Below are 141,111 nucleotides of genomic sequence, written 5' to 3' on the forward strand. Positions count from 1 at the left end.
GTGACCTATCCTGGGGAAGGGGCAAGAAATCATGTCCAAGTGTAACAAGATGCAGAGCAGGCCTTGTCAACCACCTTCCTTTCCCCTTCCTCTTGCCCTTCCCCTTCTTTCCCTTTCACTTTCCTTTTCTTTCTTCTTCCCTTTCCCTTTGCCTAGCACTGCAGCAAATGATTGTCCTGAGGATGTGAGTGCCATGATGGGGCCAGGAGCTCTGAAAATTAAATGGACCTAGTAGCCAAAGACTGGCTAAGCAGATGGTGAAGGGGAAAGCCTCCTTAGCATAGCAGCAGCTGGAGCACTGGGCATGAAGCGGCTGCTTCACAGACTGGTTTGCATGGTTGGTTTCCTTGACATTAGCTTCTAAGCCTTTTGCCTTATTTGCTGACCCACATATGGGTCTTTATAAATAAATGCATAACAACATTCAATAATGGCTCTATGACTGACACACGGCTGCCCTGTATGTAACTTGGTAGCTGTCCCTGTGGTTACATAGATGTGTCTGATTATAGATCAGCCTTTCAAAAGTAATAAAAGGAAGTGGCATTTTACGTAACTCAATGGGTTACAGTAGGAAGCTGTTAAGAGTAGAGGATTAAAATAAAATTGTTCTTGATATTTAAAAAGTGATGAAACAAGGAGAAAAATAAATCCACCCCCAAATGCTGCAAATCACTCCTTACAAGTTTGGAATCTGCCAAGATCGTACTTGGAAAAAAAACCCTTGTGCTCAGAGGGACCCTCAGAGGGTCCTCCCACACTGTTCAAGGCATAAAGCTCAAGAGTAACATTCACTGGCCACAGAGAGATACGGACAGACTGTCCACAGGCACACCCAGCATCCCCATTAATAAATGCCACAGGATTTGTTTTGATTGCTTTCTAAAAATATTACCACTGAATCTTCATATTCTGTGCATATCAAGTACAGGGGAACAGATCTAACACATTTCAGCCAACTTCTGTGTTCTGTAAAGGTAAAGGTTTAAAGGTAGGCTGTTAATGTGCTACAGTTAATGTTTGTATATTAGTGTGTATTAATCAATCAGCCTGGTTGACTAAAATATTTCAAAAGTGATCAAAGGAAGATTACAAGTTAAATCGAGTTATTGATAATGAGGGATTACATTCAACTGCAAAGAAAGATATTAATATAAATAACTCCTGAGTTTTAGATTGTTCATTTTTATTACTTCTAAAAGAGATTGTTTGATTTTTATTACTTCCAAAAGATCATCCCAGCATATTGTTTATTGCCTTGATTTTCCTTTTATTTCTCTGACATGACTGCCACCATAAATAAATGAACCTGCGTAAGTATCAGATCGTTTACTAGATATGACATTGAGTAAATCACAAGAGGAAAAAATACTTTGCAAAATGTACTCCCCTGATGAGATGGATTTAGTCTTGCACATTTATTTGCAACATTTTGGCTAAGCATGTACCTGTCTCACATAAACACAAGATTATTTTCCAGAATTCCACTGAGTAATTTCTGACATTAAACACTAAAAAATAAAAATAATAAAATCAACCATTTACTATTAAAAGACTTTAATTATTTGGAACACTAACATCAAGAATGTTTACTTGAAAATGTTTCTTTCCACTTTGGTTCATTTTCAAATGTGTTACAGTATATTCCACTGACTAGTAATACAAATTACACTGACATGTTTCCTCATACTTGTAAAAGAACTACAGTAAATTGTTTCACAAGGAGTCAAGAAAGAAACATATATAAGAAATTATTGTTTCCCTCTTCGTCTATGATGAAGCAGAGTTTAAGCTTAAAGTAACAAGAACAGTCATTATAGGGGTAAATATATTTGACATATTTAACCTCACAAATAAATAAATATATACAAGGGAGGTCACAGCATGTCAACTACAAAGTAGAAGCTTTACATTGTAGAATTGAGAGCATTCAAGAGCACCTAACTGACACAGACAGTTTAAGATTACTACATGGTAGTAAAAAAAAAAAAAAAAAAAAGAAAACAATCTTAAATCAGCAAAAATATAGGTAGCTGTACATTAAACTGATAGTTAGGTTACAGCTCAGCTCCAGTCAAGATACTGTGGTTGCCTTATATTTACATTTTACTACTCTATTATGTCTTATCGATTCCTCATTTTTTCAGGAATGTTTGGCTTTCCTTCTTTTCACTTCCAAACAGCTCAATCAGATAGAAATCTCACAGTAAGCTGCTATGTGAACACTATTATCTACAGTAGTTAAGCAAGTGCGATGATAAAGTGTAAGTTCAGTAAATGCTTGTTCACAATCTCTCCCTACGTTATTTCCCTTATTACAGATATCTGCCAGCACTCATCCCTGTGGATTATTACTTTTAAGTGTATGGGGTTGACTTCCCTTCACACCCCCCACGCAAGCAGTTGCAGGGAGGAGACTGAGGTTTCGTTCCGGTCCTTGTAGCGACAGCAGTGTTTCTGGACAGAATACTGCCCGGAGATCCTCCTCCTGCCAGGTGTCTGCAGCCAGGGAAAACATGCCATTTGTGCATCACAGCATTAAATGATCTCTGCACACAAAAGCATGTGCAAAGAGCAGAGAAAGGCACAAATCCACATCCCTAATTACTGAACATCCACCTGCTCGGCAACAGAAAAATCTCACCTCACAACTTTCTGGTCACCTTCTGAATACAATTAACTAACATTTGGCTAAAAAATATTTTGCTTAAAAAAAAAGTCTTTTTAAAAATGAAAATTTCCATTTGGAGGCATTCTCCTCTGAAAACATTAATTGAAAATACCTTTCATGTTTTGGCTCATGCTTCAGTGACACTTGCAGTTACAAGTTTTACAAAACCTGTCACAGGGAAAGACGTGCATGGTGAGGAGAGATGCACTGTCAGCAGTCATGGCCACATGCTAAGGCATCACATACTTACAGAAATGAAAACAAATTTTACGCTCTTTTTTCTTCTCTGCACACACACACAACTCAGTGTCCTTATGCAGACACAAAAGCGATGTGAAATTCCCTAATGTTGCCTAAACACTATTTAAACTCTGTGCTTCCAACAACTTCAATCAAGTCAACCAAACAGGGGGCAGGAGGGGGATACTGATAATGTTATTTGGCTGCAAAGATGTTATTTATTTATTACTGGTAAATGCATTCCAGGTTATTCTAATGTTGCAATGCCACCTGATGGAGGTGTCTATACATACGGCGTATCTGAAGTACAGAGACTGACAATGAATCCATGGGCTTACAAAGTATTCCTCTTGTATTTAAATACTTAAATTTTAGCACCTGTCATTGTTCTTAAATGGTCTGTGACACGCATTTTGGTTTCCTCTGGCATATTTACTCTGTGCATTACTATAAAAATATATATATAGAGAGATCTAGATATATATCTATGTATCTATATATAATTGAATGTCTTCTATTTTGTTCAGTTAAAAAGAACATTCAACATAGAACTGCGATGGGAGATGCCGCATTTCATACATACCAATCAATGAATGTTGAAACATGACTTTGTGCAAAGTCTGAATTTACCTACTTGTTCTGCACAGATGCAAATGATACATACAACTGACCGTCTCCATACGTATCAATGGGCTTAAAATTTGCAAGTTACTAGCAACCTGCACACCCTTCTCAGCCAGCACGTCCATGTTATAAGTGTGTTTCTATGTACATGGATATAAAACAGCATATACTGGTTTGGTAAGCGAGATTTGCATAATTTGGTCTATTTAGGAAAAAATTGTTTAAAATAACCCTTTAACAGTGGTGTTAGGGTTTTATTCACTTATGAATAAAGAACAGCATTAGATAGTCAAGAAGCAAGAATCTAACAAGTGTCGTAGGGCAAATCCATATTCTTCAAAAGAAAATGACCACCAGTGAACTGTTTGATAAGAGCTTGCCTGTACTGACATGTCTGCTATTTTCTCCAGGAGTCACAACTTGCTTCTGTTCGGAGTGGCTCCTCAGTTTAAAAAAATATTTACACAGGATTACAATGAGCTGTCCAGGCATCATGTTGGCTGGCATACATTTAAAAATAGCACAATACCATGGTGGAAAATTGTCTTTTTCCACAACAGTAAAAGGGTAGAGAAATTAGTCCTCAAGTGGAAGCTGTTAACAGGAGAACATTATAGACTGGGAAAACAATAACTAAACAGGTCACATGCTCAGACATCCAGTATTCTCAATTCCAGGGAGACTTTTGTCTTCCTTTGGTTCAGAAAATTCAGAAGCCCACTTAGAACTTTGTGCTGTGACTAAATGTGTCGGACATGATGATATTTTTATAGAAGTTGTCGGAGTGAGGATTGCAGTATCCCTTGACCTTGTCAATGACCTGGTGGACAGGGATGATCGATGTCAGTTCTCCATCCTCTTGGGCAAATTTTGAAGATGGCTTGTCAAGAAAAACATTCTCTAGGAAGAGGAAAAAAAACCAAAAAGAAGTTAGGGCTTCTTAGCAAGCTCATAGTTTAAGAGGTGTGTCACTCCCACATAGATATGCCTTCAACTGCCACTACTGCTGAATGAAATTACTGCCCTAAAAACCAGAAGACACCTTTTTGGCTTGGTATTGCTTCTTTTAAATTATTTTCAGATGCCTGTTTTTTTGGGTAGACCTCTCAGGTTCCTCTTGAGATTATCCCCGTAATTTTACTGTTCACTATTTAAAGTGTAACTGACTCTTATGACCCTTTACTATATTAATTTACTGCTGATGATTTGAATCTTACAAACAACAAACATTTTGATGGCACTGGAAAAGGAGTGACCTCCAGACAGCTGGTAAGTAATACCTTCACATAATAAAGTAGAGGAAAATGACAGTAAATAGATTTGATTATTTCAATAGTGGAAGTTCTAGGCTATGTACTAAAAGGATGTATTCTGTGCAGAACATAGCAGCAAATGGCTTGTATCTTAAATCAGATAACCAGAACCAAAACTGGCATAAACTTTGTGCTTGCTTAGCATCACTTTCTCTTTTCCATAACGTGGAGGGTATAGCCCGAACAACTGTGGGGACGAGAAGATGCAGAAAACTGGCAACCCTTCAGAGTTCATGTGTTGTAAGCCAAGGGTGGAGCTGAAGAGAAAAAAACAAGGAATGCCTAGCAGGGCTGGGAAAGCCAGCTTCAGCAGCTAACAGCGTTGCTGTTCAAAGAACGGTCAGTAGGTAGAGCTCGTGTAGTGAGCAATGAGGAGGAGACAGCCTGTATCTCATTTTCTCAAATGCACTGTCCTAATGAGCTTCTTTATCTCTTCCGCTGTAGTGAGAAAAGCTGGAATTGTCTTAAGCCAGGCAAGGTTTAGACCATCGCAAGCTGACAATAAGATGGAGTATCCCGTGATCAATGTTTTCTACAAGTGACATTTTTGATGGCTGTTTACAAGATCTTGGTGAAATCATCTTTAGAAGTTCCTGGGTAAAGCATCACTTCAGAATTTTTCTTATTATTTAAACTATTGTTTCATACAAAACTCATCTCCTATAGAAATAAAACATTAATAAAAATAAACAGAAAAGTACCCTGCACCTGCAGAGTCACAATATCAAGCCATAAAAAAGCATAAAGTGTTGCATGAAGGAGAAATGGATTGCAGAGCGAGAAATAAAAACAGCTGCACTCGTGAAAAAAATAAACAGGCATGATTTTTTCAAAGCAAGCAAGAATGTCCATGAATTGCAGCAAATAACTCCATGTCCAACAGGAAACTTCTGGGTACTCTGTGCTTTTCAAAGGTACACATTTATTAGCAAATGGTACTACATTTTGAAGTTTTTCTACATACCAAGTATCTTATTACAAAGATGAAAAGTTAATTCTTAGTCTTTAGGGGAGGATTTTGAAATTCCTTGCAAATAGGTACATTTTTTAAATTTTTTTTCCCCGAGGCATCATGACATTGCCAAATGCCAGCATTTCCTCATGAAATTTGCATGCACAGGAATGATGTAAATCCTTTGAAGCCAGCAGGGCTCTCTTTTTTTTTCAGGTCAGTGGGCTTCTCACCCAAGTACAAGGTTAACACCCTGTATCACTGAAGTAAGTGGAAGTGGTACCACAAATTTCACTGCAGAAATTATTTTGACTTCTTAGTCATAGAAGTGTTACATAAGGTATTAAAATACTATCTATCTATAAGTTTGTATCAGACTCATAGACAGCAGGGCCACAAGATGCCAAAGTGACTTCTTTCATCCACCCAGTAGGGTCCACCCAATATTCTTGTCCCAATCAATGCACTCTGCATTCAACTAGCACAGCTTTCAGGCATATATCGTCATTCAGACTTATTTTGGCTGTGAATGAAAAAAAAAAAGAAAAAGACTAGAAGACTAATTCCATCATGGCCATAGACCAAATAAAAATGCTGTATCTTGAAATTCCCATAATAACCTTTAAAAATAGAAAAAAAAATTAGGGCTCAAATAGATTGTGTTTGCTTTTTAATCTATGTTTTGTATACAGATGTTCCAACTTAATCTCCTTTCTCCAGACTACTGTACAGAGGCATTAATGTCAGGACATGGTCTGTCTTCTAAGACAGTGACTTCCAAATGCTTCATGCCCCATGCAGAGTGCAGACACCCAGAATTGGAAGCACACTTTATCCTGTGATTCAGCATCAATAGCGCAAGATGTAATAGTGAGGAACAAGCAGCGTTTCTGATTAGCAAAGTCCTTTGTGTCAATGAGGACATGCAAGTGGCACCCCTCCACCCTGTTCAAACCATGCATTCAACAAAAGCAGTTCCCACTTTACCTGTAATGCTTCACCACTGACGAGGAAAGGGTCTTAGAAGACATTATCTATACCACAAACACATGAATGCTTGTGTCAATTCCAGGGAGCACATTATAACCGTATTAACAAGAGTTGCCAAGACATGTAGCTCTCACATTATTTGCCTGCAATTTAGCTAAGACATCAAACTGAGAAATTCAGCTGTATTAAAGAATCTTAATGTTATTTTTTATTATTTTAACACATGAGAAGATATGTAGCATTTACAAACCTAATGTTAGCAATAATTCCTTTGGAGCATCACCACAAAATGTCTATTTTGAGAGATCAAAGCATGTATTCAATGCATTAAAATGTATTTAAAATAGATAAAACTCTGGTATTCCCTTAATAATCACATTACAATGATTATCACTGCAATTTCTTTTGGGAAATAATTTAGGCATGGGATTAAGCTCACCGCTTTTGAAGGAAGTAAATAAGCATGTTTCTAACTGCAAGTTTATTTTAACTTACTTCTTATCTGGAACTGTTTTATTGTTTTGCTTCAAGAATGCATTGCAAGAACTTCAGCACAAAGTCTCTTTCATTGTCACATAGATAAAAAGCCCCGAGTTCAACAAAACATTTAAGCATATTTTTATCACGAATCCCAATACCAAGGGTCTAAAGGTTGATCTGCCAGGAGTACAAATGGGAATTCTCTGTCTGCAGAATGGAGAATGCTCTGCAGTGGGAAGGGCAAGATGCTCTCCTCCTCTGCTATTAAAGTAACAGCAGCACTGTGATCAGGAGGTATTCTAGATAGATAATATAGATTCTATAGATATTATATATTCCTGGAAGGCTGCTGACAGAAGAGACAGAGCTGCAGACAGCTTTCTCCGGGCATCTGGGTGCATGGCACACCAAACCTGTGATGGCAGCAGGGACAGGCACCCTGGTGAGGCAGGTGCCAGAGCTGTGCATTCCCAGGGTGGCTGGGAATGGAAGTCCTGTCAGCAAGCTCAGGTACATGGGGGAATATCTAAGATACCACTCATTTTTACTGTAATCGAAGTTTATGTACTTCATGTACATTCTTGATAACCAAAAAAAGATTTACACTCCTAAAATACCTGATGCACAACCCCTCAAGCTAATAGATGCACTAAATATTGGTTAGTGAGAAAGTAACAATGCAATTCTTCAAACAAAAAAAAGGGATTTCTAGACAAAAATTGTGTGCCTAACTGAAAAAGATAATGATCAATTAAAAAAAAAAAAAAAAGTATTTTCTGAAAACTATGCCACATATCAAGGATACGGTTCCATCATGAATGAGACATTAGGGACTTCTGAAAACACTATATACTTAAGAAACAATGTAACTTTCCTTCCAGTAAATGCATTTATTTTGTATCTAAACATTACTTCTAACAAATATTTTAAAGCAAGTAAACACATCTTTGGGTTAAACAGGTATGCAGATTTTATTTCCACTATGTTTTAGAAGATTCAGTGATAATGTTGTGTGACTTAATACTGGGCAAAAACATAAGTTCACAAAAACCCAGTAGCAAAAAAAATCTGAACTATTTAAGTGATTTTCTGAAATACTATCTCAGACATAAGCAAACAGACTTGGAAATCATTCCAGCTCCTCTCTTTTTTTCCTCCTTTAAAATGGCCTTAAAATGAGCACATTTTTATGGCATGAGTGGAATATAGATGATGCCTTTTATTACATAAACCATTGATATCTAAATAAATAAGCAGTAGATATTGCATGCTATTTGTAGAAGGGAAAGGCAATGGGGACACAGTATCCATTTCAAAGTGGCCTCTATTTGCCTCTTTACCCACAAATGTGTTACAGTTAAATGGAAGCAGTTTGACCAAGTGAGCAACTGTGCACTTGGGTTCAGAAGATTTGATTCCTATTCTCAGCTGTGCTGCCAGCTTTCATGTTACCTTCAATAATGAACATCATCTCACTCTGCTTTGGTTACTCTGTGTTTACAACAGGATAACACTTACCCGCTTTTAGCCAAAGAGGTGAAAATGCTATAAAAAAGTCAGGTTTGCTTTTGTTACTCCTACTTTGTTTATTATGGGAACATAACCAGAGCAGAATTATATATTGGATGTATTGTTTATTATCTTGAGATTCTTACTAAACAGTAACATATATTTAAAAAATATGGAAACTATATAAATTGGTGAATTTTTTTTACATTAACCTTTGGGTAGAAATCTCTACTGTACTTTTAACATGAAACTACCTATATACAGATGCCCTGTGTTACAGTACAAGAACTCACCTGTATGGCTGTTCCGTTTGCAATATGTATTTGTTGTAGATTTTGATTTGGATGTTAAGTAGGTGGAATTGGAGCCGATGGAACTAGAGGATAAGGACTTCCCAAGATTATCAGAACTCTTCTTTATAATATTGGTTGCTGTTTTGCTCCAATCTAAAATGATTTAAAAGTTTTATATAAATAATGACCATAGGTACGAATTGCCTAATTTAGTCAATTATGAACATTTTAAGAGTCAGATGCATTTCCTAATGTTGTTCAGAACAAACAGCCTATCCTTTTCCTGTCAGGTAGCCTCTTTGGTTCTTAAGACATACAAGTATTATTCCAACTTGGTTAACTTTGCTATGTACCACAGTAATTAAAACTGGTGGCTCTAACACTATAACGGTCATTTGTCTGGATGGCAGAATTGTAAGATCTGGCTTTCTAGGATGCTGAAGTTTCATCACCCACACAGAGAAATCCAAATTGATACATAGGAAAAGGATGGGTAGGAGCATTTACCTTATCATTTGAGGGCTTGATCTGCTGAGGGATCCACTACATAGTAGCGGATTTGTACTCTTTGTTATAGGGTTTAGCACATTGATGCACTATTAATAACAATGAATAATAACGCTTATTCAATAGTTCACATATGAAGAGGTTTTTTCAAACCATTAACACAATAGGCTCTTATACTGGAAAAACTTAAAAAATTAAATTGAATAATTAATACCAATAAACTTATTGAGGAAAACTGACAGTGAAAAACTCATCACAAGTGTCCCAATACGAGTAAGTGTATCTAACTGCTCTTGTATCGTATACTTGCAGGTAAGTACAGAGAAATATTTTATCATAAATCATTGCTATAGGGTATAGGTTATTGTTTCTCTCATCTAACTACAGCAGCATTGTAAGGTTTTGGTTTGTTTGTTTCTTTGCTTTATCATAGCATGCCCCAAAGTACATTTCAATTGGATGGGTATGCAAGTTCACATTTACTTTGTATTTAACTGTTCTGCCTGCAAACTGTGTCAGGCTCATGGGGAATAAAACCAGCCAGTGGTGATGGACTGGTTTATGCTAGGCTTAATGACAGTACATTAACTATACCACTGAAGTACTAAAATCCTTCAGGCTTTTAATTCTATCATTGCCACAAGCTGCCCAACAGCAGCATCAAAATCTGGAAATAATTTGATCCATCTGTGTTTTCCAGTTCAGGAGTTACAGCATGAACCACATGGAAATTGAATATATGAAACAATATGGATGCCTGATCTGAATGACTATGCTTTTGTATTAATTATTTCAAGGCATAAATCAGGTTTTCTTACTGCAAAGTGAAAGCATTGAATGCCAAGAGAGAAAGGACATGAGGGAATTTGGAGCACTCTCAGTATGTGGGATAGACTGTTTTACCTTACTAGGCAATGAGTTTACGCCACCTCACATCAACTGTAGATTTCAGCTCTGGTCATTGAGCAAGAATTATGTGGACTAAATTCATTGCATTAGACAGCAAAGCAAGACCTAGTTGCCTAAACATAGGAGTCTAATGTCATCCAAGATGGCCAAAGTGCAGACCACAAACACAGTGCCTCAGGTGCTGCATTTCGAATCGTCCAGACCAACTGCTCTCCTTTCTCTCTGAGAGTCACAAAGATCAGTTTCAGTTCTGGAACCTAATCAGGCTTCTGCTAAAGGAATTTTCTATGGTTTTGAGTCTCTTGATGATCTAGCTGAATTATATGATGAAGGACAGAACAGTTTGAAAAGGCAAAGACAAAAGCAATAGACATCAGAGTATTTCTATCTGCCTTTTAAGAACTGCTTCTACATCAATATAATAGTCCACACAATTCAGTCAGTTAAGTGTAGGATAAAAGGGATAAGATTGACTTTTGAATGACAAGAGTTTGAATCTCTGGATCTTTACTTATTATATTTTTTAGTTTTGCAAGCTCCAAAAGGCCTTCCAAAACCATGCTTATAGCAAAACAAAATTTACCAGCTGCCTTCACTGGAAAACTGAAAGAGAAAACTTGAGAATTTTTATTAAGTGATATCTGAAAAGTCCCTTGGCAATTGTTAGAAGTGAAATGACAGCCAATGATTAGTCTATTTTTCCACATCTTTGGCTTACATTGTAGTATATTGAAAATAACATAGCAAGCTGTTCACCTGGACTTTTAGGGACTACTGCAGCATATAAGGAGGGGAGCTGTGAATGGCTCTTACCGGAATTGTCTGCCAGTCGGAATCTGCCACAACAGAGATGTCTCCTCCATTGTTTCTGAACATTTTCTTTCATAGCACAATGGAATATAAATATAAATAAACCTGCAAAAAGAGCAAATAAACAGAAAATGAAGCATGTATTTATAAACAGACAAATAGATAAACTAAAATCTGCTAACAAAAGATTGTAAGTACAAGCAAAGGAAAACAATCTTTAAAGTTTTCTTATTTTCACCTATGCCTCATTTAAGAGATATAAAATTTAATTAAGTGTTCCCATCCTCTAGCTGCTGTGTAAGTGCTTGGAATATCAGAAGAGAGAGAACAGAACCCCTTTTGTTGACACTGATGATTTAAATCCCACTCAGTGTGGATCTTTTCATTATTTTTTTTGGAGGAAATGTAGTTTGGAAATACTTTTTTTTTTTGAGGAAAATATCTAAAAGGTTTTCTCTTTGAGCCAAATACATATTTTGCATCAGCAAGAGACAGACATAAAGTATTTACTTGCTAATATAATGGTGTTTATCTCCTCCAGTTCCGTATCTACAGAACTGTGGGCCATACTCTTAAAACCAGAAGTCTTGCAATTGGCACTGAAGAGTGACCCGAAAAATCACACTTGGAGATACGTGCATCACGTGCATGTACTTGAAATTATTGTAAAAATGGCAAGAATATGTTTACAAGTACTAATTAGGTGCTCAGCTGCTTACTTTTGAAGAAAATTACCTGGTTTGTGGATACAATCGTAATAAATGTGTTTAAGAAGGTTTTTGTGGAGTTCATATTTCTCATACAATTGTATAATCTTTATTTTCAGGACAGAAGATAAGCATGTACCATGTGATAAAGAAGGTCTTGACTGGGTACATGATATGATTTCATCATTCTACAGAGATACTTTGCATTGAGCTAAATTTAGAAATTGGAAATCTCATATGCTCCTGGTGCTTCCTAGGCAGGCACTGGCTGTGGAATCTTCCATCATTTTCTGGCTTGGCTCGTTCTTGTTTTACTCTTATTCACTGGGAGAGAGCCAACCATGGGCTGAACACCTGATGGCAAAATGTTACTGCCAAATCCCTCATGATTGTAGCTTAAGCATGAATAAATGTTACATAATGTGAGCAAACAGGGTTAAGTGCCATCCGCTAAGACTGTTCCTTTATGATTATCATTAATAGCTCCATTTACTTATGCCTACTATTTTTCAGCTGGTAGAACACAATGGCAGAGCATAGTTTGGAAAAAAACTTGATCTGGAACATAAAATTAACCTCTTTCCTCCAAAGTGCTGAAGTCTAAATTTTGCTTCTCATAGTTATCAGGCTGGGCTGTGACAAGTTAACTTTAGGTAAAGGCTGTGTCATAGAACACATTTTTTCAATTTTTTCAAGAGCTGATGGAGAAAAGAAAGGAGAAGCACAATTTTAATAAAGTAATCATACCTTAATATATCCAATATGCAAGCTGTGTGGAATTATAGTTACTATGTTTGCATTTAGCAAAATATTTGTGTGTGATATATTTTAAGCAAAAAGTAATTCTGATGCAGTCACTAGCAGCTTAGAGTTATGCAGTTGTTTGTGGCCCAAAGTACCTCTCAAGATTACTGTACAGCTACAAACTTAGTAAATTGATGCTTAATTAAATTGTGGCAAATGTTTGGACTGTTCTGAATGGTTAAAAAAGAAGATGTGTGTGTGCATGGTAATACAAAACAAATGTACTGCATTAAGTACTTTGCCTTTGCCCTGTCTGGGCTTGGTCTCTGAATTTTTTTTTCTCTGTTTTTCATTATTCATTAAGTTTACAATGTGCTTTAGTAATAAAGCTTTGGTTTTGTTTCCCACAGCCAAATCAAACCCTAGCATTGGCTCTAGCTGGGCTCTGACTTGAAAACATTTGGCTTGCCCAGGCATATATATATGTAAAATGAGCTGCCAAAAAAAGAGATGTTCCCAGATTTTTTACTCCAGGCATCAAAGAGAGAAAAATCATTTCATACGTAGATAAAATAGCTAAGTACAGTAATACCAGTAGTTGCTGCAATTTACTTTTCCACTGACATTGTACAGAACACTAGGTTGATGGAGGTTGTTGGTATAGCTTGAAATACTAGTGCTGTTTGCAAAAACTTGTGAGAAAGAATAAACATCTTTCCTGAGGGCTCAATAATTAAGCTCATACTAATACTGATGAAAGACTTGCCATACTGAACTGCTTTTTGCTGCTAGAAAATGCTTCCTGATACAAATCCTAAATTGTTCTTTGTTCCATTCCATCCCCTTACTGTGACATGTGCACTACACCAGTTGTACGTGATTTTAAACACATTAAACTTATTTCTTTAGCTGTGCCTAGCTCTCTCTGACACAGCAATGAGCATTTTCAGACACAGAACTGTCATCTTCCTGTGCTTGATGGGACAGGCCTGAACATACTGTGCTATCTTTGCTCCCACAATCCACGAAAAGCTCAGCACTCTTCTTTTTGCATTTACTCATCAGGTTTTTCAGTTTCCTCTTCTACTTAACTGCCTTCCAAATATGCATTTTCCATTGAACGGAGCTATTACCCCACAGAGACTTAAGCAGTGATGGTCAGCCTTGTGTGCACTCTGCACATACAAGCTTAATTGATTGCACTGGAAATTCTGGATACAGAGAACTTGTTGAATATGATCCTTGGCACGCTTTTCAAAGTTTTAATTTTTTCATGTTCTTCCCATACTTTTAATTCCTCTAGGCCCTTTTGAATTTCTAACATGGGCACATTGCAGCAAATACTTTATTATGCTGCTAGGGGAGTATCAGAATCTGTCCTTTAGAAAAAAAGTCTTTATTAAGAACACCACGTCCAAACAATTCTTTGCCATTTTGCCGAGCATTTTAGGTTGAAACTGTACCAAACCAAACCCCACAACGTTATTCTCTTTCCACGAAAGCTCAATAAATCTTCTAGGGCAGTAAATATGTCCCAACTGTAACAAGATAAAATCCATGCAGTGTAACATTAAGTACTTTTTATGCAAAGGGAAGGTATTTTGCTGACCCTGGACAAATTTGTATTTTATCTCAACATTTGTACTGCATAACACATGCACTTCAAATTACATTCTTGGGTTTGTTTTTTTATTGTGGCTTTTTTCAGTCAAATTTATGTTTTATCTCAATATGTGTGTGGCATAACACATGCCTCTACTATGACCTTCATAGGTTTTTCTATTTGTTATGCTTTTAGTTGTTTTTCATTAGTGGGTAAGGCAAGCAGAGGTGGTGATTGTTATGTCGTTTGGTACATACGCAAATTTCAGGCCTGAGCTGAAATACCTTTAAATGTCATCTGTATACTTCTGTAATTTATAACTGTATGACTACAATATATAGCATTTTTCAGAAGGATGAACTATGCTGAAAAAGTAAATATTCACAACTTCAGTAAATGAAAGAAAAAAAAAGCCAACGACCACAGTCAGTGGGTTTTCATAAAAGAACAAAAGTATATTCCGTATCTCTGTGCTATCTCTTCACACTGAAACAGGACTGAATTTTGTTTTATGACCTTCTCATGCCTTAATAACATAGTTCTGAGCTTTACACATTCCCTACAGGAATAAATTATGGAAATAAGCTTCCTATACCTCTTATAATCAGTGAAAGGAAATTTTGAAGGTAACACAGCATCTCTCTCAACAAAGATTGCTGCAGACTATTAGTTAGGAAGAGCACTATTTATAATAAAGTGCATTTTATTTAAAAGACCTTGAAACTAATCAATTTAACTAAAAGGGGAAATGAATGATGTGGTACCAAGGAAAGATTCAGAGAGCTTGGATCTGAGTTACCTAGTCAAATCAGTGGACACAGTATGTCCCAGAACATCACTACTTCAAATACTATTTGTTCAAGGAACAAAATTCAGCTTACCTTGCAATGAATTGAAAATGGAGAAAAGGTACAGGAAAGGAAGAGTTAAAGGACCCCAGGCAAAAAAGGCAAAGCCCCACGTCATGCCTAGGAGGAAGGTCAGGCTGACCACACTGCGGAGGTTCCTCAGGATCTCTTCCTTCAGGCTCCGATTAGTTCTTTTCCCATTCCTCCCACAGATCTGCACCATCACCACAATAAACATGGCAACGTTCATCAGAAACATGATTCCAAAGTAGCCGGCACAAGTCACATAAAAGACAACTTCATTCTTGATCCAGCAGCTGCAAAAAATCCCACAAAAATATAACAATTCTTAGATAAAGCCAACTATCCTTCAATTATTTATGACTACAAGGAAAGTTAGTTTATGTCTGATTCCACTGATGCAGAGCTACACTTTCATATGAAAATTTTTCCATTTTCTGCTTGTAAATAGGATGCAGGCCTGTGGCATCTTAACTGTGATTATGGTGCACATCACGTCAGAACTCTGAGGGTTGTACCATATTTCAGTTAAAAATATTTATAAAGTAAATTTGACCTCAGATAAAAGCTGTAGGAACTGTCATGTCATGATGGAAAGTTTAGACTTATTATGAATAGCTTCACCACATTCATCTGTGTGATGCACAGGACCCTTTAGTAACGGAATGAGCAAACTTGAATCCTTGGTACCAGTATCTCAACTTTCTGCCACTTGAGCTAAAGGAGAACTCATATAGCTCTGGAGAAGAAGCAGAACAGGTAGTCCTTTTGAGGTAGCCATTTGATGACCACCCATGTGAGAGATCTAGCTTATTCATCTAGCAGCAAATGGCTGGAATGTTTAACATGATACTTTAGTAAAAATACAGAATATTTTTCTTTATAATGATGAAGCTTTGCCAGGCAAGCAAAAGAAAATGAAGTAACAAACAGTTACATAAATATTTTGGCATTTAGAGGTTATTATCTAGACATCAAGAGAAGAACATAGAAAGCTAAAGAACTACATTGACAAAAGGCTGGTTTATTTAAAAAGGAGGGTTTTTTTTATATTACTTCTTTCCTTGCTCTTACCTAGAAGATATAGATTTCATTTATGATGATGCAAAACAGCTATTTTTATTTTATTTTTATGGCAAAACTTATAAATTATTGTTTTACAAGAAGAGTGTTTGTATGTAGCATTGGGTAATGCAGATTTTCCCCCAATTTTTCTTATTGCCTTCTTCACACTTAAGATTCAAATACTTTAGAAAATAATTTTGCCCACTTTGCTTGTTTAATGCACCTTTTACTTTTCCAAAGGAATCTGACCTACGCTATTTTTTTTCAGCCTGCAAATGCTAAATTGTAAGAGATCAAATAAATACTCACAAGTCATCTCCTCCTTGACCATTAGCATCTTTGCCATATAAAGCTTTGCCATAAACTTGACTTGCATTTGCATTAGCACTTGCTAAAATAATGGCTATCACCAGAGCTGGCAAACCTGTAACACAAGAAAACTTATCGTTTGCTTTCAAATCTCCTAAGCCTTCAAAAACATCAGGAAAAGCTGAATTATTGATTTCTTCATCTCTATTGCTTAAGTACAGAGTATCCTGAATTCTATGTGAAGGAAACATTTTTTTTAAACATTAAAAATGTCCTTTATGGGCACTGATGAATAAGTCTCATAACGTTTTGTAAGGTAGAAAATGTTATTTTAGTATTTGATATGGAATTAAAGTAGAACAATCTCCTTTATGTAAAAAAACCCCAACTAAATAATGAAGTAAACTATATATTTATAAGAATAAGGTGAAGGGATTACTGTGGGGAAATAACAGATGACTACACAGAAGAGAACTGTGCAGAGAGAGACAGCTCACACAAAAGAAACATACGTTTCCTGACATGCCTTATTTACATGTTTTATCCTTGCTATGGCAAAACAGAATCAAAGGGGAAGAGGTTAATTTGCTTTTCCGACCACTCATTCCTTGTCCTCTGCTGAGGTTGCCAAAGAGGATGCTAGTTGCCAATGGAAAGACATCAATTATCAGCTGGACTGAGGTCAGTGCTCCAGCCATGAGGTTAATGGTTTTGTATTGTGTTGTATTATTTCAAACACAATATGTGCATTCAGGCAGAAGGCACAGATTCCTGATATAGAAAAAAAAAAGAAGAATAAAAGCCTTGCTGCCTGAGCCATGTAGTTATTTTTCAGTAGTACATTTTCCATTTCAGTCCTGCAGTGTGCACTGCTTAGGGCAGGCAGGAACTCTCTGTGGTTTAAAAACTGTGCTGAAACTCAGGAAATTTCAGTTGTTTCTGATTCCGCCATAGGCTTTGTGCTTGTTGGCAAGAAACTTTAAGCTGGATTGGAAGCTTTTTGAAAGTCAATGCAAAGATCCCCACAGGCTTTGCAGTTACTGCAGGAGTTTCTGAATTCATTGTGTGCCATGTTCTCCATCCCTGATAGACACTAACATTTCCCCTCTCCCATCTGGCCTCTCTGGAAAGTAAGACCAGTTTATCTGGTCTCTCTGCTCCTCCTTGGGCTGTGAGCTGCTCTGGGCAGACAGTGCCAGTGATGTTGTATTTGAACAGAATTACATGGGGGGACTCAACAGCAGAGAGGGCTGGCTGCCCACCAGCACTGCCTCAGGGCGGGGGGAAGGAAACACCATGCTGATTTTGATTCTGCTCTGCATTTGTGACAGAGAGCTTTCATACAGCATCATTTCAAAACACATGCTATGTAAATACTGCATCCAGTGAACTCACCCCAGCCAATGATGCAAAACTTCAGGATGTATCGCCGTATGTAGGTGTTGAACACTTTCACCAGAGCAATGTACATGTGAACGGCTTCTAGTCCCATCCATGTAAAGGTGGCCAGAAGAAAAAAGTGCAAAAGTGCAGCTACAGCTATGCAGAGGCCATCTATGTCAAATGATGCAATCCAACCATCAAGCAAGAAGATCAGGTTAAGAAAGAGTAGGGCTGTGCTCAAATTCATCAGGATTTTGGATGGATAATCTCTTCGTAACTTCCTAATGAGAGAAATACATGTGCATATGATTAGTTTGCTCCAATCACCTAAGTTGCTAAAAGCAGCTGGGCTTACCAGTTTACTAAGTAAATAAAAGTACAGGGATCTCCTCTTCACTATAGGGTTTAGTAGCAGTGAGGTATAGTGATGTGTGAGATCACTGAAGGATTCTGTTTTATGTGGTGGGGAAAAGCCAGCATTTGTTTGGGCTCTTAATGAGCTAATTAACTGTCACAATATTTTAGCAACTGATTATTTAAAATGTTTCAAATTAGATATAAGACAATGCAGTTTGTACTTTAAATGGACACTGAAGATAATTAAAACAAAAACTTCCAAACAGTTGGCCAGGAGCTCATTTCTGATAATTTGCTATGTCCAATGCTTGCTGTTGTTTTCTGTTGCATTTTTTTGGTGTTGGGTTTCTCTTTCTTTTTTTTGTTTTTATTTTTTTTGTGGGTTTTGTTTGTTTGTTTGTTTAATAGGATCTCAGGAATTCTGAAGATGAAATCTATTTTCTTTTCAACTGATACACATTAAAATGCATGAACCAAAGTGATACGGCAAGAACTTCTGCCATCTTGGACCAGAACATTGTACCATAGGTAATGCAATAGGAATGCAATCGTATGAGATATTTAGAACTTGAAAACCCCTTTTCTCCTGCCTGCCTCCCTACACCCTTCCTTCCCCCTTCCCACAAAATATCCTTCTTCAGCAGCTACTCAGTCCTGTCCTGTTACAGGCAGAATGGTTCCTTTGTGTCAATATGACTTCATTTTCTCCCTTCACTGTTCATAGAACTGAACCCCTTCAAAACTTCTGCATTCCCTTGACTCACTTTCACAGTTCAGTAGGACTGCTGTTGAAAGTGTTGTAACACTTCATGACTTATCTTCTTTTTATTTCTCTTTCCACTTCTTTCTGAAGGGCTCTGGAATGTAATTATTCTAGTTGGAAATTTCTCTTTTTATACCTAGGACTTCTTATGCTCACACAGGCAAGTTTGTTTTTGCAGAAAGCCTAGTTGTGGATTTTAAAATAATCCGTATCTGTTGAGAATCTAGAGGATACTGTAATCTCAAAAGAGAAAATTTTGAGACACATCAGTCTTATTGCCCAGCCTGAGCAGCATGACACATTGGAAACAGGAGGAAAGAGTCTGAACTTAGGTCCTATTGAAAAAAAAAAATCCACTTAGAACATTGTGACCATGATTTTGCAGTTTGTTTTGTTTTGTTTGGTGGTTTTTTTTGTTTGATTTGTTTGTTTGGTTTTTTTTGTTTGTTTGCTTGTTTAAATGTAGATTTCCCTTCCTGGACAAATAAAACACATCAACCATATAACTAATTTATTTTACTAATCACATACCGGTACTTCCGTTGTGATGTTTTTCATGGAACTAATACTTACTCAAATGCAATATATGTCAGAAGAGTTGCTGCTGAGAATATAGCAGATATCCCACAGCCTATGTAAGTGATAAAGGTGAGGACCTTGGTATTCTGTGGGTCTATCTGTGTAACTGTTCTTTGAAGGTCCTACATGAGAGAGGAGGAAGAGGCATCAGTTATACCAAACACCTTTTCCAGGAGAACAACACTCTTTCTTGGTAATCAGTCAAGGAAAACTCAAAAGCACTTTGGCAGTACCACTATATCCCTGACATTAGGGGTCATGTTTACTGAGTGTACTTAGTCTATAGTCGTTACACCTCTCACTTCCTTCCCATAGCTCTTGAAAACATTGTGCTTTAAGCGCTGTAACTGTTGGGATCAGTAGATAGACAGGAGCCTGATACTGTTCCTTAATAACTCAGTACCAGGAATTCAAATGTCCTTCACGGGAAAAATCTTCCCTTTTCAAACTTTTTAGGTCCATTGCTTACAGACAAGTCTCTTTAAGAACATATAAGATATTCAAAAAAGTAATTTAGAAGTAAAAGTATTAGTAGTATTCATAATGAAATGTGCACCACCCTGGGGAGCTTCTGACATCACTTCTTGTTATTAAAAGCTCACAAGAGTCAATGTAGCTAATAATTTACAGGTGAAACCAAGGACAAGATATTGCCTTTTGGTTTTATGGTCTGTTTTGACACGCAAACTACAATTATAAATAGAATTGGTCAGGAAAATAGTGACAAAGTCAACATTTAAAGAAAAAAAAAAAACAACTGGAAGTGAAGCAGGAACATGTTGAGGATTCTTTTTCCAGTTTTCTGTCCAACTGTAATTGCCACATAGTACCGTCTGAGAATAACTGCCAGCGTTACTTCCTTATTTTAAGGACAAAAAAAGAGATCTATATCACTGTAGAGTAAATGTGTACAAATACTAATATAAAATGGTGTCCATTCTACAGTCAGTGTTAACTTTTGTCCCTAGCAAAACTATCTAGCAAAAAGAAACTAACAAAAGCTACAGAACCTGTAATTCTTCATAGTAAAGGGAAGGAGCTGTATGCAGTTTTTTACACCCTGTCCCAACCTTATATGATGGTTTATATGTATACAGAGAGTGTTACTTGAAAATAATTTAATAGCTAAATGAAAGTAAGAAAAGATTATTCAAATGGAAAAGCAATTAAAGGGGTCAAAACTGTGTAAAAATCTATTGGAACACAGCCTAAATTCAAAGAACTTCTGCCCTATTTCCTACTGCCACAAAAGCATTTGGGGAAGAGAAGGGATGCATTGAACATATCCTAAAGAAAGCCCTTTTTTTCTCCCTGCGAGGACGAAAAGTGAAACAAGACCACAATTTAGCTTGCAAAAAGACAAAATTTTTTCATATCTGCATGATGTGAAGAGAGCAGCTCTGTTAAGAAGGCTTTGGAAGGCCAAAGCTGAAAAAGTCAGTGCATGCGCCTCCCTTGTGCGGTTCAGTCATTTGTGTCACTGCAACAAGTTAAATAAAAAAACAAATACTTCCACAGCATTGCTGTGATCAGGACCAAACAGCACTTCTTCGGGCATGTTTCAGAGACCAAAGCATGTCTGATGGAAATAAATGTTTCAGCCCATTACTAAGCATAAAAAATCACCACGTCGTGAAAATACAGCAGTATCCCACCTTTTTCACGTTGGGATTTTTTTTCTGTCTGCAACGCTTCACATGTGCAAATTGCTAGAGGAATCACGCAGCTGAGGCTGAAGTGCTCTATATGGTTCCCTTGTTCATCTCCCTGAAAAACTATGCTCTACTTGTCTCAGCCACCCAGATTTGGTTTAAGGCTCTGATAGAGCACGAGTTACACAGATTATATTGGTAATGGAGACGACAGGGACTCCCTGCACTTTAGGATTCATTAAGATATTTTTTTCTGTTTTGCTACTGGAAGCATTAGTACTGGGCTTTGGTTTTACAGACCATGACTTTCTTTTTCACCAAGTCATGTCCCACCTTGGAAGCTGGATGTTGTAATATGCTATTTGTATGTTGGTATTGCTCAGAAGTCTCAACCCCAGGTCTTTTGTGGCATAGTATTTTCAAAATTTAGCATACTCTTATGGGCACATTTTATTTCTTATTTTAGAATATCCAGCCACTTGTAAAGAAAATAATAATAACCATAATAACAATAACAACAACAGTAATAGTAATGATAACAACAGCAATAATATACTTTAATTACTCACTTTATTAATTATCTCAATCCCAAATCCTTATCACTAGCTATTGTTGTAATGAATAGAAAACCTTAAGACAGTAAGGGGGAAATTATGTATTATTAAAAATCATGTGGAAAAAGAATAACCCAAGTAACAAAAATGAGAGTTGTCCTGATCCAAGACAAAAACTGCACTGCAGTTCCTAAGAAAGATAACCTAGTGAGCAGTGAGTTTACCTACCATTAGGACCCCAAAGTGTGTGAGGTGGTTGCATAAACAAATTGTCCCGTTTTCATTGGACTCTGGGTCCACTTGGCAGCCTGCAGGGTTCCAGCCACCATTACCATCTGTGGAAATGAAACAGGAGAAACCATACTGTTCAATAAACTCATGCCACCTTCTAACAGATTTCTCACTTCCTCTTGAGCAAGTACAGGAGTCCTTTCTCAAATTGAATAAGTGAACATCAAAACCAGGAAAGAAGCAAGCATCAGATTTCTTAGTTTCTGCAGAGAATTGTACCAGATGAGTGTCCCAGTAATGGACTACTGAGCAGAAGCACTAGAAGGAGATCTGAAGCTTTTCGGTTAACGAGGGATAAATGAGATCTACTATGTGGATCATGTATTAAGATACACCTTATTTTTACTCAACAATAAGATGGTTTTATAACTCCCTTTTACCACACTAATGTGGTATCAGCACCTGCCTCCCTCCTACTCATATGTCTCCAGGCACATGAAAGCATTTAAGCCCAGGAATACAGGATCTTGGCCTTCCTCTATGCATTATATAATGCAGAAGGACAGAGTGGATAGTCGCAATTACCCTTTGTGGCCTTAAGAAAAAACATGAAGTAAACTATCTCCTACCTGCCCCACCTGAACAGAAAATGCTGAAAAATAAGTAGAGAGATTTTATTTTTAAAAAATAAATGTTAAAAAGCAAAATTTGTATCCCTGATTACTTCTCCATTCTTTTTTTTTCCTGCTAAATTATGAACTAATTTTGTGAAATAGTTTTATGTTCTCTGAAATTTGAAAGACATTTTTTCACAACTCCAGGCAAAATCCAGCTAATTATTGGACTGACCCTATAACATAATCTCAAGTCCATAGAATCACAGAATGGTTTGAGTTGGAAGGGACCTTAAACGTCATCTAGTTTCAACCCCCCTTCATGGGCAGGGGCACCTCCCACTAGATCAGGTTGCTCAAAGCCCCACCCAACCTGCCCTTGAACACTTCCAGGGATGAGGCACCTACAAGTTCCCCAGGCAACCTGTTCTAGTGTCTCACCACCCTCTGACTAGAGAATTTCTTTAGAATGTTCAACCTAAATCTCCTCTCTTCCAGTTTTAATTCATGACAGAATATCTGAAAAGTCAGTGAAAGTGTTCCAAAACCACTTAAAACTCTTTACACTGAGTAGTTTCTCCCTTTGTGTTTCTCCTTTAATATGCTTCTTCAGTTTAGCTTCCTAACTAGTTTTTTTTTTTTTGTTTTGTGTTGGGTTTTTTTTTGTTTGTTTGGTTGGTTTTTGTTTTTGTTTGTTGGTTTGGTTTTTGTTTGTTGTTTTTTTCTGCATTCTTTGCAGTTCTGCTGTCCAAATTTCCTGCTTTCAGATACAACTTTCTTGCAAGACTCTGTACTAAACCACTCAAATCCTGCTGCTAAGGACAGTTCTTTGCTCTCTTTATCTATCATCGTAAGGAGAAGTAACATCTCAGTAATGATCTCTAAAACAGAAGGATATAAAAAGGCATCCCAGGGAATGGCTTTGTCTGTGCAAAGGATTAAGAGTTTAAGTTTCACATCAAACATGGTTTAGGCAGCAATGAAGAATGAGCTAAAATGATCCCTTGTAAATGTATGTCTCCATATGGGAGCTCTTTGTGCAAACTGTCATCTATTCGCCAGGTGCAAGTTGAATCTCTGTCTAAATTAAGTTTGTGGAATGTAGTTCCTAACCTACCATGGAAGAAAAAGCAGCTCAAGGTTTGTAGCAGGAACAATCTCATAATTAAACATCCCATCTTTTTTTAAATGGCTAATTAAAGTATGGCTAAGAAAGGTTTATGTGTCTGATTAGAATTACTAATTTGCACACACAGACAGATCAGTGAAAAGCTGCTATCAGATACAGAAAGCTAGAGAAAATTGATTAACAAATTTAAAATGTTAACTAATTTTCCATACAAAACTTTTAGTAAGAGTATTTAACATCTGCCACTACAAGTGACCTTACTAACCAGAAATGTTACAGTCTAAAGATTTCACCTAATTCTGCAAGGACTGATTAAGAAGGAAGAAAAGCCAGGACTGTAACTGATTTTAAAACCTAGACAACTTTATTCCCCACATAAAAGAAATTACAGTATTTTTAAACTTACCATTTTTATTCATATCCCAGAAGACACAAGTAGGCTTAGGATCTTCCTAAGAACACATTAAAGTAGACCTTTTATACCTCTTCAGACATAAATCTCATCAACATATACATTTACAAAAAATATTTTATTAGATATCTTTTTACTTAATAAGCAGAAGATTAAATATTATATGGAATACTGAAACTTTGTCTAAATGTAAAATAAGTAGAAAGACGGATCTGAGCAGATTATAAAATCTAGAGCACTTCTGCACTGTTCCTTTTCCACATCCTCAGAATAATGAAGTTTTATTGTCTCACTGAAGTTATCCATGAGTATGATGCCTTTACAGAGCCTAATGTGAAGGTTGTTTTGTGTGACTTTAAAACAATTATTATAATGAAGTGTAAGGTGAAGTCAATTGAACTGTGACAATTACGAACCAGGTTCTCATTACATAAACAATATACTTCAGTATTACATTTTAGCATCTTCTTTCTTAATGTCTCTACTGCTGTTGTCTCTTTTGGAGTAGCTACTGACAACATGTCAGAGAACAGAGTCAAGCTCCTGTTTTTAAAATGAAACAGCCTAAAGGTTGTATTTGGCCCATATTTCCCTAAATTAATTGTAGTAATTTTTAATATCTTGGTTCTGTACATTCTTCTTTTGCTGGAAACCACATACCCACAAAATAATTTGGCCAACTATTACTAAAGCAAAGAATTTAAGTCATTCTAAAGTTCCAGTGTAATAAATCATGTCTCTGGTCATGAAAATGGTCATGAAGAGAGATTTTGCCTTATTATTGGCATGGATATTGCCTCTGAGTGGCAGAATCAACAGTCTTTCAGATAAATGTTAGATTGTGAATGGAGTAGAAATGTGTGAGAATGGGAAAGATTATTTGTTTTTACTTTTTGCCTACTTGCTTTTCTTCTAGAGTTTTTATTTCCATTTGAGTTTATGATCTTACTCAAAACCCATCCAAATCACTCAGGCTATACACTCAGCCTTTACTACATATAATCTGCATTCCTGTTCCTCTGAATAGTCATTCTCATCTTACCTGAATTTTGGTATGTTTAATTGTAATCTTCACATAATCCTGAAGATCCTGAATGGTTATGTTTCCAATACTGCATGCCACCACAAAACTGGTCAAATTGGCAGGACTTTCTGCATCCTTTGAAAGGTTCGTAAAAATACAATAAATGCTTACGCAGCATATAGCATAAAAGCCAGAGTACACAGTTTAATTTTTGCAGCGTGCCAGAAAAAATAAATTGTCAGCATTTCTAAAGTTTTGATCACGCAATGTAAGAACACTGTTTAAAAAATCAAATTATGGGTTTGCCTCATGTAAGTTTCCCTATTTCCCTTATGGTCATAAAAGTATATAGGCACAATTACAGAGAGAGGTTAGAAGGCATAAATTCTCCTTTTAATCATTATGTCTGATGCAAACAAAATTATAACTCAAACAATGTAGCAGATAACAACCCATGATATGATTAGCTCATTTCCCTAAACAAGAATGAACTAGCTTTCTTATCTTATTGTTGACGCTATCCTTTTTACTAGATGTAAAGTCTTTGGAAAATAACCTGTTTTCTGTTTATAGTTGCTAAATCATCCTCCATCTTACAATGAATGATTAAGAAGTAGTTAACAAATTCAAAGCCATGACACGTGCTGCAGGCTATAGTATTTTCTACAAGGTCTTATTTGATGGAAATTTAAATAGAAGATTGACTTTATCAGTGAGCAATGTCATTTCTAACCTGGAAAGAAAAACTACCAGGCTGAGAATTTTTCAAAACAGAAGTTTTCCTTGGAAACTAATGATGTATTAGAATGGAAGTGCTTTGGAAATATTTTTTTCTTTTAAGGAGCTTTCATTGAAACCTGCATGGTTACACGCCTGGTTGGCCTTCTGGGAAGCTAGGAAGCTTGATCACTGCGTGCAGCAGACCTTAGGTCAAATGAAGCCTATGGTCACTCTTTTTCCCTTGAAAAATCTGGGCTGCCAAACTGAAAGCCTCCTGCTTCATTTAGTCTAGGGTTTTGTTAGCCTGAGAAGACATCAGCTATCTGCTCAGCACTGGGCTCACGGGATCCCACTACTCATGAGAGACAGAATAATTTCAGTTACTAAGTGCTTATTATCCTGAGAAGAATATTTCATTTCTTAAGAACACATCCAAGAGTTTTCATACATAGTATTTCAGATTATATTGCAGCTTTGTGACATAATTCCCTAAAAACTTAAAAATGGCAGAGGAATGAAAATGCAGATTTCTAGACAGTTCTTAAGCATTCAATTAAGAGAAAACCTCTTGACTGCCACCTAAATTTCAACATCTGACCCAGTCTATAAAAGCCTTTGGACAGATTTCTATGGGTTTCAGTGGATTCTGTCTCTAGCAGATTAAAAAAAAAACCTAGAAGGAAATTTCAGATTGTCTCAGTAGGGAAGGCAATTTATATATATTTTTACTTCTCCTTAGCAAGGAATAGAAATAAACTCTGCATTAAAGTAAAGTACAGATAACTGCTTATTCAGCTCAACTCAGGTTTTGGCTAATAAAATATATAGAGGTATAAACTTAAGCAATGCTGAGGCTAGTGTCAATAATGGCAATCTGGTCTAGTCTAGGCAATCATTGCAATTACTTATTTATAATATTGCACATTATTTTCATGGCCTCAGAACTCAGTATGATCCTTTCAATGTAACTTTAGAGAAGCTCTGGATGCCTCTTGCCTGGAAGTGTTCAAGGCCAGGTTGGATGGGGCTTTGCGAAACCTGGTCTAGTGGGAGGTGTCCCTGCCCATGCAGGGGGGTTGGAACTAGATAATCTTTAAGACCCCTTCTGATTCAAACCATTCTGTGATTCTCTGGTATGTAAAAAGATGTCTAGAATTGAAGTACCCAGTGTACGGTTTCTTAACATAGTCAATGAAAGGAAGCTGGCACATCCAGGGCATAATCAAATTTACCTGTTCTATATATCTAGGTCAAATATGGGTTCCCTAAAAATAAATATCCATTTTAGAGGCTTTAAGATATCCTGCCCAGTCTCCAGCTTCTACTGCAGATCTTACATCTCTTACAGGTTCCTTGTCAGGTCTGCCAGCCAGTGGTACCTTTGTACCTTGGGGTGCCTCAAACTGCACTGTGATCCTATACGCTCCTTTGTTTAGAAAACTGATGCGTACGCTGCCACTAGGATGAGATGTGTCACACCTTAATGGTGTCCAGTTTTTTTCCATCAACTGGCTTTGAAGGCAACTCATGGACAACAGTTCAGGCACAGGTGTATACATTGAACACACCTGCCCTGAATAGCTTACATCATTTTTCATATAGTGTTCTAAGTAATGTAACTATCAGATTTTAATGAATGACAAGATGAAATGCACTAGCATTCTCTCAATTGCAATTAAAAAAAAACCTTCTAGTGCTGTAAAGTATGATGTTTCACTGTTATGTTGAATGATTATAAGAAATACAGCTGATAGCAGTGGCATTTTCTAAATTGCTATTGAAATAAAGGTATTTATTAAATATTTTTATACAAAGCATAAAGTTATTGAGTTTGAGATGGCATGTGGATCTATTTTTAGGCTTTATTTTTAGCTTTTATTTATTCATTTTTCAGACTTGCTTTAATTTGAGACTTTAGAAACTGTGAATTTTACACATTTTTAATTAATTGTGTTGAACATGTTACCTATTAATACTTTGAAAAAGAAGCAAAAAATGGAAGGTATTTTAGTTGCAAATTTAAATGTGAGTTTTCCTGTTTTTTTGCATTTTATTGACTTACTAAGTATCCCACAGAAGCACATTCTAGCACCATTAAAGGGCACATTCTGATTTTATATGATTTTATGCCAATATGACAAGCCTACATCTGTATTCTTCTGATTTCTTTATTAAATATATCCATCCTGTTTTTCTCAGAAGCAGACATAAAACAAATACTATTTTAAATAGTTAAAGATACTTTGGGACGTATTTCAGAAGGCAGCTGAGGGTCACGGGCATTTTCTTGCCTAGACTATCTGAAGAATCTGGATACACTGCCAATAAAAACGATAATATAGGGACAATACAATACTAAGGAGTTCTGCGGATGCTCAAGAGCCAAAGGTCACTTGAAATACTAATGGGAAAACAAACACAAATCCTCTGAGTCTCAGGCTAGAGTTCACTATGAAACAATGTTCCCTTCTTAATTACCTTTTTTTTTTTTTTTTTCAAACTAGGTATGGTTTTGGTTGCTATTTTCAAGCTGCAAACTCCTCCTAATTTATTTTTTTTTGCATCTATCATGCAGGAACTATTCATAATTACCGTGAGATGGGACCCAAAGGAGAAAAAAAATCAACCTTCTTGTGTCCCTTCAGTTTTTAGGTGCAAGTATTGTTACACTTAGTCCATTTTAAAACATGGTTGGCTTATGAGAACACACATAGGAAAAGAAGAATAGTATGTATAAAAACAAATGTTTTTTCATTCCAACTGAATGTCAGTAGTCAGCCAGATGTTAGTGCCAAACAACTCTTTAAGGAAGAGAGAAAGAAAGAGCACTTGGCAGTGTTTAGGCTAAATTCCCTTCTGAAAGAGAAGAACCTGGCTCCACTGAACATCAAGGACCTATATGAATGCATTTTAATAAAAGTTATGCCCTTTAAGAGGCCTTGCTGCTTTACTTTGAATACAGGCAACTGGGATCTGGTTTCCTACAGATTACCCTGAGAAAAAGTTTATCTCATATCTGACAGGAATTTGTAGTCAAATCACTGACTTCAGTTTCACTTGGGCACTTCAGCCATTTTGTCACTCTGAACATAACACTGTCTCTAGTTCCTACACCTGCTACCACCTTCTCATTCCTCTAACTCGTAAGATGCTGTGAAATGATTCCACTACACAAATCTTCTGGCAGCTGCCTTCGACTCACTTCACTGAAACAACTTTAAACATATTAAAGCTTACCTGAAAAAGACCGTTTTTATTGAAGAAAGTAAACTGAGCCCTGGATATAACTTCAGACTCCTCTTGACTTAAATTATTCAGTAAACTTGGTGGCAGAACAACAGAAGCGATGGCATTTGTCTGATCCTTGTCAAAATCTATCTGTTAAATAAAAAGAAGCACATGTTTAAACAAAACCCAAACCATCCACTGTCCACAACTGGGCTCACACCCTAACACAAAAATATCTAAATGTGGGACTAGAACCAATGAACGCTAATATGCCCTGTACCTATGTAAAAGCTGATGCAATAAATAAATAAAAGGCTAAGGGCATTTTCCCACCCTTCCAGCATGAGACCAGACTTGTGCTACAGGAAGGTATTAGGCAAAACAAACAATCTAACAAACACTGTTATAATGATGATTTGGAAATAAAAGATGGCAATAATGGCAGACATAATAACATTCAGTAGCCTTCAATATACTTTTCCTCATACCCAGCAATGTTGAGAACTGAAAAATATGTTCTGAATCCTTCATTCTTGATTTTTATTATTTGGTTTGATCTGCACATCTGAACTAATTATCTTATGACCTTTTCTAGTTTCTCTGTTACAGAAGGGAGATTTGAAAATAATTATTAGTGTTACCTATCTATATTTATCATGCTATGTAGCACAAAAAAGACTTTTTCTGCCATCAATATAAGCTTTATAAATACTGGCAATGTGTCAGACAGCTGAAAGGTGTCCATGGCACAGGAATGTAAGAAGTGAGCAGGAAACAAATGAGGATGCAAACTTGCATTTCATTATCTACCAGTAAACACTTCTATGACTGCATGCTCTCCCACCATGGCAGACTCAGGGTGTGCCACCCTACCTATCAAAGGAAGGGGAGCAAGCCATCCCACCGTGGCTCTGTAATAAAACTGTTCAAGAATTCTATTGTGCGTTACGGAAACTCACATTCTTGACTTCTCCAGAGGCAATTTGGTAATGTATTTATACTTCTCATTATCCACCGTATGATCCTAAAAGAACCATTAGCCTTAGGCCACTGACAGATTTGCTTAACTTCTAATTTTTCACGATTTACTGTGAATAAATGGCACCCTTGGAAATTAGTAAGAAGTGGTTTATAGGTATCTCCTGACAGGGCTAAATGCAGTTGAATAAAAGGTTTTCAAAGGATAATTCTGCCACATTAAACAGAAAGTCTGTGTGTGTGATAAAGACGTCCCATTTGGTATTGTCTGCAAATACAGTGGAGGAGGCTTCAATAAAGAAGTATGGATACATTACAGGAACAATTGAATAATATGAATCACCAAAATCTAGCTTAGTCAAAGGTTTGGCAAGAAACATAAAGACACAGTGGACTGAATTCGAATCTTTCCAAATTGCCATGGATACTTTTGCTTGATACCTACTTTAAGAAAAAAAATATGAAATAAAATCTGGAAATATTCTGACATAGAGCTTGAAGAGTTTAATGCTCCCTGATGAGCCTGGGATAGATTATCACATCATTGGTGAAAAACCCGGGCTTTCACAAGGGAATCACCATCCAGCAAGGATAGCAAATATATTTCCTGATAGGCATGGAAAATATAAACAGTGACCACACAGCTGCTGCAGATTTTCTGGTAGGAAGGATGCTAAGAATTCTCAATCAGGTGTTGGAAATGTAAATGTTTAAGAACAAATTCATATTCCAATAGGAACATTACAAATAATTTGTCAGAGTTTGGATTTTATGATTGTTTAGACAGTGCTGTAATAAATGATTCCAGCGTAAGAAAATTCCTGGATGTCCTCAAGCCACAGATGTTGATTCTTATTATGCATGTGAACATCTCAAACCTGACTTCAGAATTTTTCCTTTTCTTTTTCCATAAACACAGAATGAAATCTGGAGGAGAACCTCAAAGAATAATCAGCTATTGAGCTTCATTAATAAGAGAGCTAAACAAATGTAGATTCACAATCATAAAAAATATATAGTAAAATTGATTAAAAGAAATTTCAGCAAAACATCTATGAGCATAAATATGCGAAAACTCAATTACATTATATCAATTTGTATCTATTTAAACCAGAGTTTGAATTTTGATCCAAAATCTATATACTACTTTTTATAGCACTGTCTTCATTACTGGTTTTGATTTTTACAGTACATAGTACTTTATAAAATTATCAGATGTTTATTATGGTTGTTGTCTTCCAGTTTTCAGTGGGAACTAATTTGGTTCCATAAGATGATTATAATCTAGTTACTAGTCTTTAACTGTTTTTATAATGCCATGTTTTGCTTGGACTCTGATTTAGTTCCTCTGGCCTAAACAATAGGATCATTTGGATGTGGTGTTGGTGAATATGGTTTAGGGGAGAATTTTGTAGAGTAGGGACGATAGTTGGACTGGGTGATCCAAAGGGTCTTTTCCAACCTGAATAGTTCTATGATTCTATAAATAGTAGGCTTTTTCTTTTTCTTTTCTTTTTTAAATCTTTTATATATGTTTCTCCAAGTGACGCTCACTGTATGTGAATGGTTAGACTTTTAGGAAACTGAGATTACATTACCTCTGTCAGAGACTTCTTGCATAAAACAATACTTTGAACTACATTTTAAAAAACTTTTAGATGCATTAAGATGCAGACAGGCACATAGCATAATTCAAAAAGCCTGGGCACCTCATTGTTACTGATTTCAACAGAACCTTTGGAATACCCCAAGAAGTGCTCATGTGCATCTCAAATGCTATTTCATAGCTTTTAGATGTCTGAGCTTTTCTATTAGTGAAAAAAAAGAAGAAAAATATTTTTGAGGTGATGACAAATATCTCAACTATAGCAGCCTGTATAGATAGATACTGTAGAATTGGAGACCATTTTGCATTTTGAGTGATCTGTGTTTATTTTTCATGGATAGGCTGGTCAAACCACATGAATATCTTGAACCACCTCTGACATCCCAAATGGCACAAGCCACTTACATGTGCACATCTGGATCAGCCTTAGGTCTCTGTTAGCAGTAGGTGTTTAAACTGTACTGAAAAGTTGAAGAAATATTGTACCTGTAGAAATCTACACGAAGATACCTACATTCATGTGTCTTATTCTAAAGCTGAAATGCATCAATGGGGTTGGGTAGCTAGTGTACAATGGGTAATAAAACAGACTGTTAAATGCTATTTTCCCTTTCCATTAGTAAAACAAAACAAAACAAAAAAACAAAACATAACTAAAAAGGATAAAGTCTCCTCCGGATTTGTAAGCAAATTACTTTTCAACCTTATGGAATATGAATTTATCTGAGTTTCCTGTCACTCAAGGAAATACTACATTAATCTGTTTGGATGATTGCAGGAAAAAGGAAATAGAAAGTACGGGAGAACTGGGAGTTGTAAGTGGTTTTAAAGGAACTACAGTAAACACATTTGGAACAACATGCACATTTCACCTTTAAATACAACTGCTTGTTCCGTACCTGGAAATCAGAAGCATTGTTCTGTGGACTGACACTGAAAGAACCACCTTTGAAGGAGGTTGAGTTTACAGAAGACACTCCAAGTGCAAGGTTTCGTGTTGATATACTCATTGATGGTCCAGTGAAATGGATCTTTAAAGCCAAGGCATCAATAGTTTTTAGAGCTCTAAAAACAGAAATAATTACTCTAAAAACTGAATGGAGAAAAAAAACCCCAACAACTATGTTTTCTGTATGTTCTCTATGTTTAAGATGATCCTCATACTATTGACTATGTTTCTATCGCCCATCTTTGTATTCACAAGGAGATTGTCACACTGTAAATTTATGCATCTCTGTTGCAAACAAAAACTTTTGATTGACAGAAATTATGTGACTACATTTCACTACTCCTGAAATAATTTTCCAACAGTACTTGAGTCTACACTGTGTCATTTATCAGGAGACTTCCATCCAAATACTATATCTTTGTCATGTACATTAAATTTAGTACAAGAAGAAATATTTGTATATCTAATTTGGAAACCTGTTTTTGATGGAAATCAGAAAAGTTTTATTTTTGTGCTACAATTGTTTATCTACATATGGAAGGACGAATCATTCCAACCTTGCAGCTTGCTCTCAGAAGTTTATCTCATATGCAGAAATACTTACTCTGAAGATGATGCTGCCAATACACTGTCTGAACTGGTTAGAATATTGGAAAAAATTGTCACCACAGTAGAACCCAGGGATTCATCAATTTCTTCATCGTTCACAATTTTTTTGAGCTTCTGCACAACATCATTTACTTTGTCTGAGGTTAGCTGCTGCCCTTCACCAGTGAGATTCAGAAGGTGATTGGCTATATCTGCTGCATTTTCTGTAATTGTATACGTAAAATGAAGTAAAATATTGCACAAAAAATAATAATGATAAATTATAAAATAATGCATATCAGTCCTGCTGTACATGGCTTCTCACATGAAATGATGTTTTCATATAGCCTGACTCCAAGTACTGAATCAACTAAGGTAGGTGGCCAGGTTCCCCAAGGCCCCTCTCTCAGTGCAGAAAGACAAAGAGGCTTCTCCAAGAAATAACTTCAGAACAGGAGCTTATTGTAGGTGCTCTGAATTACTTATGAGAGTATCATTCTCTTCACTAGCTCTGACAATAAAAAAGGGGCCATCAAATTGCTGTCAATTTATGTTATTACTCCTTTAAGGCCAGAAAGACATCTAGGGGTATTTTGCAAATAAATCTGGAAACGTCTGATTATAAGCTTAGTGAAGAGAGTGGAAGTCTTTCCACTGGCACATACAGGCATCGGAAATATTTAAAAATTTGTCTGAAACTGAGTGTCAAATTGAGGCAAGCTACCACCTGTCTCTATTCTTGCTTAAATTACCTGATGAGTTTGATTTATTACATTAATTGGTATCCAGAGCATTTCATAGGTGGAAGGAATTCAAATTGGTGCACTTCCCCAGAATTAAAATATTTACTTTGCACTGATTTTTTAGAAAGACTGTAAAAAACTTAGCATAAAGTAGGAAGGTATTCCTCCTTAATGTAATCTTATAGTAAGCAGTAATGAAAGTCTATAAAACTACTCTTTTAGCCAAAGACCAAAATTAATATACCTACCTGTGCAATTTCTAAGATCAGGCTGGCCCCAGTATGATGTATAATTCTGCAATCCCAAATAGCTAAAGAGGAAAAAATACAACATTCACATGAAATACAATAGTGAAAATATGTAAATGTTTCATAATTCCTTTGTAGATGTCAGAGTGTTCCGCTTTTCTGAATTCACAATTTTCCTAGCAACATGGCCCCTAGTGAAATGAAATATGACAGTGCAAATATGTGATCAATTAAGTGACAGTGCTGAGAGAAACCCTATTTCTTTTGGACAAATTCCCAGGTGATTCCTATAGTGAGTTGATAAAATGCATCAACGGAAATTTTGGCCCTGTATTTCAGGGAAGACCCAAATGTTGATACAAACTACTATGCCCCTATTATGACCAAATCAGATGCTGTTTCTATAATTTCCCTTTGATGAGGGGCAAATAAAAAAATTACTTTTTTTACAAAATGCTTTTTTAGAAAGCCTTACTATAGCAAAATACTGTAAAATGCTACATCCAAAATTAATCACAGTTTTTCTCAGTTTTTTTTTAAAGACATTCATGTTCTAGTAGCATGACAAAGGCAGGACAGAGAATGGGAAAAAGTTATCCTTAACTCAGTACAGAATAGAATAAAATTATTCCCCAGTTGATCAGTAGAAGCACAGCAGAAGGCAACCTTCTACTATGACATGCACAGGACTAGAAAAGATCAGTAGAAGAGGTTTCTCTTCTCTCTAAACACATTCCATCTGTGCTTCATACTGGGAAAAGGTAGAAGAGGCAGAGGCAAGGAAAGCAAAACACAGTGCACAACTCAGTGGGGTTTTTTAATGAAAAGTGCTGTACACAGAGAAGCAATTGTATTATATAGAACACAAATGAACAATAAACATAACCACTACTGAGGCACCAAAGGCTAAATGCTTTAATTTTTAATGATTTTGAGGCTCTGATATAAAAACAATTTCACTTCTGCACTACTCACTGTACAACAAAAGTTGGTCTATCAGAATCCAGGAGTTCTTGTACAAGATTAAGAGGCTGAGGAAGTGACTTAGTTAAATATGATGCTGGTTTCTTTCCTGTTTGGCACAGAACCTCAAAGCTGATTCATATCCATGTTGCCATACTGTTTTCAAAAAGTAAAAGATCTGGTCTTCTCAGAAAATGTTCCAGATGCAATCTGGGCGGAGAAGACTACTATATTGCATTCAATGGTGATCATCTTAAATACCGAAGAAATAGACTAACATTGCATCATCATAGCCATGCTCAAGGCATTCAAAGGAGATCAGAGCCATGTTTTTTTGGTAATATATCAAAGGAAGTAATAATATTCCCATTATACAAATGGGAAATAAAGATACAGTGTTGAAATATTTGTAGATGTTCACAAAGAAAGTGTACATTAGGGAAAATTTATCCTAAACCTTAAACCCATAAATTCTCATCTTTAAAGCATAAGATTATTGTTGTCTTTAATTATGACTAATTACTGGCAAATTGCTTGCTTCACAGGATTTCTTTTACTTTCCCTTAATCAGATGAGAGGTTCTGGATTAAGCCAAATACAGATCTCATCTTCATAGAATTTTCTTAAGAGATTCTTACACAAGCCAGAGAGTAGTAGTGGAGTGTAGCAAATGTGAAACTTTGTTTTCAGTAACAGAAGTATCATGACTTGAAGAAAGCAGCTTAATTTTGTAAGAAGGTGCTGTTTTTATAGTCACTTTGACCATGTACTAATTTGGGCCTCAATATGCCCTACAGAAGTTGTAGATGAGCTTTCTTCTTCTTCACCAATGACATTCATCTCTTACTGCACACACACAATCTTTCACAGTACAGAAATAATCTTCCTGAAACACAGTATCAGCCAACAGCAACCACTATGGAGGATAAAGTGAAACTATCTATATAACCAGAAAATTGTCTTTAGAGCTCTCAGCTTCTCAGATATTTGAACACCTACCAGGTTCTTGATGCAGTCTGAACTGAGCTCCCATGGCATAACGTGAAGTTGGTCACAGTCGGTCTGGTATCTGGCCAAAAATAGTTTGGAGGGTTTTCTTCGGCTAAACATTTTTCTGTAAGAATAAAAATATAGCAGTGTTAATGGTAAATTTCTTCATCTAATTGTCTTCCATTTCTTGTCATCTGCAAATCAACCTGTCTATCACACCAAGCTGTCTTCAAATGAAATGCTTTGTTATCAACTGTAAAGTAGTGATAATGGAGGGATGCACAACATCTACTGCTGCTGCTTGAGGGAAAGGATTGAACTTGCATGCTGCATTCACTTGCACTCCATCAATGCCCAACTCCTCCCTCCCAAGGGAAAGGCAATCTCTGGAAAAAGTTGAATGGGAAAAGATCAGAGCTAAAAGGAGATTGATTAAAGGCTGCAGCTGGCAGGAGCAAAACCAATAGGGTTGAGGAGCAGGCATGAGGGGCTTTGGAGGTCCAAAATGTCTCATTATAGTTCTGGCTATAAATCATACTTTATCCTCAAACTGCTAGGGAATCTGTAAGGAATTGTCTCAGCCTCTTTGAATCAGCAAAATACTGACTAAAGCAATCTTGACAGCACTGTGTGTGTGTTAAAAGAAGAACCTTGAGCACAGTTTTCTGAGATTAGTAGAACAATAAGGCCTAAAGTGACAATATAAAATCTGGAACAGTCACACCATTTGAAAATGTGTGATTATTTAGCACAGAAGATGTTTATTTATGAACAAGCAAACAAAATCTGTTGTGTAACAAAGCTAAAAACTACTTACCCACTGGATTGACATTCACAGTATGAAGCTTATATCCTCCTTCCATGGTCCCATTATTATTTATGAGCTTCTGTCGGATGTCTTCCTCTTCTAAATTGATGTTGTTGGTAGAATTATAAACCAGAAGAGCCAAAACTTCAAAACTGTAAGGAAAATCATCTGAGTGTTTGAGTCAGAACAGCAGAGGCCAAATGTGTGGAAATAAAAATATCTGACACACTCTGCTTTTATGAGCAGGGAACAGTGTCACCAAGACAATGTTTCTCTTTATCTGTAATTTTTTTTTTTTAATATATAGAGCTATGATAAGAAAGCATGGTTGGGAAATTTCATCCTCTACTTACCGTTAAAAATCACCTCATCAAAAGGGCTAAGAAATGTTTTCAGAAAATTTAGATTACTTTGAAAGATATTAAATTATGAAAGCATAAAGTTGTGAGTTCTAAACAGGCCCTAATTAGATTTTAAAATCTGGTTTCTGATGGCTTAGGAACTTAAGACCTCATTCATCACACCTGACAAAACTTGTCAGGATGGGACAAGTCATCCTCCAGAGGGTCTGTCTCTCCACTGACTACAGAGAAGGACTAGAAGATTAACAAAGAACAGACGTCTAACATCTAAATGTCTTAATTTTGATGGAGTGAAAAACACCCTGACATACTTCTGGATCTTTTGGTCCTAATTAGGAAAGTCTGGTTGCTCAGATGACTAATTCAAGTTTGAGCAGTAATAGCTGTTTTGTACTGTAGCCCACTGCTACTTTCTTCAGCATAAGAAGTAGTTCAAAGTGCTCAAGTCTCTTTCCTGTGAGAGAAATAGAACAGTCCCACCCTTGTTCAAAACCATAGATTTTCTGGAAGGGAAATAATGAACAGAAAAGCAGTTCTAGCAGGACACAGGAAAGAAGCCCAGAGTAGAAAGCTCAAAAAAATTGTTCCTGGGACACAGAAGACACACGTTGGAGAAGAGAATACCCAAGAGTACCCAAGTATTGCTTGGCTCTGGCTAGTAGGAGGTGATGCTACCAAAACATGGAAAGTTGGATCTCCACGGGAGCCAAAATGTGGAAAAAAGGAAAAAGCAAGCCTGCTTCGGCTGTCTTCATCTACCCTTGCCCTTGGATGCTCAGCAGCCTGAATAAAGACAGATCTTCATGGTGTGTGAGCAGCTCCTGGCATCCTGGGAAGTGGCAGCACTGCCAGCACACATACAGTGAGCAAAGCACACACCAAACCCAGCTGCTTTCGCCAGCAGCCCCCAGTGGAAGAAAGCAGCTGGGAGCTGAAGGACCTTGTGGTCTACTTGAAAAAGAGTAGGAGGAAAAATGTACAAGGGGGCTATATGGGAAAGGGCTAGTAGGGTTTTGAGGTACCCCCTTCCTAGACAGACCAGGGCTTCATTCCCAAAATTCTTCCAGAAAGACATTCCCATGACGACAGCTCAGAGTTGCTCAGAGTTGCTCTTTCTAGAGCAGCTTACTGTACAGATGTTGCTCTTAGATAGCAGATTTAACCCTCTTTGTGTCAGACAAAATTCTGAAAACTGAGTAACTCCAGCCAAAACTTCTGAAGTACTCTCAGTGAAATGGCATTAAAAGAAGCAGCATCAGAAAACAACCTCTCAGTCAGGGAAAAACAAAATTAAAAATTAAAGCAAAGCCTAAACCTCATTGAGAAATAATGAATGTGAACTAAATATTCCACACATTTCACTGCTGCAAATGTAAAGAAATATAAAATAAACCCAGTCCCTGGATGGTAGGGTTTTTGTTGGTTTTGTTGTTGTTGAACACCAGTACATTTTTTTCTTGCCACATCTGCTGTTTTACTAGTGACCTGACTGAAGAAAAAAATGTGACTACTTGTTGGCTTGGCTTGTTTTTTCTCCAATGGATGTATTTTAGCAGAGAAATTCCAGCTATTTCTGGCCAGGTTGCTCCTGCCCTTCTCCCAGAGATACTGAGTTCCTCCTATAATTCCTTTGATCTCTGTGGAGTGTTTAACAAAAGGCAACAGCCTCAGTAGGGTGGTTTTGCATCAGCAGGCTCTTGCTGTATAGCTCAGATATATTAAGAGGCACAAGTTTATTATGGCATTTATTTTTAGCAGAAGCATGGAAATTGCCTACAGGATTGCCAAATCCTCCAGCCCTCCAGCACTTCAGCCCCAGAGTCTCCTGGCACTTAACCATCTTTCCTAAAAGCTTTTGGCTTCACTCATCTATTCCCTTTACTTCAGAAGAGGAAAACTTAATACACTGATGCCACTCCCTACCTCAGCACTTTGGCTGCAAGGCAGAAGTCATAAGTGAATGCTCACTGCTACTACTATGGTGCTTATTGCAGGACTCCCAACTAACCAAAGTTATATTTAGTATCCATAACTGTGGAGAGATAATGGCAACAAACCAGAATGAATAATGATAGATGAGGTAGAACTGGTTACAGTTATCTAAAGCAATTATAGAGAAAAGCATTGATTATGAAGAACTGATAAAAATAATCTGTTAAACCACTTTGTTATTTGTTTTCTGAGAAACTCTCAAGAGCACAAGTCCTGTATACTGTGCAATAAGAGCCTGTTCCATATTGTGATGAAACAATTTCTATAAACTTTTCAGAATGACTCATGCTAGCTTTCCTGAGTAAATAATACCTTTTAACTTGACAGCTGACGCAATATGAAGCTGAGTGCTTCCTTCCACCTTTGTCACATTCAGATCCCAGAACAAGAACAATTTAGTGCTGAAGAACAAAATAATTTTTGATTTGGGAAACACTAGGCCTACACTCCAATAAATGGCAATGCTGCCATGCTCTTCTGGTGTCACCGGATTAGCCCTGCCGAACCTTAAATCTTTTATTGTGTGCCATATAATAGCAGATAGATTCTCACAGCAGTAATCAATTGCAAATTACACATCACCTATAATAACCTGTACTGCTTATATTATCACTGTCAATATAAGAAAATGGACTGTGGTTTAGGTAAACACAACAGGGATAAGTATTTATGCCTCTCTTCTCTTTGACTGATGTGGTGACAGCCGGAGCAAGCAGGAAAGCAGGAGATGGGTGTTTATCCCACTCTGTCCTGGTCCGTGGAGCTGAGCTGACTCAGTGAGAGGAGTGTACAAAGCTGCATCCCCATCAGAGGCGCAGGAGGTGGTGGGGCTGCCTGCACTGCCCCGGCATGTACCACAAAGCCGGCTTTCTTCTCCAGCAGCGTGACTCAGAGCTATTCCAGGACAGAGTGCCTCACACGGGCTGTGGTCTCCCTGCTACGCCATGCGAGGAACCTGAAGGAAGGATTAACAAACCCTGCGAACCGTGCAGCACAGACTGTCTCATACCTGAAGATATGTGGTTGATAATTGGCAGTGAATATTTCTCCTCTTGTTTCAGCAGACTGGCTGAATTAATACTGAATTAGTGTGATTGTCAAACTGCTTAACAAATCACTATTAATTTCCTTTCATAGTTTATGTTATTTCATTTAAACTATGTAAAGAATAATTTTTAAAGCATCTAAGTTCTTAGGGAATGTAAATTTTGGGTATTTAATTCCTAACTACTCTGGCATATTTTAAAAAGTTTTAAGATGTCAGCATTACATTCTTTACCAATCTTGCTGGCAGCACAGGTAGGCCAGCAAAGTCACCTGTCAACACTACTAACTTCTTCACATTAAGTGGACAGACATAAAAAGAGGTGAATATTGCATAAGATGTAATACAAACGAGCAGCAGACAGCATGTTAGAAAACACACAGAATGACACAGAAAGAAATTTTAAGGTAGAGGGAAATTAAAAGCATTAAACAAAACCATCTGAGTTGTGGATAAACTTCTACTTGAGGCAATTTTGACTGTGATACCATTAAAACATTAAGAACAAAGAGTGAAAAAATTGGACTGGGCATAACAGACACCTCCAAAGTAATGACAAGGATGAGGAGGTCCTTTTCTCAGCAGAAGGTGACATTACAGAAAAAATATCAAATCTGAGGGCTTCAGGACATGAAAATAAAAATTGCAACTACTTTTTGGAGTGCTAAAAAAGCCAACAACAACCATCCTAAGCCTTTCTTTTTATGTAACGGCCACTGTACCAGATCCCTACTGTGGGTAGCATGGTCATGCCTCTGTGCCTGTCCTTGTGTCTCCAGACTTTGCACCTTCTTGCAGATCTGGTGTGGGAACAAAAACAACTACAGCTTTTCAACAAAAAGCATTTATAATTTATTATTTGGTATGAAGATTATTCATTATTAAAGAATGTAGTAGAAAGGCAAAACAGAAAGGGCTGGAATCCCTCACATTTCAACAGCTGATCTTTGCTGAAATGAGTTTTTGGTTACGCTTGAACTATGTTCCAAAACAACAAAGAAAACTTGCATTCCCCAATACATCACTTTCCTGCAAATGGCAACTAACAATGTCAGGCCTGCATTGAATCCAATTAAAGTCAGTGGAAAGACAAAGGAAGTCCCTGGGTGCTGGATCAAGAGCAGGCAGCTTCAGCAAGAGATTAAGAAAGGGATCATCCTTTAGTCACTGGGTAGGAATTCCCAGCTTCCTTCGTCTACAATGAAGGCTTTTTTTACAGGTCATGGACACAAGATGCCACTAGGGCACTGTGGAGAAACCTGTGGATTTCTGCTTGGCTTTTTGTTGGTCCGCTTTTCAAGCAGAAATATTGCACATAATGTACACATTGTGTGGCATTTTTAAATGTTTCTCAGCACTGGTCAAGGCTGTCCCTTACTGCCTTCCTTAACACTGAAGCGGAAGTTGGTGGGAGCAGAGGTGGGCCAGGCTCCCATGTTTTTCCTAAAAGCTCACCAGTGGAAACCAGGATTTTTTTTAGAAATAGGAATAGGCATTTGGAATGTGTTAATTTTTAACAAGAACAGCATTATTATTTCAGAAAGAATAATTTGAAGCCACCTACAAAAAATGCAAAAGCCTAATATTTTACTCAGCAAAGATACTTAGGACTATAAAAACAAAATCACGCTGCCCTGATGTTTCTAACTTCTGTCTAAAACTATTACACAATCTAATTAGTTTAAATTTTATCCAAGTGCATTAAACTTTCCATTAGGCAACACAGCATCCAAGAACACAGCATGCAGGAGCCTGAATCTGCCTCACTGACACTGGTGGCAAAACTCCCACGGACTTAAAAAAAGCAGGACTAGGCACAGGCAGCTCTGACTTCCTGCCTTCCTCTCTATTTTCATTCCTAAGAGAAGTTTAGTGGTCTATACACAGATTGCTACCACTGTGGTTTTTAATTTGGATGAGTTGTTTAGCAGTACTAACATTAATGTTGTTTCACATAATAGAAGCAATTGAATACAGGTTATAGGCCAAAATTATGACAATCAGGTAGTTCAAGATGGAGCAAGAACCATCTTATCTGTTAAGTGGAGAAAAGGTTATAAATTACGTGGGCCTGAATTCTCAAAATTGCTTGCAAAATAAAAGAAAGGAGAAGCAGGGGAGCTGAACTGCTTAATAAAGACCATTTTCCCTGCTGAGGGAGTTCTGTATTAGTCATCCAACAAGACCTAGGATCAGTAGGATCCTTCTGAGAAAAGCAGCAGTCACAGAAGTTTATTATAACACTGCAGTGCCTTAAAAAGCAAATAATAAATAAAAGAAACAAATGCATTTCTAATTCATCTACATAAAGAACACAAACAAGCTTCACTTCCAAAGGTTTATGCAAAACAACGGGAGACAAAGAAACAGTTACCTCCCTAGACCATTCTGAACTCCTGTCCACTTTACTTTGAACAGCTGCCTTCTCATTAAGAGATAGAAACAGTATGACCAGAGGAAAAAATTACACACAGACACAAAGTCAAGTATAGCTGTGATAAAATTCTGTCTGTTAAAATAGTTAATAATCTACCAAAGTATTACCTTGATATACTGCTTTCATCCAGAGACCTCACAGTATTAAAGGTGCTGATAATAATATGCACTTTTGGACTTGGCACTCCGTCTTTCATCACCATGTACATGAACGCACAATAAGCACAGTGTAATTTGGATTTCTGCAGCTCATGGAACACAGCAATGAAGGAGTAACAATCCACTTCCATATTTGTTTTGTTTTGCTCTTCTCCAAAATGCAGTACAGTTTAAAATATTTATTTAGAAAATACCTATTTTTAACATGCCCAGAAAAGCAAGCTTCCTACCTCCCACTTCCAGCTTATATTTCTTCTCTGAATCATTCTCAATCAAATGATTCTGCCTTTCACTTGCAAGAAGACTAGATGGGGACCCTGATAACAGAAGTTCCTTGATAAGATAGCAGTGTTATAAATAAGGGTTGAAGCAAAGCAAAATGCATATAAAAGGTTAGGAGATGTTGTTTTGGTTTGTTGTTTCTTCTGGATTTTTAACATTTATTTAAAATACTAATCCAAAAAATAAGGAAAAAAAATGATACTGTGAATTCATGTAAAGAGAGGAAAAACTTCTCAGAGGGTAATTCTGAAGGATTATGGTAGTGCCTTAAAAGTAAGAAGGCTATGAATTTGTGGAAAACTCAGAAAAGAGACATAAGGTTTAATGAGCTAGACTATGATTAAAATGTTCACTTCTGTAAAAGGTAAAGTTGAGGCTGTGAAAATTACAGGTTAGGTCTTAAATTTTAACTGTGGAGAGAAACCCTGTTCAGATGAACATCAAAGTAAATGGACCACAAAGCATTTAAAAACAAAGGGAAACAGTGGAATGTCTAATACTGCAAGAGATTTACTCTTGACTATCTAAAATAGGCAAATAAGAAAATCTTTCAGAAATAGTTTACAGGAATATTTAATTAATAGAAACTGTATGAAATCGCACTGTGAACAAGTTACACACAAGGACTCAGCCATAACCTCTCAGTGGATCACCTGAATAGTGATAAATTGCCATTACTTTCATCACGAATTAAAAACTTCCAGCCCATAAACTGCTAATTTTTTATACTCCAAAATGTTACTCTGGTGTCTTGTAGGATTTCCTTAAAAAAAAAAAAAGAGTTTGCTTTCTGGTTCTTCAGAAATTCAGCAGATTTCTTCCTCACAAAATCTTGAAACAGCTGTTTGAACCTCAAAGAACTGGAAACCTGATCTCTAAACCCAGTAACACTGAAGACTACTGAGAAGCTGATCCTTCTTTTGTTTCAGAAAAGAAGAAGTGTACAATAACAGACATACTCAGAAGACTTAAAGCTGGGAGAACACCAACTTTCCCCAAATGTTTGTCCTATAAAACGCAGGAAAATATATGCAAGACATGACAAATGCAAGAGAAAACAGCAAAAAATCTTGTGTTTGTATATTTTATATATATATATATATACATATATATATATAATATACATACAAATATAAATATATATGTAAACAGAATGTGTAAAAAGTGTAATTTTTCTTAGTCACATACAAAGCTCAATTAAATTTTTGGTTATGCCTGTGTCACCCCAACCGGGTTACTAGGTTAGGCAGAATCTTTTGTTGTCGTTGTTGTTTTGTTGTTTTTTAATTAAAAAAACCAACATGCACAGCATAACAATCCTGATTCCTTGGAGAACAGTAAAAATGTGTTTGACATTACTAGAATTTATACTCAATTATTTAGAGTTATGACAAAACACTATTTGGCCTTGACACAAAGTGCACTAGAGCCCATTAGTTTCTCATTAGACCAGAACTCCTGTGAAAAACTTTATGACATATTACGAACATGCAATTCTGTTGCTTCAGAAATTACACGATGTGCAAAGTAAATAGGAATGGGGTTACTTCCCCATAACAGTTTTACACTATTAGAAGTAATTTAGTGCCATCTTCTTTATATGTCAGAAAGGGAAAGGGGAATTACTAGAATAATTTCTCCCTCTTCATCTCCTTTTTATTATAGACCAGGAAGAAGAAACAACATCAAGAAGACAAGAAAGATGGAGGGAGGTGAGATGAGAAGAAATCATGTGTGTAGTCTAGGGGAGTACAGATGCTGGCAAGTTGGGCTGCTAGTCATGCACAAGATGTAGGAATAGGGATGGGGAAAGCTTTACAGCAGTCTTGGATTGTTGGTAAGACCAGAGACATGGTCTCCACTTCAAAGGTTTTGCTGGCATAACCGTATCATTTAGAAGTGTGAAAAAAATCCCGCCCACATTACTACACCCTACTGTAAATGTAGGTCAAGCAGCAAAATAGTCCATTCAGAGACTGAGCTTACACTACACCAGTTAAATGGTTTTGCCAGTAAAAGCTGTCTTTCTGCTGTGGGTGTGTGGGAAGGAGATAGTACCTTTTACAAATCTTTTCATGCCTTGGTAAACCATTTAGAAAACTGGAAGCATCAGTAATTACTTTCTGGTGGTAAATCAGGAATACCGGGCTATCTCTGAAGTAAAAAAGCCCAGCTGTTATATCATGGTAGTTCTCTGAAGTCAGCAGTTAAAGTCTTCCTACAGGACTTTTGCCTACACTGCGAACAGATCCATACCAAACCTACTTTTTGGCCTTCCTCACAAGACTAATTATGTTTTGGTTTTGTCTCCTTCATTTGGTCTTAAGATTCACTCACCTCTCACACACCTCTCAGAAATTAGCCTGTAGCTTTCAAAGAAATCCCCTGAGGCCAAATTTTTAGGGTGTGTGACCCATTTAACTTTCTGTGGCCACCTTTGAGGCTGTCCCAACTCCAGTGACTGAGCCCAGCAGAAGTCAGGAAATGAGAGTATATGGTAAATAATTTAACTCACAGTAGTTTGGCTTTCAACTTCAGCTTGATTTTTCAGTGTTTTGCATCTCGTAAGATGTCTGTTAACTCAAAAGGCTTTGGTTCAAGATAACAAATATAATGACAGTGGGTAGATACCAATGTACCAAAGCTTGTTCCTAAAGAAAGCAGGGTGCGCCATACCACGTATATATGATATGTCCATTCAGTTTTGTGACAGATGAAACCTGAGCTCTGAAAAAAATGATTTGTTAAGGTTTAAAGCTCAGTAGGTTTGAAACAAAACAAACACGATAACCAGTATTAGGTTTCTGAGCACATCCAGAGCACTTGGCTGACTCGGCAGTCATATATTTACTGACTGGCAGCATATGCCCAGTAATAGACAAAGAATCCAATAATAGACAATAAAGCCTGTTGTAAAACCACTTGTAATAGCAGGCACTGCCTCTGTCAAGAAAATGAATTTTAAAATGTTACCTTTTAAGACTTCTTTTTTCTCTTACTTTCTCTTTTGTGGGGCCAGGGTGGATGCTATAAAAGAAATAAACATTAATTAGGGTGGGCTAATTCTCAAAAGAAACACAGCATAAACATCTCCCCCCTTCATTTACCTGATATTGACCACATATACAGTGTAATTCCAGTTCTGGAAAGTACGGTTGAGCTGAAAAACAGGAAGGCATTGATCACATGAATGGTGAAATGTTAATGGGGGCTCTTTGTTGCTTGAGACAGTGTTAGAATTTTGCCCTTCTCCCCCTTGAGTAATCGGCTTTCAGTTTTTCAGTCAGGTGATTGTTATATTAGAAGTACAACTGCTAGCGAGAGACGTGGGGTTTTTTTACTGACAGAAGGAAACCTCTATAAGGTCAGGATACAGTGAACAGGTGAGTGCACAGGGTACCAACCTTTTTTACCTCCTGCTCTTCCTCATCTTAAATTCTCAGAAACTCTTTGATTAGAAAAGTTTTACTGACAAAACTCCAGGGTCAATTTTCACCTAAAATATCACAACCTTGTGATGATCTTTTTTTCAGGCCTTTGTACTATAAATTTTTTCTGAGAGGGCAATGGCTGCTCAGTTCTCCCCCTGGGAGACACTTTTTCATACTCTGCTAGGGCCAAAGTGACCCCTTTCTAGATTGTTTGGTTCAGGCACCTACATACTTTGCCTGGTTACTGCTGCTGAGAGAATAACCTTGGCAGGTGTGGATGGTTGCATTTCTGGCTTGCAGATGACTATAGGTGGTTTTCCTAGCTTTTGAAGGCTGAACCCCCCCCCGGTTTATTAAAAGAAAAATAAAGAATAATTGCCATATATTTATGACATCTTATTTTCCTGTAAACAGTTGGTATAAAGACTACTTACAGATTGTGTGAGTGCCACTATGTGAACTGCCAAAAAGGACAGAGAATATCTGTATTCAGACAGGAGGAACTTTTAGAGGCAGGAAATTCCAACCAGAGGGCCCAGAAAGGAGCTTATGTCTGCTAAAATGGACTGAAAAACCAGGGGCTACTAGAAACCCCAACAACTGACCTATGGCAGAAATCTTCTGAAGCAGGTAATATTAGGGCAAATTGGAAAAAAATATTGACTCACAAAAATGAAAACTGCCTGCTTTTAAAAATTATTTCTATCACAATATACCTTCAAAACCATATGAGGACTTGGGGAGAAGAAATTTGCTCTGTATAGTGATGTTGGAATTTAGACATCTACCTCCTTCTATGGACAGTTCTGATTGCTCCATACTTTCAAAAACCACACCTAGTATCTACATTTCTTAAGAAACTGGTTAGTACAGTGGAGTCCTTTCAAAATTTCATCCATAATGCCTAATATTCCCAGCCAGAGCTGAATTCGTTGCTGTGCAAATCAATAATAGATCTTTGGAGAACATGTTAAGAATTTACTTGTTACTGTCTTTTCTTTTCCTTCTAAGATTGGTAACATCAATGGGGCAGATTCATATATGTAATGACATAGGAAAGAAAACTTAACTTACCCATTCTGCAATCACATCATGTACTTTTGACTCTGAGTTGGAGCTGGAACTATAGACAGTTATAGATATCCTGTAGAACAGCCCACCTGTCCATTAAAAACAGCATTACAATGTTAGAAACTGAGCAAATACACCTTTTCAGTAACAAAATTTGTTTCATGATTAATACAAAGATTGGCTGAACCCCAGATACAAGGACAACTCAAGCTCTTGTTGGTTTTCTACAAGTTTGGAGTGAGAAGGCCTTGCAGGCTAGGGCCCATTCTCACTAGTTCCTTCAAATTACACAAGAATTCCCTCCCCTCCATGTTTTTTTAAATATGACATGGAAACTCAAAGCCAACATATATACAAATAGTATTTTGCATATGCCTTTAATGTGGTGTGTTAAAGCACAATCATGAAAGTGTAATAATTTAAAAAGTAATCATAATTGCTGACATCTGTAACAGATAAATTCAGCTCTCAGTCATATTGTTATAACCCAGACTTCAAGCACTGTACATTAGACTTAAAACTGTGTGAGAGCAGATAAGGCTCATCAGTTGAAAGTAACAAGATAACTGAGGACAGAATTAGGTGGGAGGAGGGAAACCCAGCACTTGTTTTCACAGCACAGCCTTTGCTCTTAGGTCTGCCGATAGCTATGTAGTAGAAGAACCCACATGAGCTTCACAAAATGGGCAGCTGAACAAACCATCTTTCAGTCACAAAATGTGTTAACACTTGGCTTGGAGCAATTTTATACTCAATAAAATTGTTTTGAAATGGCACTGGGTAAATATAAACTGTCTTTAAGGTCATGAGCTGGTAGGCAGCATTGCAAGATTTCACATCTAATAAATAAGATCAAATCGTCTTGTAGTTATACTCGATGTTAAACATCTATAGTTTTTATAAGTCATTTTTCATTAAGGTCCTAAAAATTCTGCATGGTCTGGTTGGATAAAATTTCCCAGGATGTGGGGGAGGTTTAAGAGCTTCTGGATCAATTCACTTGCATGTTGCACACATGTGGCTTTGCTTGATTCAGGGCTGTTGCCAAAAGAAGCTGCGAGTCTTGATCTGTGATCTGTATTTATATAAATCTTATGTAAATCTTACAGAGACACTAGACAGGACAGAACAGGACATGACAACAACTACAAAGAAATCCCTTTACATCTCCTGATTGTAAAGGAATTGCTCTATCTTTCTGAGTATAAATAGAATGTATTTTCTTCTAGGTGGACTAAATTTCATCATTTTACAACTTCAGAGCTTCAAAGAGCTTGAAATGAAAGTATCTGGGAAAAAAACCCTAAGTCAGTATTTTCCAATTGACTTGTACATACTGGTTACTGTCCTATTCAGGAGGTGGTTTCAGCATTGTTCTTCTTTTCATTATGGAATTGACTGTATGATCACTGACATTAGTATGAGAATTCCTCTGCAATAAGATTCTAATCAATTTCTAGCAGGAAGATGGTTTACCAGCTACCTTCTTTGGAAAGCTATGACTAATTTTTAGATACAAGTAGAATGAACTTGTTTGCTTTTTGATTTACTGTCATTTTTTCCTCCTTTAACTCAACAGACACATTAATTTGCTATGGAGTTTTATCTGAAAATGTATTTTAGCTTTATTACTGTGATAGTTTCAAATAAAAAAGCGGAAAAGGAGTCTTTGGAAATAGAAAATTGGAAAGTTGAAAATGCTTGCAAGACTTGGATCTCATTTATATGTATATATCTCTGTATATACATGTATTCAATTTTATATGTATAACGTAACTTTTATAAGTGCTATACAGATATACATACAGAAAGTGTTCATTATATATATTCTCACACATTCATATATAATAATATATATAATTGTAATATTATTTATATAATTATGTATATCAACAAAAACACCTCAATATAGGAATATGCAAAGTATTTTTCAAATCAAACATAGCAACTATGAACTAGACAACAGCTTCAAGAACTCCACCAGATGATGGCCCAGAGCATGTTCTAATGAGGTGAAAAAAGAACAAGAAAAAGAACTAATCTACATTTTTAAACACTCTCAGGAGACTGCAGGCCCTGATAGTAAAAACTAAAAATGATTTCTCAATCTCCAAATTAAACAGTGGAAATTCCACCTCAAAATGCTGGATGAAAAAAAAATATTTTCACGGGCAGAAAATTGATGAAAAGTAGCCAAAGATAATTTTAAAAAAAGAGGAAAAAAAAACCTGGAAAAACAATTCTCCTCACACCCACCAGCAACTGTAAAAATAGAATGATCAATGAAATACACGGATTGGGGTTTTTTAGTTCTGTTAGGCAAATTATCCAAAAGTTTGTTTTGGAAAATCTTTGCTTTTTGAAAGTTAAATTCTCGAAAGTGGATGAATACTGTAAGTTAAAAACATTTATACAACATCAAACATATAAAATACAACCCAATAAATCATCCTCACAGTCTCATGAAAGCTGTCTTAGAGAAGCACATAAAAATTAGAAATCACATGTTGATGACATTTACTATCACTAAGATGCTACAAATCCCGTTCTACTGTAATTAAATGACTATTCCAAAATCTTCTCATATGCTAAATGGATCTATATCTAAAGGGTAAGAGACAGCTACTTCTATGTTCAGTCTACGAACTGAGTATCTAATAGATAAGACGATTTGTTTCTTTTTTCTACATCTAACTTAACAGCTTGACATACTGTAGTTGACCTCAGGTTGACACAGGCAGCCCAGCTCAGGAAGGGAGTAACATAAACAAGATAAAAAGACTGCAGGAGAGCTAGTAAGTTGATTCAGTGGTGGGTAAGGGATGGTATTTTGGCTTGTCCCAGATGGTAAATTGGCCAGTGAATGAACATGTATTGAAACTGGTGACTGATGGTACATTACAGAAGAAACTGGTATTTGAGACTGCATGAAAGAGTGATGAATTGCTTCTGCAGGTGTCGTCAGAATGCCCTTCAAGATGGTCTCTTCGTGCTGAATAATAACTGCACTGTATGAAGATGGCAAAGGTATCCCATAATTCATTTTTGCAATTCTCGATGACTCCAAAACAGAAGAGAGATTTGCAAAATGTCCATATTCAGCATTTTCAAAATCTAAAGCACGAGTACTAACAATATGCGGAGAAGACACTCCTTTTCTGTTAACTTCCCCTTTAGAAAGCCTCAATATGTTGGTTGATGTCAGAACAGCAGAATGCCTTATGTCTTCATTATTACCAATGGTTTCCTGCTCTACTGCCCATAGAGAGTATCTCAGATTGTCCCCTTGATTTTCAACAGAGTTTTGTGCTGAAACAGTTAGATGACTTCTCAGTGTTACTGTTGTTGGCAAGCTTAACCCTGTTACATCCCACTGAGAGATCAGGCTTGGAGAAATTATATCACTCTGTGGGAGAGGAGGTGTGGAGTAGCTGTTAGGAGGTACATTGATGTTTGAGTCTGAATGAAGAAAATTCCTTAATTCCAAAGACAGTGTCATTGGAAGGAAGTCAGAACTCTTTGAACTGATGTTTTTAAAATAAACACCTGCATTTACTTGAACTTTACTTCTTGCTTTATCAGTATTATTTGCTACAGCATCATTCATTGAAAGACTTTGAGACTGCAGTGATCCATGTGTTCTTGCACTGTCTACTGAACTCTTAACTGGTGTATTGATCAAGCATGCAGCTGGGCTATCTCTTGAACATGAAGTCTGGATTCTTGAATGTGTTGGAAGGACAGAAACAAGCTGTTGCCTCTTGTTCAGGAAGGTCATGTTGGTTTGATCACTTACTATATCCATTCCAATTTGCATGTGCAAACTATCAAATATAATCCATTTTTCTATGGAGTTTTCGAGTACCTTATCAAAGGGACTTACCTGTTCCCATACAGAAGATTGACTCAAAGGTGTTTCCAAGGAAGGGGAAAGAAAATCAAAATAAAATTTACTGTTGGAAGACACGGTTAGGTTTGCAAAGGTCATTGTTGACTGCAACTGTGATATTTTCCTGACATTACTTTCTGAAATTACCTTTGAAAGACCTGGAAGAAACAAACTAAAGATTTGTGCTTCCAAAGCTGATGCATGACTAGGGAAGCTATATTCTTTAGCCTTGTGACCTAATAATTTGATGGCAGATGTTTGCTCAGAGATACTGTCAGACTTTGCAGGTGAACTAACGGATGGCAATCTCTCTGTTGGGGAAGAAAGCAGTTTATTAAATGAGAGCCACCAATTTTCTGATGGCTCCCCCGGTAACATTTGAGATGCTTCTTTTGAATGACAGGAAACAGTCCAGAAACTTGCTGTTAAAGAAGGGGAAATATCTACATATTTTGTTGGAAAATCCAAGTAACCTGAGTCCTGGGAGTTGCCAAGTCTATTAATGTAATCTGGCTCTAATATGGAAAAAGCTGACTCTTCATTTTCATTACTAACATAAAATGCATCTAAATTGTTCTCCAATTTTCCATTTCTGAGGGTCTGACCTGGCTTTTGAAAATCCACTGGATGTTTTAAATAATGAGACCTGTAATTGCTATTAGGTATAAATAAACTATCACTTTCCAAATATATGTCAGTCAGTGGTTGTTGATAAACAGGCAGGGTCATTACATCACGCTTGAATGCTGAGCTTGTCCAGCCTGTTCCTACCAGAAGTGTTGAAAATGTTAGTAATTCTCTACTGTGTCCTAGGACTGAATTTGTCAGTTGGATATCAGGAATAATTTTTGTGTATGTTTTTTTCATGTTTTGAGAAAAAGTTGTTGGATTTGCAGATGGGGTCTCCACAGAGGTTAAACTTGCAATGCCTTCTGAGTGATGTTCCTTCATGCTTGATTTTCTAAACTGCAGTTCACTGTTTGCTGCTAACATAGAAAAAGTTTTCTTATCAGCATTGCCTTCTATCATTTCCAGGTAAAAATTTTCAGGTGCAAAGTCCAGCAAATCTATCCTACTTTTCGGGAATGATGAATTCTCCTCTGTAGGTGATATAGATAAGCTAGAAAGAGAATGATGTCTGTCTTCTTGAATGTCAGAGGTGCTATGAAGTACAGTCTCACTCCACCAACTCCCAGGCTCCAAGACATTGCTTACGTGCATGAAATTGGTTGTGCTGCTGCTGGAGGATGAAATCCACACAGTTTCTTTTTTGTGTTCATAAGCAGTGCTGCTGCTGCTGCTGACGGGAGAGCGGAACACTGGCTTGGAGTCAGAATGATCCAGCCCATCTGCCAAAGTCTGTGTTAGATCTGCATTAGTACTTCTGCTTTGAAGAAGAGGAACTGCTACATTCACAGAAGGCTCTGTAACAGCATCTGCTTCATCAGAAGTGCCATGAAGTAAACTTCTAGAATAATTCAAAATATTTTCATTTGGTAACTGATTCATCACAGAATTGTCTAGGCTGATTTTTTCTGTAAAAGCAGACAAGGTGTCATTGCTGGTCTCCTCAGAAGCAGCTGATGTAGACACAGGCAGAAGAAACAAGCTGTGTATGTTTTTTCCCTCTGGGTTCTCATCTGCTGGGTTTTTATTGAAAAGGAGAGGCCTTCGTTTCACTGGCCAAATAATTGGGGTTGAGATAATTCCTATGTTTTTGATCCCTTCTATCTTAGACTCTTGTTGCCTCTGAGGTCGTGAGTGGGAGGATTCAGGTGAATTTCTCTTCATTCTGAAGACAACCGTAGCAGGAAGTCTGAATTCCTGCAGGTCTGTGTGTAGTAAGCCATATAGTTAATGGATTAAAGAAAATATATGGAACTTAGCTGTCTGTTCTTGGCTGCCCGCTCTTGGTCTAAAGATAATTTACCAAGAATGGAAAACTGCCAGTTAGCTGAGTGAAACGTTAATTTGCTTCCACTGTAAATAAATTCGGCTTATTTTTCTTAGCCTTTCTATTTTCTCTTGGAAGTTTCAAAGCCAAAGAAAGGACTTAATTGTTCAGTTTTTATTCATACTAACCTTAGTAAGGCATTCAGTTCCTTCTGTACTTACAAAAAGCAGAGTTAACTGCTCATGGGGAACGTAGTGGCTCCACAGAAAGAGAAAAGCACAATTTGGAAGAAATTTTCAGTCTTCCTTTTATTTCCACAGCTTAATAAATCCAAACAGCCTGAACTCAAATAAATCATTTTACATTGTCTACTGTACTGCTTGATTGCCAATGTACAAGAAATCTGCCAAGAGAAAAAATGCTCCAAGAATTTTAAATCCTACAGTAACAACTGATGCATTTGGAAAAAAAATAACCACTAAAATCCCCAGATTCTAATTTATTTCTGTGGAGCATACTGAAAAAATAAATCTTTACAAAAAGTATCTTTAAGCCTCAGATGAAAATTGCAGAAATGTATCTCTGTGTTGTTAATAATGTTTAACAGCTATCTTCAACAAACGAATAAATATTTTAGCAGTGCCTCACAAAATGATGCTCAGTCTTTAGGAGACAGTGGTATCATAGAACTTAAGAAAACCTTAAAAGAAATCCCTGCTTTTTTCCTGTGCTAATAATAGGCTCATTTACTACCTTATTTTTCCCCTTAATCTTTCTAAATGAAAAGTAAATGATATCTGACACTGTCAACATTTTCCCTAGTAAAGTCTGATCCAGATCTTCTTGAAGTCAGTGGAAAGATTCCTGTTGACTCAGTGGAAGTGGCTTTGCTCCACAGGAACAATTCCACTTGGCTCCTGTGCCTGACTAGTGAGGAACAGACAATCCCAGCATACTATCACCCTGGCTGCACAAGTGGGAGCTACACAATGCCTCACAACCTGCAGCCTTAAAATATTTCAATAGTGTGGTTCTTTTTGGACCCTTTTTAAAATTCCCTCATTCTTTGCATGGGTAAACATGACTGACATAAAGTGAGTCCCTTTCATACAGAGCCAGGTAAACATGATAAAAAAACCCACCAAGTTTGGTTCTGTTCTCATTTACACCATTCTTGCATGGCCCAGTGAGGTTGCTCCTGATTTATTTCAGTGTAAATGAGAGCAGAACTGAGACATGACCCTTGACATTATGATAGGATGAAAAACACACCTTAAAATACAATAAATTTGCTCTTGACACAGTACGAGGAAAAATGTAACACAGGATTTCTTACCATTGTTTGGCTTATCGTTTCTATTAGTATCGGGCATGTTAGTGGTGACAGTGGGTGGTGTAGGAGTAGTAGCATTTACAGTAGCTGGTAATAAAGATGAGAAAGAGGTGAACTTGAATGAAATATGAATGTTAATGAGGTAAGACAAAATGGGAACAATGCATGACAACGTAAAACTAAACCATCTACACACAATGCCATAAATGTTAAATAAACACATTATTTTTTCTGCAGAAAGTGACGAATGGATATGAATTGAGGTCCCAATCCTGAAATCTTCACTGACTTCAGTGGGAGTTTTGCCAGCTTAAGGGCTGCAAGATCAGTCCTGTACTGCTTCCATAAACTCAAAATTCTCTTATGAGAGCTTCAGATCCAAACAGCTGTGCAAAGACTAGAAAACTTATAAGTTCTAAGATGCATGCACTTGGAATATGAGTGGCAAAAAGAATAATTGTCCCTACTCAGGAACTGAAAATGATGCACAAATGTGAGACTAAAATGCCCATGTAAGGATCCAATTAACTCCACTGAACTCCATACAATGAAGATAACTGAAATCAGTCTTGGAATAATCGGAGGGAAATACACATTTGGAAAGCTTCATGTAGGATCTCAGCTGTACTGTTCCCACTGACACTAACAGGAGTTATCCCACACAACACTGGCAAATGTTTCCCAGGAGAATCAGCTAGAACATGCTTCAAATTCAGAGCGACAGCCAAAACTGCACATTTTCCCCAAAGCAGAGTGGGAGGGTATACATGGTACAGGAATTCAAAGATCATGCCACCAGATTTTCAAATAATTGTTTGGAAAATAATTTAGTTTTGTCTAGCGACTCCCAGGGAATGCAAATCTCCTCACTGCCAGCTTTCTTTTTTCCTGAAAACTCTTTTTAAAGAGTGAAGGTTGGTGTAGTATAATCTCAGTGTTAGAAGGCTTTTGCAGATTTTGATCAAGAACAAAACTGGAAAGATTAAGTAATTATATTTTAGTCAAGAAAATGCAGTTTTGATTTTTTGTGAGATTATTTTAGCTAACTTTTTGAGGCTGAAAGTCATAAATTCAGGTCTCAGCTTAGGGAGCAGGTTCATGTTCAGGTTTCAGTGTAACAAGAAACATAGGGAAAGAGAAGGAAGAGTTGGAGACTGCATCAAATGGGTTCTAACTGGGAAAGTGAATATATAAAGTGACACCCTCTAATAAAAACAAACAAAAAAAATCTCTTCTTCCATGTAACTTCAGGGCTATACTGTCTGTCAGATAAGTTTTATGGTTTCTTACTGATTTCATTTTTCAGCCAATGATGTTAAAGAAGGTATATTCTAATGAATGAAATGCTAAGCATAGTGGAGAAAATAACTCTTTCACCAGACTGTAGATGGAACAATCTGGCATCCATAAGCTTTGTTACTGGTACTATTGCACAACATACAATTAACAAAAAAAGAATCCAAACTGGCCTCTCAGTTTGAAATAAGTCTGCAGTGCTAACAGAAATAGACAGACTTCTTTTTTATGATTTTCATTATGACAATGATGATGATGATGAGGAACAGGGTAAATATGATCTATCCCTTCCAAACTGATGAACACAGAACACCAGTGACACTTTACCAAACATTTTTCATCAAAGGAAAGAACATTACCTCTGTGAAAGTACTCATAGTGTTTATTGAAGAAGTGATGGTCTACGAAGTTAAAAGAGGCAAATTTGAAAGGTAGCATCTTTTATTAGAGGCAATATCTTTTACTAGACAAGTTAATAAAGCTGGAAAAAAGATTAAACTTCTAGAAATACAGGCTTGCCTCACTGAAAGTGTGTCCATTTCTGCAGCATATTAGCTGACCTAATGAAAGATATTCTCTCTGCTTTCACACCATGCCATTTTTATAGAGGAAAACTCTCAGAGTTCTTCTATGAGAATACACAAAGACATTTCTGTTGTGGCTGTATTATCCTTTATGTGTATAAAAACTAATACTGAATAATTGTTGCTGTCACATTTACCTAAGGTATTTGAGTAGTAGTATTTAGATCATATTGTGCTTTGTGAGTATAACTGAAATGTACTGTTTGAAATCTGATTACGGATATAACAGGCGTTTCACTTTCTCTATGGAGAACAGTACAATATGCTCCAAGACCCCAAACCAAATTTATCTCAGGAAAAACTGGAAGAAGTACACTGAAGACTGACAAAGATCTCTTACTGACTTCCCAAGCAGAGCGCATTTTCCTTTTTATTTTTAAGCTGAACCTAATTTACTTATAAATTCCAAATTTGAAAGAATTCTGAGACTTCCTCCTCTCCTTGTATATTTTATTGTCTTCTGTCTCCACCTTCCACCATTCAGCATGAAAAGGTTTAAAGAGCTAGACAGTGCTGCAACAGAGGATGCCACCTCATTAGCAGGTCTGTGTTCATGAAGGTATTGTGGAAATGGGCTAACGTTGTTCATGTCAAGCATTTTTATAGACTCTCAGCCTCTAGGCAAAGTGGAAGGAATTAACTGTCCTCACATGTCCAGTCATTCACATGGCATGGAAATCTTTAGGGTTCACCTATTCCTTGCACTCAATTGAGCTGACCTTTCAAGACACTTTGTGATTTCTTGTGTGGGGTAATCTTTACAATATTAAACCATCACTAAGGGCTGTAACAAGTCTTCCACTCACTAGTATCTGTTGGATTTTGCAGTTTGATGCTGATTTTTTTCCTGCTAATCTCAACGTATCTAGTCTCAAAACAGCTTATTGGAAAAAATAATAATAATAGTTCCTTTATTGACATCTGCTCTTTTTTTTAAAAAAAAGATGTTTCCACTTCTTATCCTGGTTAATATTTTACTGTCAAAATGTGCAGGAGGAAAAGAGGTGGAGAAAGAAACGAAAGCAGTTGATTAATTCAGTTTTGATATAAGGGAGACTATTTGGAAAATGTATTATTAAAGGAACGATCACATTTTTCCCCCACTCTTGTACTTACAGGACAATCACACACTTGATGATACTAAGGAATTTCTTTCCTTGCTATTTTTTATTACAGTTCACCCTTTTAAAAGTAATAATAATAATAAAAAAATTAAAAATCAAGGACAATAAAGATTTAACAAGTATGAAACTGTGAAAATGACCTGGGCTTCTTACCTTGGCAAAGGCTTCCCAGGTTCGCACAACTGGTTGGTTCAATTGCAGAAGAGGGAATTAGGTATGAGCCTTTAGAAAAGAAGAAAGTAAAATAATAAGAAAAGTTAGGCTACTAGGTATAAAGAACTACCATGTCTCAAAATATATTATATCTTGCAGCGAGAGCCGTCTTTCTAATTTCTCTCAGTGTAAAACTGACACTGCTATTTGCCTGTAAGACTTACATGTTTTCCTCTTGTGTTGCAGCTGAGGGATCCATGAAAACGCCACTGACTTGCAAGCTACAGTCACTTATCATCCCTTGTTTTTCTTAATTTTTCTGCTAAACAACATCACACTAAATAAATGTAGCTTCTGTGTATTCTGTGAAACAGTTTTAAGGGGAGGGGTCAGTACGGTCATAGGATTTATGAAATCTTCATAAGTAACAACATGCACCTTGGAGAAGTGACCATGCTCCACTGCTATAGCACAGGTTACCCACCACACGCTTCTGAGTAATCTTCCTGTGACAGACACCAACGAGACAAAAGGTGATTAAACTTGTTCCTCTGCCCGGGGCGTGGGCATGATTAACATTCTGGTATGCGTGATTTATAAACAGATAATGTTATAAGTCTATCTCTCTACTGAATTATTCATAATGACATGCACACACTTTGATGATCTGGAGACAAAAACAGGGCATATAAGGCTGGCTACAGAAAAAAAACAAACTGGTGAAACTGCTTTAATTACACTTTGTATATCCCAGCGGTTCAGCTGCAGATCCAGTTGGTTTTGCACACTGTGTTGAAAATAATGGGGCTATAGAGCTGGGAGTGCTGCCCTTTTGGCTTTTGCTATACCACTTCAGAATCATATTGACTCAATGAGGTGCTCTCATGAAACATTGTATCCTTCTATAAAATTAAAGAGCCACCACCCATCAGCTGATAAAGATAAGTAGGGAACTATTTCCTGTAATGCCAGAATGGACGAAGCATGGGGCCTCAACACACAAATCATGTCACACCACAGATGTCACTGCATGAATTGCTGTCAAAAACAGGGCAGAATTTAAAACGTGATCCTCAACAAAGGGCAAAGCTCACTTTTTAAAAAAAAATACATTAAGAAATACAGGCAAATTCACTTCCTTGGTACACTTCCCATGAACTCCAGGAAGGATGTTCAAAGTGAACATACTACCTCCTGCACAAGATTTTTTTCTTTCTCCAAAATATATTTGCTAATGTTAAACAGACAAAACCTGTTCCAAGTTACCTCCTCTTAATTCTTTATCATAGAAAGACCACCTGAAAGTTAGCTTGGAAAATCTCTGGACCTTCATATTTCCTTCAGTGAGTGCATAAAAAAAAAGATTCTGTTTTATGAAACTAAAAAACTCCAATCCAACTTTACAAAACACTTAAGTCAGAAGAAGCAATATTTTCAGTTAATATATTCAATAAGCTTTTTAAAGCTTTAATTGGGTTAAATTCTGGACAGGCTAAAAGTGGAAAGTGTCCTCTAAAGAAAATATAATGATTTGGCTGCAAACAGATACTTGACATAAGCTACTTCATGAAGCCAAGTGGCATGGTCAGTCATGTGAACAGCAGATACAGACCCGTGTTACGGACACTTGGTGTGATAGATCTCACTTCAAGCGTGTAACACTCAGACGTGTATCTGCTCATCATGCTAGACCTTCTTTATAGACAGTGGAGAGGAACAGGCACTTCTGCAGCAAAAAACTTTTGACTTCACTGGGACATCTCCCATCTGAGATCCACTGGCCTTTGGAACAGCCTTTTTCCTTCCACTATACAGAAACCGCACTGAGGGCAATAAGCTCAGCCTGAAACATCATTCAGTTGCTTAAGGCAGACAGATCCCAGCCTGAGTTTAATCTGACAGTGAAATTAAGAGTTTATTTGGCCTTCAGGAATCAAGGACTCACATGAAGCGTACATAAAGCAAACGCAATTGCAGGCATGGACAGATGTGCGGCCATGTTACCATAACAGATCATATCCTGCTATAGGTGTAGCCAGTGGAGGCTCCAAAATTAGTACCAGAAGCTGATCAAATGCTCCTCAGTTTGCCTGCATTGAGCTGTGAACCGGTGCTGTTCCCCCACTATAGTTACCTAGGCTACTTGTTTTAAAATTAGTCCGGATACCCAGGCGGTGTATATACAGCTTTAAATGCAAGCAGTGCAAAGGTACAGCAATAAAAACAGAATTCCGTCAAGTCTTCCAGAAACACCCCACCATGACTGCACAGCTGTGAAAACATAAGTCTAAGGAAGAAACCAGGAGTAGGTAAAACTATGAAAAGATTATCTGGAACAATTCGCTAGTGTTTTTATGCTCTGTAAACTGACTTGTAAAAGCTTTGTCTGAAAAACCATGAAAACAACACTCCTCGAAAAATGTAAGCACTGTTCAGGCACAGATATGTTGAGGTCACTGCTAAATGCTTGGTTTCTTTGGGTTTTTTTAAGTTCCATGCTGTTTCCTGGGGAAGCACGACTGGAGCTGAGCAAAACTCTCTTTTCTGCATAAAACCTTCCATTGCTGCTTAATGAAGCCTAATCAGTTAGAGTCATCTCCCTGCTCTCAGAGATTTAGTCATGGCTGATAGCCTGACTCATCAACTTGCCTGTTAAAGGCTGGTTTTACAGTGAAGGCTTTTATTCAAGAAGATGAAGGGAAGAAAATTCTAACAATTCCATCTCTGGGATTAGTATCCATTTTTTAAATGGCACTGCACCCAGCATTTTCTTTTAGGAAACCCTCTGGTTCAGGAAAGCCTGTATCACAGGGGGTGATGTAACATCTTTGAAAGAAAAAGACTGACTAGTGAGTTAGTTTTCTTGTAGGCTTAGTTAGAGGAAATAACAATGCTTACATACAGGTAGATATATTTAATGTGGCTTGTATAGACATCTAGGCCTAACATGAATGCTAATATACCTTTTCTAAAATAATGCTCTGCTGTAGGGAAAATGCTGAACAGCAACATCCCAAGAAATAATACTGTGGAAAGAAAATAAGTGTATTGTCTATGACTACAGCTGTGATATTATATTTGTGTCACAGGACTGTACAGTCTTTAACAGAAAGGAAAACAAGATCCATACTCCAGCCACAATTAAATGAGACTGCAATATTTACAGAGGTCTTGGTAGGTTTTTTAGTAAAAGTGGTGTGGTAGTCTTCATGGTATAATGGTGTAAGATTTTCTAGGAAGCTATTTCCTGTCAGATCAGTCCATATTGATGAAGAAACAACACATTTTTTGTCTAGAAAGACTTCATCAGTAATGATCAATGTTTAGATCAGCCTTTTCTTTGTTCTGATAGAGGGGTGAAGGCACCTAGGAGCTTTTATAGAGGTATTGCATAATTTTTTTTTTAGAAGAGGCATGCTGAGAGCTGTCCCAGCAAGTCTAGCTGTGAATGAGTACCTCACGTTTTGATTTGAGTAAACTAAAGCAAGCAAAATGTGGTTTTTAGCCACCTTAATCCCTCATGAGCTATTAGATACAGAAACAAGCACGCCTCAATGACGCCAGCTTCTGTTTCAAACTAAGATTCTCAGAGTGCTGACAGATGCTCTGTCAGGAGACACTTACTATAAACTATGGAGACACTATTTAAACTATGTTTAAACTAGTAAGTAACAAGGTGTCAGAGAAGCAAGAAGGCAAAATCGGAGAGGACAACATTAGATAGGAAGAGACCCCAGAAAGAACCAGTATTTGTTTACTTCTACTTTGTTGTTTTGGATAGGAGGGTTCAACCTCTGTGGACATGGAGTTTCATACCAGTTGATTTTCACAAGCATCATATGTATGCGCATAGGCTAATGCTGGCCAGGATTCTCATTTTCCCTTACGTATTTTATAATTACCCAAATATCTTCAAAGTTGTTACTAATCAAAACATGATTTGATTTATTTTTTTTAAAAAATTCTGATCCAAGGTGAGCAAGATTTTTCAGTTCTGATTTTTTTTTTTTTTTTTCCTGGAAAAAATGAACCAGTAGAAAATAGTCAACCAGCTGTAATAACATATACATATATGAAATATACATCTTTACACTTATGAGAATCATGTGTCTGGACCATGAAACAAGAATACTTTTGACAAAGTATTGAAATTTATCTTCTGGACTAATCTACAGGAAGAAAGATCTTCAGTAATTACCAATCAAAAGAAGTACTGATAATATGTCATCAGGAAGATAAACCCCAATGATTTAGATCTAAAACTCTTCCTTCCCGTCTGTCTCCCCTAACTTAATCTTTTATCATACTTTTCTGTCTCATGCATTCTTGTTTTTGGCTCTGCACACACAGCACAAGACTAGCAAGTACTCCTGGCTAATTAAAGGGCCAAATAGCAGGTACAAAAACATCTACTTAATGGTTAGTTAACACACATTTCCTCCAGAGACCACTGTAATCTTACTTGATGCTAGCAGGTACTTGCCTGTCACCTCCTTTTCATATGAGTAGAAGGCCAATAAACAAACTGTTTAGGAAAATTTTTGATCTGCAGATCATTTCAAGCAGCAACTCAATATACTATGGGACTTCTAATTTTCCTTTAAGGATTCAACTCTATACCCTTTCAAAGTCTCTGTGTACAATAGGACTTCAGCTAAAATCTGAAAAAGGTAAGTCCTAGCAGGTTTTCTTTCACAGGATTTTTTTTTTTTTTTTTTTTTTTTTTCCTATGCTGGTATATGGTATGTTCAGTACAATGCAGAAGCATGGGGGGAAAATAAGCAAAAAAAGATTTGGCAAGGCATACTCACCACAACTCAAATTGTTTTCTGCTTTCAGTGCTGAAGTTGGAATACTCCAGAATTCATTTTCCCAGTCTACAATATTTCCTTTCACATCACAGCTGAGGTTGGCTAGTGTTTGCGCATTCATGGTGAAATTCCAGAGGCGGAAGTTGTAAATGTCTCCATTTAGAGAGCTCACTTCATTGCTGTTAGAGCCCAGCACCAGCCTCCCATTTCCAGGGATAACTTTGCCAGAGATACCTGGACACTGCACTGTATGATAGGTGCTTTTGGCATATACACCTATTTTGCCCAAGAAGCTATCCTTTACAACACAGAGCTGTTGAAAAGTTTCTGTGAAAAACTCTGCATTTCGGGGCAATGCATTCTCAAGAATACACTGTGTGCCTGAGATGGACAGAAAATGGCCTTTTGTGGTCTTCCCAAAACTGAAGAATTCTGTTGACAATGCATCAGTGTAGGAGAAAACCTTCCAGTCATCGTTGTCATCACTGCTACCCTTGGTTGCTTCAAAGCACAGAGTAAACTGGCTAAGCTCTGGCACTGAGACAGTCTCTGCCACAGACACAGCATCGATGTCGGGAACCTGGGGAATGATGACTTTCTGATTCCTCAGAGACACAGCAACTAGAAGCAAGAGCAGATAAGTAAATTAACAAAAAATCAATACATCATATAGAAATAAAGGCAGACAAGCAGCAGGGCTTAAAGTAACATTCATGAAATCAAACATTCATCAGGTGGTTTTTATCTTTGTAACATACCAAGAGCATATAAGAAGGGGAATTTGGCTTTGGAATGCATGTAGCTGAATACATGCAGAGTTCCTTTTCAATAGCATGGAGAATGCTGTTCTACACACAGTTAGCAACTGCTCAAGTTGCATTAAAAGCAATACTAGAACATAGTACCTACAAATGTCCAACTTTGCCTCAGCTCACTTTATACAAAATACTACTCATTCATCTACTAGGGATAAATTAGGCAATGGAATAAACCAGTTATTTAAAAAATACAGTATTACGTGCTTTTAAGATATTATTTTAATTACTTGTCTGCATGACTGCATTACGCCAACGAAGTTCAGGCCTTGCTCCTTCTAAATATTGCAACAGAAGAAAGCCTCTTTTACATTCCTTGGCAAACTGAAGCCTTTTGTTCCTGAATTCAGCTAATGGGTTTCTGTGAAGCACTAGGCATCTTCTCATTTTGTCCCCAGCAGCCTTCTGAGAGAATACTGCAGTCGTGTTCATGAACATTTATATCCAAGCTGTTCACTATTTGCTAATATCTGGGTGAGCAGCTTTGGATTTTTGCACAAGCATCTAGAAATTGCTAGTCTTCTTGCAAATATGGACTGCAGTAAGGCTATTTAGGCATGGGAAGAAATACTCTGTTATTAAGTATTCTTATTTGCACTGGCAAAATACCAGTCACCAAATTTGAAACCAGTATCATACAACACAAGCTTTTTCTCCATGAATACATTAATGACAATTCTGTTCATTCTACTTTAGAAAATGTTATTTTTCAAAACAAAGTGTAAATATGCTCAGTTTTATTGGCACGTTTATCGCAGCAGAATTCTTCTAGTGAATTTCTCCACAGAAAGAAGTTTCAGCTTATCAGTCATGCAAAGGCACCAAGGTCAAAAAGACCACATTGCAGCAGCCTTCAGCTTTACTTCTGGCTCCACATTTCTGTGGCAGATCACATCTCCAGCCAATGTCTGCTACCTCTTTTACACATTTTCACAGTATATGTGCTGCAAGTGAAGCTTTTTTGCTAGAATGAAAAACTGTTTTTTGAAGAATAACTGCCACAGTAGTTCACACCTAGTCTCCTCTGGGATTTCTAAGTGATGCCACAACACATACATTAATTACTACACCTGTTTCCTTCTCAGAATGAACCAAAACCCTTTCAACATGAGAGGGTGAGAGATGTGTGGGAAAAGTGACTGTCATGCAACATTCAGGAAAAGAGAGATACATGAGGTATAAGGATTCTGTGTAGTCTGTGGAACTGCAATTTCTCTTTGACAGTTGCTTGCAAAGACTCTGAGCTTAAATCTACCATATTTGGATATACACAAGGACATAATTTGACCAACATATTATTTAATAAAATAACATAAAGCATTGCACATTATCCACCAACCCAGCAATTCCAGCAACTGGAGGGAAGAGAGAAAAATACTGGTCTTTTATAGTTACTGGATTTACTTCATAGACTTTTTTTTTTTTCTTCCCTAGGGCGAAAGTATGTTGTAACTATTTTATAGATAGAAAATGTGCTCAACTCTCCATTGAAAACAGGGACATTTTTTTATGGGTTAATTATACTGTAAGCTTCCTTACGTAACATGGAAAGTGTTCCAGAAGAAGTATAAGGATTCAAGACTTGAAAAAGAAGAAAGCTCATTCGTATGAGTACTGTCTAGCCTTTGCTAGGGTGGTCTGGAGAGTTAAAGAGCACCTGGTCACATTTAAACAGTATAGAAAAGGAAATAAACAGGGAGGATGTGGCTCTGGTACTGAACAAGTCTACTCAACTTTGCTATGCTCATCTGACAGATTTAACCACTGGCACCTTCCCCATACAGTGAAAGGACAAAACCGACAAGTATTTTGTGCATGTGGAGAAAAAAGAATCCTGACATCAGCATTAAGTGGAGATAATTTTCCTCATTACTGTTGCGCAGCCAGCCATCATACTGATTGACTTCAGATGTTAGTACTGGAGAAACTGCTTATTCTCTGAGGAAGGACATATGTATATTCTTGGAATATTCATCCATGTGTTTAGACTACTTTCAGAATTATGTTATATTATTTGTTAGGAAGATAGCTGGACTAAAGTGAACAGGATTCTTTTGAACGTCTTCCTATTTACTCATGAATAATGTACAAAAGTCTTGGCAGCATGTACACAGCAGGAGCAACCAGCAACAGGCAGCTCACTGTTCTGAGACCCATATCTGTTTTACTGTAGTGTTGGAAAGACACAAAGCCTTTCTTTGCTGCTTTTTAGAGCCACTAGCTTACTTGCAGCTCACTGTCTCATGTCTCACAGACTTCTTTAGATATAAACAAGTCAGGAGTCCCTAGATTGTATTTTTACCCTTACAGGAAAAACTGCCTTCCTGCCTTTTGATAGGCTTTTTAGCATGGCTTGGTGCTTGAGTGGTGGCTTTGTGGTTCCTAGCTTCACTGCTTTCAAATTCACTTTCACTGATGCTGGAAGAAATGCATCAACTTCAATGAGTTCTGCAAGTGTCTCCGTAGCAAATACCTGTTAGAGAGGTTTTTATTACTACCGTGAGTGATTGAGCTTTTAATCTAGGCTGCTACAGTACTACTCAAACTGTGTGCTAATTTTACATTACATTGTCTCAAGCATTTCTGTACTAACAGAGGTCTGTTGGCACTCTTCTTCCTCTCCTATTGGTTACTGAGTGACTTGTACTCACCAGTAGACCTGTTACTTAGGCAGTTAACTACTCCTAGAAAATTATTTAAGTTGCCAGCTCTGCAGGTGGTGAACTGACATAATTCCCCTAAGACTAGCAAAGCTGCATTCATAGGATTCTAAGGATATGGTCCATCCATCTGCTGTTGACGTTGCTGTGAATGAGCACCTCATGTTTGGATTGAGTAAACTAAAACAAGCAAGATGGGTTTTTTAGCCACCTTAATCCCTCATGAGCTATTAGATACAGAAACAAGCACGCCTTAAAGACGCCAGCTTCTGTTTCAAACTAAGATTCTCAGAGTGCTGACAGATGCTCTTTCAGGAGACACTTATTATATTGACACTATTTAAACTATGTTTAAATTAGTAAGTAATAAGGTGTCAGAGGAGCAAGAAGGCAAAACTGGAGAGGACAATACTGGATATGAAGAGGCCCTGAGTGGTTCAGAAAGAACCAATATTTGTAACCATTTACTTTGACTTTGGGGGGTTTATTAACAAATGTGTAATTGACACAATAGGGGAGGCTCAAACTCTGCAGACACAGAATTTGATAGCCGTTCATTTTCACAAGCATCATATGTTGGTGTATGGGCTTTTCAGGTGGTGTAAATCGACATGTCTCCCAAGATTACCGAAGTTGCATCCATTTACTGTATCTGAGGTTATGGCCCATTCCTATGCTGTTGGTGTGTTGCAGGAGGTGACATCCAGGAAAGCCAACATTTATGCAGGCAGCCAACTTGTTAGAGATAACAAGATGTGCTCTGTGAAACTCAGTTTGAAACTGCTCTTACATAAAGCAGAGCAGTTTCACAACCACTATTCTATTCCTGGCTAATTCCCCCCAGCTTCACATTCTGCTTTACATTTGTCTTTATGCACATGTATTTTGTCTTGTGTATTTATTGTATATTAGGAAGTACCATTAGTGTCTTTCAAATTGTCATTTCTAGATAGCAAATTGTTGGGTGTTTTGAATGACCCTTTACTTTCCATTTCCAACATTGCATTACTTTGTGAAACTAAAAAATTGAAAAAACTGGTTAATTTTATTTTATTATGATCATTTCTGAGAAATGAAAGAAAATGCGAATTTAACACTATTGCCCTCACTTGGAAACTCCATTGGGGACATGAAGTGGGGAGGTGTGCAATCTCCACGATGGCTTTGGAAACTCTTTCCACAGACAGGAAGGTGTAGCACTGACATCTGTCCTGCAGATGTGTTGTGATTTCAGTGCGTGTGTGTGCATTGATGTCTACATGCTTTTAGAACTTGAAAGGAAAGCAGTACATTATCACCTCTTTAACAAGTCACTTTTCTGTATCCATTGCCAGGTTAAACATTGCCATTTTCTTTATCTCTAACTATCTTCTCTACACAACGTAATGGTACAACTGTGGGCAGAATGTGGTTAGAATTTGACCTAGATACGTGCAGCCAGCTCTCCTGGCATCCATGGTCAAAATCAAGGTGTCTGGTGGGTGTTACAGATTTTGAGCAATGAAACAAAATTCAGAGCCTTTGGCTAGATGCTTAAGAGCAAGCCTTAACATAGAGTTTCTGAATTAATATATATATGTGAAACTGTAAAATACAAGTCACTGGTGAAGGTCACTGATACTTTTACTCACATTGGGGAGTAGACTTCTTATTCTAAACGAAATAATATCTTCCAAGACTATTCAACTTTAGTGGTGCTATCCATGAACATAATGTATTATTCCATTTGGCATGGAGGTAATATTTTTGCTTTCAGAAGAATACATGACCTATAGGTATATACACACAAATGGTTTTCTGACTATCTGTGGACTCTTCCTCTCCTCCTCATTGAACACAACTGAGGGCAACACTGCATCTTTCAATTCTGATTGTAAATCATCTTATCCCTTACAGTCACACTTAAACATTAAAATATTAAAGAATAAATCAATAAATAATTGTGCATAATCAGATTGCATATGATTTTGATGTTCCACTTGATTTTACAACCTCTGACAATGCAGCAAGACCTGTATTTCAACTAGAGAAACCTTTCAGAAAATTTGCTTCCCCTTTCAGAAGAGAACAGATGCTCCTAGAATTCTTACTACGTTCATTTTGTCAGCATGAAAGGACCTCAGTAGAAAGAAGTATTTTTAGTTCCTCTGATATGATGTAACCTTTCTTCTTTCCAGAGCTGCACACAAATTTTGCCGGCATAATCAGGACTATTTTTGTCTTATGATTCCTGGGCATTACTATCTTAATTGTTTAAAACATATGATTTCTGTAATGAATATTAAAAACTAAAATTATGAGGAAGATGTACTTGTGACTGAAGAGGTAACTGCAAACCTCCCTACTCTGTTTTTCTACATCAGCCAGACAATCAACAGAACACAAATATGACATAGTAGAAATGCTCAATGTAATAGTAGTAGTCATCTGAAGGTTTATGACTTCAACAAAAAGAAAAGAAAGCCTACTGAGAGTGTGCAACTGTGAACTATAACCCTCAATTCGAATGAATGGTGAGTACCATACAGGGCCTATAAATGATCATCTTAATGCTCTCGCTGCCTTTCACTGTCACACAGAATCACAGAATTACTTTGGTTGGAAAAGACTTTCAAGGTTATCCAACAGTCCAACTGTTAATGTAACACTGACAAGTCCTTAACTAAACCACATCCCTAAGTACTATGTCTATACAACTCTTAAACACCCCCAGGGATGGTGACTCCACCATTGCCCCGGGAAGCCTGTTCCAATGCCTGATAACCCTTTTGGTGAAGAAATTCTTCCTAACATCCAATCTAAACCTCCTGTGGTGCAACTTGAGGCCATTATCTCTTGTCCTATCACTTGTAATATCATTGAACAGACCAATCCCCACCTCCTTACAATCTCTTTTCAGGTAGTTGCAGAGAGTGATAAGGTCTCCCCTCAGCTTCCTCTTCCCTAGGCTAAATCTTAGCTCCCTCAGCTGCTCCTGTAAGATGTGCTCCAAACCATTCATCAGCGTCGTTGTCCTTCTTTGGACACACTCTGGTAGTTCAACATCCTTTCTGTAGTGAGGGGCACAAAACTACACACAGTGCTCAAGGTGCAGTCTCAGCAGTGCTGAGTACAGAGGGAAGATCAGCTTGTTGGTCCTGCCGACCACACTACTCCTTACACAGGCCAGGATGGTGTTGGCCTTCTTGGCCACCTGGGCACACTGCTGGCTAATGTTCAGCTGGTTGTCAATCAACACCCCTAGGTCTCTCTCTGCTGGGCAGCTCTCCAGCCACTCCTCCCCCAGCCTGTAGCACTGCCAGGGATTGTTGTGACTGAATTGCAGTACCTGACATTTGGCCTTATTGAAACTCATGCCATTGGCCTCAGCCCATCGATCAAGCCTGTCCAGATCCCTCTGCAGAGCCTCCCTCCCCTCAAGCAGATCAACACTCCCACCCAACTTAGTGTCACCTGCAAACTTACTGAGGGTGCACTCTGTCCCCTCATCCAAATCATCAACAAGGATGTTGAACAGGAGCAGCCCCAGCACTGAGCCCTGGGGAGCACCACTTGTGATTGGCTGCCAACTGGATTTAACTCCATTGACCACAACTCTTTGGGCCCGGCCATCAAATCAGTTTTTAACACAGCAAAGTGTGTGCCCATCCAAGCCATAAGCAGCCAATTTCTCTAGGAGAATGCTGTGGGAAACTGTGTGAAATGCCATATTAACATCAAGATAGACAACATCCACAGCCTTTCCAATAAGCAGGTCTCACTGTCAGAAAAGGAGATCAGGTTTGTCAAACAGGACCTGCCCTTCATAAACCCATGCTGACTGGGCCTGATCACTTGGTTATCCTGCATGTGCTGTACAGTAGTACTCAGGATGATCTGCTCCATCAGCTTCCCTGACACCAAAGTCAAACTGACAGCACCTGTAATTTCCCAGATCATCCTTCCATTCCTTCTTATATATATGGGTGTCACATTGGCTAATTTCCAATCTGTTGGTACCTCCTTGGTCAGCCAGGACTGCTGATAAATGATAGAGAGTAGCTTGGTGAGCACCCCCACTAGCTCTCTCATCACCCTTGGGTGTAACCCATCCCGCTCCACAGACTTGTATATATCTATGTTGTGCAGCAGATCACTGACCAACTCCTCCTAGATTGTGGGAGCAACTGTCATGTGAGTGCAACTTCTAATTAATGCTTTAAACAATGAAACAAACAAAAATCATGTTATTTGTAACCTTATCTGCTAGAAAAAAAAGCATAAGTGTCTTTTTTTTTTTTTCCCCCCAGTTATTAGGCTTTTAAAAATCTAACCATTGCTCTGTATTAAAGAAAGGGAAAGAAAGGTCAAGGAACTGGAATGAGAGGTAGCCATTTTGCAATACCAGTTCATCCCTGAGAGTTTGTTCTAAAAGCTGGAAGAACTCCTGAGAAGTTCTGCCTTCTGCAGAAACTCCTCCCCACATCTAGGCACTCCACTGGGCCAGAGGTCTGTGCTGGTCTTGCTTTTGGCTCTATTAAGTTCCCTCTCATGCACTGCTTTAGGTTCCTATGTCCCTCTGCAGGTGTGCTGACCTGAAGGACAGGTGCCCTGCTTCCAACCCCTCCAGCATAAAAATCTGTGGGGAGAGACAATTTTAGACCTAAAAGCTTTGCATGTGAAAAATTTTTTCTAACACACTTGTCATGTCCCAGAACAAAATGATTTATTTTCATCCAAATAAAAATAAATTAATAAAAAAACCCCATAAAACAGAAATCTGTAGTTTTACCCTGCAGCCTCCCCATCCCTTCCCTTCTTGTGGAGGACCCGATTCCTTCAGGAAGTGTTGTTCTAATCCTTATAGGTTATTTCCTTTTAAAATCTAGAATAGGGATGAAAAGCCTTGGGTTTACTTACTGCGTACGTAGCTGGCATTAAAACCTTTCTTTTGGATACTGAAATCACTTTTAAAAGACACTATCATTTCATTTCCGGTAGAGTTATAGGATAATCCTTTGGCAGTGATGCCACAAAGGTTCATTGGGCTTTCTCCATTGTCTAAAGTCAGAGAATCATAAATGCAGCCTGGAGCTTCTTCAATGTCAAAGTCAATAAAAGTTAGCTGTATGATGAATCCATGAGGTGCTCGGATGATCCACTTGCATGCTTGGCTGTTGGGATAATCACTGGGGAAGCATGGAGAAGTGAAGACTCCAGAGGGTTCAGTTAGCACGATCCTACAGTCATAGCATCCATGAGCTGGCAATAAAAAAAAATAAAAATCCAAAAGGCTGGAGGTCAAGAAGAGAGATAACCTAACAGGAAAGTAATCAACACAGTAACTGAATGCATTTCTATATGGAAACACATAAACAGAGATGGGAAGAAGAAAGGCAGAAAATGGCCTGGTTTCTAGCAGGCAAAATGCCAGTGGGATAGCACAGCAAAGTATCTTATATAAGCAATCCTACACAAAAGAAATATAAATGATACCGCTAAACATTCATTTATGCATGCAAGATATATCTGCTATGTGTATTGACCTGTCAAAGGCAAAGCGAAAGCAACATTTTTTATTTCAGAAAGGCAAACAAATTCTTAAGCTGTAACTTCCATAAAGATGACTGTTGTCATTTACATTTTTTGGCTGCCAGTCTGATGCTGACTGGTAGCTATTCCAGCAGCTCTGTGCCATGCTATTGTTTCCAGTGGAATGTCCCTGGAATGCAGCAGCACAAGAGATGGGTTGAAGAGCAGCAGAAGCAGCGGCTCTGCAGAGCTCTCAAAGGTTAGTCATCAGCATTTCCGGCCAATCCTCTCCCCCATCACCCAGAAGGGTAGCAATGAGCTACCTGCTTTTGAATCAACAGCAAATTACTGCACTCTTCCCATGCTGACTCAGCTCCGTTGACATATTTGTGGCAGTCAGGCTTTAAGAAATTCTTAACCTATTCCTCATACTCCCTTGATGTGCTTATCCACAAGAATTTCAGGCCCAGTTAGTCCCCAGGGTTGTGTTTCTTGTTTGCTTTACATTTGCTCATTTATCATATATTTACTTAGTGTATTATATGATATAATTACCATGAACTGCCTGCTGCTAAAACCTGTAACAGTTCACCAAACTAGCCCTGAACAAACTATGTGGGAACTGAATATTGCCAATAGATAATCAAAGAAAGTAATGGGCACATTTATGCTGAATTACTTTGCAAACATTTCAATTAGGCCACAGTCCTGAGTCAAGTACTACAAGTATGAAAAAAATAGGACAATGTGAACATGGGTTATTAGTTGCCCAAGCTAAAAGCAACTAAAGAAGTTGTCAAGTGTAAACTACATATGGAGCAGCTATAAACTAGGAATAAAAGCAAGAAACTCTTCCAAAGAGCCCTTGATGTTTTCTTCCACTGCTTTGGTCAGTCACATTCAAATGGTGTTTGGCCTAAGCAAATGGACCCTGGCTCTGTGAAATGGCATGACAAATGAAGCAACAGTTTATATCTGTAGGGAGAATTGTCAGGTGTATTTTGTTGAGTTTTTATAATTTTTATTTGCAAATAGCAAATTCATAGAGCCCCAAAGAAGTAAAGAGACTATTAATTAATTGGGCTCTCAGAACCAGATACAGGCTGGTTGAAGTAGAAGAGATCAGTGACGTTTATTTGCTCAAATGAGAACAAAAAAGACCATCTGAAAGACCTGCAGGTAGCTTTGGGAAGAAGTAGCAAGTGCTCATGACACTGGAAAATTTTATCTGTGTAGTACAAAGAGGAGCCTGTCCACTCTTCATTTCTCTGCAAATCTTTACAGTCAGAGGACTATGCTCACCTGCCCTGAAACCCTGCTGCTCCATTTATTAACCAGAGAGGGAATATTTACTTATCAGTATGGTGGCTATAAATCCTGCAGTTGTACAAACAAACAATGGTTTTGTCCAGTGGATTTTGCACAGATAGGTATGATTTGTCAGAGAATCACCCTAGATTTGAGGAGGAGGAAGAGGAAAAGCACATTCTAAGCCACAAGCCACTGCAGTTTCCTGGTCTAGGACGAGTGCACCTCTACAGGGCAGAGCAACTAAGAAGGCTCCGGCTGGAGCTGCCTGCAGCTGGAATGCCCAGTAATTCACGCTCCTGCCAACCCCCAGGGGCTGGGGATCTGGCAGCATGCCTCTCTCCTACTCATTCCTGCCAGAGAAATAAATGACACAAAACTATCTAGGCAGTTGAGAGCTCTCCCTGTGTACCTAGATGGACCTGAAGCCAGGGACTAAGCTGTTAATTGATATAACTACATATTGGAACATGGTTGTTAATGCACACTCCTTCAGCCTTGGACCATAAAGTAACTCTTAAAGGCATTATAAAGCATTACTGAGCCAGAAAAAAATATGCCAGTTGTCAGTAAGTGTATCTCTTAAATTGGTAGACTATTACATTCAACTTGAGACTGGAAAAGTAAAATTTGTCCATCAAAAAGAACACAAACATTCTTAAGATAAGCCTGCCTTTATAAAGTCTGTTGATCACCATCACCCAAAACAGAACTCAGGTCTTCTATTTATCTCTCTTGAGATTATCACTGCTTCTAAGCTGTGTAAAAAAACCTTGTCAGTACACATAACAAAAATACTTTTATCCCTGCTGTCTGCCACTGTAAATACTAAAACATAAATGTTATTTATGTTAATGGGTTTTTTAAACAATTTAATCTTTTGACTAACATATTTTCATTTTAGTATATCCATATTGTTTTGTTGGTTTTACAGAACTAACACAAAAAAACAGTCCCTAAATTTAGGTAGGAAAATAAGTGCTCAAAAGTCTACATACACAGAAGCAACAGATTTGGTGAGGAAAATAGTTTACGTTTTTGAAGTGGGTTGGTTCCATTTTGGCATAGTAGCTATTCTGTCCATGACTGCAATTTGAAGGAGAAATATCCTGTTTTCATGCAAATGTCCACAGTAGTAAGTAAAAAGAAAAGAAAACAAACAACAAAACTATATATAAACCGAATGGTTTAGAATGGAACTTTTTGCACAGCTTCTCATGAGGCAGTTATTTTTCTATAAACACCACCTATTTTAATCATTAAAGAGAAAAATTGCTGTGGCAACCTCAGGCTGTCAGCCAAAGCTGGCAGATATTTTGCAATCTCATTGGCCCTGAGCAGTTCTGAACTGTGGATACTGAGCACTTGTTGCAATACACACCACAAACATGTCTTCAAGCAATCTGTGATATTTTACTGATTTTAATAGGAAGAAGTTTAGGTATGATATTCTTGGTCAGGAAATCCACCTGACTTGTCAAGATTTTTTTACCAACCTAGACCACACAAAATTCACTCTGTAAATACATTTCATCTAATAAAATTCTTCATCTTTTTTCCCCCTTTTTTCTTCCCCTAATGAAAATGAACATCCTCTCCATATAGTGAAATCAGGCACTTAATTTCAACATTTCCTAAACTGAAAGTTTCACTGGGCAAATAATTTGTCTCCATCATGAGAATACCCTGGAGTTTGGTTTTCATTTCATAATTACTCTTATTTTTTTTTCTGCAAGACTCATACTTCCTATTATAAAGGAATAATGAAGTATTTAGTATGACACTTCAACACTATACTAAAAAGGAAAATAAATAAATTCCTCTGGAATATGTTAGAGCTTTCACCAAAGTTATCTAAGTGATTCACAAATGTTAATTAGCTTCAGAAGGAGAACTGACTTGAGGGGAAATGGCTTTTTCCCTCATATCATGCCTATTTTATAAGGATAAACATAAGCATGGAAATAATGGGCAAAAACGGCAAAAGTTTCTGTGGATTTTGGGTTCCTAATCTAAGAAATGAAAATACTGATTTTCCTTAACTACTTAGTATTTGTACAGAGCTTCATATGTCCGGAGCACACTATCAGTGATTTTAAACTGCAGCTGTAAGAGCAGTCTGCCAATCTGGCCCACTGTAGAAAATCCAAAAAACAGTACTTAGTGGCTAATGGAAAATTTTGGTCAAAGCAATTTGCCCATCTTCAATAGGAACCTATCAGTAAAGGCAGGGATAGAATCCTGTTCTCACATGGTTGCCAATTTTCCTAACCATGAGACCATTGCCTCTCTTCTATGAGTCCTATTTCACATATATACTTTTTAATCTCTATGAAGAGGAAAGTACCCTATACTGGTCTTTCCTACACCATGCAGAATCATCTGAAGACTGTCCTGAAACTAAGGAGCTCACGGAAACAGTAGGTGACTCATGAATGATTGCATCATACAGACACGCACACAAGCAAACCTCATATCCTATGGAACAAAATCACCCAGCTTGTCCCATCTACAGATTTTGTCTCTTTAGAGCCACAGCACAGAATTCCCCCATTTGAACTCATGAAGTCACCCATAGGCAGCGAGATATGTAACTTAAAAGTGACCTTCAGAAGCCATTTGTGGGCAGCTGAAGCCATGGACAGACACAGATCTGTGATGCTGAACTGCTGCTGCCAATTTGGGAAGGAAACGTTCTGTATATAACCCTTGTTCCATATGTTCGTACTTCTCTATTTTTGATTTTTTCTTACATGACTAACACATTCCTGCACTTACCTCCAAAATCTGTGCTAACAGTCATATTTTCCTCTAGCTCTTCACACTTCTCTGTTTCTCTCCATTGTCAAATTTTTTCTCCAGATCCCTATCTTTTGCCTCTTGATACTCTGCACTTCTTTCTCAGGCATGAGTTTTGACTTCTATCTCTCCACCCACTTTCCTGTCTGCACTTACCGAACATTAGAGAAATGCTGGACAATAAATTTTGTTTGGCCAAGAAGTTTTTTAAAAGAGCAAAGCAATCCAGCTTGGCACACTATTTCAGCCCTAAAATTTAAAGTTTGTGAAGGTTAGGATCAAAAGAAAACAGGGTCCCCGGGAAAAATGTCTGCACTTTTCATTTGTGCATTATCCAGTTTGTTTTCACACTAAGTTACATGTTCTATTGGCTTTCTTTTTCCAGCTGTGGCACACAGCTGTTCTTCTGTCCAGCATTTTTCACCTGACAGAAGTGTAAATTACTACATATGTGTAGGCAGTGGCACAGGATATCAATGATAACCAGTGCAGGTTGAAGTAACATTACTGTTATTTTCTTTTTTAAATCCATTAAAAGTCTCCCTCATAAAAGTAAGATAGAATGCTGCTGGATTTCATTTTGGCATGAAAATTAACTCTACTTCTCCCTGTAGGAACACAACTTTCATGTGAAAATATCCTGAAGTAAATCTATGTAGCTCTGGGATCAAATTTTCAGAAAACAAAATAGTTTATGTTAACTCTATTCTTGTTCAAGTGAAAAATAAAATCTCCCCTGCCTGACAGAATTAGGCCAATCCTAAACCACAGAAAATCTTAGCTACAGTACCTAGTGTTTTAGACACTAAAAACCAGTACAGAATTAACTTTATTTTCATGTAAACATCTGAGAACTTTTAAGTACTTTACATATATTTGAAAAGGTAGCACTTACAAGGATGGTCATTTTGAACTAAGTAAGAGAGAAGCATGGGGAGGTGTGGGCACTTGCAAGTATGTGGCAAGGACCAAAATAGAAACGAAACCTTACAATCATTTACTGTGGCAGCATGAAAAAATACCTATTTTGATAAACATTAGGCAGGAAAATGTCTTGCAATTAATTGTTGGGTTGTTTTTTTTTTTTCTATTTCAAGGATGCCATAACAGAGATATGGCTAAACATTAGGCTAAATGTATTTATGACTCCAAATAGATGGATGAATGAGGTCAGCAATGGGTGCACCTGCAGACAAGCAAGAGGAAGGGCCAAACCACCAAGATGTGGGTGGGCTGGAATGGCTACAGAACAAACAAACCTGTGTTATTCCAGTGAGACACAAACACTAAACCCAGAACAGCTATCACATGGCAAAGGCTTCAACAGTAGCTTATCTGCACTTAAAGAAAATCATTCCACACATAAAGGGATTATGTAGATCCACAGAAATACCTGTATGCAAAATATGAATATATTAATTGCAAAGAAGTGTCACGCCATTCACTCTGTACATAAAGTAATGCTCTGCTTACTCACATTTAAGTTAGTTATAAGGTAAGATCTACACATATTTTCATGCAAAACATTCAGCATAGGACTCTTCTGCAGCCTCTGCACATCAAACCTTGTTTGTCTGCACTCTGTGAAACCCACAATTTGATCAAGTTCCGTCTCAGAAAGTGCAAATGAGAAGGTGTGGCAGGTTAATTTTTGCTTCTTTATTTACTTTCCAAAAAGAAAAAGCTGTTTGATCTCCTAAAAAGATCCTTATTTTCCTACAGTATGCTGGCCCTGATAAAAATTACTATAGAAAACACATAATTTAGTCTTAGCATGCATTGCAATCCTCAAATTAAACAGAAATATGATTGTGATTGTGTATAAATGCAGATGTTCTCTGATTTGTAATGATACTATAGAACTATTTATACTTCAGCATTTCTTCAGTGCGCACAACCCTAAATTCCCAAAATTCTTGAGCAAATCCTAAAACCTCCCAGATATGACTTGGATTTAAACATGGACTTAGAATTCAGCCACTCTTTCAAGTCCTTTCCTGCACAATGACGCCTTTGAGTCCTGTATTTGAAGCTTTACAGTCCTGTCTTCAGCCTTGCAGCCCCTCAAGGCACAGTGGGCAGGCATGACTCCCTAACTGCTGCCGTACGGAAACCACCAGGGAGGCACTGCACAGACTGAGTTGGCAGGAGGGCTGTGTCACCCTCTCTAGTTCTCATAATTTCCTTTTAAGGAAAGCCATAATAACCAGACCAACATATGCAAACACCCATTCAGGGAGGGAGATCTCCTCTCAGACACACTGGTTGCACCTGAAAAGCTGGTAAGTGTGTAATGAAATAATTACCATGAACCATTTTACACCTGCCCTAATGTCCGCACAGCAATCCATACTCTTTCTTCCTTTACCTGCTAACCCACTGGGTGTATTTTAGATTCCCAAGTCACTGACTGAGTTTGTGGGGAGCAAGAGGTTAATCTTTTATATCAAACTGTGACATAAATAGTTCCTTCGAATCTTTGAATTTCCTTCCCAAATTTCTTTCTGCCTAAAGATCAGGAAAGGCAAGGCTTAATTCTAATTCAGTCACAAACTTTCTAAAAGTGTCAGTAAGTTTCTTATTCCCTACCCTCCCCACTTTAAAATAGAAGTATTAATCTGTGGGTAGGGCTCAAACCCATCCCATCACCCTTTGTTAGTTGGATGTTGTACTAACTTCCAGCTCTGCAAAGGCATCAGTAGCAGGCTTTGACACTGGACAACTTGTGTGTGGAGAAACATACTTCAGCTCACTTTTGCAGGTTTTTAGAATTCTCTAAACACTGAACAGTTAAACTGCTGGTGACTAACATACCTGTCAGTGTAGTGCAGGTCATCAAAAAAGGGAACCCAGTACAATTAAAAAAATCTCTACAACATTCCTAAAATACTTTTTTTTTATATTAATAGGCAGAGAATATACGGAATATATAACAGGATCAACATCATCAGTTTTCATGTGAAACCATCTGCATAGATTAATCAGTAATATAACCAGCATAATCCAAAATAAGCCCCAAAACATAGAAGCTTTATACGAGTGAAACTTTACGCTACCCTTCTTAAAGCTGCAACAAATAATCAAATGCATTTTGCAGAGCAAGAGTGTAATAAAGATGTAATCAGGAAGACTCTTTTGTCTCTACATTATTCTTAGTTTGCAAATGTGACTATTCTGTTGACTTGTAAGAAAACACTATTTTAAGCACTATTAAAAACTCAGTCCAGACTCTCACTCTGCATCATTCCCAAAGTATAGTACTCCTTGTACCCAGCAAGAATTTAAAGCCTCCATATTCCTGACTGGAAATAGCACATAACCTTGGCAGAGCCTTTTATAATTCAGTGAAAGACAAGATTGTGTTCTCACAAAATAATTCAACAATTGGGTTTTGGCCACTGAAGCCAGGAGACAAAGAGAGTACTATGTCCTGGCCAGTCATATCAGCTTGCCTCGCATCTTCTTTTGCTGATGCATTATGTCCTGCAGCATACACTTTAAATGACTGAACCGGTTGGTGCACCTAAGAATAATAAAATAATTTTAAAAAAATCTCCTTGTAGGTTAATATATAGACATAAATTAAAATGGAACTGTTGTCTGTGAAGTCAGTTATTATTATTTCTGTTTTCTGTTGCTTTAAGCTTATTGCTTATCAGATTACTAACAAACTAAATTTTTCGTCACATGGAATTAGAACTGGTTATTTTCTGTTTTGTCAGACAGAAAAATGCACTTAATTAATGAAAGAATATCTGTCAAATTGAAAACTGATAAAAGACAATATTTTCTATGTTACAATGTCAACCTGTGGAGCCTGAAGAATGGTATGCCCCAAATCAGTGTAAAGTTCCAGTCCATCTGTGTCCCATGTGAAAAGGATTAAGAATCATACTGTGATTTATATATTAATTTATGAGAAAACAAATAAAATTTATTCCTGTGTGGGACCATTTTATACAGTTGTGTCACGAAGAAGTGCAGGTCAGCTTCTGCTATCTTGGTTTTAGTGAAAAGTCTGCTGCTGAGTTTAGTAGTAGCTGGTTTCTCTCTGTGTTGACAGTCAATGGTTCCTGAGTCAGTAATTTACTATTCCCACTTCTGCTTTTCTAATCTTAACCTCGTATTTAAAAATTAACCTTTCCTCTTCCTGATTTTTTGATACATTATTAGTGTTACTGACCTCACGTCTATCCTGAAAGATAATTTTGATTATCATGTTAGAAACAGGATGTACTGCCACCTGTTTCTCCTGGATTTATGTATAGTGTTTGGACCACCAAAAAGAGAGCTGCTGTCCTGGCTCCCAGGTAAGATACAGAAGATAGGGCCTCATGCTCTGCCTCACATGGCTGCTTTCCCTTTCCTACACATGCACTGGCCACCTCTATTCCAGCAGATGAGGTGTGCCCAGGGCTGTTTTCTGCCTCAGAGGCCAGCTCACACTGTGTCCCAAAGGCACAGGGTTGTAAAAACGAGGGTAGCTGTATTCAGGTTGCATGTTGGGAATGCTGGCATTCACATGCAGGCTGTTGAGACTTTGGACCAGGCATTTCAGGGAACTGATCTCTTGACTTCTCAAGACTAACCTTTAACTTCTAACCTCAGGACATCTAACCTCATAACTTCTCACATCCTAACCAGCCCTCAAACCAAGTCATCCAAGTATTGACATTATTGGCATTCATTACATAACAGATCTCCAAAACCTTTTAAGAGCTCTGGAGAGATCAGAGCTGATGCTCTTTACTTTCTGAGTGGGATGCTCGCACGATACAAAGACCATTAGAAAATCAATGTGTTTCCAGATATCACATAGTATCTCCAGGCCCCATTTTATGTTAGAATTCAGTAGGTATTTATTTCTGTTGGGTTACCATTGCCACTAAAAGCTTTACTCCTCCTCTTGATCGATCAAGCACAAAGGTCCTGCCTCCTGACAACAAATGACTTTATCACAGCAGTAAGTCCAGCAAGTTTTAATTGATCTGGGAAACTGAGGGAACCAGCTACAATAAAAGAAAATATGTTCAGAGCCAGGGTGGGGGCCCTGTGCTGCCTGTTTCCCCTTGGTTGCTTGGTTTTCTGCCAATGAAAATGAAAGTGGAAACAAACACACTGACTGGGTAAATCTGCCCTGACCCATATGAGTAGAGTTCACACTGTAGACAGAGTTATGGATTTCACCCAGAGGGAGGGGGTAATGTGAAAATCCTGTGTTACACCCATTGTAACTTAAGAATATTTTCATTGGCATTCCTGTGATAATCTTATAAAAATAACAGAATTAACTCGCTAGTTTTGGCCTGAGTTGATTTTTTTTTTCCACAAAGCAGCAGAAGGTTGGGACAGAGAGTAGTATTGATAGTTCAGTTTAGATATGCCAGTTAAAAAAGTATTAACTACTAATTATATGAGCTAGTACAATAAGCACATAAAATAACATATATGTCAGTAAAGAGTAGATTATGTTAGGAAAGGAACAGGATGGAAAAAGGCGAGTGTTTTGTGAAATCTAACATAATGGTTTCAATGGTGATCTGCTTCTCACACTCCAGCACAAGTCATGCTGAGATTTACAAGAGGAATGGTCATCAAGAACATCATATTTTTGCCCACTCTAGCAAGAAGGTCTGGCTGCTGGCCCCCAGCTGTTCAGTTGCTGCATTGTTACAAAAAGGATCAAATACTCAGCTGGAGCAAATCCATGAGCACAGTAAGCTTCAAGAAAACTATAGGCTGCAATGTTGGAATGCTTTTTCTGGCTGCCAAATTGTGGGTTTAGAAGGCTGGGGTTTTTTAGAATTTTTCAGCTATCACAGAAAATCTGCTCTTAATGGCGTGAATCTCTTGCAGGAGAGGTTGAAACTATGGTTTGCTGACGTTAAACAAATTACAGAAATAATGCACAATTACTCTAGACTGGAATTCACTATTATAAAATGATACCGAGGCATTCTAGACATACCGGGAAACAGCAACTCAAAACCAATTTCATATTGAGCCTTTGAATAATTTTTAAGGTTTTCTTACTGGTCCTTTCTACTAGTTTTCACAGTATCTATTTCAATATAATTTGGGCTACTTATATTTCAGTATTTCAGTATTTTTTGGGTCCTTCCAGTAAGCTATTAAAAACTAGATGTTGTCAGTAATATATCTGTCTCATCTGGTCTGCAAGAAGGAGCAATCTAGGTTAAAATATTTATGATTTTTTAACATCACACAAACAAAGAAGAGCTTTTCTAATACAAACAGAAATACTATTTTCTATACCGTCATAGAAAATTAGTCATACTTTCGCCTTCCCAACACTATTCAGACTTAACACTTACATGCAATCAGTTCTGCCCAGAGCAAATGGAAAAGACGTTCTCAATAATGGCAGCAGGTGTGTTCTTGGACATTATTAATGAAGGGGTTCAGAAAACTGGGAAGGGGCTAGAGCCTATTTGCTAATTGAAGCTTTCACCTCTCATGCTTCATTTAGGGACTTGCTGGAAACAGTGAAGCTACACAAGTAAAAGTGAGATCAGAAATTACTTCTCAATGATTTGCATTATTAAGAACAGAATAATGCTATGTACAATATGGCAAACTAGTATATATTGGGGGCAAGCATGTACATTTTTTACATTTACTGCTATTTTGACATCTCTAGTGCTGCAATTCCCTCTATATTCTCAAACAAGCCATTCATTGTAACTTAAATAATTTCAGTGACACAGCAACTGTTCTGCTTTCTTATCGTGGTGTTTCTATTGGATGCAAAGATGGCAGGGAATGGAAGACCTAGCTCAAAACAGTAATTCCTTTGCTGCTGTATTGCTAAGTTCCACAATGGTTTGTTGGTGTATTTCTCCTTTACCTAACAGAAGAAAAGAAAACACTATGAATGCAGACAGCAAAGCCTGGTATTAAACTGTCAAGTGTCTCCCTACTGCTTCCATTAGGCTTACAATGACTGATCTTTGTGTGACTACACCTGATTTCCCCCCCTCCCCGCCCCGAGTATGGGCTATGTGATTTATTTTTCTAACCTACATCCAATTCTCCAACAGCTCTAGCCACTGAACTCCCACTGCGATCAGTCAAGAAATCTCCCTTCACATTCTAGTGTTTTTTCCAACTCTACCAATTCCCTAGAGAAGAATATTCCATGCACGAATGGACTTCCAAGTCAGGAGTTTGATTCTATTCAGACTACATGTATTTAACTCCTTCAGGATCAACAGTGTGTGCCCCGCTTCTCTTTTTGTATCTTGCAAAGAAGACTCACTGATAGCAAGGAAACAAATTCACAAAGATCAGATCAGAAATAAGTGACTGATCTGTCTTTCTTGTCAACTATGACTGCTTAGCTTATAAAAACCAGAAAATATTATCTCTTCAGCAAGGAAACTATCATAGGTTTGACTAAGTTTGGCTTGAAAAATGTCTCTGTTAGGTTTCAAAAATCTTGTCTCTAGTTTTTTAATGAACAGGTTTTCAGATATTGATGTGATGTTTACAACACGTATGCTACAAAGCTAAACTGGTCTCTGCATTCAGAACATATATCACATAGAATTATGCAATACTGGACCGCTTCACTTCTCAGTTACCAGAAGAATTCCATTCTTCACTGAAAGAGGAATTCTGAAAATAGACTCTCAACTTCTTGTTTCCCCACACTGAAATCAGCAAGTTACTCAGCTGATTATAAGAACAAAAGTGTTTTCTTAGTCTCAACAGAATTTACTTCATGTGAAGGAGCTTTATTTTCTGCAATGGTTCTGCAGCCATCAGCATTATTTGAAATCAACATATAAACCACTTGCCACTTAATGGAAACTGCAAAGTTTTACAATTGACTTGTTCTATAATTTCTGAAACCAGACCAAGCCAATTAACCAAAGGAAACCTCTTTCAAGAATCTGTTATTTACATATAAAGCAGACAGGAAAAGGGCATTTTGTTAGCTATGGAAACACAGTTAAAGGAGGTTTTACAAGATTAGGAAGAATAATGACAGGTGCAGAGTGTTCCTTGAAATGAGACAGGAAGTGAGTATGAAACAGAACTTTATGGCATCATCCTCCTATGAAACAAAATGGACAAACTGTTCTCTCTTAATAATGACAATACACTAACATTCACAACCAAGTATCTTACCTTTACTTGACCTTTAACACATTGTACTGCTTTAATTGCCTTAAGTACTCAATTAATGACAACCAAGCCCCAGTTTTCTCCCATATTCCTTCTGTATGAGGTTATTTTTAAAAATATTTTCCTGAAATATTAAACTCTTTAGCTGTTTCATATCCAACAAAGCTTTGAAGTTCAAGCAAGACAACATGGGGCATCATCTAAAATCTTAACATCCTCATATTTTAATTTTTCAGTGAATGTTTCTAGCAAAACCAACCTCAGAGAACACCACCATCAGGAGTGCTCTCCCTTCATAATACTGTTTCCAACACTGACTTAAACAATTTGACTGTTCTGAAGGAAAGCCTATTTCAAAGCACAGTTAAAAAGATATTCTTCTTTTTTAGAGCCAGAGTCCACATCCCAATTTTCTCTGTCTTGGCACCTGAAATGCAAAGTAATATGGAAGTATTAACATCTGTTTAAGATCTGCCATCAGTATTGAATATCGAGACAGAACATCTGGATCCCTCTGAGAATCAAAGCCCAGTTTGACTGTATGTTTACTGCTGTACAAGTTTTCAAAGCCTCAAAGACTGAATTTTTCAAGATAGTAAGGCCTGGGCTTTCCAGTGATGAAGCTTCATTGATAACAAAAATAAAACAGGCTTAATAAAAAAAGTAAATACAGAAGGCGCACTAAACAAAATCTAATATCAAACACCTCATTCTTTGAAATGCCAAGAGTGCTTACAATTCCCATTGCTTTCACATTGCTTGCCTTTGATTATAGTTTTTAATTGCAATTACTCTCATTCTGTAAATCCTCAAAATGTTAAAGTTCATGACACTGTAACCTTTGAGCTAGCATTTGGACAAGCAATGGTGCAAGTCCAGAGATGCAACTATACCAGCACAGAGGGTACAGTCATACTTCTCAAAAAGAGGGAGGGGTATTTTGCCTTCTGAATGTACATGTGCTTTGCAGTAACAGCCAATAGCAAGAGTCAGAAGTAGACCATTAAAAGAGTGTATTTTCCCTGTGTCTACAGGTTTATGATTATGTAGAGTTAACTGCAAAGCTGGGAAAGAGGAGGCAAGAAAAATATCTCAGTGTCATGACATAGAATGGTTAACAGAAAACCAATTTGCCATGTGTAACAATTAATTAAAAAAACCCAACAAAATATAAAGCATATGTCAGTTGCTATTCCAAATGCCATTATATTACCAGTATGACACTTCACAATGCACTAAGTAGAAGAGAGCAAGGTATTTATGTTTACCTCATATGATAACAGAATCGAGCAGAGCTCTTGGGGTTGTCTTTTTTTTTCAACTAGCTTCTTCACATACGCTGTGTAAACTATTCAACTGCGAACTGTAAACTTGGTTCGTTAAGGAGCCCATCAAGGACTTTCATCTCAGCTCTTTTAGGACTTAATGATTATTTCCCAGCCTGAACTCCACTCACTGTTGACCACCCAGATGTTCTAGATGTTTAATCAGAAGTCCAGATAAACACAAACAGGAATTCAGGGTAATACATTTCCAGTTTTGAAGAAGAAGATATGTTTCAGCATATTAAATGTAAACCATACATAACATGTATCTAATTTCATTTATTTTTGTTTGAGATTCTATGCTTACTAGAGGCTTTTCTCCTTTCACGGTCACACAGTGGTCCTTGGCTAAACCATCTAGTTTTAGGCTTCTTCCAAAACTAATTTCTGTCAAAAAAACATTCTCACTGCTTACAGTGGGATTTGGATTATGAAGACAGGCTGAGAGAGTTGGGGCTGTTCAGCCTAGAGAAGAGAAGGCTCTGGGGAGACCTTATAGCAGACTTGAGACCAGTACTTGAAAGAAGCCTACAAGAAAGCTGGGGAGGGGCTTTTCATCAGAGAAGACAGAGATAGGACAAGGAGTAATGGTTTTAAACTTGAGAGAGGGGACATTTAGGTTAGATACTAGGAAGGAATTCTTCACTGTAAGGGTGGTGAGGAACTGGAATGGGTTGCCCAGGGAGGTTGTTGATGCCCCATCCCTGGAGGTTTTTAAGGCCAGATTGGATGAGGTTTTGTGCAACCTGATCTAGTGGTAGGGTTCCCTGCTCATGGCAGGGGGGTTGGAACTTGATGATCTCTAAGGTCCCTTCCAACCTTAATGATTCTATGGTTCTATGATCAAATCCTACAGACTCAAACATGAAAAACTGTACTTGACAATAAGGGAATCTCAGAGGGTGATCTGATTGCTGGTGATGTACAGTTTCTGAAATATAAACAAATTACCTGCATCATTATCTTCACACACAAAATTTAAAAGAAATAAAAATGTTGCTTAAGGTGAACACCTTAAGTGTGGCAATTTTTTTTTATGTGAAAAGCATACAAACTATGAATGATAATATCTGATCAGAGCAACAACAGAAAAAGTTCTTATTACTTCATATATCTATGCTGCTAGTTTTGAATAATAATTCAAAGTGACTCCTTGAGACCACACAGAACAAAGAGAAAATATGCACAAAGAAGTAAAAGTGATCTGACAAAGAATTCCAACAACATTGCCCTTGGCCCCTCTAACATCTGAATGCAGAAAGTAATAAAAGCTGTAAGTCAATGAAGCAGATCGAAAAACATTTCCAAAGCAAAAGAAAAACATAAATGCACAACCTAATCTGGGCAATATATTACTTTGATAGAGGTAGTGTCAGAAAAGTCTAGAAGTGACCTAAAAATGAAGAACTAGCTGTTTGGTGAGTCTTAGTTGTAATACATAGTCATGATAGGAAAGCAACTGAGCACTGGAACAGGCTGCCCAGAGAGGTTGTGGAGTCTCCTTTGCTGGAGACATTCAAAACCCGCCTGGACACGTTCCTGTGTGATGTGCTCTGGGTGATCCTGCTCTGGCAGGGGGGTTGGACTAGATGATCTTTCAAGGTCCCTTCCAACCCCGAAGATTCTGTGATTCCGTGAACAGACACATAAAATAAGGAAATAAGGTAAGGCACACCGTAACACCACCATTTGGCTTGCTAAACTATCACATCATTGTACTTACACACAGGGGTGGAACAGAAAAAGGCATACAGAGCATGGTGAAAAATCAGGGAGGGCTACTATTGACCGTCCTAATAGTATCTCTTTCTGAATGTGATACACTGTATCCTGAGAGCAAGAATATCCCAAAATATCCATCAGGCCACCCTACCGGTAGGAATTAGGAAGACGTGTATCAATGTTGCAATGTATAGGTTGGAACACGCTGTACGGACCTGCTAAAACACAGCTCAGGACACTTCACAAGTTGGTAAGTGTTCCTTGCCACGACACGGTGAGATTTTTTTAGTGGGCATATTACACCCATGCAAGCAAGAGGAGAATCAGTCATGAAGGATTTAATTACAGCTCTGCAGAAAATAGTTCAACATCACAGCTGAAGGAGAACTAAGCTGGACTGTCAGAGCACTGAGGAATAAAGAGAAGGAGTTCAAAACCGTCACTAAAAGACACAGAGTAAAGAGGATAGAGTCTGTGTAAAGAGGAAATAAAGGAAGTCTTGCATTTCACCCTGGCCACGGTGTGTAACTGTCATGGATAAGAAAAAAACTAAAACAATTCCTTTCATGCTACCTATGTGAAAAATCATAGAATAATATCATAGAATGGCTAGGGTTGCAAGGGACTTTAAAGATCATCTAGTTCCAACCCCCCCTGCATGGACAGGGACACCTCCCACTAGATAAGGCTGCTCAAAGCCCCATCTAACCCAGCCTTGAAACCTTCCAGGGAGGTGGCATCCCTGGGCAACCAGTTCCGGTGCAATCAGGCAATCCTTGTATTCTGCATGCTGTCATGTCAACCCAAATGCATCTTGCTACCATCCTGTGACAACATTATTTCTTCAACACAAGTCAGTGACTAAACCTAGAACTATGGTAGACTCCTGTGGCAGGAATGGCAGAATTTTTTGAACAGATTACCTTAATCTTATTTTGTTTAATGACAGGTCCATTTTGTAAGGGCTAGGTCTTCGGTCAAGGGTTCAGTCAATAAAACTTTGTGATTTATGTTTTCTTTCTTCTAGATTTTTTCTGTCAAGGACTCACAGTTAGCAGCTCAATTAAGATAAAGTCAATATAAAGAGCTCCTTAGGGAAAGTATCCCTTCTTATTCTAATTACTCAGTTGACCCTACTGCCAAGGTCTGCAAAACAGCTGCTGTCCAAGAGCTCAATAATTATTGTACCTATTTTCTTAAGAGGCTAATCCATATCTCTTTGTTCTCATGAAATTAAATCTGTTAAATCTACTTTAGTAGCTGTGTGGCTGGCACTAGCGCCAATCTTTGCAAGTTTTTCAGTGAAAGTTACTGAGCAGTTTGTGCAAACCAACAGGGAAGTCTTCAATATGATAGCTTCAGTGTGGTTTAAGCATGCACAGAGAAGTTGACAAATGTTTTAATACCTGCAGGTATTAAATCTAATATGAACCCAATACTTGGTCAGTTGATCCAGACATGTCATTTTATGTAGCAAAGAAGTAACTGGAAGATTAGAAATGTGATAACTACTTATTGGACCTCCTGAAAATGAGTAGCACAGGAATAACTAGACAAGAAAACTTATTTCCAGAAGAAGGAAAAATTAAGAAAGCTCCTTCAAAAAAGTGTTCTGAAATATAATATAAGTAATTTCTAGTGAATCAAAACATTTCATTGTTATTGCCTTTAAAACTTTCAGGAAACAATTTTTAAATATTGAAGTCAATTCAATACAATGACTCAAAACTTTACTTTGAATTTTCAAAGTATTTTTTGTTCATCATCAAAACACTTCACCTAGAATTATTACTCTGTCACTTTTCTTAAGTGTTGATATACTTTTCAGTTTCAACAAAACCAATATATTTGGAAGAAAAACCCAATAATCTGATTGAATAACAACTCCATTCCTCATCCACACAGCTTTCCAGGAATTCTGCTATTTTCTTTCCTCTTTGTAGTTTTCTTAAGTGTTATTATGCAATAAACTCTGCTGTGAGACAGTGCTGGAAATCCATCTGTAGTCTGAAAAGCCTTCAGGTATGCTAGACAGCTCTCCTGTGAGTCTCATGGCTGCAGGGGTTTCTCCATCCAGGCAGTTCCCATTCAGTCTCAAGACTACTCAGCCAGAGCAGCCAGAACACGCTCCAATAGTAGACAGTCCTAACAGCAATTACAGCATTTTATAGCATGTGATAATCGAGTAATTACAATCAGGCTGCAACAACTATAAGAAGGAAAATTCTTATAACAGCTCAGATGGCAACTGCTTGCATATTTTCTGTAGTTGGATCCGGATCAGTTATGAAATCAGCAGTGCACAGCTTGATGGTCTGCCCAGGGCACAGTCAGGAGAGAGGTCTTCCTTCCAGATGAGGAAAAGCTACAATGCTGAACAGACCCACCCAGGTACCCACTCATACCCATGTCATAGAAACAAATGCTTGATGTAATCCTGATCTAAATGGCCATGGAGCTGTGACCACATCACCCAGTATTGAATCACACGCTGCACCACATGGTAGTAATGGTGTCAGGCTAAACACATTTTTGGCTCATCTGGTAAAACCACTCCAGCCTGAACCCTAAGCTTAACTCCAATGAAGTGTTAGCAGCAACTTCAAGCAGCTTCCAGTTACAGAAATGACACAGGGTTGTTTGTAAATAATCGGGCAATTCCTACATTCATCACCAGGAATGGCTTGCAAACATTGCCAGAAGTGTCTTCTTTCATTTATGACTAGACAGACAATTGCACCTTTTCTTTTCAAACTTCCTGGCTGCTCACAAATGCCACCTGCGAAGCTGACTCTACTGACAAAACAAATGCAAAATTATAACAGAGAAAAATATTAATACGAGATCCTGAAACAACTGATCATACCAACTTTCCAAATGGGACAAATCAACAAAAATTAACATCACCATGCTTACATTCAGTAGAGGAAGAATGATCTTATTTTGTGTGTCTGTTGAAATAGGGCTGTGATGAAGCACCTCCAGCAAAGTATAACGAACAGAGTGTGTTAAGAGATACAGCTGTGAGGAACAGTTGTCACGAGAGGCCTGGAAAGTCAACCTTGCACCACCTACTGCTTTAATCAGTATGAGGTGTCACTGCTGCCGCTTGCAGGGGTGATCACATCTTCTCCAGCATGAGCCACATGTTCATGTCCCTTCCTTAATAGCAGCAAGGCCACCTTGGGCTGTACGAGGCAGGACTGCAGCTGCTCTGTGGCTTATAGCAGACTTCCACTCAAAGCAACTCCCTTCTCTGCCTGAAGCTGGTCCTCCTCCCAGGACTGTCTCCAAGACTAACCAAAGGTCCAGTTTAATTTTGAAAACCAAAGCAGGAGATGCAATGGGAATTCACGTATTTTTGGTTGCACTTCATGACTCAGAACAGATTCAATGTGAAATACATACTATTTAATGGCAAATGACAGTGGCAATAGTATAACGGTAGTTCCAGTGCAGAAATTTCTTAAACTCAAGAAGTCAATGGTAAACATTGCAGAGGGTCAAGACACTATGGAAAACAGGCATATTAGAAATGTATTGCAATAACCAGAAGTATATGGTTTTCCTTCTTTTTGGCACTTAACATGGTAAAATACAACTTTAGAATAGAAATGCTGAAAAAATATCCTAGACAAGATACTAGGCAGGTATAAAGAAACATAACTCTACCAAATTCTTGCTCATAAGACTACCCTTGTACACCAGTAACATCCTTAATTTTAAAAGAATTCTAAGATGTTCTATTTTTATGAAGTGGACTGTACAAAAAGCTATTGTTTCAGTTGTAACGCTGATAGCCCAAAAGAACTTGAAAGCCTAATGGTTTAAATACATTAAATAATTTGAGTATTTTTGTTCACAGTAATCTGCTTTAAACTAATTTTATTATTCCATGCAAATGCAAATGCAAACATTGCTATTTCATTTACAAGTTACAAGCCTTCCTGTTCTGAGAAAACAATTACTTTCCAGGAAGTAATAGTATCAGAAGTTTTTTGGCATTTGGGTTTCCTAAGAAAACAAAACTAGCACAACAGTGTTATCTTCTACTTAGATTTCTGCATAGTCTTTCAAACATAAAGGTATAAAAACCTCTAATCTCTGAACAAACTGATCTCTGAACTACCCATCAATAAGAAATAATCTATTCTATCTGAGTCAATATGCAGAGATGCAAAAGTGCTCCATCCTTTTTAGGGAGAAGTAGGACTGTTAGTCCCATGACTGCCAGACCTGCACTATGTAGAGTAACAGGTTGGTCTCTACACTTGTGAAACGGAACATACAGCACATACGGTGAATTGCAGACTATCTTGGTTCCTTCTGCATTTTAATTTATTTCTATCTCTTCTGCAATTCAGAAGAAAGCAGAAACCAATGCTTTTTTTTTTTTTTTTTTCAGTGATGGTTGTTTTCTCCCCTTCACAAAGCGTTATATGAAAAACAGACATTCAATCCCTTTCCCAAGATGGTCAAACAATGGTCTGGCTATTTGCTGCAACTGAAAAGGTTCTTCTGATAATATGCATAGCTAAGAGCCAGTACAAAATTATAATGAGGAACTACCACTCAAGCAAGCTGCTCAAACCTTTCATTACATTTTAATAAAGTACTAGAAATACCACTTAGTCCTTTCTACTGCTTGTCAACATGACCAAACACATCCTATTTTTTTCAAGCCTATTTCTGCAAGATGCAGTTTTAGTCTAGAGCAGTGGAACAGCAATGTAATTAAAGTCATACATCCTTAAGATTTGCTAATAACATGCACACGTATAAAGGTTGCCAGTAACTGGCAGTCAGGTAAAACTGGTTTACTCAGATTTATTTTTCTCACTGAGCAGAGCAGTTCCTCAGCTACCACAAGGGTTCTGTGGTATAAGAAATGCTAGTATTAGTGGACACCTGGATAAATACAATCTATTTGGGAGAGTCAACATGAATTCTGTCAAGTAACATTTTGTCTTACAAACCTCTTGCAGTTCTCGGCAGGGTTCAGATGTGCTACGTGGGTGAATGTGAGCCAGTTGACACAGTTCACTCAGATACCCAGAAAGTTTCTGGTAAAGACTTTTGCTAAAAGGCTTTAAAGGAAACTAAGCAGCCATTTCATAGTAAGGATGGGTCTGGCACAGATAAATAACTGGTTAAGAGGTAGGGCGTAGGGGCAAATGTGAAGGTAAAAAGGCAAGAAAGTCAGCAGCAGAGTTCCACGGGGGTTTTCGCTGGGATCCATATTACCTAAAATATCCAGAAAGTATCTGTAAAAGCAGTAGAAGAGTACAAAATTTGCTGATGACAGAAAGCTACTCCAGATAGCAGATACCTTGAAGGCAAACTATAAACAACTGAAAAATTAGTCTCTTATATGTCAGAGTGATGAGGCAATAACATGACAAATAAAATTCAACCTAGGGAAGTGTGAAAGTGCCTTGAGTGCACTAAAAGCCTTTAATTTGCTTTCAGTTCTTACTGGACATATGCTGTAGGTGTATCTGTCTCCGGCATTGTCTCTGACTGCTCTCAATCTGAATCCCTGGATGTACCCTGGATATGGCTCATTGCCTCACCCTGCCTGCTAACCTACCTCAGACATGGTGGGACTGTGCACAGCCAGCAAGGGCCTTGCCTGCACTGCAGTCATTCTGGCTCCCACATATTCCCCCATCATGGGCCACCCATTTCCTGCTGCTCCCAGGTAGCTGACAGCCCAGAGAACATGTAGGTGTCCCAGCCTGGGCTTAAGTGAAGCCCTTGAGCTACAGACAGAGGATGCCTAGGTGTGGGTTCTGGGTGGGGATAGTTAGGGCAAGTGAGGGAATAGTAAAATACTTGTCAAGGTAGGAAAGAGAGATGTAATGGAGATATGACAAAGGGCTACAAAAGGTCTATGGGTGACAGGGAAAAAAGAGAGCATTTGTTCACTGTCTTCTCTTGGTAGCACCTTTTATAGAAGCCAGGTTCAAAGCAAGGAGAACAAGGTGGTTCTTCATGCAGTGGGAGGGGGACACATGGCACTCCCTGCCCGAGGACAACTATGGGTGTGCAAGTTCAAAGGGAAAGTGAGCAACTAGTTGGCAGAAATCCATTGCAGACTACTAAACAGGCAAGCCACAACAGCCTCAGTGAGAATTTCATTCCCAAAATGGAAGTAGTTGAAGACTTGGAGAATTCTGAGGGGAAGCATCATACATGTAGGTCTTGTTTTAACTCCAGGAGTCCATCTATGAACACTGTGCTGCTTGGACCCCTGGATTAAACCAGTAACAAACCTACTTCTGTTCCAAGGGCAGATGGGCATCAGGACCTTGGCCATGGTTAAAGGAAAATTAAATTATTTTATGACTTGTAATCTGAAAACTGCCACAGTTATTAACATTCCTTAAGTTCTGGAAGATTAATTTGTCCTACCACTAGCTACATGTCTGGAGGTTAAGAAAAACAACCTTAGTTCTAGAGGAAATCCTTTTCCAAATCTAATGTCTTAATCCTTGTTCTTTTTGAGGATGTTGGCATCAAAGGCACTAAGGAAGCAGGGGATACTTGGCACTCCATGCCAGTTGAAGTCTTTCATCTAGCAGAAGACCTTCACATCAAAGATATCCTACTCTTGACTAAATATATTTTACTTATTTTTTGCTGAAGAAGTGGGCACCTTTCAACAAAGCTCTGGGCACTCTGCCATTACTTCAAATACACAGAAAGATTTTTTGTGTTTCAGAGCACCCCACTTCCTAGCAAAATGCTGCCTTCATTTAAACCTCAGTCCGCATGGGACCTACTCATCCAGACTCCAACACTCCTAAGTGCTCCTCCAGACACTAACACTGCAGAAGTAGAAGCTTCAACATTCCTTCTCCAGACATGTTTTTGTCTCTCTTTTGCTAAGTGAAACATTGAATCCTCTGTTCCAAATGCAAAGGGTGTTTCTTTTTCCTACAGGACAACACAAATCAATCACCAATAAACTAAGAATTATAGTGCCTTAAAAAGAAAAACCCCAAAACACCAGGTCCAAACCCAACATCCCTGTGCACAACATCGCCCTTAGATTATCGCCCACTTGAATCTTACAAGTGACAGCAGCATCTAGAAAGTATTACAATGGAATACCTCTCTATTCCTTTTTAAATTTTTCATTATAAAATACTATGTTCTTGTCTTACATGGGCTGTAAAGAACTAGGTTGCTATTGTTCTAACTGCTCGGTCATTCAAAGGCCACAGTAAATAATTAAATTAAAAGGGAAGTTCTATTCCTAAGTGAATTGCTTCACAGTGAAGTGGCTTGATTACTTCCATCATTGTCAATCTCAGCTTCCTTAAACTGTCTGCAAAATACGGTGGAGAACATCCTGATTAAGTGAGAATGAATGAATCAAGAAAAATAAGTAAATGACGATTTGTTAACAAGACTTTATGTTCAGCATATGGGTTAAATTAAAATTCTAAGTAAGCATCTCTAACAGTAATTATAACTTTATCTGCAGATACACACGCATACCAACATTATAAACCCCTCCTAGAAACATGCAGACACCATTAGGGCTGCACAATCAAGTACTGCTGAAGTTAGGAAATGCCAGAGTTAACCTTCCTTTGGCCTTTGGAGATAGATAATTGAAAAAAAAGTCCTCAATTACATAATCACACACTACCGTTTTTGCAGGACCTCATTCAGTGCACAGGAAGGACAAATCCCAGGAAACAAGCAGCTTTTAAGTATCCTGCTTTACCCTTGTTCTTCTCTGTGTGACCCTCAGCCTCACAGCAATTTCCCAGTCCTCTCCTGAGACAGAATCACTGACTTCTTCATGAGCTCTTCTGTGGTGCTCATTAATATAACATTTGAACCTTTTTTCCAATGGCTATTCATTTAAAACTTAAAACATGACTATGAGGGAAGAAGTATTCTCAAATTCATTTTATGGAAGGGTAGTTAATGAGACACATCAAAGACAGCCATGAAATTCATTTGCTCAGCCACCCTTGCAGCTAAGAGTCAGAGACATTCATTCTGAGACATTCAGAGGCATTCAGGTTTTTTAGCCCAGCCTTCAGCCACCCTAGCCATGAGATCTTCATGCAATCCAACACCTCATTTAGTGTACATATTCCACCTCTGGCCACACATTAAGTAAAGGTCTTATAAACTATGTTTGTTTTTAGCCTCATAGCATGTCTGCTCTGTGCAAAGCTGGAGGTCAATGACAAAAAGCAGGTGACTAATTCAAACCTGCATTGTCTTGGTGGAAGTGAAAATGGAAAATTCCACAGGCATTCTGAATTCTTCAATTCTGTTATTTCCAAATTACTTAATTGCCAGCTTTCCAGCCTTAGCATTTCTTTAAAATATTATCTTCCTAGAGCTTTCTTCTGTTATTTAAAATAAGTCAAACTTTAAGAATTGCTCTTATGTGACTATCAAATAAAACATATCCCCCTGGTTTATGTCTTTATTTCCACCACATAGGTCTCCAACATTTCAACCAAAGTAGCGAGTGTTGATTCTAAATTATCATTCTCTGTTTTGGTTCATAGTTGAATCCCAATGTTTTCCTTACCTTCACAAAAAACAGGAAATGTTCAGAAAGTGAAAAAATGTAAAAGTCTTACTCTTTTCAGAACTGGTAGGAATGAAGGGTTGTGTTACTTAAAAACAGTACAGACTACTAAGAGACATTTAAGAGTATTTGAAATGTCAGAAATAAGCAGTGTTATAATTTTAAAAAGATAAATTACAAGGAAATTGTAATATCCGTATGTAATTGGCAGCCTGTATATTCACTCAAACCTCTCATATTGCTGTTGATAAAAAGGTGCTCACAACAAAAACCATTAGTCATTCAAGTCTCATACATATATTTTTCCATGACCAAAGCAGCCCACGCTCAATAACATAATTTACTTAAAATGTGGACAAAAGCTCTGTGCTATTGGAATAGATCATAAATCTGTCAGCGCTCACAGTCAGTACAGGAGATCCACCTGCACAATCCAAATATACACACTAATATGTTTCTGTAGGGATAAACTGTTCCAAAAGTTTAGCTCAACATTTTTCTCTAGTGAAGTTTAAGTTGCATCATAACCATATATAAAATGTATATGCTGTAGATGTAATATATATTTTATAATATATAAACATTTTAATGTTTTATAGAATTTTTATCAGTATTTTTTATTATATACAATTTATATTAATTGTATTTTTTAAGTAGTGCCAAAGAACAAGTCAAGTAACTTTATTTGTGGTAGCACACAAGCATCAGGTAATGGCTGACCCTACACCTAGGCAATGTATCTCCAGTGAGAGATGATGATGCTAACCAGTATTAGTTTACTTATGGAAGAAAATAATAAAATACCACCAATATTAGTATTTATACTATAATTTCCAGGGGAAAACCCTCATGGAGTTGCATTATAACTTTAGAAACATAGCAGGGTGGAAAACTGCTTTATTCACTGAAAACTCCATACACCTCAACCCCAAGAAAGGTCCATACGGGAACATACTCACTAGATCAGCATTTAGACTGGGCATATTGGTCTTTGGTGGTTTTCATAAATGTTGACAAATTGGTAAGTATAGCCCAATAATGGTATCTAATGGTGCAGGTTATCTCCTTGCACTTCAGGTAACTGGTACTTGGAAGTATAGACTACCTTGGCCATACAAAGTCTACTTCCACAGCATTTGATTATCATTGTATTTGTTACTGTTGATATTTGTATAAAGTTTACACTCCAACACTGTAAGTTTTATGAGGAATTATATGAAAGGACTAATTCAGAATGCTTATGAGAACTAGTTGGACTACATGATCTCCAGAGGTCCCTTCCAACTCTGTCAATTCTGTGAACTACTGTGAGGGCCAACATAAAACACTGAACTACAAACATGAAGACAAATTATGGCAAACTATAAAGAACAAACTGCAAGTAGCACAGAAATGCTTCTTGGCAAGAAAAAATAATACGCTTCCTTTTGTTTTCACCAACTGCTATTAAGTAATAATGTTTGTGACTCACAGCATTCATGACTTGATGACCAGATTCTAGTTTAAGACCTTTTCTTGTTTTTAAAATATGCAAGATTATTTTTCACTCTGCTGTCATCGTATCATTCCTTACAATGAATTCTGCAAAGGAAAGCTCATAGAAATCTAATGTGAAATACCATGACTTGCTAAAAGACAAGACTCCATTTTTTTTTTTTTTCCCTGTAGTTTGGCTTGATTCCTGCTAATAGAAGATGTTTCTTCAGATTTTCACATATTTCAAGTGAATAAACACAGTAGCTGATTAAGATAAGAAGCATTGCAGACCTCACCCTAAAGATTAAAACTCTGGCCAGACTGAGCTGTCTTCTCACTAGGAAACACACAAGCTACAGTAAAACATGATGAAAGCTCAAAAAATCTTTCATGCCACTATAATGAAAAGCAACACATTTAAAGAGGAAAAATAAAGCTTTCCTCTGTGTGTTAGGATTAAATACCAGGCAGATTGTGGATGGATACGTAGAAACAGGAGGGGATATCTGGATTCTTATGGTATTTTAACTGGCTCTACCAGTTGCTGAATAATCCCCAACAGGATGCAGTAAACCAAGCTAATAAGAGGGTGGTATAGCAAAAAGGCTGTCTTCTCCTTGGCTCAGTTTTTGGGAGTGCTGAGAATGTTTGTTTCCCACTGAATGTCTGGGAATCTGAGGTGCTCCAGACTCCTGCAAATGGTACCCAGTCCCGCATAAAGCATGAACAGCACTGAAAGAAAAAGCCTTTCAGTATCAGTCCCAGGAGAGCGTGTGCATTTGAGTTTTTTGCTGGAGCCCAAGACAATTCTTAAGTACCAAGGCAGGATTCATATGACATGGGGATTACACAGACAAAAAGCAGAACACAAAACCCTCTTCCATTTCAAGTATTACTGGGTGAGATCACAACAATCTGCAGACAAAAGGTACAAGTTATAGCATATAATTGCTGCCAAGTATACACAGCAACTCCTCTTTCACTCTTCAAGCCTTTTTCTTTTCTGAGCACTGAACTGCAGAACCATGCAAGTTCAATTTTTAAAAAGCATGGGGAGGAACTTCAGCTTCCTCTGACATAACATTATTTGGCCGAGACACCAACTTCCCATAAATTTCTATTTGGACAATTGGGAAAGGATTTTCCAAAGTGCTCAATAGCGATGGATCTTGCCTCTTATTCAAGGGGGCAATAAAACTTGCACTGACTTTGATGGAACCAAATAAAATCAATGTTATGCAATCCAGTTAAAATGGAGAAATCACTAGACTATATATATAGCTGAACATATTCTGTCCAAATAGAAACTTCAGAGAACGTGGAAGGGTGCAATTAATTTAGAATGCAGAGAAATAATCACTTGACAAAAGAGAAATTCCCCATACGAAGAAAGAAGGAAGCCCTGGCTGGTGGTATAGTTGCTATACAATATCTTTGCCATTTCCAGGGGAAAGATTTTAGCAGAAGTATACCCAATTCAAAATAAGACCAAAATACCGGTAATCATGGAAATCATACACTGCCAAAATCTGACATTTCAAAGAAAAGAAGCCTGTATTTTAGAAACTAGTTAGATAATGACCTGTAAGCTGAGCAGCTGGTGCACACAACACATTTGATGTTACCAGGCTTACACTTGGAAGGGAGGGGGCTCACTGTTTTTATAGTTACACTTCCTTTAAATATTTTTATCAGACAAACCGTATTTAAAAAAAACGAACACATAACTTCTGACTCATTATATTAACAATGCCTTTGTTCAACACCAGCCCTTTTATTTTTGTATGCGTAGTAAAGACATGGTTTATTGATACATAACAGTTTTCTAAACCAAAGTTAAAATCCAAGACAAGTTGGGCACAATTTGGGCAATTTGTTATTCAAAGTATTGGGTAGGTGGACACCCACATGCAGCACAGAATCTCTTTGTTATTTTAGATTTCAGTACAAAAGACCCAATATTGGTATTCCTTTGCATATGTTTAATGACTCAGCAGGCAAGGCGATTTTAGCATTCCCTGTGTACTTCCAGTTTCTGCAAAGCGCAGTATATAACTAACCTACTTTGGAACTGAAAAATATTCAGACACATAATTAAAGAAAAAAATGTAAAATATTTAAAATTTAAATCCACTCAAAGTCTTCTCGGTAAATTCAGGAAAACGAGCAAGTTCTGATAAAAAGAGCAAGTTCTGATAAAAAAATGACTTCAGCTTCATAGTATGGGTTTGTCACTGCACAGTTCTTAATGAGAAAAGATGTGAGAAGCCAGAGTGTGCATCTGAACAAAACAAACTCTGTTCAAGATAGGGAGTTGCAGTTTTCTGTCTGACACCCATTAAGAAGCACATTCATGAGGGAAAAAATCTGGAATTGGAAAAACTCTGATAGCATTGTGTCCTTTCAAAAATTAGGTTAGCTGTGTGATGTTCTTTTCACAGACCTACCCTGTGTTTTGCAAGAGCTGACTCTTGCAGATACTTATCTCTGAAAAAAAACAGTAGTTTTATGATGTACTGGAAGACAGTTGGACTACTTTGGAGATATCAAGAAAAAAAAAGTGCTTTCAAGAATGGGAAATAATTTTCTGTCACTCTTTAAAAGAGGAAATATTTTCCAACGCACACCTTTTCAGTCTATAAGAACTTTTAAAAATGTATGTTCTCTGAAAATATGCCTTGCTGACATTTCTATAGAATATTAAGTATCTTACACTTCAATTGATACAGCTGTAGTTTTGGAGTACTAAACAATCTGAGTTACCACGATGGTGGCCTCTCTTGTCTAAACTGATCATTTGCTACACTGAAATTTGGACAAACCAGTAAATAATAGAAAAGATGTTCAGAAATTGGCAAAGGGAAAATTAACATCATGGGAATTGGTGAGCATGTCTGGGGGTTGAAATCCTGAGGAGCTTAGTTAGTTTCCAAGTAACAAATTTAAAACAGTCAACCTACTGTTCAAGCTGCTGTTGTCCCAGACAATAGAGCAAAAATGACAACATGGAGGATGAGAAAAAAGGAGTATGAGTTCATAGTGGTACCAAAATGGGAGTTGGGTTTAGAGTGGAAAGGGGCTTGATTCTTCAAGAGAAGGCCTATAAAATGAATTAGTATGAATGATACCTGGAAGCCAGACTACATAAGCAGAACTCTAACGATGATTTATGCACTTAATTTTCCTGTACTGCAGCAAGAGTTAGAGCTTAGTCTGTCATTTACAGGAACTGAACAGACCAGTGAGCACTGAATTTAGACAAAACAAGAGGTATTTCTGGAAGCCCTGCCTTCCCTTGATATGAGTGCCAGTATTATATTTGGGGCAAGAAAAGTAGTTTTGGTTCAATGAATCACAGTAAAGGATATATTATTACCACACAAATATATTAGTGAACTATGCAGAAAATGTTTACAGTCTGCAGCTGAAATACTTAATCTTCCTATCATGGGATAGAGATTTTTCTCTTCCATGATAAGAGGAAGATATTCGGAAACAGTACAGGTGAATTACACAAACAGAGGTATTTCTATACAGAATCTTAACAAGGAGTGTAATTTTCCGGGCGGGTCTTCTTATTTCTTAGTACCTTACGAAATTGTAGCTAAGATTCCTTTTTTCAAATTCTTGTAAAATATTTTTTTCTTCTTCATTTTAGTATTGTCCATAGACAATACACGGCATGAGTATACCTGTCTCAGACATCTCTGAGCTCTGGTTGTAATAAATACGCAATTTTTAATGTTTCAGTTATCAGGCAGTGATAACTGAGGCACTGATTTAGTGAACATTACCTGTTACACCTTATGCAAATCACTTAAGCAATCCCATAAAGTACATAAATCCAATATTCTAGCAAAACAATCATGGACATAACAATATGCATCCTAAATCTGCAAGATCAGCCTTTCTTCTTATTAATTGACAAGTGCTGACTTTACAGTGGTAATCGCTTCTAAAATGTCCGTTGGTACAAGAAATCAACCATTTTAATTACTCTGTATTAAAAGTAATACATATAAAATACATGTAACATGATTGCTAGACTTCTAGTTAAGGAACTTTTACACGTAAAACTGTTTTATCCCTAATTAAGACCTTCATTTCATGATGCAACATTTCTCACATTAGTAATCCACAAGAGAAAAAGTGATATTTGCAAAGACTTCAGTCTTTCAATGAGACAGAAACTTGTTTTGTTCTAAAATGTTCATTCACTTTATTGAGAGCAACTGACAAATACCATAAAGAATGGATTTCTTTACATAATAATCTCTGCCAGAGGCAGCCTTTTGTAAAGCCCAGTCCAGCTGGCCACAAGTCATTTTGAGGCTACTGCTGGATATACCACTGACCCAGATATTTTATTTTCCACTGTCATAGACAATATTGATAAACTGACAAATTGCCATTTGAGTATGTTTTAATTTTTAACAGTGAACAGAAAAAAGGCAAAAGTAAATTATAAATGGATACTAAAATCTACAGTTCATGAAGGTAAGACCTTCAGTGCAACATATTCTTTGTTAATGGTATATTCTTTCAAGGCCCTATAAAATGAGGTCCTAGCTTTGAATTTCTGCGATGCTTCAAGATACTCCATTTGGGTTTGGCTACAGGTGCATATCAGACGGAGGGGTTGTGGGGGGGAAATCACTGTGCTTTCAAGAGAGTATTGTTATAGTTCATGCAATGAGGTCAAAACACTTTAAAGAAAAGAATTATCAGCACCATCAAAAAATTATAGCTAAAAAAGTAAACAGGTAATGATAGGCAGCTTCCCGTGAAATTCATTCCAACAGTGACTTGCTTGTACATTAATAAACTGTCAACTAAGGAAAACACAAGAAAGTCAACTAGCAACTTCTTCTCTACAAGATGTATATGAACAGAAATTCTAAACCCATGCCTGAAGCCAGCAGAAATCTAGATATTAAACAAAACATAAAGAATTGTTTCTTATTTGTTTTGCATAAGCTACATTAAAATTAAAGAAGACTAACACAGAAAAGGAACACAGAAATACTTTAGAGCTCTTCCTTAAATATCCAGATTCCTTCTGACTAATCTCACAATTACACATCATATATGTGTATGCCTGTCTAAGAGACTGCCAGACTGAATACCTTTTTCAAAGTTTTTAGGTGTTCGGAGTTTTTCCTTTCAGAAAACTTTCAGAAATGTGAATTTCCATGCTTAAGTCAGGGACAGTGCTCTCAGTCACATTTACCCTGCTCAGCAATATGTGCACACCTGTTCACACGCTGAGAAAGCCATGGAAGAAGTTTTACAAAGCACCAGTAATAACACTATAAAACCACCCCCCGCCTCCCTGCCATACGCAAGGATGGTGCTGACAGACTGGATTAATGCTTTGGTGCTCTGGCTCCTGCTATGCACGTGGTAAAGGAGAGAAAGATACGAGAAGGTGTTGACAACCTTTTCATTATTTACTTGGCAATAAGATCTTTGGCCCTTTTCTGGGCTAGGCAGTTTCAGATCTGTGGTGAAAAAATACACCTCCTGACTTAGGCTGTTCTATATAAAACCCCGTGTGACTAACTCTTGCTGCTAGCATGGGTTTTGTTAGCCATACTTCCCACCATAGTCCCTCCCCACCTCTCATTAGGCTTCTGAAATTCTCCCAATAAACAAGGGAGGACTTGAAACCCTCTTTTATCTACACAGGCCCAATCACAATGCATGATGGACAGAGATGATCCTACATTGGAGGCTGTTATCAGGCACATGGCTGAAGGACCTCCTTTCAGTTTTATTCTTTTTTTCTCATCTCTCTTTTTCTTGGTTAATTAAAAACAGCAATAATTTCTGCTTTGAATCACCATTAAAAATAATAATAAAAAAATCAACATTTCAGGGACTGCAACAGAATTGAAACTTACTCTTTGATGAGCTTCTGGGAATTGATTAAAGTAATGGAAAATACTTCAGACACCAATGCACTTTACTGGTGGATGAACAAAGGGAAAAATGCTCACTCTGGCATTAGCTACAGTCGCAGTAATTCTGTGATAACAGCAGAATGGGGCATAATGTAGAAACAGTGTAATAAGAATTGTAGATGTAGTCATTGCTTTATTAAAATAAATATTTTTCACTTCCTAAATAAAACTAAGTATGGTTGCACTGTAGTAAAAATTAAAAATGGCTGTTGTCTCTTACATAGTTGTGTATCTATTGATGACAGAAGGTAAAACTCTTGCAAGGATGTTGAAATCTCCCCAAAATGTGCAAGTGTTCAAAACTCTGGAAGTCCAGTACTGACAAGACACTTGAGAACTAGACTGCAAAGTAATGATGCAAACTGGAATTAGCTTTTAAGGTCATCAAAAAAACTTCCAGTTTTACTACAGGGTTATCATAGAGAGCACAGTCAAAACCAAGAGACAGTAAAATACTGAAACATCAGGCATCTTACTACGAGAGCAGAAAAGCTAAAAAGCAAGGGGAGACAGAACACTTTTTGTCAGGTTACACATGCATGAAACAAACATTTTTTACTTTCCATACTAAACTGATGCTTTCTTACATCAGATAAAAATGGGGCCATTGTAAACGGGACAAACACCAACACAATTTTTTCGGCAAATCAAAACCACTACCATACTGTGAAAAGTGCCATTTCCAATGGATCTCCTTATTTCACAGGTTTTGAACCAAAATAGATTCTACAGAGTAAAGATTAAGGAAGCACTACAGAAATTAGGTAAGTCTGGAAATTATCTAATGATCTTCCTCAGCCCCAAGAAGAGAGAACTATAGATCTAAACCTTTCCTGGCAGACATTATTGTACATTCCCAAGGACTGAGATTCCCCAGTCTTCCTTGGCAGTCTATTCTACTGCTATCTCTGCCTTTCGATGAGTTGTCCTCCCCTCATTTATCTTGCTGTAATTTAAGTCCATTCTTTTTGCCCTTTCAACTGCCCAGTAAGATCAGTCTATCCCTTCCAACTGCAGTTATCTCTTTAAATATTCTCACTTTTCATGCATTCCCCCTTCTGCCTACTCTAGACCAAAAAAGCTTAGTTCCTTCTGTCTGCCCTCATTAGTTAGGTTTTCCAGAACTCTGTTCACTCTTTTTGTTCTCTTTTGGGCTCCCCCACACCAACAAAATGTACATAAAAATGAGAAGCTGGGAATGCCCGAATCCTAGATAAAAGCAGATTTAATTAATTGTTTAAAACCCACCATTCTAACATCTCAGCTTCTAGGCAGTCCCTTCGCTGGAAGGCAAGCTGTTTACAAGGAAAGCAAGACATACGCTCATGGTCATAGGCAGAGAAATTAAGGCATAGCTAAATGACTCACTCAAGGTCATCCGGGACATCCACCCCAGACAGGAACAGAAACCTGTCAAGATCCTTACTGAGCTCCTCTCTAACTTCACCCTATGTCACAACACATGATGACCTGAAGCCAGTATGCTGAAAACAGTTACAGCTGCTGACATTTTAACTAAAGTACATGTTAATTTTTTATCATTTATTTTTTATTTTAATAACCTGTCATTCTGTTTTAAGTGTCAGGGTCCATCCACTGATTCCTCTTAAGTATCTGAGCCATATTTTGGCATTACACTCCACTGCTGCACCTGCTGGTCAGTACCTGACTGTTCAATTTGGGGCTAAACTTTCTTTTCACAGACCATCTCATTCCTGGTCTGTTTTATGCTGTGTAATCCTTCTCCTAAGCTTTGTTTCTGAAAACAGGCCAAGTCCTGTAGCTTTTCACAAGTTAAACTGTAAAATTATTACTTTTGCATTTTTTCCATGTCACAGCATGACTGATATTTTTATCCTTATGAACAGCCCCTTAAATACTCCATAAAACCTGTACCAGATGATCTTAATCCCTTGCTTGTATGTAACCTCCTCTAAGCAAATCTTAATAAATCCCGATAGCTTTCTAAGCTTACAACTCACTAGTGAAGCTGGATGTATGTCAGGTTTTATGATATTTCTACTGTAATTTCACTAAAGCTTAAGCTGCCAGAGAGATTATGGAAGCCATATGAATCCACAGACAAACTGACCAATTTTAAGAACATAAACTAAAAAATGCAGGAGCAACAGTGTTTCCCACCTTGTGTGCCTTCCTCTGTTAAAAACAACAGATGAAAAGACTCAGTTTTGCAGCATAACCTGTGCTTTTACATCAACATAAAAAGAGATAGGAACCCTGAAGGTCTACAGGCAAGTACTGCCAAATGACGGGTTGCTGTGAAAATAAATGTCTCATTTTCATTTCAGTCAAGTATCAACTGCAGACTATCTATGATCTATTTCACTGTTGAACAGCAAACATTTGCCTATTGAACCTGGGTGTTTCCCCACGTACCTTATTTATCCACTCATCTTTCAGGCAGATAAGGAAATGTCTTTCCATTTATTGAAAGCTGTGAATATTTCAAATCTTTTTGAGTCAAAGCAAGCAAGAAAAAGCCCCCAGGGGCATGCACTTAAGATGTAAAATACTCAGATTTGGGTCTCTGTTCTGATTTCCATCATCAGAGACCTAGTTCTGAGTCTCCTACATGCCAAATCAATGCCTGAGAAAGGAGCACAGACAGTAATTATAATACAGAAAACTGAATTAGCTAGAACACTTCAGCTGCTTTGCCAATCAAATGGCACAGACCACTTTATTGCTGAAGCAATTAGCTAGGGGCATAGATGATTTTGTAGAAGTGTATCTTGGAGTTTGGCATAGGGCTTTTGACCCAGCTACTTGTTCAGTAACAGCAGAGGTAGCCATGGTGTGCTGCAATTAGCTGAACGCACAGATGGACTTGTAGTTGTCTTTCCCCGTCCTCAGAGCACACTGGCTAGAACCTCCTGACTCATGGGACTTTACTCTCTCTGTGTCTCCAGCACTTTCAATAACTAAATTTTTCTCAAGATTAATTAGCAAAGACTCATGGTCTTTGGGTCTTAATGTTCTAGTCACCAGGTATGAGCCCACAGATGTAAGTCAGAGCAGTTTTTGCTGATTTACTCTCTGCTGAGGATGGCAGCTGCATGGCCAAGGAACACAGGGGGCAAAAAGACCATCAGCCAGCAAAGCCATGACTGAGAGTCAGGTCTCTAGTACATTTCTGGCTACAAAATATAATGGAAATGGAAAACACCTATTAAAGTGACATGAAGCTGGAAACTACCACTGCACAGCTACTGCATTGTTTTTTCTCTAAATAAAAAGTGCATGTTGTTTTGTGGTATTTTTAAACCTGCACTTTTTATTTAGAGAAAAAACAGTATCAAAGAAGCTAGAAACTCTATATATAAACCATCCTTTTTCCAATGGCAAGTCTTTAACAGGAAAACTAGCCATTTGATATGGAATCAGCTGAACACTATAAGCTGCTCCAAAACTTTCATACGCTCCAGAATAAACTCCAGAGCTTTTTTCCAGTAAAGGAGCTGGAGTTCCTAAAATATTTTGCACTCCAGTGGTTAGAAAAGGACATTCAGCAAATTAACTCTCCCATTCATATATTTAAAGAAAACAGCCAGAATGTGTGACATTATTCTGTACTCAAGTGTCACTACAGACCAATATGATGTTAAGTTTAAACTGATTGTTCTTTACAGTGTATGATTACCTTACGTACATATAGCTTGCTGAGGAATGTTTCTATTACTTGAATAGCATTTAAAGTGTTTAAAAATAATAAGCACACTACAATTATTTTACAGCTTTGAACTAGAGTGAAAGGTTAATAAATGCATAATCTACAGGCACAAACAGTGCCATGGAGAATGGAAGAACTATGTGATCATTCACAGTACTCCAACAAGATGAAATTCAAAAGACAGGTAGGTATTAACAAGGTAAAAGCAAAGGAGGGCAAAATGAAAGACAGCAAAGAACAAAGTCAAAGAAAAAAATAACAACAATTACTAACAGCCAAAAAATCAAGAAGAAAATTCAGCAGTGGTAGAAAATATGACCCAATTTATAAAATCCCAACTAATAATTATAATGCATAATTTTAATCAAAATATTACATTGTAAATAATTCTATCATATGTAAGCACAATTCTCAGTTATCAAAACTTTGGCTCATAGGCCATTTAAGTAAGCAAGAAGATAATATGCTGACTTACCTGCTTGCTGCATGCATATCATATATGTGGTAAACAAGCACAGACAGTGCCGCAGCTTCCATTTCCAATGATAGCACCACATTTCACTTACATGAGACATCCTGTGGAAAAAAAGCAAGCAAAACATTCAGGGAGCTTTACAACAAGTCAAGAAAATGAGAAAATACTGTTGTTAGTCAAACTGGTAACTAGCAGTAAATAAAGTAGCACTTGAAAATTATGATGGCCCTCGTGTTGTTTCAACAGAGACAGAAGTCTCTACATCTGCTATAAAGGGTCAGAAATTATGCTGTCTGGTTCTCACCAGACAACAAAGCAGAAGACTGGTCAGCATTGGGCTTCTAAGGAGATACGTGTGGGTGGTATTTCAGCAGAAGAAACAAGCAGCCCATATAGTGACAGTCTGAGAGAGTTGAGGTGTAGGGTTTTTTTGGAGACTGCGAAGTTTTACTTTGTTGATTTACTTATGCACATACATTTATGCTAGTTTTATATATACATAAAATACATACATACTTATTATTCAGTATATAAAGAATGTTGGAGACAATTTGCCTCTGCCCTTAACCAGCCTTTCCATATTCTTCAGTGTTCGTATTTTGATAGCTACAATATTTTCTGCTAACAACTTTAATGGAAATCCTGAAACTTTCCTTGCCAAAATCTAGAGGCTCAGCAGTGCAGCCAGTGAAGTCAGGGACATCTTTGTTATTTAATTGTAAAAAATGTAATTATATAAAAACCTTTATCAAGTTATAGCTTGAAGTCAAACTTTCCTTTGCCTTTAAGTATACAGGACATTGAACAGCTAAACCAAAAATGTTTCCTCTGTCGTAGGCAGGAGAGAAAGCAAGAAAGACTCTAAACTTCAGTCTCTTAACCATGCATCTTAACTCTTAATGGTCAGGCTCTTAACCATGCATCCAAACTGAATGCTGCTCCATTACACGATTGTCTCATTTTGTTCAATATGTTAGCAACAAGCAAAAGCAAGCAAGAAGTAATGAAACACAATGCATTATTTTGACCAACTCCTTCCCCTCCTATTTGGCCCTGGTAACTGGCTTTTGTTCAGTGAGATTCTATCTACTTATACAGGGAGAAAATCCCCAAAATATTTCACAAGTCTATTCCCAGCAACAGTATGTGAAGAAGAACCACAAATGAATTGTCATGAAGAAACAGCAATGAACACAATGTCTGGTAGGTCAGTGCATATTAAATACAGAAAAAAGACAGGTATTTGGAGTGGCCATCAGTATGATTTATTGGGACAGAAATGTGAAAGAGGTAAGTGAAAGAAAGTACAGAGTTCATACTCAGTAGCAAGCAAAACTCATTTTCTGAAACTTGGGCAAATAGCCTTCCTTCTGCTCCACAGACATTGCTGTGAACCTGCCAGTGAAACCTGGGAGCAAATGTAAATGCTTTCCCAGTATCAGCTTCTGTTTCTTCCCAAAGTGGAGTTCTGTAATGCAGACAAGCCATAGTTAATGCAGCAAGATAAGCCACTGTAAAGGAACAACTAGTGTTTCAGTTTTAAAAGTAGTAGTTCATCAAACCACTCCTGTGGGCTAGACGCCAATGTGGCCAAGTAAATGGCACTTCAACACCCTGCTGCCATCAGTTATGTTTCCCTTCAGTGCAGTGTTATACAGCACAAGTATCTAATTACAAAAGAAGCCCAGTTCTTTATAGGTAGTTGTATCAAATTAGGAATTTGAAGCCCATTTATTTTTCTGAGATACTGTAAAGTCAAACTTAACAAGTGTTGAAGACAAGCACAGAAAACACTGGGCTCTGAAAGACAAGAATCTTTTTGATGAAGCCAGACACACAAAATAACCAGATTATCAAACAATGGAATTATTGTCCTTCAATTTAATGACCTCAAAATCCCTATTAAAATCTCAGACAACAGCATGCTGAGGTTTGGGAACAATTACTATTAGATGTATGTAATTAATAAATCTACAATATACCCTTAACATTAATTTAGAAAATGGACTGTGAACAGAAGTCCTTTTAAGATGTGAAAGTAGTTACATGCACAGGCAAACACATACAGTATGCATATATACTCAGAGTGGAGAAATGGAAATGTTGAGGATAACAGCATGACATACCAGAGACACAGAAGAATACTGCTGTTTCTACAGAAGAAAGAGTTAGCAGCTACTGATGAGATACATGCCAGCCTGCTGCATAATCTACCAATGCAAACCTGTAGAAGAAGTTGTGTTACTGATTTTTGTTAGTTTGTTTTGAGCAAGCACAGTTAAAATTATCAGACTAGGAAACAGTCACAATTATTTATTAATTCAGAAGAAACTTGTCTTGTTTTTCATTATATTTATACATTTTCTGTGTGTTACAGCTATCATCACTTTTTATGTCTCTGTGAACTCATCTGAAGTATTTGCTCATTGAGTGGTTGGAGGATTCAAGACAACTTTTGAGATACTGAAGGAAAAACAACATTACAAGTTTCTGCCATGCAGGTCTGGAGTGAATCTAACCCAGTCACATTGCCTGTAGTGCCTTTCTTAAAGAATCTGAGATCCTGCATTAGTTTGAGCGAGCTATTTAATTTGGCCAATTTCTATTTGTTAATATTTACTTGCAATGTGGTAACGCTTACAAGCCAGTACTCCACAGTGTTAGTTTACAGTCTGTTTCCTCATCCTCACTCTCGTAAAAAGTACAAGTCAAGAAAGATTTCAAGTACATGGATAATCAACAACAGAGCAGAGCAATAAATAAGTGCAGAGAGGCAGAAAGTAACTATAAAGATTTTTCCCTAGAGAAATAGCATAGATAATTATAAAATTGATACTAAAAAATATACCACTAAAATAAATAAATACATAAAAAATAGCAAACCTGTCTTCTCCACTTAAATTCTCTATTATTGATGGACAAAACAATCTTCTTTACAGCACACAATCTCAGTTCACAAGAAAGAAAGGTTTATCAAACTCAAGATGACCACAGAAGCAGCATGCTACCAAAACACTCCACTAATGCAGGCACCATGAGTCAGATCTGTTTCTTTTGGAGAGGAGTTTAAAAGATGTGTGTTACAAAGCATGATTACTAGCTAAGTGCGAAAAAAGAGTGAGGAAATCAGTTATTTACACGTTCTTCAGATCTTGCATAGACAAAAAAAGCCCGAATTCAGAAACCTGGCTGCTCACAGCCTTACACTGTGTCGTGGGTAACACCCCTCTTCACACAAGAAGTAGTCAGAGATGGAAGTCAGCTAACACATTGCCAACAAAAAGGCTTCTTCCATAAGAAAATTCATCTCTGAAATTTTTATAATGTGACATCCCAGTTGGCAGCCAATTATGAAAAGGAGCCAGAGCAACTAGTAGAAATTCCCAGGCATTAAAAAAACAAAACAAAACAACTTAGTTGCAGATATTATTCACCTATTAATAACCACTATGTTTATATTTACTTTAAAGTTAATTTTCTGGATTGTTAGTGTTAATTAACATCTAGGACTGAATCCAAACATGAATAATTCAACAGGAAAAACTGGCCAACAGCTCTGGGCTAGCTTATAGCTTATAAAGGAATGACATGGTCCCCTGCTACAACAGCGCTGACTTGATGGCCCAAGAGACTCCTTTGGCCTTGTGTTCCTATTTTAAATACTATTACAAGGACATGTTCTGTCATTTAATATTAATCAATAGCACAGAGAATGGATACCAGCACAGCAACGTACTAAAACACACAAAGAGTTTCAGTAAGCAAAGCAGTCCATAACAAGGATCTCAGAACACATACAGATTATTTCAGTCTTTAACCCTGGATACACTGAAACTGCTGAACACTGCTCATAGTGGGTTTTCTTCTTGACTTTGTTTCAAGTTAAGTCAAAAAGCCCTGTTCTGTCCCCAGCTGGTACCACACTGGCAGCTCTGAACAAATTATTGAATATTGTCAAACACAGAGCCAAAACACCATTTTACCTAATATATTAGGGGACTATTAGGACACCTACGGTAGAAGTACATCCATTACAGTTTGAGATAGTCTCACAACAGCAATCCCTCTTGCCCTTTTTATTTTTTTAAATAAAAAAGCTAGAAAAATTAGGAAGTGATCTAAGAAGTCTTATAGAAGAACTACTAATTTTTCTATGGACTTGCATAATTCCCATGTAGACCCTGTGTGACATGACCAGCTATGCACTCTTATCTACCCATTCAATACAGTCAAGTCCACAGCTACTCTCTTTTCCTATAACATAGAGAGACAATGAGCTTATTCACAATTCATTCCAGAGGAGCAAAATAGACGCGTAATTTATCTAAACCATAAATGGATGGTAACTTGACATAGTTCAAGATGAAATTAGTGGAAGTCTTGCTACATCTAATTAGTAAACCTTTTTGCTCTGCATGCCAGCAGCCAACTAACACAACATTATCACCTTTCAGGGAGCATACAGCTTTGCAAGAAAATAAGAATAATACTGGAGCATTTAATTTGTATACTCTTTAGTTTCAAAACAAGCAATACATATTTGAGTAGAGCATCTTCCATGTTCAAAGCTTCTGCAAAGTTCCCTGGAGTAGGACATGAATTCTGCCTCAGGCAGACTGACATGATTTTCTTTGGTCTTTGACATGTCTAAAGCTATTACGGAAAAATGTTGCTGACACTTTAAAATTACAGGAAAGATAACATCAATTTCACAATTTTTTTCTCATACAGGTTGTAAACAAAAGGATTTTAAGCTTAATCATTCTTAAGTGGAACTACAAGAAGTGAAAGGTGATTATGACTCACATTTTAGTTCCTGCAGAGGGGTCGATTTTAACTCTGAAACCCTTGCTTAAAACTGTAGTACACAAATGTCTTGAAAGATTAATTACACAATGGCACTTCAAACTTTCATTTTATTAACCATTACTTGTTCCTAATTATTCTTATAGTCAACCTTGAAAACATCCTCACTTCACAATCATCGAAAGAGATGAAATAAGACACTGACTTTTAATTTAAACAGTGCCAGCTACATCGGATATATCTCAGTCCCTTGGATTTCCTTTCCAAAGGATTTTCCCAGTTGCAGGCAACTAATCTGCTAGCCGTTTGCAACTTAGCAGCGCTGCAACATTAGGTCTTCTGGAACTCCTCATTTCTGCCTTAACCTCACCGTGCTCTGTCAGAAAACCCTTCCTTTTCCCTTTGTACTGATTCCCTCAGGTCCAGCCACAACTCCCCTGTCCCACCCGGCTGTGAATGCACCGGCGAAAAGTTTAATCCCAAACCTCAGCACCTTGCCTTACCTTCGATGAGTACTGTTAGTAAAGGCAAAACATACCGGAGAAGACGCTCAGAGACCACGGTAGTGGCCAGCCCGGGACCGGCGGCGTACGGACGGACGGACGGGAGGGAGAGAAGGAGGTAGAGCCCCCGACCCGCCCGCGGCGCCCCTGACCGCCCTCGCCCCCGACAGCGGCGGAGCCCGCGCTGCCTCCCCTCCGCCGTGCGCTGCAGGGAGGAGCAGTGGGGCTGGGAAGGTTTTATGGAGTCCTCCCGGGGGCACCGGCGTTCACAGCGGGCAGCAAGCGGAGTCGAGGGTTTCGCCACTTGCTTCCAAGCACGGGGAAACTCACCAGAGCAGTCTTAAGGACGGGATTACAGTGCTCTCAGAAAGGCAGCGGCCGCCCGGGACCCTGCAGCAGGGCAGCCACCGGCGGACCCAGAGCCCGGACGGGGCAGAGCCCTGCCTGCCCTGCCAGCCCTGCCCTCTGAGCTCCCGACGTGAAACTCTCTCGTTTCCCCATTCCTTCAGCCGACCTATCTGCACGGGTCGAACCTGACATTACTCATCACCTACCAGGGGCAGGGCAGTGAGAGGGGAAGCCCTGCCTATCTTCTTGAGTTTCTCGCCCCAGGAAGGCGCCCGCGCGGGTGATCCGCGCTCCCCGAGCACCGCGGGCGGCAAAGCCGCAGCCCTCGCCCCGGAGTCTGGGGAAGACACTTACATGGTGACATTACGGGGCGGCTCTCCTCTGGGTCTCAGCAACCATCCTCCCCCGCTGCCGCTCGCTCTGCCTCTGGCCCGCTCCCTCGCCGGCTCCTCGCAAAGGTCATCGCTTCTAGCCCACCTCTCTTCCACGCCCGCCTCCGCACACGCCGCCCGCGGCGGCCGGGACCGCGCCGAGCCGCTCCTCCTCCGCCGCGATGCCCACCCCTCCCTCCCTCTGCGCCGGGACCTGCCTCTCTCGGCACAAGTTGAGGAAACTTCGGTGCCCAGGGAAGCCGCCCCCGCGGAGGACAGCGCCCCGCCCGCCGCCTCGGGGGCTCAGGTGGCGGCTCCAGCGCGGCCCCGCGGACTGGCCCGGCCCAAACGGGGGCAGGACAGGAATCGCAGCCGCCATCACCGGGGGCCCCGCTCTCTCTGGGGATCCACACCGGGGAGAGGGGTGGCTACCGGGACCCCGCAGCTTGCGGCCCCCGAGGAGCGCTCCCCGAGCCTCCCCGGATGACGGGGTCACGGCCACGGAGCGCCCCGGAGCGCTGATGAGAGGCTAGCCCAGGGGTGCACAGTCCCCATGTAAACTTACACCCCCTGGGAGACGGCAGCCACAGGCGCAAAGCCACTCCCCATCTAAGGAAGTCCCAAAGCGGGGACACAACCCTTGGTGGTCACAACCTCCTGGGCACGAAGCATCTCGCAACCTCCCATTGGCAGCAGGTCCCCGGGGGCAAACACATCCCGCATACCCACCGCACTGCACACAGCAGAGGTGAGCACAGGCGGGCCTGCCTGAGTGCCTCCAGGAAACAAAATCACCCTGTTGAGTTCCAGAGCTGCTGACACAGACCCCAAGGCATTGAAAAGTGCCATTTTTCTCTGATGAACACGATGCACTACACGTGGGATAGAAGACAGGTAGGTGGAGGTTGATTCATCTCTGACCCATTTTCTGAAGGCTGTATGCTGCTCACACATAGAGTGCTGGCCCACACCTCACTCCTGGGTGGCATTTTTGGAGGATGGCAGTTTGCACCATTTGCTAATGATCCTCAGTTACTTTGTTCTATTAAAATCTGTAGAATGTGGCATTGCACTCCAGCTAGGTAGGAAAACATTGAAATAGTAGGAAAGGAAATGCAGCAAAACACAAGGTCACAAAAGAAGTAAAAAAAAATCACAATACTCTGGATCTGAACTGGCAGGATTAGGAAGGATGGGGAAGAGAAGACTTGGCATAGTGAATCATTCAATGAAGTTATCAGCATGCAATGGCAGTTAAAAGGAAGCAGAATTCCTTTTAAAAAAAAATAAAGAAAAAATAACTATTTTTTTTCATGAACTTCATACTTTACGTTAATATTCACTCATTCTGGTAAATTTTTATTATCTGCCCTAAAAACAGCAAGCTGGGGGCTTGCTTTCATTGTAAATTCCTGGCACTGAACATGGGGCTAGGTGAGCCAAACCAAAGCGGTCAACAGAGACTCAAAGGCATTATGAACGATTATGAACATGGTTGGCCTTCTCTCTGTGTCAAGAGCTTGGTGTTCTCAGTAGGTATTGCACTTTTCTACCCTGAGTTCTGGGTACCCCCCAGAGGACTGTGGGAGGTCCACAGAGGAGTACATGTCAAGTTTCCTCCAAGATGTGTAAACTGCCTTACTGCATTCCAGTAGCAATTTGCTCTGTTTCTCAGTAAAGTCTGTGTATTTGCAATGAGTCCAATGTATGTGTGTAAGACTTACTCTGTTATGAACAGTCAGTTTGTGCTTGGGCAATAAACCTTCAAGTTCTTGCTGCCTGGGTTCATTGCACACACAGGTGGCCTTTACCTCACAGGCACAGCTAAGTTTGTGCATCCAGAATATTTGACTTATTGTACACGTGCAGAGCAATTGAAGATAAAGCTCAGTATCTCCTGGGCATATTGGACACACTGTGTACATGATGTACACAGTAAATCAAGAGCATCCCAAGGATGTCAATCAGCTGTTCATGCAGAGATTAGTGACACATGTGCAGTGCATATCTGCGGGCTATGTTGGAAACTTACATTTTCCTTCCCTACTTGTAAGGTATTAAATGTGTCTGCAATTCCAGAACCTGGGAGTCTTGCAAAATAAAACACCCAAAACCAACCAAACAAAAAAAGAAACAATGGTATTTTTTCTTCTCTCTGTCATGTTCTTCTTAAACTGTTTTGTGGTTAATTCTCCTGTTCTGAATTTGCTGTGATACATGTTCTCAATTACCAATCTGCTCTCCCCTTCACAGCAGGGGCTCTGCAGCTTCTGCATCCCCAAACTGAACACTGGCTAGTGAGAAATGCCTGTGTGGTCCAGTGGGGACAATGTGCAGTGCAAATTTTCTGGATGATGAAGTAGCATGTTGCTTGGAGATAGTCTGCGAGCTGCAGAGTAGCTAAGAGCAGCCTAAGTGTTCACAAGAAAATGGCCACCATCATCTGGCATCAGGTCATGGTGCCACATCTGCCTTTGACCAGTAGTGAAACCACTTAGTATGGGGTGGGTAGCCAAAGGGGCGGCTTTTCTGAGGAAGACTTTTTAGGATAAATTACTTGGCCTAACATAACTGTTGAAACACATACTTTGTATGGGCAACGATCTTTTTAACAGACAGATGTATTTTTTACTATGCTCCCTAATGTGGTTAATTGTGACATGTTAAGCCATGTAAACTTGGGATGATACTGAAAGGTTCAAGCCACTTGGAGTTTACCACTTACATGTAACAAAAACAAAAAACAAAACAAAAAACAACAACAACAAAAAAAGCAATTGCTTTCAAAACAAATAGGAACGTTAATGATAACCTTCCTTTTCTAATTTTGAGAGAATTAATCTACTTCTAGTGTCACAGCCACAGAAGCCTCTTATCTGGTACGTGTTGTGCTGCTTCTCAGCTAGAGTAAGAGTTTGTGTGTGCAGATTACAGGGATTTGAAGGTCTCCATCTCAGAGTGAGAATCTGCAGGCTACCTTACAATACCCATCTCAGGTTAACATTGCAGGCTGTGTTTTGCACACTATGAGTAAAAGGAAAAAAAAATACCAAAGTCTGGGACACAGTGCTACAAGCAACAAGTTAAAGGTTCTTTATAAGGAGATCTAGTGACCAATACCAACAAAAAGGCAAGTGGATCTTTGTATTCTTTCCTTACTGTTTCTGTGGTAGCAATGTTGCTTTGCACTTGGTTTTATTATACTACAAGCAATGGTGTCTGAATATCATTAGTTACAGGTGTAGCATATTCTATGGCTACTCCAGAGCACTTCATGAATATTTTGAGATGATTAGTTAAATATTTTGTGTAGATTTTATAAGCCCCTATTTGTATGTCTTTGTTTATTTATCTTTTAAAGTTTTAAAACTTTCTAAACTTTTTTAAAGTTATGATGTTTTCATTATGTTTTGTGCATGGACCTCTGGAAATATTTTAAAATAATATTACATGAAATAATAACATGAAATATATTTTGTGTCTGGATACTTAATTTTGATATCTTAACATGATTTTTATTGAAACTTTCTTCCTCGTTCTATCAATTACATTTAGGAAAACCTGTGTCTATTTTCCAAAGAAGTGCAAATACTGAAACTTTATTGCCTGTAACAGTGCAAAAGAGAAAACACTTAACACACAGCAATAAAAAGGAACCTTAAAATAAATAGTGCAATGCTATAAACGTATAAAGAATATTCAAGATTATATAAATTGTGAAAAATTCCAAGGGCGAAAAAAAATAATTGGCTTTGCACTCCACAACCATTCCTGGCTTGCTGCCTGGTCATTCTCCTATCTTGGAAAAAACATGATAGATACCCCCAGCTGAGTCTGAAAGTTCAAAGGTGAGCTCCCAGAAGCTGGTCTTGAGGATCAAAGTCTGGGCGTTGATCAAAAAGGTGGAGTAGCAGAGCTGATGTGAACTACTGCTCCCAATACTTGTGATTCAAACATTATTTCAGACTGTTGAGATACAGCAGACAAGGACTCTGTTTCACTGTGCTTTGACACAAAGTAGTCTTTACAGTCCTGCATATCTTCCTTTTTGAGGGTTTTCTATCCCTCTGAAGACTAATCAGCTCCCAAACTTCACTACCTGGGTCAGCCATGTTTGCCCCTAGGTGGGTGACCGCAGAAGCTATCCTTCATAGTCCAGAGAACAACCTGCCTGAACTCCCTGGCTTTCTACTGAGTCTGCCACAAGTTCTCTGAACAGCTCCTCTTTCTTACCTTCCTTTATTTAAGAGATTAAGAGCCTTACTTTTCCTTTTCAGGTGTAGATCAGGTGAGAACAAGATCAGGCAGGTGTTTTTCTTTTAAGTATTTTTCCCAGAGAGATGATTTCCCTTCAGATTTGAGATGCCATCCAGGCAGGGCTGGTTCCCATTACTGAGAGGTGACACTGACATATATTCTTGATTCTGATTTTTTGTCTCCTGAAAACAAGTATGAAGTGAATTGTAGCTCTAATATATTCTTACAATGCATGTGCAGAAGTTCAGGGGCTAACATACACTAAAATATTTGCCTCACTGGTACTTTCTCTGTGTGTTTTCAAGTGCACAACAGGTTATGAAATATTTCCTGTCAGGGAGGTTATCAATGGCTAAAATGCTGCGCTTTGTGCCAGATTAAATGTCTTTGATGAAGTGCTGAGAGCATGGCACATACAGTGCCTGCATACGTTTCATTCTATAAAATTCTGTAAAGTCTGTGACCTCAAGCAAGAGGCAGATTGGGCAGCAAAATAATTTGGATCATTTTCACAAAACATTTCAGGTTTTCAATCACTGTCTTTTAGTTTTTGAGCCCTTTTCAACTCCTTAGTCTTGACCTAGCACTCTGTGGGTCCTAAACCTTAGCCTCCTGGAGCACACTGCCATTGATGTTCTTGCACACATTTTTGATCTGTGAGGCTGGGAGAATGCTTGAGGTCCTTTTTTGCCCACTTGTAAAGGCTTCCCTGAACCTTCATTTCTCTCATGGCGAAGGACCTCAGAACTTTTTCCCAGCTTCAGATGAATGAAATTGGGAGAAATTGGGAGTGCTGATGTTACATGGTGATGAATTCTACTGTTATGAAGAACCTGTTAGGATGATGTTGATATCAGCAATGTACAATTATCAGCAGCCTGATCTGAGCTGGTGTTTGGTATTTGCATGGGAAGATAAACCTGGTAAGCAAGAGCTTGTAGAATCAGAGGATATGCAGGAATAGCTAGTCATTCTTGGTGTGGTACAAAGCATGGGGGAAGAAGTGCAGTAAACAGAAGATCATGGGTACTGAAAATAGAGGTTTCATCAAAGAGATTATTTCTGCAAAGTCTACTTTGTTCTTACAAGTTATCAACCAACAGGGTAGAACACGTTAAGCTATCTCATTCTTTTATCTAAAAATGTATGTCTGTGGCTGCAAGACATTTCAATGCTAAGTTCAGCACCAGCTAAACTCCCCTACTTGTTCAACAGACTAACTCTGAAATTAGAGCTGTATAAAGAAGGTAAGGCTGATAGCTAGTGTCTCCTTTAGAGTATTAATTTTGGGAGGAAACACACAGAGATTTTTTTTTACAGAAATGAGATAGCCTTTTCCCACCAAGATCTGTGTACTTTCCTCTCATGTATGAATAAGTACTTGGCTGGAACTAGAATAAATACATATTCCTGAAAGCTCCTAAAATGTTGCCAAATTTTAATTTGCTCAGCATATGTCACTTCACAAATAACCAAATTCTAAGGAAAAAAAAGTTTCAGCTGAGTAGGCTATAGTTTCTGGGATCAGTTAACCCAATTTATCTCCAGTTCTGTACTCTTGAATTTTTCAGTCAAGGATTAACTAGTTTGGAGGAGTTAAAAAAAAACATCCATTCTTCACCTATTTTTAGAATCCAGCTTTTCCTATAATACCAATTCTGGGCAGGATTCCTCACTTCCGTTTTCTGTCCAGATGTTAAAGATTTGGAACAACTGGAAGGAAAGCTGACTTCATGGTATTTCCATCAGGTTCCACTAGTGGAACAACTGGAAACCTCATGAGGAAAGCCCTTCTCTGTCTAAATGTTCAGACTAGTTTTGCAGACTCAAGAGCTTAGGAAACTTTGGATAAGTTTTGAGTAAGCATCAAAATATTTGGATGCTTAGCAGAACTGAAACCAAAGTGAACATTATGAAGTTCATTCATCATTCGTTTTGAAAACCACACAAGTGGTAATAAAATCATAGGATTGCAGAAAAACGGAAATAATTGCACACCAATCATAATAAATCAGCTTTTTTTCCTGTTTCATTTAGCATCATTAGATGCTTAACACAAACAGAACATTAAATCCAAGAAGTTTTCGAGGAGCAGAGTTGCCATTATAGGGTGAAAGGTGTAAACATACAGATGTATAAACATGTTCTGACTTCTAAAGGAATTAAAGAAAAAAAACAGATAGAAGCATCTCAGATTCTACAAATAATCCTGATTCTTACAGGAATATGTATAGATTCCCAGCACTAAATAAAGGTGGGACCTTGAGGAGGGTGTGGTGAGAAATGAAAGGTTGTATTGCAATACATATTGTTATGTGGCTACTTTCTAATCACATCTATCCAGCTCACTGAGCTCCTTGTGAAACTGGACTATCTAACTCCAGAATCTTCAATGGAACCACCATATTTTACTACAACTTGGCCTGACACTGACACAAGCATCTTTGTTAGGACCTGCAACTAAAGAAGAAGAAGCTGTGAGGGAAAACAGTTTATCTGAAACAGGTTATAATTTTTTTACTAAAATAAATTTCTCTAGATGAGCCGAAATGAGTTCAGAATCACTAGAATAACATGGATTTACATCACCCAAACCTGGACTTTTCCAGAAGATGGTTTAGGAATCCACAGCTCTGCAGATCTCCTGGCTACTTCTTTGTATCTTCTCTCTCTTTCCGGTTCACAGGCAGAATATAATTAAAAAACAAAACAAACCCCAAAAAGAACAGTGAAAAAGACTTAAAGGCAAAGGCACAGACCCATTAGGTGAATGGTACTGGAACAGGAATATCTTTTTGTGGTTGTGAGGGATGAAGAGAGGTATCAGTGGTGACTTTCCACAGACCAGCTGCAGAACAGAGGAAATAAGTCAGCAGTGGAGAAATAGACAGCAGAGCTTTATAGACAGCTTCCACTCAGAATTGTAATAGAAGACCGTCTACCATCTGAACATGCTTAATTCATTGTGGAAGCTGAGCTAGGTGCATATGTTTTCAATTTATTTTATTTTATTTTATTCCTTTTTAAACACTGCTGTGACTCTCATCATAGAAGAAAGACTGCACCTACTTGTACTGCAATGTGAATATTCAGTTCCATGATCTTCCCATTAAGTGAGGGGCAATTAAAAGTATGTTTGTAGGATATGTTTATAACTTTCATAGCCCAGGTCACAATTTTTTTTAAAACCTTTTAGATCCTTTGTGAAAGTTTATGTATTTTCTTCAGGTTTTTTTACTGAAAGACACAGAAAACACTCTAAAACACAGCCTCAGGGATTGAATTCACTTAATATTCTAGTGTTAATTCTATGGGGCATGCGTTTGATGGTTGTATCTATGCTTTTTTTCCTTAAGTTTAAGAGAGAGTGCGTAAGACAAACAGTTGAGGTTGTATTTCTTCATAATGAATATATAGGACCTGGAAAATTTTGCGGGGAAGAGGAAAAAAGCATGGAATGTCTGCTCCCCCTAACTCAAAATCAGGGCCTGGCAAGTCACAGAAAACTGAGCAAGGAGTAAAGAAATTAACTTCCGTTTAATCCTCTGTGAAACTTTGTTGCCCGATTCTTAGTATTATAAAATTTTTCCTACCTTCTTTTCCCCCTTCTTCAATTCCTGCCCTGCTTCCCCTCTCTTCCCTGTCCCTTCTCCTCTCACCTCCCTTCCTAACAAGTATTTGATCATAAAGTTGTTTTAATTAGGGATTTTAAATTCACTGTTATTCAACTTAACTTTATATGAAGAGTCATATATTAAAGGTATGACACACCTTTCAAAGTATCAAAAATCTGTATTTTGCATGTATTTTGAAAAATAGTGAGATTAATATATGTTTGTGGAAAAAACCCACAAACCATGAACTCCAAGCTTGTATTACCTAGATATATTCAGTCATTTCCCTGAATTGTATTAAAATTTTCAAAACATCATAAAAAGAACAAACTGTATTACAGAACAAAGTCAGTCAAAACCTCTTCCTCAAAAAAAAAAAAAAAAAAAAAAGAAGAAAAAAGAAAAGAAAAGAAACCTTACATCTAGCTTTTTCACAGCTTTTAAGTACTACTTACCATTTCTGTTTGGGAAATGCAGACCAGTCCTAACCTCAGTAGTGGTGTCTCCCGTGTTCTTTTGCTAGGACCTGTTTATTTTACTTTGCTAAGCATTACATTATATGTGAACATACAAAATAATCCTGTGGGCTGTACCCCTGACTGCCAGGAGAAGTTTAGGTGCAGACATAGCCAGCAGCAAACCCCTCTCCGTACCACAGTCATGGTTAAGTGAAACGACAACAGCAAGAGCCCATAGGCTTCCCACAGCAAATTCCAGCTGGTGAGAAGAAGTCACCCATTACTTACTGAGGCGACGAGCAAGGTCTGCCCGAGGACCAGGACATGGGAGGAGAGGACAGATCCTACAGCACAGGAATTGTAGCTGCTGCTGTGTTCCTCTGGCTTGCTTCGTATTTCAGCCTTAAGGTCTAGTAATCATGAGAGCTGTGACTACTTCAATGCTGTGTTACATTACAGCATACATTAGGGTTACTGTCCCTAAAATGTCCCTTGAAATAAGCAAGATTTGCTCTTATTATTAATAATATTAATTACTGACTACTTAAATGCTTTCTTAATCTCTGAAATCTATTACAATGAACAATGACAGAGAGAAATCAAAGAATGCAAAGAATGTAAATACAGATGCAGCTAACCTTTGTCTAATCTATCCTGAACGTACTTATTTATTTTTTCAGATAGAGAAGGAAATTCAGACAGTTGAATGCTAGTGCTGCTTATTAATTTCACTACACTAATATTGTCAGTAATTTATCAAACTGGAAGTATTTGCTGGACCAATTAGAGTTAATGACTCAGCAGTATAAATATGTCCCCAAAGCAATGTTCTAATATACAGGTTCTTTTATGTCCTAAGTTATTAGAGTCCAGTTCTCAATGACTTGGTTTCACCATCATCATATAACTTCAAGCATCTGCCTCGGGATCTCTATTTAAAATCTCAGAGGAGAAATGAATGGAACTGGAGTGAGGCCTGACCTTTCTGTTTCAGTAGGTACATACTATTCAACTTGTGGACAAGACACATTAGCTGAAAGACCTGAGAAGGCAGCAATGTCTACCCCACATTCCTCCTGTGAAAAGGAAGTCTGAAGTACCAGAATTCCTCTTACAAGTAAGAGCCTTAGGGCATTTAAATTAGTATGCTAGAAATATTAGCCTACTAGTAGAGTTATTTTGTATATCATTAAATAATCTTAGAAAAGGCTGCATTTAAATATTCAGAGCTGATGTTCCTATGGGTACTATCTTTTCTCTCTTCTTGCAAAACATGCTTCCTCCCTGTCTGTCTCTGCTCTAATTGCCTTGTGTTTTTGAAGGAGGATGAAAAAGGAAAGAGCACTGTGTCCACAGATCACCACACCAGTGGCTCCCTAGCCATCTTTCTGCCCTCCAGGCACTAGAACTCCCTCTCCACCTTCTCCCTGCTCAATAATACACACATCATTTTAGCAAGTAAGGCTCACGTACACAAAGGGACGCAAACCCCTAACCTCTATTGAGGCAGAAGACAAACATCTGTGGGATGATTAAGAAGACACAGAAAATCTCTGGAAGTGGGAATTTTGGAAGGAAGATGCTGAGAAAATGGTGGAAGCATTGAAGATGCTTTGGTGGAAGAAGACCAGATGGGTAAACTGAAGAAGTACTGAAAAGGTAGAGACAGGACTACATAATGGAGAGAAAAGAAATGGAAATACTTCTACAGAGTGAAAAAATGGCAAGAGAAGTCATGGTAGTGAGAAAAGGAGAGACTGGAAGAAGATAGAAAGAGTTACAGAAGGAAACCAACACATTAAATTGGAAAACTGAAAAAAACCCAACAAAATTAAAGGAAATTAAAATTGAAAAGTATTAAATAAACATTACATTATTACAATTAAAATTATTAGATCAAAAGGAAATGGGTGTGGAAAAGAAGATGCAAAGTCTTGGACCTGGAGTTCATACACTGCAAACAAGTATTTTTGCAAACACTTAAAAAATGTAACTGGAAATGGACTTCTCAGAGCACTGTTTTTAGTTATTACACATATTATGTGAGAATGAGCATGTAGAGATAATGCCCACTATACTAAATATAAGGATGAACAATCAAAATCACTAAAAGTCATGAATTTACAAGCATTACATTCTTCCTCTATTTCCCAACCCTTTTTTAAGAACTCAAATGCAGACATCCATTAAGCTAATGAGGAAAATGCAGCTGAATTTGCTCTCGTCTGCCTGGAATGGCTCCCAATGCTGCTTGGTTCAATATTCAGTAAGATTGAAATCTGACTTTTTGTAGAGTTTCCATAAATAACAAGCTCAGATTCAGAAAGGTCCAAACACCCCAAAGTCCTGCTGAAGTCAGTAAGAAGAGCATCTATTAAGCTGATCTCCAGATTTTGTGCCCTTTATCTTGTATCAGAACTACTTCTACCATTAAAACAATCTCCAGACAAAAACTAAGGTTGTTTTGTTGGTTTTTTTCTGAGTTATAATGACTACATTACTTTGTATTATTGACATATACATTCCAAAAGACGAGAAGAATCATTATGATGTCTCCAGTGATGGTTATTAATGACACAATCTTTAGAAACTGTACAGTTGTTCTTAACTTCTTTACTCTCAGTAGAGAAGTCATTTATCTCTTGTTTTTCTGGCAGCTGTTACTACTTCAGCTTCTTAAAGTACAACTAAAATATTATAATACTAACTTAAGACATCCTCAGCTTAGCTGTGGTGTTGGATCTCAGGACAGGTTACTGACTTCAACCAGTACTTATACTGTAATCAGCAGTGGAAATAATTTGAAACTGCTCTGCCTACACAAGCAGAGATGATTCCCCCGAGGTCAAGGGATAGGTTCCCACTGACTTCAACAGGCATTGGATTGAGTTGTGAGTAAGGAGCTGTTCAGGGTAAATACTGGTGACAGAATCTGGGGCTCTGCCAGATAAACACAGGAAAAGAAACAGGGATTTTCAGAATCCTTCATTCCTGGAAGAGATGAGACTTTCTCTCCTTTGATTTTTAGCTCTGATTATTCCCGATCCAAAAAAAGACAGAAGGAAAGAAACAGGAGAACAGACAGAATTTTTCCTTTGCTCTCAAATCTTCAGCAACATGTGAGTACATTCATAAGAAACCAATCTGCTCTAAATAGTCTTTACTATTTACTAACAGTGACAACAACCAAAATATATGAAGATATGGACTAGGAAAACAGTCAATGGCATTAGAACCTATGGACAATTCTTCTAAATGAGGTTTTGGGTTAAATGTCAGAATGTGCACTGGAGATTTCCATTCCCTGTCAGCATCTGTTTTGTGTTTGTTTGGAAATAGTCTGAGGATTAATATCGGGATATCCTTTTTGATATAACAGTACTTCCCCTTTTATTGAATTTGGCAATATTAAGAGCCAAGAAATATCCCTTTTCTTGAATGCTTTTTAAATTGAGATTATAGCAAAACACCCCTCCAAAAGTAGCTTTTGTGTCAATATACACATATATTTTGTGTGGACATAGCAAAAATTCAATTTTATATTTAGTAATGTTTCTCTTGATTTTCCATTGCTTTTCATGTTTGTAAATTAGCTAAGTGATAATGCCTTCTGAATTACATTTGATTTAAAAATTATTACAAGGGGGGAACACCTGGAAATAAATTATTTATTTACCAGACCAAAATTAAATACCTTGATTCATTTTCATGACATAAGTTGAATGGGAATTAAAATTGTCATATTAGGCACTGCAAGTCATTAAACTTTGTATTCTTTAGATCATCAATGGATTCATCACTATTTTTGTTTTCAAGCACTTTCTGCTCAAGCAGACATATGAACAAAAGCAGCAAACGTGAGCAATGTATTAAATTCATTGTGGCATGATGGTGTTTTTAAGGCAGGATAAATAGATAATTTTTACCAGAAAACCAGGTTTGAGCAAAGACTGGTTTATAAAGACTGAGCTTCCAGTACAGAGGAAAACATTTGTCCTTTTCCGAGCCAGAAAACACATTCATCTTTCCCAGTGTCAGCAGTGCAGATACGTGCAATTTACACATTACTGTCTAAGCTTCTGAAAAAATGTTGCCCTTGAGGCTTTCTTGTGTAGAAACTACAAAGTTGAGATTCCCACTTACTTGTTTGTTTCTTTTTTTTTTGGTGGGAATCACATGAAAGCAGTTGGGAAGCACTACTAAAAAATCCCTTGACTGTAACCCATTCACCACACCCCAAGTCCAAAGCAGGAAAATAATACAGTGATACACTTGGGTTGCCTTACCACAGCATGACAAAAAAAAAGCCATCTTGACAATTAGAATGTTAAAGTATGGGGCCTAATCCTGTGCAATTTTAATTAATGGTGCAAAAGCTGTTGCAGGCAAGTTAGATGCAGTATTTTACATTCTACTTTTGTTAGTTGATGAAACAAGTATATGGATGAGCCTTGATGAGATTACAGATCCTCTGACTTGGGTCTCTTTTAGCCTGGAATAGATTTTTACTTTAAACGCACAATAGATCCAAATGTCTGATGTTTTGGTTTTATTTTTCCTTGAGGTAATAGTTCCTTGGCAACTCATCATGCCATCAGATGGGAGAACTTGCTTGCTGAAGCATGCAGTGACCCCAGGAGTGAATAAAATCAGCTTATCGTGGATGCCTAATGAACCTGACAAATCTCAAATGAGATGAAACCCATAGTTCCTCTGCAAATTAATCATGTTCTCCTTTCCCTTTTATCTCACCAACTTTTTAGAATAATCTAGTCAACTATCATATATTCTCCTGTAACTTACAGACCTATTAATTATGATATTTTGTATTATTCTCCTGTAGAGGAGGTATGGCATGTTCAGAATCATTATGGTTAACATACTGAGTATAACTGGCAGGGTTTGGGGACAGGTGGTATCAAGGAAGACCTGTGTAGGAAGAGGCCACCAGCTACTCTCTGTGGTGGCTACATCTGGGTCCACCTGGCTCTGAAACCAACATAGGCAACCCGTCATTCTGGCTCCAAAACCTGTGTGTGTAACACATTGCACACCCCTGCAGGGGACCACTCACCACCTGTGCTCAGACATTTAAGAAGGAGCAGTAGCTGCATAGGCAGGAGGAACAGAGAGGAAAAGTAGGATGGGACATTGCCTGAAATGTGGCTGGAGACACACTCCTGGAAGGAGGTGCTCCACAATGAAGGAGTTATGGCTTTGAGGGATTTCAGCTCTGGATGATCCCTGCCAAGGCAGGGACACCCAGGAGGGACTGTGGCCTGGGAGTGACCCACACTGGGGACAATGAGCAAGAAGAGCAGCAGAGCTAAAAAAGAGTAAGCAAAGAGTGTAAAAAAGTAACCATTGTGAATCAACTCCAGTCGCATGCAGTGTCCTGTTGTAAAGGTAGTGGGGCAGTCTCAATGTCACAGGGAATGAAAATGAGGGGAGTTCAGAGCAGGAGCAGTGGAGGAAAGGTATTTGGCTGAAGCTGAGTCTAGGAAAGGTGAGGAAAGGTGTTTCCCTTGGTGTTCATTTAGTTGTTTATATTTTCTTCTTCTGACTCAAGGATTAGAAGTTTATGTTAATTAGCAGTAAATAAAACACATTTGACACTGTTTTGCCCCTAGCAGTTTTGGAGACCCCTCCGGGTATTTATAAGTGAATAATTTCTTCCCTCTTACCCTGGTTGTGGCTCTGTTATTACTGTGTCATGGCAGGAGTAGCTACTTCTCACATGCAGTAATGCTCCTTCTTATTTCAAATTAAGGCTAGGTGTTTTTCAAAAAGTTTCAGGCACAATTGTGACCTTAACCAACACTTTTAAATAGAAGCTCCAGGAGGGGCCAACTTGCTGCTGATTTTGTTAACTGTGTGAATGTCATTGATAAACACGTTCATTTTCATATACTGAGACAACACAGGCAAAATCTTCCTCCCCGCAAACTGAGGCTTATTTTCACAGAAAGCCAGTTATATTTATATGTGCATACCTACATATATATATACCAACAAATTCCTATTATGCAACAGGCAATATCATGTTTATTGGCTGTTTCTCAAAATAATGAGAAACATTTTTTACTGGTATGGCACTTTAAATATAAGATGGTGAAATGTGAAGTGAATAATTCAATTCAGTACCAAAGAACTTGATATATAACTCTTGACATATCCTGTTATAAGCTTTAAGATAGGAAACTGCAATTTCCCAGTGAACACATATTTTAAGCTTAATCTAATAAGAATGACTGTAAACAAATGATTCACAAGTTTTATGTATACACCCTTATTATAATATAAACACAACAATACTTAAGAAAAACTTCAATACCAAATCTACAAAGGCAGACTGAGGTAAATTCCAACAGTTTGTTCTTAGAGTCACAGAGTTCCTCCAGAAGAAACTGTTATAAAATTATTTCCCATTTTACATGTCAGCTTACTTGATAGTCAAAAGATTGCCAGTATTTCTTCAGAAGATCTAGACTTTCCTCAAATGGCCATAAATTGAGCAAATGAAAACCTTTTTGTAATGGCTGCCATGTGCATTTATAATATTTGTTAGTGTCATCCACTTCTCTTTCCTTTACAGAATTACTAAAAAAGAGGAGACCACAATTTAATAAAAACAAGCAAAGGATGGAAACAGACCCCACACAATTACTGTATTTCCTTTCTCTCTTAAGAATGATATTGGCATCTAAACAAAGAGAATTTGAAGAGGAGAAGGAATCTGGCTTTCATTTTTGGAAAGTGTAACAATAAGCCAACAATATGTTTATGGAGGCAATCAATAACATATCCACCTCTGCAACAGCTTTGGCAGCCACCCTTTTGTCTCAATTTCCCTCCTTCCACCTGGTCCCATGTCCCTTCCCCTCTGCCCTTCCAAAGCTTATTGCTTATGGGGAGTGAAGTTTCAGCCCTGGGGAAGGTTATTCCCTAAAAGCCGTAATGCATAGTCCAGACTACTCCAAGTCGTTTCCTCACACAGGGATCTTAATGGTTTCCTGAGTTGTCCTTTCATGATCATACCCACTTGTTCTAGCCTTAGCAGAGCACCAGCTCACTAGATGCGAAGTGAGATCCCACCCCTCCCTTTATGGAATTTCACCCACCTCCTTGGATAAAATGTGCTGCTGCAATGCCATTAGGCAGGGGCTGTGACAAGGCTTTAATCTTCACCTTGTCTCTCCTTCTGATTCTGAATAAGAGTTTCACCTTCAGCTGCAACATCTATGATCCAGAAGTTCAGAACAATATTTTCTTTCAAGATCTGAAAGCATTAATGGAACACTGTCCTTGCTCTCTGCAGGTCTTCCCAGAGGAAGTGGGATGGCAGCCATGTGCATATAATCTTCCATCACACAGTTTAAGAGATTAGAGCTGTGACTTTTGAAGGAAATTAAAAATGAAACCAAACAAACCCTTTGGTACTGTCTTTCTCTTGAGATTCCTTTTCTTTGCTGTCACTTCAGGCAAGTTTACTCGCAGGAAAGCTTCTAAAACTTTTGGACTTCCTTCCAACGTCCTTTTGTATTTTTTTAGAATTACAAATAAATTAGCACATGGTAACAGAAAATTTACTTGACTTTGTCCTGTCACTGTAGGAAATTAGGCTCCTGTTTTCTTTCTTGGGAGATAAATTTCTGCCTTCAATCTGGATACTCTCCGCATGTGTTTGTCAGCATCTTGGTATGAGCTACAGAACAAACCTGAGTGCTGTATTGATGAACAAATATTTCTATCATGCCCTTTACCAGCCAAATCAGAAAGAAACCTCCCTCCAACTTTAATTGGAAATACATTAATGATATAGCTGAGAAATATCTCTGGTTTGCATTATGCAAAGCAGAAGCCTATGAATAGTCAGATTTCCAGCTGAAGAAGCAACGAGCAAACTCAGTCAAGCTAAGATTTCACTTTGTGAACAAGGTAGCAAATGGTTGTTTGTCTGGGTGCATTATAGTCCACAGGTAGAAAAGCCCACCTTTTGAAAAGTCTATTTACCCCTCTGTTCATAAAATAAATTAAAAAATCTTTGCCAACACATCAATGTTAGAATTAATTCAGAATTAGAGTTTAAGTTTTAAATTCTCCTCTAAAATGGCCCTAGGTCATGCATGGGCCATTTTTTGTTTATAGACATTACAGAACCATATGAAGCAATTTATAAAGTGCACTTCATTAGTCAAGCAACAGGTTCCTCAAGGTGACAGTATTTCACTTTTCAACAAAATCTATGCCAAATACAGTTTTTGTCCTGCAAGTAGCTATCCTTCTGCTGTCCACGTTTGGAGGCTTCTTTGACTTTTTTGCTCTTAATTGCTCCAAGTCAATGTTTCTGACATCTCTGTTCCACACGAGAATTTCAAAGCTGAGGATTTCCAATCTAAAATATTTTTATATATAATTTAATAGTTTGTGGAGCACATGGTAGGATTTGGGAAAGGAACTTATTAGCGTATGTAGACATAACCATGTTTTTGACAGTAGGTGGAGAGGGTCAGGGAGAGCCCACACAGCACTCCTTTTCATTAATTCATCTTGACTCATGCTGTCCCTCCTTTTGCTGGATGTCTTTTTAAGAATTGGAATTTCCTTTGGAAGAGCTTGCAGGTGGCTGTAGTGCTTACTAGTTGGCTATACTATTTTAGACCTTCTTGTTTACAGAAAGTGCTTGCCAATTTGCAAGTGATTTGTAGTTTTTTCCAGTATGAAGGATGCCTGGTGCAGTCTACTTCATGTGAACATGAACTGCCTGGCTTCCATTAGAAAAATATTTTATAGAGGACAGCACAATGCTTTAATTATTTTGTTGATTTAATTACACTCCACTGGACACACAGGATCTCTGGGCACATCTTCTTTTCCATTACTTCTTTTATTTGTTGTAAAATACATGTTTTTTTGGCTAGATGCAACTACCAATCTACACCTGGTCATTAATTTGGCAGTTTCAAATTAAAAATGCTACACAGTGTTGTCAATAAGGTTTGATAGAAAAATATATTAAATAAAAGGGCAGATCCAGAGGTAAAGAATGTCCCTTAAACTGCCCCCCACAAAACAACACAAACAAACAAACAGCAAAATCAACCAATCCTAAAAAAACACCAAAACAACCACCAAGAAAACCCAAAACAAAACATAAGTCTTCTTTGCACAGAGAGATTGTTGTACTTCATCAGCTGCGACAACTGGTGCAATCATACCTTACACTGACCAGTTAATACTGAAATACTTACATCCATCTGGAAGGAAGACTAAATTATGCTAGTAAAGAAACATGCTGATGCTCCCAAAAGGCATCGTATTGCTGTAACTCCCTACGTAGTTCTACCAAAACAAAAATCATAACGATTCAGCCCTAAGGTGTCACTGAAAGCTATTTCCCAATACTATCTAAATTGCCCAAATCAGCTCCAGAATTACCCAGTTTGATGTAGCAACTCTTCATGAAAACCAGAGCCAGGACAACAGAGATACACTGTTCCTCCCAATACTGAACTCTGGGAAACTGTATATAAAATGAGGATACTGAAAGAGAAAGCTTTGCCATTGTCTGCCATTAACAAGGCTATAATTGTTACCAGCCCTCAGCACCAAGATTTAATTAAAGAGACTCAAACAAGCAGTCCCACAGTAGGAAGAGACTTAAGCAGTAGCACAGAGTCCATTTTAAGGAAGGACTTAATTTTTTATGCCTAATCTAGTATTTCCAGCTATTGTTCAGAATTCTTTCATGTCAGAGGACTGCTGTTAATGACTTGTTTGCATTCACTGCTTTTTACAGGTCCCTCAAAAACTGCCATGTTATTTATGTTCTCTGGAACTAATAATTATAATACTAATATACTAGGTTTAAAGAGCAGGCTGCAGTTCAGACAAAGTTAAATTCAACTTTGGTTCAAAGGACACCAAATAAAAGCTAAAGGTGCAATACTGCACAAATAAGAAAGTCAGTCTCTGCTGGAAGGAGAGTGTTTACACAGCCTTAACAGGAGGTGAGCTCAGAGCAGCTGAAAACTTCAACACCTAGCAGAGATGTAAGCAGTTCCTTTGATTTTTGATGGATTTTTTATTTATTGATGGAAATCCTCCATCTTCCTCACTTCTTCAGGTATCAGTCAAATTATAATTACAATTCATCTTTTCTCACTTAAAAAGGAAAAAAAAATAAATCTTTTGCACTAGAATCAACTACTTTCTATATCTAACAGGTATTCATGTAACTTCTGCAGACTAGATACAACTTCAGCAGTTTTCAGAATCAATTACAATGATTACCTGGAACTGAAGATTAGAAATGTATTTTAGGAAAGTTCATCTCTCTAGGATAAAGCCAGTTTTGGTGAGTAACCTTTTCTACCTGAATTATAGAGATGCAAATGAGAAGTCAGTGAGGAAAACACAGTGCAGCTTGTCACAGGAAAAAGTTGTACGAATTTTGCTACAATGGTGCACTTGGCTTCAGTGAATTTGTGTGGAATTTCGGTTCTGTTGTGTCTGAAAGCTGCATTTAGCAGTAGTGTATCTACATGACAAAGAAATTACTACATGTATTATAATTACTACTTTAGCACAAGTTTTGCATTGGTATTGAACTATGAAAGCTCACAAAGTCTCTTCTCCTCCCAAGACACAGGTCTTTTAAAAGCTATTCTAAAAGGCAATTCATATGAAACCTTTACTTTAAAAGTACCTAAATATAAAAAGGAAATGCTCTTTCCATTTCTGTTTAAGAGATATACTACTGAAATATAGCTGATGCCAAATACTTCTCTACATCTGATTTATTAGTAGGGTATTTACTTGTATCTTTTGAAACACAGAAAAAAAATTATGCAAATTAAACTGGTTTTGGTATGGCTTCAAAGGTGTTTCAGTGCATGCCAGTTTCAAAGTTAAGCAATTACTGCATAGTAGTAAAAAGGTCTTCAAAGGCATTTTGGGGGAAAAAATAGAGCATGATCACTGGCTCAAGTTTCTGAGCCAGCAGAATATGCAGATTTAATGCATTAGAAATAGCATTCCTATGAGTTCTTCCCCAGTAAAGGGCATCACCAAAATGCTTAATTTGACAGATGAGGAGGTAACTGAGGACCCTGATACTTCACCATTCAGAGGAATCTATTTAACAGTTTAATGATTTAAGCATAATCTGATTACTTAAAGTAGTAATGTACAGACACCAATATTTTAATGCACATAGGTCTGGAAAGCACCAGAAAGCACTTGTTGCAACCAGTCACAACTGTGATGGCAGCAAAGGATCCCAACACAGGCATCGGTTGCTGTACCAGCACTCCCAACCTCAGCCCAGCAGGGATAAACAGCAACACTGTTAGCAGTGTTTTGTTGTCAGCAGCATTTAAGACAACTCAGACACGGCCACTTTTGCCGCAGTAACACTCCTCCCTTGAAGTTACACAGTCTTCAAAACTATGCCCTTGCTTTGCGCATGGAAACAAAGAGCTGCCTTTCTGGCTTTATCAGCTGATCTAAATATTCAGGATTTCAACGGCATAGGGAGTGGGAAAAGGATATTTACACTGACCAACTTTAAGCACTTAAGATACTTCCTTCCCCCTCCTTGTCTCCAGTGTCCGCCAGGTTTACATTTGCCACAGCTATAGCACTTCTGTCCCCTCTGGGAACAAAACACCAGAAACAGTGTATTGCTTCTAGCTGTCTGATAAGCAGTGAGGAAACAGGATTTAAATTCACATGACAGGTACTCTGCTAATAATTTTTCGTAACTGATAACACTATTATACTAGATATTAAACAGGGAACATGTGTTTGTGTGTACAGAATCATTCATCTACTTCAAGTCACCTACAGATAAATACTTTAAAGGATCAGGTTCTCATTTACTGCATTGAGTTTTTTTGCTTCACACACATAATATTGAGATGTAAGATCACAACATGAACAGTTCTGGTGAGATAACAACAGCCAAAACTCAAACACCAGCAGAGCAGGAGTATGAAATTGGAAGTATGAGCACTAATGAAAAGAAAGGGTTGGTTTAGACTTTCTAGAACCAACAGACTCGTTGAACTCCAGGCATAATTCATTTTCTCTTTCTGTCATTTTGGTAACTTGAGTGCCACGTGGAACCAGATGTGGGTCTCCTTTGTAGTCCTTTAACAATGGTGAGTGCTTAGATCTTGTGTAAGAGTTAGAACCTGTGATGGGTTATGGAATGTAGAATTTACCCAAGCACCTTCCCCCAGAATTACTTGGACAGAATATATGGTTTCCCAGTTTGTTTCCTTTCTTCCCTACTAGTTTCATTGGTATATAAATTATTGTATTAGACTACTTCAGGATAAAAGGTTCTGCATTTATGCAAAATACATGCTAGAACATACATGTTTCTTGAAGTTTAGCAGAGCAACAGGGGAGGGAAGATTGGGGTGCAGTCAATGCTTCGTTAAAGCCAGAAGTCTGGTCAGACACAGAGAGAACGGCCTGAGCAGTTTGTGAGTATGTCTGCCCCAGCCACTGCCTCTCCCATGCCTGCTTCAGCACCTCTGCAGCAAGTATGCCAGGAGTCCTAAGGAAGCATACCTCTAAAAAGCAGAATTTGTGCTGAAAATACTGTTTTAAATAGCACTTTCTTACTGTGAATTTCAGGATTGTTGTTTAAAAAATATTAATAGCTTTTACTTTTACCACCAGCTACCTTTGCAGAAAAGCAGAAAGATAAGTTGGGGAAGTCAGAACCCATCCAACATGTACGTTCTTTATGGATGACTGAGGAACAGCCAGAGTGGTGATCCCTCTTTTCTGGAGAGGTATTAATTTAAGCTTTTGCATGCCAATGGCAAGTTAGGAAGATAATTAAAAAAATATGATAAATATGATTTATGATTGTATTACGTGAAGTAAGAAGCACTTGATTGTTGAACCTTTTATGATTTTGGTTCCTCTCAGTAGCAACTTTTCTTAAAATGTATTGGTTTTATTAAGCTCATGCTAAAGAAAAAATAAAACATGCTTAAAGGGTCATTAGTTAAATGAGACTCATAAGAATTTACTAGTAAAATAAAATAAAAATTTAAACTTTATAATAGAAATCCATCACTGATTCAAAGTAAAGGCTAGTTTTGTTTTGTTGGGTTTTTTTGTTTGTTTGTTTGTTTTTGTTTTTTGTTTGGTGTAGGTCCCATGGTAGGGGTGGTTCGTAAATGAAGTAATCAAATGTAAAAATGGACAGTCCTCCCTTTAGAAGTTCAGATCAATTAGGAAGGTAAGAAAATCAACGCTTTGTCTGATCCTCTTCTCTGCATGGCTTCTAGATTTGCTAAGGAAACAGTTCACAATATCTGTTCACTCCATATAGGCAAGAGTAGGAAGTCTAATTAGTCTGCAAATAGATGGTTATTCCTTTGTAGTCTAATTGACACTGGATATACTTCAACACGTTAATACATTCCCATTTTTAAGAGAAGAAGGGTACTTTGTAGAACTTTGGCATGCTTACATCCTGTTGCTTTTGTAATACATCACACTGTGGTCACAAGTACTGCTCTTGGATAACCATCAGAGCAGCTTCCAAGACAAAATTAATACATGCTTAAATGTTATTTTGCTTTCAGAATGGCACTCCTATTTGCAAGAAATTAGTTAGAACTAAAGGGGGACAGCTGTTATGCAGAGTGACAATAGCTAGTGATGTGAAGCTGAGGGATGCTGTGTGACATGGGTCTTCTTCCCTCTCTTCGTGTACCCTACAATTTTGTTATCCAAGAACCTTCCAAAAGACAAAGCAAAACTTGATCAAAATGGAATCTGCACTGCAAAATACTGACTCGTGCCTTTTCCCCCTTTACTTATCTTGGTTTACTAGATTGTAATTTTGGCAAATCTAGTCAAGTTTTACATCCAAAACTGTAATTAGAGAAAATAAACAGAGATGTATGCTGGTAAGAAACAGTAAGCTCAAAATTATAATGGAAAGAACAACTGAAAAACCCACTAGTTGCCAATGTGGAATAAGGCTATATACAAAAATCATACAAAGTGATGTAATTTTCTCTTTCCAGTTTGAAAATTGTTCGTCTTGCACATGATGCTCAAGAAAAATACATTCAAGGTTATCTTTTTAAGGAGAAAATAAATAAATAAATCTGGTTACTCTCCTGACTTGGGTTGGCAAGATACAGAAATGAGTGAATCCTTCCCCTCAGAGCTAGGCTTCTTTGGACAAGACTGTGGACCTAGAACCTAGAAGTGAGAAGCTGTGGAAACCTGTACCCCAGAAGAAAACATAAGGAAATTCTATATCCTGCCAACAATCTCTTGGCACAGGCAGAAAATTGCACACTCCAGGAGTGCCCAGATGGTGGTGTGCCAGCTGATAACTACAACTTCCATTACCAAGCAAATCTTGGAAGTGGCAAATACTATAAAGGTAGGAAGCAAAATATCTGAAGAAATGTCACACCCAGAAGCCTTCCTAACATACACATGGTTCTTTTTATACCATGTGCTCTAGAGTTACCAAAGCAAACGGACAAAATAATGATAGCCATTAATGACATATGGTCTGTATAAATTCTGAACCTGCGTTAAGGAAAACAGTTCAGTGGCTAAAATCTTCAGAATAAATTAAGCTTTAAACTTCTGAACCAGTTCTGAAGACTATTCTTATTTTTTTAATCATCTTTGCTTCCACTTAAGGCAATCTGGATGTAAATTCTCCAGAATTCTCAAATTATTGCCCCCCTCATCCCTCGAAGTTTTACCCACTTCTCCTTCACATGCTCTGCAACCATATGTCAGCAAAGAGTATCTGTCCCTTCTCCAAGAACCCTCCATTCCTGTAGCATTTACACGGATTAATGGAGATCATCCTTGCAGCAATGTGTAGAAAAGAATACATATGTATAAGCATGCCCCACCTTGCAGAACAAAGCAAATCATTCACCAGTAATTCAAGAAATTTTTACAACATAATGTTAGTTTAAAAAAAGGTACTGACAAGTCTAAAGTACCTGCCGTTACTGTTGCAACATTGCACGGGTGGGATTTGGTTTCTTTTAAACTGTTTATGTGATTTGTTCAAGACTCATGGCAACTCCAGGAACCAACAAGCTGGCTGCATGCACAAAACTGCAATTGAAAGCAGTCAGAGAGAGGAAAAAAGAATAAGTAATTTTTCTTGTATGTAAATATTCACTGCATAATCTTCTTTGCAGGAAATTCTACACACTTATTAAAAGTTCTTATTTTGTCCCCAGGAAAGAATCTCTGTGGCTCTAGATTCCTCCTCCCATATGCAGAAAACTTGATATCTAGACACTAAACTAGGTACGATAGAATAAGACATTACTAAGCTGGAAACCGGTGTTCATACGCTGAATTTTATTAGCTTTCAGAATCACACAGAATCACAGAATTATTACAGTTGGAAAAGACCTCCAAGATCACTGTGCCCAACTGTCCACCCAGGAGGAAAAAAACCCCAAAACCACCACCAAAAAAAACCCCAAAACTAAAATAAACCCCAAACCCACACAAAACCACCAAGTAACAACACACTACCACTCACCATGCCCACTAGAGAATGTCCTGAAGTGCTATATGTTTTTTTAATACCTCCAGGGATGGTGATTCCACCACCTCTCTGGGCAACCTGTTCCAGTTTCTAACTACTCTTTTGGTCCTAATGTCTAATCTAAACCTTCCCGGGTGCAACTTCACACTATTTCCTCTTGTCCTAATTATTTTTGTGTAGAATCCTGCCTATTTTGATGACAGTGAACAAAATTTGTGATGTTGGGAAGGGATCCACCGAAGAAATCTTCATTTGTACTCAACAGTTCAACATTTGCAACAGATTCCAGGATTTAGTGTGACCATTAAGCACACTGGCTTGGTTGTGAACGCCATAATTAAAGTTATGAACCTCTATTTGGTGGCAAGCGTAGTACTTAAATATCAGATAAAAATGGATGTGCTATGCTATCTTTTAAAGCCACCCTTTCCAAGTGTGGAATATGTTTAAATGTCTATGAGGCAAAATACAGATTTGCATCAATACTGCCTAAACTTTTTACTTCACCTCTATCTGGTCTAAAATAGCAGTTAGTTAAACCTGTTAACTTAGTAAAAATTCTGGAAAGAAAATGACTGTCCAAATCTCTCTTATTCTGGACAATCAAATGAATCCATAGTGTGTTCCACTGAGAGAAAATACTTGAAGGATGAGTGAATTTTTGCTGGGGAAGTTTCCTCTCCCACTTTTACCCTCTATTACATTTAACTATTTTGAGACTTCAAATACAGAAAGCCTCTGGTTTGAATTACATCTTGCCAGAGATAAATATTAATTACATTAAAAACAATTCTTTCTTTTACACTTAGAAGAATGAAGCATATATTCATCTTATTATGACACTCAGATAAAATGAAAAGTATTGAAAGCAGAAATTAGCATAAATGTCCCCCAAAAGCCTCACTGAAATAAAGATGTAGGCAGTTCTATGTTCAATATCTTTTTTATTTTAGAATCTGGGTTAATTTTTCTTTCTTCCATCCACTTCTGTTTGGAAATTTGTGTGTGAGATGTGCTTTCCAAATAAAGTTATTTTACTGTTCACTGCATTGCTGGAAAGAAGGATAAATATGAATGTCTAACCTAAATTTTCTATTATTTTATATTTTGCATCAGCATTAACTTTATAATTTACATTGCAACTTCATTAACAGTACCTCCTACGGCCATTTTAGAAAAGGTGTCTTAAAAACTTGTACAAAAGAGATTAGTTACCTATAACTAATTCCCTCTAAGATGTATTACCCACAGACACAGCAGTGTTAGCAAGCAAATTTCTGTTTTCATCCATCTCCATCCACACCTTTACAGTAGCACTTTTCCAGCAGCATCTGCCCTACTTTCATCCATGGTTCTATCACTTCCCATGTCGTCTCGTCACAGTCCAATGAGAGGACCTCTACACCAAAACTGCCAGTTGCTTGCGGACACAGACAAGAAGACAACATGAATGAACTTCTACTATGAAGAGAAAAAGATGAAGCCAACAGAGCATTTGCCTAGCCTCAGTTATGTGACTAGGCTTAAGGATGAGGACAGGCACTGGCTTCAAGTGAAACTCTGATAGCCATCTTCAGAAAAAACTTAGGGTGAATCCTCCAAGTAACATACTCCTCCAAGACTGTAAAACATCAGGTTTGTACTGTAGAAACTGCGTCTTTCCTACTCTCCTGGCCAGATGGATTACTAGTAGAAAAATAATTTTTGACAGGAGCAGTATACCCTTCAATTAAAAAGCAAGTAAATAATTAAAAAATCTCAACACAACAAACAAAACACAAAGGCAAGATTGTCACAGTAAGGATTCTGCCTTTCAATAAAAGAAGCCATCACGAAATGCATCAAACACAGAAGGCAAGAATATTCAGAAACCTGCAGCTACAACCACAAGCTGTACCTTGGCTTCTGTATACACTGACTGACACCCAGGAAAGGGAAGAGGACCACACTCTGGGAATAAAAAGAGGAATCTGACCTGGAATGACCCCAATCAGATCTGATTTAATTGAGAAATCTGAATCACTGAAGATGAGGAGAGATGCTCTTCACTTAAAATATATTCACGCTTTTAAGACCGGACAATGATACATTAATTTACTAATTTCCATTCTCCTAGCCATGAGCCTGATTCTATTAGCAAGTCTGAGGAGGCAATGGGAATCTCATGGAAAGAGTTCTAAGAAGAGAAACAAAAGAGCCAGACTTCAAATGTAGCCAAGAAATACGGTTTCATAATTTTGAGCATGTTGGAGGTTACCAGCTCTGAAACACTGGAAATAAATGGCATGTAAAATGACATGAGGTCAAAGAGGCCAGTCACAGTACACAGAGGATGAACAAATTTGGATTTACAGTGACTGCAAAGACTGATCAAAGCAGTCAAAAGAGGTAAGATGATCTCTGAAAAGCTGAACTGTAACAGAGGAAGAAGTTGTGTAATTAGGATTTCGATTTCAGTAGAGAGTAATCTTGATAGGTATTTCCATTGTCAGAAACTGAAGCGCTTCCAGGTGCTAGAAATGCAGTAGCAAGGTGTTTAGCACACTCTAATGTACTTAGGTTGAAAGAGCTTGAAGATTTGACCAAATACACATGGATCTGTAAGCCTGACATACAGGTAAAAACATTTACCAACAGATTACTTCACAGAGAGCTGACTGAATAGTACGAATATCACAGTTGCTATGAAGAGGAACTTTGACATTTTACTCTCTTCATATCTCTCTTGAACTTCATCAGAGACAACTGCTAAGTATTCCAAAGAGGCTGTGAGAGAAATGTATCATCTAAAGGTATGTGGTAAAGTGGAAAAAACTTCAACAGCATGCACAATGCTCACTTCAAAAATGTTCTGGTTTAGGTGGGTGGTTGAGAGTGAACAAGAATATAAGTTGTCCCCTTCCATGATCACCTGCAGTATACATGGCAGGGCCTGTACTGTGGGGCTTGAGCATGATCCTGCAGGTGTTCCTGAAAATACAGATTTCTTAGCTAATCGGAGCTGTGTTAAGATCTATCTGTACCATAAAATATACTGACAGAGCCTTCAAAGGAGTACTGTCCTTTTCTGTGTGTCTAGTGCAATCAGGTTCAACAAGATTTATCATTATTATTTTGTTTAAAGCATAAACAGAACCTCAGCATTACCCAACAGAAAAAATAAATGAAAAAACGCCAAAACTTTTTCTCACAATCCGTCAGTATAAAGACTATGACATTAGAACCCCCACACTGGAGATCTAGCAGCACAGCACACTTGAAGCCATTCAAGTTAATGCCATTGTTCTATCCATATTTTACTGAACAAGAAGCAAAGCTTTCTACCTGAACACAGTAAACACTTAATAGCATGAGTACTCTTATTGCCTCAATATAAACATTCACATGGGTGAACTTCCTCAGACAAGTAAGTGTAGGATAAAGGCCACATGTGTGCAAAGCTTCTGTTATCAAAGGGCTGCTGAGCTGAAGTGCAGTGGTCAGGAGTAGCTGTATGCTTATTTTACAAATACAGATTTAATATCTAAGCTGAATAAAGTATTTTCCCAAGACTGTGCTGACACTTTGTTACCTTCAGCAAAAAATAAATATTTGATGGTTTTTAGAACAGTTTACAGGGAATTCAGTACAAGCTAGTTCCTGCAAAGCTGTATTCACACCAACAGGTATGGCCTCTATTTTGTGCAGTTCCATATCTTGCCAATATGCTATATATCTAAAGCTTCAATAAGCTTTTCATATG

General features: G+C 37.9%; 1 protein-coding gene across 5 annotated transcripts; it reads right to left on the reverse strand.

The window, feature by feature from the left end:
* Positions 1-1,165: 1,165 nt before the first annotated feature.
* ADGRG6 (adhesion G protein-coupled receptor G6) lies at positions 1,166-113,554 on the reverse strand. Of its 5 annotated transcripts, none has more exons than XM_051615221.1 (25): positions 113,450-113,554; positions 107,439-107,539; positions 71,351-71,692; positions 62,977-63,597; positions 58,166-58,234; positions 55,012-55,095; positions 47,896-47,981; positions 46,498-46,550; positions 46,364-46,417; positions 37,124-37,266; positions 36,316-36,430; positions 34,354-34,415; positions 33,379-33,586; positions 32,725-32,890; positions 29,251-29,391; positions 25,312-25,428; positions 24,264-24,309; positions 22,112-22,218; positions 19,672-19,799; positions 17,991-18,259; positions 16,596-16,710; positions 15,234-15,517; positions 11,302-11,403; positions 9,073-9,225; positions 1,166-4,435 (listed from the first exon to the last, which is right to left on the reverse strand). In XM_051615221.1, coding segments are annotated over exons 1-25 (3,747 nt in total). In that variant the 5' UTR covers positions 113,452-113,554; the 3' UTR covers positions 1,166-4,256. The 5 variants fall into 5 exon arrangements, with proteins under 5 accessions (XP_051471181.1, XP_051471177.1, XP_051471178.1 ...); XM_051615220.1 differs by lacking the exon at positions 55,012-55,095 and adding an exon at positions 6,788-6,834 and having other exon boundaries at positions 4,362-4,435; XM_051615217.1 differs by lacking the exon at positions 55,012-55,095.
* Positions 113,555-141,111: the final 27,557 nt, after the last annotated feature.

The sequence above is a fragment of the Apus apus genome, chromosome 3, assembly GCF_020740795.1.
Source record: "Apus apus isolate bApuApu2 chromosome 3, bApuApu2.pri.cur, whole genome shotgun sequence".
NCBI lineage: Eukaryota > Metazoa > Chordata > Aves > Apodiformes > Apodidae > Apus > Apus apus.

Excerpts from the sequence above, each read along its gene's own strand:
- ADGRG6 (XM_051615221.1), bottom strand. Across the intron at positions 63,598-71,350 it reads TAATGCCAGCTACGTACGCA|TTGCTGTGTCTCTGAGGAAT; the intron begins GTAAGTAAACCC and ends TCTTGCTTCTAG. Across the intron at positions 4,436-9,072 it reads CAAACGGAACAGCCATACAG|AGAATGTTTTTCTTGACAAG; the intron begins GTGAGTTCTTGT and ends TCCTCTTCCTAG.